This window comes from Erpetoichthys calabaricus, chromosome 3 (genome assembly GCF_900747795.2).
Source record: "Erpetoichthys calabaricus chromosome 3, fErpCal1.3, whole genome shotgun sequence".
NCBI classification, from domain to species: domain Eukaryota; kingdom Metazoa; phylum Chordata; class Cladistia; order Polypteriformes; family Polypteridae; genus Erpetoichthys; species Erpetoichthys calabaricus.
The window spans coordinates 238,009,603-238,153,781 of NC_041396.2; the positions used below are offsets into that span (position 1 = coordinate 238,009,603).

General features: G+C 37.5%; 6 protein-coding genes and 1 long non-coding RNA gene across 9 annotated transcripts; 6 read left to right on the plus strand and 1 right to left on the minus strand.

Annotated features, from left to right (window-relative positions):
• The first annotated feature begins 33,007 nt into the window (after positions 1–33,007).
• On the plus strand, positions 33,008–33,913 carry LOC114642221 (trace amine-associated receptor 13c-like). Its single transcript, XM_028791200.1, has one exon. It carries the CDS (start codon positions 33,008–33,010, stop codon positions 33,911–33,913), a length of 906 nt encoding a protein of 301 aa, XP_028647033.1.
• Positions 33,914–60,120: 26,207 nt separating this feature from the next.
• Positions 60,121–91,019, plus strand: LOC127527109 (uncharacterized). The gene is made up of 9 exons (XM_051924745.1): positions 60,121–60,257; positions 87,614–87,925; positions 88,044–88,265; positions 88,764–88,926; positions 89,139–89,221; positions 89,348–89,566; positions 90,070–90,162; positions 90,267–90,568; positions 90,826–91,019. The coding sequence occupies exons 1-9, from the start codon at positions 60,121–60,123 to the stop codon at positions 91,017–91,019; spliced, it is 1,725 nt and encodes a 574-aa protein (XP_051780705.1).
• A 212-nt stretch (positions 91,020–91,231) lies between these two features.
• Positions 91,232–93,089, plus strand: LOC127526965 (uncharacterized). The gene is made up of 3 exons (XR_007934331.1): positions 91,232–91,544; positions 91,873–92,087; positions 92,685–93,089. It is a non-coding gene; the product is annotated as an uncharacterized LOC127526965 (long non-coding RNA).
• A 2,672-nt stretch (positions 93,090–95,761) lies between these two features.
• LOC114642220 (uncharacterized) lies at positions 95,762–97,877 on the minus strand. Its single transcript, XM_051924158.1, has 2 exons — positions 97,466–97,877; positions 95,762–96,564 (listed from the first exon to the last, which is right to left on the minus strand). Exons 1-2 carry the CDS (start codon positions 97,855–97,857, stop codon positions 95,817–95,819), a joined length of 1,140 nt encoding a protein of 379 aa, XP_051780118.1. The 5' UTR covers positions 97,858–97,877; the 3' UTR covers positions 95,762–95,816.
• A 1,500-nt stretch (positions 97,878–99,377) lies between these two features.
• Positions 99,378–102,131, plus strand: LOC127526956 (uncharacterized). 2 transcript variants are annotated; one of them, XM_051924202.1, is made up of 5 exons: positions 99,378–99,765; positions 100,468–100,607; positions 100,705–100,835; positions 101,094–101,403; positions 101,814–102,131. In XM_051924202.1, the coding sequence occupies exons 2-5, from the start codon at positions 100,475–100,477 to the stop codon at positions 101,903–101,905; spliced, it is 666 nt and encodes a 221-aa protein (XP_051780162.1). In that variant the 5' UTR covers positions 99,378–99,765; positions 100,468–100,474; the 3' UTR covers positions 101,906–102,131. The 2 variants fall into 2 exon arrangements, with proteins under 2 accessions (XP_051780162.1, XP_051780161.1); XM_051924201.1 differs by lacking the exon at positions 99,378–99,765 and having other exon boundaries at positions 100,138–100,607.
• Positions 102,132–103,074: 943 nt separating this feature from the next.
• On the plus strand, positions 103,075–110,417 carry LOC127525817 (G2/M phase-specific E3 ubiquitin-protein ligase-like). 2 transcript variants are annotated; one of them, XM_051924149.1, is made up of 8 exons: positions 103,075–103,353; positions 104,260–104,346; positions 104,655–104,971; positions 105,154–105,332; positions 106,209–106,384; positions 106,967–107,119; positions 108,217–108,431; positions 109,657–110,417. In XM_051924149.1, the coding sequence occupies exons 1-8, from the start codon at positions 103,244–103,246 to the stop codon at positions 109,899–109,901; spliced, it is 1,482 nt and encodes a 493-aa protein (XP_051780109.1). In that variant the 5' UTR covers positions 103,075–103,243; the 3' UTR covers positions 109,902–110,417. The 2 variants fall into 2 exon arrangements, with proteins under 2 accessions (XP_051780109.1, XP_051780110.1); XM_051924150.1 differs by lacking the exon at positions 106,967–107,119 and having other exon boundaries at positions 103,079–103,353.
• Positions 110,418–138,835: 28,418 nt separating this feature from the next.
• Positions 138,836–139,810, plus strand: LOC114642224 (trace amine-associated receptor 13c-like). The gene has a single exon (XM_028791201.2). It carries the CDS (start codon positions 138,854–138,856, stop codon positions 139,808–139,810), a length of 957 nt encoding a protein of 318 aa, XP_028647034.2. The 5' UTR covers positions 138,836–138,853.
• Positions 139,811–144,179: the final 4,369 nt, after the last annotated feature.

Sequence of the window (144,179 nt, forward strand, 5' to 3'; positions counted from 1 at the left end):
TACATTTTTGGAACGGCTGCAGTAATGCTTACGTTTTGTGGAAATCTTGTGGTGATAATTTCTATCGGTCATTTCAAGCAGCTCCACACACCAACCAACATACTTGTTCTTTCCCTGGCTGTAGCAGACTTCTTAGTGGGAGTTATTATAATGCCTTTCATGCTCATTCAGTCGGTGGAAACTTGTTGGTATTTTGGGGAGACGGTTTGTTACATTTATTCATGCTTTCTTGTAACATTAACTACAGTTTCTTTGTTTAATTTAGTATTAATAGCTATTGATCGATACTTTGCTGTTTGTGATCCATTACTTTATTCTGCTAGAATCACTGTACGGATTACGTGCACAGCTGTTCTTATCATCTGGTTGCTAACAATTTCTTATGGATGTGCAGCAGTGTTTAGTGGTGGAAGTATTGATGGCAATTTGGAATTAGATCCATGTCCTGGAGACTGCCTCCTCTTGTTTAATTCAACTTGGTCAATAGTGGACGCTGTATTTGGCTTTATCTTCCCTGTTTACATAATGGCAATTCTTTACACCAAAATTTTTATTGTTGCAAGGCGACAAGCAAAAGCTATCTCAATGCAGCAAAACTCACAAAACAATAAATACAAAAGCAACAAGAGTAAAAAATCAGAAAGAAAAGCAGCAAAAACTTTAGGAATAGTTATGGCAGTATTCTTGTTTTGCTTGTCACCTATTTTTGTCTTTACAATGATCACTTTGTTTACAAATGTAACTCTTCCTTCTGCCATATCATGCACTCTGATTTGGCTTATTTATTTAAACTCAAGCATGAATCCAATCATGTATGCATTGTTTTATCCTTGGTTTCAAAAATCCTTTAAGCTAATTGTAACTTTACACATATGTAGAAATGGATCATCTTTAACAAAATTGATGCCAGAATATTAGTTGTTTTTTTAATGAATATACCTTTTCCCTACAAGTGTGTCAATCCTAATATTTTTATATGCAAATGAAAAGTATATAATGGCATTGATCAAATGTATATATTATTAAGCATTAAATATGGATAATTATATTTTGTTTTTGTCAGTAACCTCCTTCATCATTCTGCTCCTTTTCACCCACTAAGGTCTACCAATTCTGACAATCTTGTTGTGCCCCATAGTACCCTGTGCTACATTGAAAAAAGAGCCTTTAGCTCTACTGCAGCCAGACTTTGGAACGACTGCCCTAAATTTATTAGATCAGCCAACTCAACCAGTTCTTTTGAAAATTACATTTGTTCAGAAAGGCATTTAACCCCTAAATTCTTACTTTTTCTTTCTGTTGATCTTCTTTGTCCAGGTGTTCAAGATATTATTTAGTAGCATCACAAATTATTTGTTCAGGGTATACTTGTAGTATTTTGTAGTTTTTGTTTCTAGTTTGTTGTCCTTTATTCTAATTCAAAGCCTTGTGTTTACTGTATTTAGTTTTTATTTATTGTTTTGTGATAATATGATGTATCCAATGTTGTAATTTTGATCTTTTTTTGCTTTTTCCCTTTTGTTCATTTTTGAATTGTTGTGAAACACTTTGAACATTTGAACGGTGCTATATGAATAACAAATATTATTATTATTACTACTTCTGCTACTATTAACTTTGTGCATTGAAAGGACAGTTCATAATAATCATCATTTTCAATAGTAATATTATTAATATGCATTTAAGATATATTATATTTTTTTGTTTTTTCTTTTCATCTAAGGTATTACAGAAAGAGTAATCTAAGTGTTTGTAATAATGTAAATTTGACTGCATTAGTTTTGCAAATTTTATCACTGATCTGAATATTAAGCTGGTGACTTGTCACTGTCCAATTTTCATAGCATCATCTTCAGTATTAAGACCAAATGTAATGAAAAAAACTGTCAATCAGAGTCAGAGATAAGTTTAAAATGGAAAACATAATGGTTATATTATTCCCTTGAAACAACAGCTATATTTCAAATCACCCATTCGTTTTCTGAACTGAGTTCTTCTATTACAGGGGTTCAGAGATTAACTCGCAGATATGTAGAAATGGAACATCTTTAACAAAATTGATCCCAGAGTGTGAAGTGGTGATCATCATGAATTAAATACTAGTACATCAATGGGACACATTCTTGAACACAGTTTCATTTTATAGTCAATAGCTTACCTCACAAGTACATTGCTGGATTCGGAACAAATAAGTATGAAACATTTGGAGAAAATCCATGTGATGCCATAACCGTATGTACAAATAACTTAAATCATTTTAAATGGTAATTAGGTATGTTATAATGCCATTCAGCAGCAATTGCCACTGTGCCTAAATGAAGCTTGTATATAAAAATATGTATGATACATGTGTGGATATCCCCCGTGTATTACAATATTACTGTAAAACTGTGATGAATCAGGTAGCTTTCTTGCTTCAGAATTCTTGGAATATATTTCCATATATGACCAGGGTGTATACTTTGTGCAATATGCATATTTCCTATTCATTAGCCTAGTTTTCCACAAAGTAGCTACAAAATTTAAATATATACTGTTGGGTTTACTTGTATTTCTAAACTGGTATCTCAGATTTATATTTGTGTTTTTGGTGCAGGTAACTTCTATAACACATCCAGGGTTGACCTTGTGAACATTAATGTCATGATACAGTCAGTACCAGGTATTTTAAGACATAATCAGGTAAAAACTGGATTAAGAAAAAGAGGGACATTATAAAAAATAAAATGTCCAAACATCCCAGTACAGATTACAAAATTCGCTACCTTATCAATGAAAAAATGCATTTATGTGGCAGACATCATTTTGAATTTAATATGCAGTCAATGATATTCTCATCAGATAAACAAGTTATGTACATAAAAAATTCTGCATTTAATCTTGTATAACAAAAAAATGCACCATAAAGAGCACCTCTTGGGACTCATATCCTTTACAATTCTGCTATTGTCTTAAGTCAACTGCTGTACTTTCAACGCATTTACTCATAATGCTGACTACTGAATTAATGATATTTCTTGATCATAAAAAGGAAATTGTTAACCATTATCTGAGGTAGATTCCTGCATTGGCCATTGTGGGGTTTTGTTCCCCCACATTCCTGAATTTGGAATATGCAGTATGGAAAAATTTAAAAACAGATTGAAGGTAAAAACAAATAAACCATCCATCCATCCATTTTCCAACCCACTGAATCCGAACACAGGGTCATGGGGGTCTGCTGGAGCCAATCCCAGCCAACACAGGGCACAAGGCAGGAACCAATCCCGGGCAGGGTGCCAACCCACCGCAGGACACACACAAACACACCCACACACCAAGCACACACTAGGGCCAATTTAGAATAAATAAACCAATTTTAAAATTTAATTGTTCTCTCCACATTTATTTTAAGCTGAATAGAGCTTCAATGGATTTTATGAATGTTGCATTACTGTAAATAAAGATGGGCAGAAATCTAAACACACCTAATGGCTTTTTAACCTTTTTCCCTTCTCATTGATCTCCTGTATGTACTTGTTAATCTATATATACCTTAATAATTGTATTTATACACTGTCTTTGCCAATTTTCTATTTATCTTATTTACATTATGCAGCACATTTTCAATTAATATTTACATTTATGGATCTTCTGTATAAACATTTCTATTTCACTCTTAATTTATTACAGCAGCTTCAATATGTTATCTGCTCAATAGTCTGTCTATTCTGTTGCTATTTCTTTATTTATAAAACATTTCAAACTATACAGTTAGTGCCACAATAGTTTTGTGTGCTTAGTGTCAGCTTGTTCAGAGTTGATTCCAAGCTTGCAAAATGGGTTTGACAATATTAACGGTACAGTGTTGAGAAAAAAAAATTTTTTTTTACATTTAGCAAAAATATGTTTTTAATTTTTTACAAACTAAAATCTTTCCACAGAGTTAGGCAGTCACTCTGTCAAACCTTATTCTATATTATTCAATTAGCATAAATGCAAGTTTAAATCTTTATACTACTACACTGTAAAACCTGATGAGTTAATAAAACTCAAATGGTTTGAGAAAACTGATTGCCTTAAACCATTCAAGTGAAATGATTCAATCATTTGAGCCACACTAATTCTCTGAACTTGTATGAACAACTCAAGTGTTTAGTTATATAAACTTAAGTAAAGTGAACTGTACTAACTATATTTATTGAGGTGAACTTAAAATTATTGAAAGTATGAACTTATTAAAATGAAGCTATTGTAATGAATGAAAATGTTGGAATCACTTAAATGTACTATTTTTACACAAATCCAACAATTTAAGTTGAATTAACTCACTTCTTTCTATTTAAGTAAAATATTAGACCAAAGTTGTAATAACATTATATTGGATAGTTGCTACTCACTTCATTTAAGGAAACTGATTGCCTTAAACCTTTTGAATTGTATTAACTCAATACAAATACTCAACAGGATAACCAACAACAACAACATTTATTTATATAGCACATTTTCATACAAAAAGTAGCTCAAAGTGCTTTACATAATGGAGAGAAGAAAAATAAAAGACAAAATAAGAAATTAAAATAAGACAACATTAATTAACATAGAAAGGAGTAAGGTCCGATGGCCAGGGTGGACAGAAAAAACAAAAAAAAAATCCAGAAGGCTGGAGAAAAAAATAAAATCTGTAGGGGTTCCAGGCCACGAGACCGCCCAGTCCCCTTTGGGCATTCTACCTAACATAAATGAAATAGTCCTCTTTGTAGTTTGGGTTTTTCACGGAGTCACTTGATGCTGATGGTCATACAGACTTCTGGCTTTTAATCCATCCATCATTGTTGGAACATCATGGTGCTTTGGGTAGATGGTGGTGGCGCACGCCACCACCAACAGGACACCGGAAAAGGAAACAGAAGAGAGAGTAGGGGTTAGTACAGATTTTGAATGAATAGTTATTATAATGAATTAGATATACAGAGTATCAGGATTAAATTACAGTGAAGTTATGAGAAGGCCATGTTAAAATAATGTGTTTTCAGTAGTTTTTTAAAGTGCTCCACTGTATTAGCCTGGCGAATTCCTACTGGCAGGCTATTCCAGATTTTAGGTGCATAACAGCAGAAGGCCGCCTCACCACTTCTTTTAAGTTTTGCTCTTGGAATTCTAAGGAGACACTCAGTTGAGGATTTGAGGTTACGATTTGGAATATAAGGTGTCAGACATTCCGATATATAAGCCGGGGCGAGATTATTTAAAGCTTTATAAACCATTAGCAGAATTTTAAAGTCAATTCTGAATGACACAGGTAACCAGTGTAGTGACATCAAAACTGGAGAAATGTGTTCGGATTTTCTATTCCTGGTAAGGATTCTAGCAGCTGCATTCTGCACTAGTTGCAAACGATTGATGTCTTTTTTGGGTAGTCCTGAGAGGAGTGCGTTACAGTAATCTAGCCGACTGAAAACAAACGCATGAACTAATTTCTCTGCATCTTCCGATGATATAAGAGGTCTAACTTTTGCTATGTTTCTTAGGTGAAAAAATGCTGTCCTAGTGATCTGATTAATATGCGATTTAAAATTCAGATTACAATCAACGGTTACCCCTAAGCTTTTTACCTCCGATTTGACTTTTAATCCTAATGCATCCAGTTTATTTCTAATAGCCTCATTGTATCCATTATTGCCAATCACTAAGATTTCGTTTTTTTCTTTATTTAATTTGAGAAAGTTACTATTCATCCATTCTGAGATACAAGTTAGACATTGTGTTAGCGAATCAAGAGACTTGGGGTCATCAGGTGCTATTGATAAATACAGCTGTGTGTCATCAGCATAGCTGTGGTAGCTCACGTTGTGCCCTGAGATAATCTGACCTAATGGAAGCATGTAGATTGAGAAGAGCAGTGGACACAGGATAGAGCCTTGTGGAACACCATATAGAATATCATGTGTCTTTGAGTTATAATTACCACAACTAACAAAGAATTTTCTCCCTGCCAGGTAGAATTCAAACCAATTTAAAACACTGCCAGAGAGGCCCACCCATTGACTAAGGCGATTCTTAAGAATATTATGATCAATGGTGTCAAATGCGGCACTCAGATCTAAGAGGATGAGAACAGATAAATGGCCTCTGTCTGCATTTACCCGCAAGTCATTTACTACTTTAACGAGTGCAGTTTCTGTGCTGTGATTTGTTCTAAAACCTGACTGAAATTTATCAAGAATAGCATGTTTATTGAGGTGCTCATTTAACTGTATAATGACTGCCTTCTCTAGAATTTTACTTAAGAAAGGCAGGTTAGAGATGAGAAAGGCAGGTTAGAGATGAACCAGATAGATGCAAACAATTTATTAAAACACAAATTACATTTTGTACCAAATGACATGCTAAATGCTAAATAAAAACCCAGCCACAGGGGATGCACAAACCAGTGTGTTTCTTCATGCCGGTCCCAAGCCCGGATAAATGGGGAGGTTTACATCAGGATGGGCATCCAGTGTAAAATTTTGCCAAATCAATATGCAGACAACAATACAAATTTCCATACCAGATCGGTCAAGCCCCGGGTTAACAACGACCGCCACCAGTACTGTTAGCCAACAGGGTGCTGGCGGAAATTGGGCTGCTATTGGCCGAAGAAGGAGAAGAAGAGGGGGGAGACGTGCCCTGAGGCAGGATGAGAGGAGGAAAGTAAAGAGAGTGGAACTAAGGGTAGGAACTTTGAATGTTGGCAGTATGACTGGTAAGTGGAGAGAGTTAGCAGATATGATGGAGAGAAGGAAAGTTGATATATTGTGCGTGCAAGGGACTAAATGGCAGGGGAGTAAGGCCAAGTGGATTGGAGGTGGATTCAAATTGGTGGCGGAATGAGGAAATGCAGGAGAATGTACAGAGGAAGAGGATGGCAAAGAAGAAGTGGGATAGTCAGAGAGATGCAGAAAGTAGACAAGAGTACAGGGAGATAAGGTTAAGAAGTGAGGTGATGATTAGTGAGCAACAGTATGGTTTCATGCCAAGAAAGAGCACAACATGATGCAATGTTTACTCTGAGGATGTTGATGGAGAAGTTTAGAGAAGGCCAGAAGGAGTTGCATTGCGTCTTTGTGGACCTGGAGAAAGCATATGACAGGGTGCCTCGAGAGGAGCTGTGGTATTGTTTGAGGAAGTCGGGAATGGCAGAGAAGTATGTAAGAGGTGTACAGGATATGTGTGAGGGAAGTGTGACAGTGGTGAAGTCTGCGGTAGAAGTGACGGATGCATTCAAGGTGGAGGTGGGATTACATCAGCGATCAGCTCTGAGCCCTTTCTTATTTGCAATGGTGATGGACAGGTTGACAGATGAGATTAGACAGAAGTCCCCGTGGACTATCATATTTGCTGATGATATTGTGATCTGTAGTGATAGTAGGGAGCAAGTTGAGGAGACCCTGGAGAGGTGGAGATATGCTTTAGAGAGGAGAGGAATGAAGGTCAGTAGGAACAAGACAGAATAGATGTGTGTAAATGAGAGGGAGGGCAGTGGAAGGGTGAGGTTGCAGGGAGTAGAGCTGGCAAAGGTGGATGAGTTTAAATACTTGGGGTCAAAAGTACAGAGTAATGGGGATTGTGGAAGAGAGGTGAAAAAGAGAGTGCAGGCAGGGTGGAATGGGTGGAGAAGAGTGTCAGGAGTAATTTGTGACAGACGGGTATCAGCAAGAGTGAAAGGGAAGGTCTACAGGACGGTAGTGAGACCAGCTACGTTATATGGGTTGGAGACGGTGGGACTGACCAGAAAGCAGGAGACAGAGCTGGAGGTAGCAGAGTTAAAGATGCTAAGATTTGCACTGGGTGTGACAAGGATGGATAAGATTAGAAATGAGTACATTAGAGGGTCAGCTCAAGTTGGACGGTTGGGAGACAAAGTCAGAGAGGCAAGATTGTGTTGGTTTGGACATGTGCAGAGGAGAGATGCTGGGTATATTGGGAGAAGGATGCTAAGGATAGAGCTGCCAGGGAAGAGGAAAAGAGGAAGGCATAAGCGAAGGTTTATGAATGTGGTGAGAGAAGATATGCAAGTGATGGGTGTAACAGAGCAAGATACAGAGGACAGAAAGATATGGAAGAAGATGATCTGCTATGTCAACCCCTAACGGGAGCAGCCGAAAGAAGAAGAAGAAGAAGATCAGGTAGTTATACCACATTGCCAGCAGGAGCATAAAATAAAGGGTTCGTTCTCATGCAAATCTGCTAATGTGGTCTACCTAATTATGTGCATAAGGTGCCCCAACACTGGACAGTATGTAGGGGAAACTGGTCAGACACTGCGCCAGCAAATGAACTCACATAAATTTCATATTAATCTGAACAGTGTTGATCTTCCAGTGGCAGCACACTTTAACAGTAATGGCCACAGCATAAAGGATCTGAGGGTCACTGTGCGTATGGGTAATTTCAAGACCCAACAGGAGCGGAGAGAATGGGAATACAAACTTATGCTTAAATTCAATACTCTACATAATGGTCTAAATTGAGACAAGAGTTTTATGACCAGATATGTTGACTAACAGATTGATTGACCAGCTGAATACATCAGAAGCCTATCTTACAGACAATGCACTTCAAAAAAACCTTACAGGACTTTCGCTAGTGATGGTTATCTTATCTCTACATTTTTTATTAGTTCATTGTTCTCTTCTTTTTCTACCCAAAGCACCATGATGTTCCAACAATGATGGATGGATTAAAAGCCAGAAGTCTGTATGACCATCAACATCAAGTGACTCCGTGAAAAACCCGAACTACAAAGAGGACTATTTCATTTATGTTAGGTAGAATGCCCAGAGGGGACTGGGCGGTCTCGTGGCCTGGAACCCCTACAGATTTTATTTTTTTCTCCAGCCTTCTGGAGTTTTTTTTTGTTTTTTCTGTCCACCCTGGCCATCGGACCTTACTCCTTTCTATGTTAACTAATGTTGTCTTATTTTAATTTCGTATTTTGTCTTTTATTTTTCTTCTCTTCATTATGTAAAGCACTTTGAGCTACTTTTTGTATGAAAATGTGCTATATAAATAAATGTTGTTGTTGTTGTTGTTGTTAATTCATCTAAGGTCTATTAATTTTGTTAACATTTGAACAAAAAGGTTGTTAAGATGAAAGAATAAAATCACTTTGCTGTCCCAATATAAGCTAGAGTATTTTTCAGTTTCTTTGTTACACCTTGCCTGATAAAGGGGCCTTAGCTGCCTCAAAAGCTTGCATTTGTAATCTATTTAGTTAGCCAATAAAAGGTGTCATTTCACCCTACTTTTTCTGATTTCAAACCATGTATGACTATTATATGATACTAAAATATTTTCTTGTTATGCCTGAATAGATAAATCACCAAACAAATCTTAAACTTGATATGAGCAATGCAGAAATTACACAGTTAACACTGCAGGTTAATTATGGGTACATGAAAGATATTGCATCTGTTAGCTAATGCACGTTTGTGAGCTGTTGTCATGTTCCTTCCCAACAAACAAATGTAGAATTGCCATTATTGTTTCTCTAACAGAGAGACCAAGATAGTGATCATACTTGTGCTAATGACATATAGGATTAGGGTTAGCATGCCAGCTGGAAAAGGGAAGCAGCTAGGTTAGGTCAATAAATCAAAGTTCAAGTAAAGAGACAGCATGGACAAAATGCAATACACAAAGAGATTCCACCTTACTGGAAAGCAACAGAGCAATGAAATAAGTATGCCAGCAGGCCTGTCCGACAGCCCAATAAAACTTTACAGCTGGTGTTTGAGGAACAAAGACAGTCATAGAGGGACTGAAGAGTTGCCTCCAAGCAAGATGTGATGAGATACAAGAACCTTCCTCTGCTACTCAGGATAATCACAGCTGGTTGGCAGAGAAGGTAAGTGAACAAAAAATGAAACAAGAACAGAAGATCTGAACTATATTTTTTCATTGTTCTTTTACTCATTACAGAACAATGGCTTCTTAATGCTGAAGATCAAAACAAAATTCTAATTGTACCATGTTAAAAAAATAATTTCAAAAACATTATTTCGCTGCATAAAAAAGTTATTATCAAAGCAAAAGACCTTTTTTATTTATTTTCATCCTTTAGCTAAAACAAAACAATCAAGCTGGTTTTTCTTTTTTGCCCCAGTTTTTTTAGTTGAACCTAAAGAAGATGCAACTTCTTCTGTTCAAATAAAAAGTTAACCAAAGTTCTCACAGAAAGTGAAGGTACAATAAGCTTTGATTTAATATGGCACTCTTATGTCATATGCCAAAAAGTGTAGGACACCAAAACGAATGATTTATAACTGCAGAATGAAAACCGATTGAAATCAAACCTGAAACAACATAAACTGCCAGAAAAATAAATTAATTAAATAAATTAAACCATGATATTGGTGCTGCAGCTCAAATTGGCATTATCAGGAAATCATCAGAGTTCAAAGGATTACACTTCATTTCATACATTTTCCAGGAAAAATATAGTACTAGGGTGTTGTACCATGTTAGCCATTATGAATGTTATGAGAAGTCAAGCAAAATGACACCATTTATTGGCTAACTAATAAGATTACAATATGCAGGCTTTCGAGGCAACTCAGGCCCCTTCTTCAGGCAAGATGTAATCCGTAGAAATAAAATGCAAAAATTCAAGAAGTAACAAATGTGTAAAATTACCAAAATCAGTTTGTGAAATTTACATCTATACTAATAAAAGGCAAAGCCCTCACTGACTGACTCACTGACTGACTGACTGACTCACTCATCACTAATTCTCTAACTTCCCATGTAGGTAGAAGGCTGAAATTTGGCAGGCTCATTCCTTACAGCATACTTACAAAAATTAGGCAGGTTTCATTTTGAAATTCTACGCGTAATGGTCATAACTGGAACCTGTTTTTTGTCCATATACTCTAATGGAGGAGGCGGAGTCATGTATCGCGTCATCACGCCTCCTACGTAATCACGTGAAATAAAAACAAGGAAGAGATTTACAGCACGAGTCAAACGCGGGAACGAAGGTAAATGACGTTAATTTTTGAGTGTCTTTTAATACTGTGTAAGCATAAATATTAACACATGTGCAATTAAACGTGTGCATTTACGGGGTGATTTCTCAGGCTTAAAAGCTCGCCTTTTATTAAAAGAGGTATATGCAAACTGTTTTCATTCTGAAGGGCACAAACCACGTTAGATTTCATGCTCAAGAGTAAACTCAGCACACAGCTTGGTCATATTACAATTGGTTCATTTTCCTCAGTTTAAAAAGGTTTACTTTTCTTCTTAATAAAATTTTTAAAGCAGTACTTCGCCGATGCGAAGCGCGGGTATTTTGATATATATCAAAATATATTGCGTCATCACGCCTCTCACGTAAGCACGTGAACTGACCCGCTGCCGTTTCCAATGCCATATTCGCGAGATACAAGTTTAATGAGAAGACACGAGGTATGCACATCGCAACATCACACAAGACAGCGGCTCACGAGAAGTGACTGAACGCAGCAGGAGTGATCACTTCGATGAATCAAACCTGTTCAAAAAACACATTACACAATTGATAAGGTACGAAAACAATATGAAACCGATTGTGGATTTGCATACAGCCACTGAAACTTTGTGATGGCACGAGACTTCAGGTCACGTGTCTGCAAAAGAACGTCATTGAGGCAACTATTTTTACTGGCGGTGGCTCAGGGGAGAGAGTTTTTATTCCTCACATCCCCGTTATACCCTCTGATCTCCCATTTCAATTCAAACGCCTCCAATTTTCACTAAGGCTCTGCTTCGCAATGACAATTAATAAGTCTCAGGGACAGACCCTACAAAAGGTTGGCATTGATTTGAGGCAAGACTGATTTTCACATAGCAAACTGTACGTTACATGCTCAAGAGTAAGCTCAGCACACAGCTTGGTGATATTACAACCAGAGGGGCGAACTGACAACGTGCTATACAAAGAGTTCCTTAACAAATAATTATTGATACATTTTCCCTTGGTTTAAAAAGGTTTACTTTTCTTCTTAATAAAAATTTTAAAGCAGTACTTCGCCGCTGCGAAGCACGGGTATTTTGATATATATATGTAGATATGTGTATATATATATATATATATATATATATATATATATATATATATATATGTAGATATATATATATATATATATATATATATATATATACTAGCAAAATACCCGCGCTTCGCAGCGGAGAAGTAGTGTGTTAAAGAGGTTATGAAAAAGAAAAGGAAACATTTTAAAAATAACGTAACATGATTGTCAATGTAATTGTGTTGTCATTGTTATGAGTGTTGCTATACACACACACACACATAAACATATATATACATATATACATATCTACATATACACATATGTACATATATATATACATATACACATCCACATATATATATATATATATATATATATATATATATATATATATATCAACATATATATACACACATACATACACACACACATATACATATATACATATACACATACATAGATACACATACATATATATATACACACATACATACATACATACACACACACACACACACATATATATATATATATATATATATATATACACACAGACACATATATATACATATATATTTACATATCTACATATATACAGATATCTACATATATATACACATATATACATATCTACATATATATATATATATATATCTAGACATACATACAAAAATACATTGACATATATATATATATATATACATATCTACATATATATATGTAATTGTGTTGTCACTGTTATGAGTGTTGCTGTCATGTTATGAGTCATGCTGCAAGTTTAGCTTTACACCTGTTTTTAACCCTTTAACCGCCAACTCCCTAAATATTCCCCATGCCAGGAGAAATCTGAACAATTTTCGTTTTTTTACTTTACATTTATTCAAGCAGTATTTACCTGCTGAAATACCTGCTGAAATGTTTCAAATAAATGGTCAATCAAAGGACGTAGCTTGAACAAGCAGTCACGGTTTGGATCTTTCTTATCTGGCTCAGATAACGGGCAGCAGTTCCGTTGAGATGCTGGGGATACACCCAGTCATCGCCTTCATCCGATGCGTCATCATTCACAGTATCATGCAGCGCACGTTGCTGATCATCATTGTCGCTAAAATCTTCTTCAGAACTGCTACAATCATGATCAGAATTATTGTCCAAAATCACCTGCAAAACCTCACTTGAAGTCAGTTTACGTTTCGCCATATTCACAGCTTTCACTTTCGAATCACATCACGTGAGCAGCCAATACAACCGCAGAGTTGTCGAAATACAACGTAGTAATAATACCCACGCCAAACTGTCAGTTATACTGTGCGCCAGGCATTCACATAACCACAGGCAAATGTGCCAGATAATTCCGGCAGTAAGGCGTCAGCAATAAAGCTACGATGCCGGATATATCCGGCAGAGGGCGGTTAAGGGGTTAAGGCTTATTGACTGAAAGGGGCTTTCATGAAAAAGTTAGGGCTTTGCTACAGGATACACCCTCCACAAGTTAAGGAAGTAAAAATAAAGGTATATATTTCTGTTTTATTTAAACCTTTTAAGTTTGTATGCGGGCGGCATGGTGGCGCAGTGAAAGGTGCCAGTTAGGAGACCCGGGTTCGCTTCCCTGCGTGGAGTTTGAATGTTCTCCCCGTGTCTGTCTGGGTTTCCTCCGGGTACTCCGGTTTCCTCCCACAGTCCAAAGACATGTAGGTTAGGTGCATTGGCGATTCTAAATTGTCCCTGGTGTGTGGGTGTGTGTGGGTGTGTGCGCCCTGCGGTGGGCTGGCACCTTGCCCGGGGTTTGTTTCCTGCCTTGTGCCCTGTGTTGCAAGGGATTGGCTCCTGTATTTAGGATATAGCGGGTTGGATAATGGATGGATGGACATTTGTATGCATAGCCCCATTTGCCCGTTTTCATTTTTTTTCTTTCTTCCGTAATATTTCAGCAAACCCGGAGCTTGTCAGTTCAAATCCTGGTACTGACACCACTGTGTGACCCTGAGGAAGTCACTTCACCTGCCTGTGCTGCAAGAAACAAAAGTAATGTAACAAATTGTACCTCAGATGTTGCAAGTTGCTGGAATAAAGGCATAAGTAAAATAGATAAATATGTATTATACGCATAGGAACTATTCATTTATTTTCAGTTAAGTCATGTGCAGCAAACCTTTATAAATGAGGGTTTCTCCTTTTTAGATAGTGCAAACTGTTTCTTCTTCATTGAGGTTTTCTCTTGGAGAGCTTTTTTCATTTCATTGAAAATTAAAGCAGCAGCTGCCAAATTATGTAGCTTTCTTATTAATTTTTCAACATTGTGTAAAATAACTTTATAAAGTAGCATAAAAGGTTTAAATACTGGTTATCCTTTTACACTAAAATATTACTAAAGAGATACAAAAAAAGTAAAATGCATATGTTGTTTTTCTTTAAGGAGATTAAATATTACTGAAGAAAGAAAAAAAAAAACAAAAACAGCCAAATGGGGCTATGCATACGAACTTAAAAGGTTTAAATAAAACAGAAATACAGTCATCCCTCACCTATCGCGGGGGTGACGTTCCAGAGCCCCCTGCGATAAGTGAAAATCCGTGAAGTACCGACCTATATTTATTTTATTATTTATATATATTTTAAGGCTTTATAAACCCTTCCCACACTCATAAACCTTTCTGTCTCTCTTTTTAATCTTTCCCACACTCTTATAAACACTTCCTATGCTCTTAAACACTTTCTACACTCTTAACACTGCAGAGCAACACTACACGCAGCGATCAGACGTTGATGTGTCTGCCACTCGCTTTGTGAAGAGGGGGGCAGGTGAACGCACATTAAGCAGAGGTGGACTTTGTGCTGCTTCTGCCAAAATGCCTGCTTGTCGCTTTGCGCGTTCTGAAGGAGGAGGAGGAGTGTGTGTGTGTGGGTGTGTGAGGGCTGAACGCACGGTCGCTGAAACCCCCCTCTCCGAGGCGCGGTACGCTCCTGCCACTTGCATTGTGAAGGGGGGGGGGGGGGGGGCGGGCTTCCTGAATGCACGCTAAGGAGAAGTGGACTTTGTGCTGCTTGTCGCTCTGCGTGTCAATAAGCCTGTACAGCAGCTGTTTTCCTGTCTCACTGCCTTGTCTTGCATGAACTTAAAATGTTTTATATTAGAGAGATGTTACTTATATCCTTTGTCCGACATCCACATATCATATGTGTTAACAAAGTGTGTTTTATAAGTTTACATGTGTTTAAAGCGTTTGGGATGGGTATTTTAAGGCTTAAACTATAAAAATGTTTATTTATATGGTCTTTCTATATCGCGGATTTTGACCTATCACTGATGGGTCTAGAACTAACTTCCGCGATAGGCGTTTCATGTGATTACGTAGGAGGCGTGATGACGCGATACGCGACTCCGCCCCCGTCCATTACAGTATATGGACAAAAAATAGGTTCCAGTTATGACCGTTACGCTTTGAATTTCGAAATGAAACCTGCCTAACTTTTGTAAGTAAGCTGTAAGGAATGAGCCTGCCAAATTTCAGCCTTCCACCTACACGGGAAGTTGGAGAATTAGTGATGAGTCAGTCAGTCAGTCAGTCAGTCAGTCAGTCAGTGAGGGCTTTGCCTTTTATTAGTATAGATAAATAATATTTATACTTTCACCTGGTCATCAGAGTGGTACCTGAGGGTTCAAGAGGTGGACAAAGGCTCTATCTGCTACAGATCATTTTCAGTTAAGTTAAAATAAGATAGCTATATAAAGAAAACAACTTTGTGAGTTCATTTTTGAGTGAATTGTAACTAGTTATAATCTCCAGTACATTAGACATGGTCTTTTAAATCAATATCCTTGTGAGTTTATGGTAATATACAGTACGTTATTCATGAAATAATCTTTCACATTCAATCAGTTGATATTGGCAACCAAAACATGACTTAAATGGACATTTATACATATTTTATCTATTTAAAAACATTGTTTTAACCATTCATTGTATTAATGTTTTTTATTGCTGTTAGTTTAACTTATTTTTACTGGAATTTTGTACAGTGTAAGGCTATATCCACATTACCACATTTTCATTTTAAAAAGGAGTTTTTAAAGGAAAATGATCCCCATTCACACTGCTCACAAACATATCCATACTAAATCCATACTAAAACGCCTGAAATGACGGTGACCTGTTCCTATACTATATTCCACTATTATGGTGGCAAACTCTTCGAAGGAATTGTGTAGTGAAAAATTCAGAAGCCCATGAAAATCAGATTCCTGTTTGCTTTATACACCTTTAAAAATATCAGCGCAGGCAGGCCTTGATAAGAGTGTTTACAGCATAGAAAAAGAAATAAGTTCTTTTTGGAACTGAAGCGAATTTCCTCTGTGTCACATTAATGCACTGATTACAGTTCAAGTAACAGTCTTGAAAAGTGGCGATGGTAGCATTGTTATTAAATAAGAACAAAGCAAATGTTAAAGCAACAATTAAAAGAAAAGCGTTTAGCTGTATGTTCATTCACTAGATGATTAATTACAAGCAGTGTACAGCATTCAATGCGCATCTTAGAACATTAAAAAATAAATAAATGAATAAATAAACTGTATGTGCACATATTTCAACACTTTATGTCATATGGTAGTTAAATTCATTTATTATGTGCTTTATAGTAGACATGGGGGAGTAACCAAAAACGGGCTTCAGGCCAGGTTGTGTGTGTACACTGCAAGTACATGTTGTTATCAGTTGCTAGCAATTATTAAATGTTGTTAAAGTCCAGTAAAGCCTCTCCGTACACTTCACACTTTACTGCTATGTGTTTTCTTGTCTCTCTCTGTCCTGTAATGTTGTGAGCGCGACTGCATTCTACACCCATTCACTTTAAATGTCTTGTTATCAATTTTGCTGCGGAATGCACTCCTCTTTACTAAACAGATTAAGTCTAAGTAATAAATGTTGATTAGAGGCTATCAATTTAACAATCTTTTTTCACTGGATTTTCTTCATTTTTTGCTACAGTGGTTTTGCCCTCCACCACTACTTACCACAAAATTGTAGTGAGCGGTAAGTACCTTGATAACTAAGTTCCAGTGGGCCACTAGTGGACTTCTAGCAGCCAAAACATTAGAATTTTGCACATCAGCGTTTGTGTGGCTCCCTGGCGGCCCACTAGTGGCAACAGCTGATGTCTGACAGTCAGTCCTTGGGTGGCAGGAGAGCGTGTGCCAACAGAAATCTGCCCTTCAGCTGCTATATGCACTTTCATTTTATCTTAATATTAAATTTTGTTGTCAGTTCATTAATTGACCACCTCTCATGTACAGAAAAAGCAGACCCCCGTGACCCTGTGTTCGGATTCAGCGGGTTGGAAAATGGATGGATGGATGGATATAACAGTAACACACTTAGTAAAAGTCTTTATATGTTTATTAGAGCAAAGATTATGCAACAATAATAATAATAACAATAATACTGATAATATATTGTACACTTTTATGCACATTTTTTTTACAATCTTCCCCTTTCACATGCAACACTGCCTGTACAAAGTTAGCAAAAAGAAAAACAAAAAGAGATAATGTGGGATCGTAAAAGAACAAGGACCAAATAAAGAAGCATTTAGTGTAAACACAATTGAAGTCTAACATTGCAAATGTTTTTCTGCATTCATTCTTTGCCATTTTTGGCATCTCTGTCAGAGGCACCTTTCAGAAACCGAGTCACCTACCGTGGCAGTTCCTCTTCATTAGTTTCTTTGTGGTGGGATTTCTCCTGATTGCTTTTGCCACCACATATATAATTTGTTTGTAACTTCTTTTATCTACCTCAGTGTATTAATGAGCATCATTGAAATAATAAAGACAGACTTATAACATGCTGACTCTGGCATCCAGAAGGATTGATGCTTATTAGTGGCTGTACAAACCTACATACTGAGGATGATGCTTTTCAGGATGTGGTCCTTGAAAAAGATTTTCTCCCCCACATCTCTCCAGTTACACAACTGGACAACAGCATTTGTCATTAGGCAGGGAATCATTCAGATCGTTGATTCTTTGACTGCCCTGCCTTCTTTAAAATATAGATATTGCCCCTGTTGGAAAACAATAGATATTAACATGCATGTCTTAGAAAGGAATGAAGGTCAGCAGGAACAAGAGAGAATACATGTGTGTAAATGAGAGGGAGGTCAGAGGAATAGTGAGGATGCAGGGAGTAAAGTTAGCGAAGGTGGGTGAGTTTAAATATTAGGGATTAACAGTACAGAGTAATGGGGCATGTGGAAGAAAGGTGAAGAAGAGAGTGCAGGGAGGGTGGAGTGAGTGTAGCAGAGTGTCAGGAGTGATTTGTGACAGATGGGTACCAGCAAGAGTGAAACGGAAGCATCTACAAGGCGGTAGTGAGACCAGCTATGTTATATTTGGTGGTGACGGTGGCACTGACCAAAGAACAGGAGACAGAGCTGGTGGTGGTAGAGTTAAAGATGTTAAGATTTGCATTGGGTGTGAAAAGGTTGGACAGGATTCGAAATGAGTACATTAGAGGGTTAGCTCAATAGAGTTGCCAGGCAAGAGGAAAAGAAGAAGGCCTAAGAGAAGGTTTATGGATATGGTGAGAGAGGACATGCAGGTGGTCGGTGTAACCGAGCAAGATGCAGAAGACAGGACGATATGGAAAAAGATGATCTGCTGTGGCAAACTCTAACAAGAGCAGCTGAAAGAAGAAAAAGAAGAGGATCAGCTCAAGTTGGACAGTTGCGAGACAAAGTCAGAGAAGCGAGATTGCGTTGGTTTGGACATGTGCAGAGGTGAGATGCTGGGTATATTGGGTGAAGAATGTTAAGGATGGGGCTGCCAGGTAAGAGGAAAAGAGGAAGGCCTAAGAGAAGGTTTATGGGTGTGGTGAGTGAAGACATGAAAGTGGTGAGTACAACAAAGCAAGATGCAGAGGACAGGAAGATATAGAAAAAGATGATCTGTAGCTGAAAAAAGAAGAAGAAGAAGCTCTTCAAATGCCCAAAATTGTATTGTATAATCTCTGACAAATGTATTGTGAAATTACCAATGTCTGTCAAAGCTCCTGGTCTTGAAAGAGAAAAAGGAAGTTCCACATCAACATATACGTTATTTGCAATTTGCAGGGTCTTTTGTATATTATCTTGTCTCTGTATGATGTTAGAGATCTTGCTGGTAAGCTCCTCCTACATCTTCCTCATCACGGTCGTGACTGTTCTGAAGTAATCTGTAATGTATAAGGAATATATCAAAAATGATAAAAGTGAAAGTAGATTGCTACTCTATCTACTGTTTGTTACTGTATGTGTAAACAATACTTATTGTCAACTGCATTCTGATCAAGCTGGTTCTGCCGGAATTTACCATGGTCCAGACCTACTGCAACTTGTTAAAGATACATTAGATAACTTAGCAACTAATATGACAAACTTTGATTTTAGAATTATATATTTTCTTTTGAATCAATGAACAGAATGTTAGCAAAACACATAGAGTATACTGAGCAAAGGCAAAATAACTTCAGTATGAGGAGTGCCATGCCTATGGACGAATAAATGGGAAACTATTGTGGGCAAGCAGCATAGTGATGACAACATTATTTTATCTTTTCATATTTGTCCAGAAAATAGTTCCATCAATCACAATGGTAGTGTTATTTTTTCTTCCCCTGTTTGAGAAAATTGTTAAAATGACACTTTCAGCAGGTTGTGTGATGTTGTCTTTGTTATGCACTATTCAGGTGAAAAAAACAAATAGAAATTAAACATATCATATGTTAACCATTTAGTACTTAACGGGTTAAATTGACAAGACATCTTACTTTTATTAAATCTTGAAGGCTGCAGGCAGGGTGTTATTAACTTCATCACTTGATAAAAGTGCAGCATTATACTTCTGATTTGGTCTAAATTAGGAGTTTTTGGTTAGAACAAAACAATATCACAGATGACTAGTTGATATGAAATTTTTGGGAAATTTTATGTCTTAAATTCCTTGTGCTTTCTGGATCTTTGTCCATGGTGGAAAGTAGTTATGAGCCTTTTCATATGAATCTGAATACCAAAAATAGCTTTTCTGTCTCTGCAATGCTACAAAAGCTGGCAACAGTTGCACTAAGTTAAGTAGTACTTACCAAGATTGTTGATGCACAGATGTGAATTGCTGTCTCTGTTCTGCAGATAGCTAGGGAATAACAACTGAAAAGATACACTTACGATTGCTTATATTCTTTCACTATGAATGAAGTTTATTTCATTATTGAAGTGGCCACTACCACCCTTTGACAGGCAGGCACAGCTGCTAAACAACAGCAGCGATTTATTCTGCAATTGGTTATTCAAAATTTTGAACTTTGGTACTAACAAACAGGATACCCTAAAGCTGAATGAGACCTTTTATGATGCAAGCTTGTGAAATATTTGGTTGGTTGTGGGCATAAAGAGGCATTTCTAGGCATAGAATACATCCAGGTATTTCCCAAGATATCAGTAGATTTTTTTTTTCCATTCAACTGTCCGTAAAAAAATCGGTACCCTCCCGCCTACCCATGCAATGCACGTCGCCAGTGCGAAAACACTAAGTACAGTGAATGTAAAACTGCTGCTTTCAGACTGCTGCTTTCAAACCAATAGATGCTTGATACTAGGTAATTTGCCAAGTACACAGTACTTAGACTTTATAAAAGATAATTCAGAGGCATACAGGTAAGCAGCACAACAATTGTCATGGAAAGCAACTTCTTTATGCCCGGTATGTTGAAAAATGTTTTTCTTTCATGAAGGCTGACCAGTCAGAGAATGAGCCTTTATAAGGATCAGGAACCAATCTGTGAAAGGCCACAAAATAAACGAGGAACAATCAGAGTGCAATCAGAGTATCATTTATAGAAAACCACATTTATGCCCACCCACACTGAAATGCTGATGCTACATTTTCATAAGTATATGGCTCTGGGGGGCGATTTAAAAAGTCTTAATTTTCATGGGTCAAAAAATGGATTAGTGTGGACAAACGGTGACAATGTAGACAAATGTATCTATTTTTAAAATGCATTTTAAATGCATTAGTGTAGCCGGGGCCTCAGATGAAGAGAAAGTCTGGAGTTTGCCATTAAAGTATAGGGTCACAGAAATAATCAACCATAATGTGCAGATATGGGAGCCATTAGGTTATTCCTAGTGTAATATACTGTAAATATTGAGTACATATATATTCACTGTATGCTATGCTTACAGAATGATGCTAAGGTTATTCTCTTCTTCTTACATTCATTTCTAGATAAGTGACGTTTTGCTTCTTATTTTTTTGCAGGTGAGCTGGTGTAGCAGCAGTGTGCAGGTGCCACCAATAACACTTAACTAACTTGTATTGGTAATGTTTTGCCGTCAGTAGTGGCTGTCAAATGAGTAAAAGATGAATATATATAAACTACACAAGTTGCTCTCTCAATGTAACCTAGAAACAGTAATCTAATCTGATTGAGATTGATAAATTTGCAAATTTGCCAATACTTTGCAATGGGAGATTGTGAAAATTCACATTGTTGTACAGCATGCTGAATTTGAGATAAATTCATGATAATGGAACTGTTTAGACAACTTTCCATAAAAAACAAGTGTGCGAAATTTCAACCAAATTGGTGGACTGGGAGCTCAAGTGTTTCATGCTGAGAGAAAGATAGGCAAACATGGCTAGCATAGTAAGTGCTTTTTCCATTATATTGTATATAACACACTTAAAAATAAGTGTAAGAAATAACTAGAACCAGAAGTGGAGATGCATTTAACAACAAAAATGTAATCTTGAAAACAGAATTGATTTTCAAATACCAGATGCACACCTATCAGTTCTCAAAAATGGTTTTTTGTGTTGTTAAATCTCCCTCTTTTGTACTTCCTTCTTGTATTTCCATTCTTATATATCACACAAACCTCCTTTATCACCAACAAGTGCTATTCTTATGTAAGTCATACCATAATAGCATGACAAATTAATGTTCAGGCTCTATTCAAAGTACTGAATCATATATGACCTTTATAAGCAATCAGAGTACTGAACTATAAAACACATTATAATACAGTATAAAATTACATATACAGTAGTTTAGGCAACTTTAAAATTTGCACTTGCTATGTAGTCCTCAAGCCAACTAGATGATCATCTCTCATTTGAGAAATCTCAGGTGGCAACAAAGGCTTCAGTGTTAATTCCAGAGTATTTGTTGAAGCATCTTTGGTCAAAGGTGAATTTGATAAGTGGGAAGAGTCTCATTTTTTCCATCTGTCAATAGGTAAGTACAAAGACCAACTTCTTGTTGAAACTCCTATGATAAAATCTGTTAATGATTCTGTTTTTTTTTTTTTGTAACAATGGCGGCACGCTTAGACGCTGTGGCTGTGTGCTCTTAGACTCAGAGTTTAGTTTTTCCACCCTGCCTGGATAAATACACATATAGCCGGCAGGGTATTTTATCTATCGGCTTACGGAGCAAGAGTTGCTCGATATCAGAGTTTCTCTGCATCCACAACATTCCAGACGACATTGCACGGACACCAGGCTCTCCGTGGATTACAATCCCAGCTTCGAGGAGTTGATGGCGGCGCAAAGAACGTAAACAAAAGAGGGGGTGCCGAGGCAGCGTTCTAGCGAGGCTAAGGAAGCTGCCACACAAACCACCACTTCCAAGCATTTTCTCCTCAAATGTGAGGTCACTGGCGAACAAACTAGACGAGTGGAAGCTGCGGATTGCAACGGAAAAGATCATCAGGGACTGCTGCATCCTGATGATCACAGAGACGTGGCTGAATCCACTCATACCGGACACAGCTATCGAGATAGCAGGCTACACAGCACACCAGCAAGACAGGACAGAGAGGACCGGTAAGGAAAGAGGAGGGGGACTGGGCATTTATGTGAACAATAGCTGGTGCACGAATTCCACCATAGTCACCAGACACTGCTCTCCAGATGTGGAGTTTATTGCAATTAAATGCAGACCCATATACCTCCCCTGTGAATTCAACGCCATACTGCTAACTGCTGTGTGCATAGCACCAGATACTAATGTTAGCTCGGCTCTGGAGCTTTTGCATGACACCATCAGCAGTAAACAGAGCAAGTATCCTGAGGCTATTCACATCATTTCTGGCGACTTTAATCATGCAGATCTGAAAGCAGTTCTCCCCAAATTCCATCAACACATAAAGTATGCAACCAGGGGAGTAACAACACTGGACAAGCTCTATACAAACATCAGACAGGCCTATAGGGCTAAACCCCAAGCACATCTTGGCCAGTCTGATCACACATCCCTGCTTCTGATCCCTGCACATACCCCCCTCAGGAAACAAGCTCCCACTATGACCAGGACTGTTACCATATGGCCCGAGGAGGCCTTCCAACAGTTGCAGGATTGCTTCCAGAGAACCGGCTGGGAGGTTTTTGATCACCAAGACTTGGAGAACCACATCTACGGCAGTCTTGGATTACATCAGGTTCTGCACAGACAACGTCACTAGGGACAGACGCATAAGGATTTATCCCAATAGGAAGCCCTGGATGACGAGGAAGGTCCAGAGTCTGCTGAAAGCCAGGAATACTGCTTTCAGGTCTGGGGATTTACAGTAGAGCCAAAGTGAACCTGAAGAGAGGCATCCGAGAGGCCAAGGCAGCGTACAGAAGGAGGATAGAGAACCATGTGAAGAGCAACAACACCAGACAGGTGTGGCAGGGTGTCCAGCACATCACCGGCTACAAATCCAGCAACTCCTCGGCCGCTGAGGGAGATGCTTCTCTGGCAGAGGAGCTGAACATCTTCTTTGCCCGCTTTGAGGCAACACCAACAGCAGCTCCATCACAGCCGCCTGTTCACAACAGCAACATACTTATGGTGGAAGAGTGTGAGGTGAGGCGGGTGAAGAGGAAGGTGAACCCGAGGAAGGCTGCAGGACCTGACGGTGTGGTTGGACAGGTGCTGAAAGACTGTGCGGATCAACTGGCTGGAATCTTCACTAGGATTTTCAACCAGTCCCTGTCATAGGCCACTGTCCCATCCTGCCTCAAGTCCTCCATCCTTGTTCCGCTGCCGAAAAAATCCATCACGAACAGTCTGAATGATTTCCGCCCAGTGGCACTCACACCTGTCATCATGAAGTGCTTTGAGAAACTGGTGCAGAGTCATATCATTGCCTGCCTGCCGGCAGACCTGGACCCATTTCAATTTGCTTGTAAAGCAAAGAGATCCACAGAGGATGCTGTGGCCACAGCCCTTCATGCTGCCCTGACCCATCTGGAGCAACAGGGGAGTTACGCCAGACTTCTCTTTGTGGAATTTCAGCTCTGCGTTTAACACCATCCTCCCACAACAACTGGTGTCCAAACTGGCAGGTCTTGGACTTCCATCACTCACCTGCAGTTGGATACTGGACTTCGTGTCTGGTTGCTCCCAGAGGGTCAGGCTGGGTCCCCACACCGCCACTGCTCTCAGCCTCAACACCGGGACGCTGCAGGGTTGTGTGCTCAGCCCGCTCCTCTACACCCTCTACACATATGACTGTGTCCCCCCTCACCATAGCAACAAGATATAAAGTTTGCGGATGACACAACGGTGGTCGGACTCATTTTGGGCAAGGAAGGTGAGCTGGCATACAGGGACAAGGTAGAGCAGCTGTCAGAGTGGTGCAGAGTCAATAACCTGCTCCTAAACACAACAAAAATGAAGGAGCTTGTTATTGACTTTAGAAAAAACAAAACTGACATCCAGCCACTCATCATTGGTGGGGCCGGTGTGGAGAGGATCCTGGTGTTCAGATTTCTGGGCATTGAGGATGACCTGACCTGGAGCGCAAACACCAAGGAGCTGCTGAAGAAGGTGCAGCAGAGACTGTATTTTCTGAGAATCCTCAGAAAGAACCATCTCTCCAAAAATCTGCTCCTTGCCTTTTATCACTGTTCCATCGAGAGTGTGCTTACGTATGGACTGCGTGTGTGGTACGGCAGCTGCACTTCCTCAGAAAGGAAAGCGCTCCACAGGGTCATCAGGACAGCAGAGAGAACAATTGGCTGTACCCTCCCCACTACAAATCTACACCTCCCGATGCTGCAAAAAAGCAATAGACATTTCACAGGATTCATCACAACCCGTTTTTATCTAAAAGCAATCATGGCTCTGAATTTAGCATAAAACTGCTCCGTATCATTCTCCCAATGTGCAATATAGACCTTAAGTGCAATTTGTATATATAACAAGTGCAATTTGTATATTTTGCAAAGTACTTTTATTACTACTCTGTTTGTTATTATTTTCGCTCTTCTTGTCTTTTTAACTCTTATGCCTTACACTGAGTCGACTACACCTTCAATTTCATTGTTCCTTTGTAAAAGTGACAAAGACAATAAAGATCTATCTATATATCTTAGGTATGTATTGAAGTAATTATGTTCTGTATATCTCTTTCTCTCTAAAATGCTGCAAAGTCCGCAGATGTAATTTGACATTTGCTTTCAGACAGAAGAGTACAAGGATTTCTGAATCTGCCGATGACTTAGATAAGGATATCTGTGACTATCTGAGTAGTAACACAAGACAACATCCAAATATGTGCACCTTTCTATACACCTCCTCCCTTGGCTCTATCATAGAGTGCCATGTTTTTTTCCTATTAGTGTTTTGCTGATGATATGCAGCTGTATCTGTTGTTCCCTCCAAAGGATACATGGTATTAGGTAAAATTAATATTGCAACTTAGATAAAGGAACACCATCTCCAGCACAACCTCACAAAGATAGAACTTCTTTTTATCCCAGGTTGTCCATCTCTTCAGCACTCAATCTCTGTTCAGATCGGCTTGTTAACACCCACCAAGTCAATACGTATCCTTGGAATGGTGATCGATGACCAGCAGTCCTTCAGTCACCACGTGACATTATTTGGTTTTGCTGTTGGTTCTTTTTACACAATTTTATAGTTAAGTGGTATGATCTTGTACTTTAATTGGGGGCTTTAGAGGTCAAGGATTCTTTTCCTGTCATTAGTTGTTCCATTTTTCTAAAATTAGGAGTTGTGTAATTTTCTTTGTTTGAAGACTCTCTTGTTGGGTGTATTTCAGTCTGACTGTTAGGTTTTGTAATCTAGGAATTGTAACTGGCTTGTATTTTGTTCTGAGCTCTTCACTTGTGGTGATCATCTTTCCCAAACAGTCCTCCAGTCTAATATTTACTTGAATATGTTGATAATTTTTGTATCTGTAATGTCACATAGACTTATAACAAATTAGAATACAATGTCATTTGCCTAAACATGGTGTTTTGTTTTGATTGGTTTGCAGGTAAATCACACATAACGGTTTCTATGTGGATTTCTATCTGCACAGTAAACTTTTTATTAGAATACAATTCTGATTATTTGAAATCCGTAATGGTATTTTTTCTATGTACTACACAAATGCAAAGTGTCAAAGGGTGGTGGAATATCATTTCACATAAATGTATTTAAACACAAAAGCTTGACCTTATGTCACATAAATGCACATTTTTATTGTTTTTCAGTTAATGATGCCTAATATGCTATTCCTTCATAAAATATTTAAATAAAATCAATTTGATCATTTTGTATTATTAAAAATCACTTTGGTTTTCTTCAATTTCTCCTGATTTCCATTGCTGAAAATAAGCAGGTTAACTATTGCTATTTTAGGTGTGTTTTGCACAGAATACAAAAGCAATAATTATCACCATGATGTCTATCTGTCCGTAACAAACAGTTTGGCTTCTAGTGTAATGATTTAATTGAAACATCCTTTTTCTTCAAGGAATTTTGACAGAGGCACTATACAAGTTTTTAAAATTTTAAAATCTCCCAAAAAGAAAAAGCTTTTTCAAATTTTCTGAAACATCTATCTTAAAAACAGAAAGACATTCCATGCAGACTTAATTATTGATTAGGTATTTTAAACTTGCAAATTTACTTCTTTTACACATTCAAGAGCTTCTTCACCTGATGTAAACACAAATAATCAATACAAGTTATTGAAATGCCAGGAGAGTAAATTGGGTGCAGTTCAACAGTCCTGACTCTTTTCATGTGTAGCTCCTGGCTGGTGAAACTAGCTGCCCACCGTCATTCGAAATAAGCTCGTTAAAAAGGAGTCGCCTCACTCCATAAGTTGGCCAGAGTCGAGAGGGGAGGGCAAAACCTGAGGAGGAGTGGAGGGAGAAGGACTGACAGCAAGAAGGGACCATTGGGTTGGTGATTTGTGCGCAATGTGTTTGCTGTAAATAAACCGGGTGTTCTCTTGAACCCGTGTCCTGCCTGTGTGTGTCCAGGTTAGGGTGGTGGTACACCCCCTAGTGGCTTACAGTACATATCCTTTTATTTAGGGGGATATTGTCTGTAGCAATAAAATATTCAGTCTTGCCATGCCACATTTGGGTAAGCTACCATTTCAAAAATAATTTTGTACTTTTTTGTGAATCATCCAAATTATGATTTGGCTAATACGTTCCATAACCTGGCATGTAATATTGAAAAATTAATTAGTTGATGCTTTCTAGAGATAAAAAATTACATTATAACTTTGTGCACAAACATCTTCTATCCAGGTCAGTTTACAGCAAGAACTTCTCATTTCACGTTTTCTCTCCTACTTCAAGCCATAACAAGCAAAATAACAACTATTAAAACCGGAAAAAAAATAACTTGGATAGGCTGTTTTTGGTGACAGCGTTGACTTTTGGTGAAACTGTAGTGCAGGCTCAGAGAATTAAACCTCCTAGTCTAAGCAATGAAGATTTGTGAGGACTTTGTCAGGCATTGGTAAAGTTGACCCAATAAAATTCTTTCAAAGTAATTCATCATACAGAATATTTTGAAAAACTTGACAAACTACTGAGTGATGAAGGTCAGGCAAAAACCTGATAACTTATGAAAAAATCATCTGAATGAGACATTGGGAAAGAAACTGATGGACTGAGTGGTCACTTATTAAAGTTCTTATATTTATAAGGGAAATTTCAAAGTTGCAGCTAACTCACTAGTAAACTGTATTGGAAAAGTAATTTGTTAAGAAGCTCCTTTCAGCCCCTTGCGCTGTTCAAGTAACTTACAATCTGCTGTGCTGTTATCATCAGCTATTGCCAATACACTTTCTGGCTTCCATTCCCTCTCACTAGCAATACAAGCTGACATTTAAGTGGGAAGGGTGCTGGACTGAAAAGACAACTTGTGATGCATACAATTGTCAAAGTCTTGTGAAATACTTTAAGTCTTTTGTGCAACAAAGATTATACTGATGTACTTAATGCATTGTAGCAGCACACAAAAACTATTTGTTTTCATTGCCCTGTAGCACCAATCTGCTTTTACTGAGGGTACCTACCTGAGTTCAGTTTGTTTTCTTCTTTTTGTTTTTTTATTACTAACTTTAAATATAACCTTTTACCCTAGTGTTCTCAGCACAACTGTTTTAAGGAACAAACCTGTGTTACTAATGTAACTAATTAATATAAATGTAAAAAAAACTAATACTCTATTACAAACAAAATATTTTAAATAATTAACTAATGTAATTTACATAACTCTACCATTAATTGCACAATTCTTTACTAGACCCCACATAAGGATACTATAGCCACCTGCCAACGTCATTTCCTCTTTTGCCTTACGTATATGGCTTAGCCAGCCATTATAAAAAAAAAACATCAAAGTTTAATGGTTTAGTATAAATACATTAACTATTTACATATATACATCACACATCCATACAAATGTATAAACTTAGAAAATCCAAGAAATCTATTTCAGTGTTGAACCAGCAGTCCTTTCTTTGAAAGCAAAAACAATCAATAAACAAGTAGAATCCCCTTATAAAACCTAAGCTGGCAAACTAAAATAAAAGGAACCAAACAAAAGTCAGATAAAAGGTACCACACATAAGCGTTGCAGGCCTGGTACTTGAGGGCGATTGCGATGTTACTCGGTGACTGCCTGTTATGCTGCAATAGAACAGACGGGTCTCATTTCCTCGTTTCCAGCAGATGTGCGCCGACTTTCGTGTCTTTCATATCGGGTATCAAGTCTCAGGGATAGTTGGTCAGCTGTAACAACATCCAATATCGACAATGTACTCCAATACCCGTCAACACCATCTGTGTTCAGCCTTTCACGGACAGTGCTCCATAGCTCACCGATTTGGCGATCTCGACCAGTCCGTCCAACCACGTTCACTTTTTCTGGAATCCAGTCTTTTTTTTTTTAAACTCCTCGCTGAAGTTTACACTCGACTGCTTTCAATAACTCACTCCCAGCACAAAATAAAGTTCTCTTTTTAACAACTTTTCTGCCCCTCCCTTCATCATTCTCTCTCTCTTCCTGACCTCTGACACCCATCCTTTGCTATTCTCCAAACCAATAAAATAATTTAACATAAATACCAGCATTTACTTTTTACATTTCAAACCTTATAAATATAATTACATATCTTTTTAACAACATGTACAATAAATGTAACTGTACTAATCAAAATTTATATTACACCATTGCTATTTCCACCTCATAATTTGAGTTTTAAAGGCGCCATTGACTTTTTTCACTTAAAAAAACTTTTAATTTACATGATCTTTTTATATATTGTGGTAAATCAGCCCAGAAACCAACATACACCAAGACACACAAGTGCAAAACACACACTTTTAATTATTGTTCTTGCCCTTCAGCACACAAATTACCACAAATAGCCTCAGTCCTTTCTCTCTCTTTCTTTTGTCCCTTCTTCTTTTTCTCTCTTCTTCCACCTCTACTCCTCCCTTCACAAGCTCTGTCCTCCACCTCCCAACTTGGCTCTCTGAATGGAGTGAAGCGGCTCCTTTTATGTTGCACCCAGATGTGCTCCATGTGCTCCCTAATGATCTTCCTGAAGCACTTCCTGGTGTGGCGGGAGTGCTGCATGGGCACCCGGAAGCATTCCAGATGCGCTTGGATTCTCTTCCGGCAGCACTTCCTGGTGTGGCGGAAGTGCTGCAGTCCAGGGGCCTCATGTATAAACGGTGCATACGCACAAAAATGTTGCTTATGCCTGTTTCCATACTCAAATTGCAATGTATAAAACCTAAACTTGCCGTAAAGTCATGCACATTTTCACAGTAGCTCCAACCCTGGCGTACACAAGTTCTCTGCTTTGTTTTGCAAACTGGCGGCACCCAGCGTCAAAGTAGTGCTTTTGCTCTAGTGTGGTTTCCCTTTCTTTTTAGATCCACATCCCTGACGCGGCTTTATCATATACACTGAAATTAACCGCATATTGTTCATTAGTTTAAGGCATCTGATTGTAATTAACCTATAACAATATAACGGTCCACATAATGGCAAAACTATTCCAAATACCATAGCTGCATTAGCGTTGTTACTCTCACTGCACCTTCTTCTACTTTCAGCTGCTCCCGTTAGGGGTTGCCACAGCAGATCATCTTTTTCCATATTACTCTCACTGCACAACTCAGAGCAGCTGATTGTAAGAAGAATTATCGGTATACAGCAGCAAGCACACGCTGTCTCAGCCATGCTGCCTATTTGAACTGCTCTCATCCGACAAACGCTTCAGAGCCTTTCCTGTACGGACCTTGTGGTTCAGAAACAGTTTCATCCCAACAACTATAAACACAATCAATCCATCAAGTGCTATTTATAGAACTGTTTGTACTTACAAGTACAATTACCTCACTCTAAACTTGCGATACAGTTATAATATTGCACAACCTGTGCCACTTTATAGCGCGTATTTACATATGATGACGATATCATTTTTAAGATGAAATGCAGCAAAATATGTTTATTACATTGTACAGATAAAATGTTAACTGTTAAATTTAAATAATCTATATTGTTAATAATTAAACATGTGAGGACACAGTGTCGCAGCGCTAGCGACGAGCTGGCGGCCCAATTATTCCTGCCTCGTGCTGTATTCTTGCTAGGGCTGGAGTGATACTGTGGAAAGGCAGATGGATAGAATAATTAAACATGTACTACGAAGCTATTTCAGTGCTCCATAAAAGATTTGAAGAATCTGCGTTCTAAGCTTACAGATGGCTTAACATCTATTACAAAGCTGATTGTGTGGCAATTGGTTACTTGGAGAAAGAAAAGGAAGGACAGGAATTGGGGGTTAGTACGTTTGAAAGAGACAGTACTGCTGCAATAAATTATTTAATTGAAGGTTGTGCACTGCGCAGTAAGCATGTTGCGGAAGGCAGGAACAATCTGTGGACGAGGCGCCTGCTCATCACTATCACTGTGCCACCGTGTTCTCATGTTTAATAACATGCTTTAACTCATATCATAATGAAAATGATATCATGTATACATCTCAGTATTTTAATTACACAGAGAGCTGGAATATCACAAATGTAATGGATTCTGTGCCGTCGGAGGAAGAGAAAGCCTGTTTAAGAAGCAGGTAGTGCACAAAGAGCACATAGAAGATCAAATACAAAACAAAGCATTTAACGTGCTACTTTAGTGACGATGGGATTTGAGAAACTAGTAAATTAAACGATTTTAAGATTAATTTTATGACGTTCTACTTTAATGACAAAATAAACTATGTGATTAAAGTGGAAATTTCAAGATTAAAGTAGACATTTCATGCTTTTTTCCCACTGTGTGCCTATTTTGTTTTCTCTGTATCCTAATAAGCATTCATATGACACTCAGACGGTGGGCTACGACTCGCCTTTTCATGGCGACTTTGATATTTGACCGCTTCTTTTTGTTTCGGACACTGTGCGACTTTGTGAACTTGAACTTTCAAGTTTCTCTGACACTCTATGTCACTCGATCAACTTCCTTTTGTTGATTATATCACTGTTTAAACCATCCATCCATCCATTTTCCAACCCGCTGAATCTGAACACAGGGTCACGGGAGTCTGCTGGAGCCAATCCCAGCCAACACAGGGCACAAGGCAGGAACCAAACCAACAAATAGTAAGTTTTTCCTTGCCTCCACTTGGTATTCAATGAAATTCTTCAATTTTCCCCCTAGTTTTGTCATTGTCTTTTCACAGAAGGCTGAGCTTAAGGGCTATTTATATTGATTTGCATATTCAAAGTGGTGTAATTCTGGGAGGAGTTGGGGCAGGACAGCAGGCGCGTGCACGTGCATTACTTTTCACTCTTACCGGGATTTATGTAGTGGAGGAACGTGGAAGTTGTGTGTACAAACATTTCCACTTTTGTCTGTATGCCATGTTATAGTGTGAATTCTATGCACAGCGTTATACATGTGGCCCCAGGACTCCGGAATCGTCCAGGTGCTCCCTGGTGTTTGCCACGGGCCCCAACAGGGTTGAGCTTCCCTCTCGTATCCCGGGGGAGGTATTGTCTCTCTCCCAGTCCTTCTATCCTCCAGGCGTCGCCCAGCCGTCCGCCACAATATTTATTACACTAAGTTAACCAAACTTATCATCAACAATGGGAAAAGTCAAAAAATAAATGTGTATGGAATTTTAGAGCATGATACAGCAATTTCAACTCACTGTCACACTTACACTTTGATGACCTACCTAGTGTCATCTCTTTTTGGTGTGGCATAGAAACTAGTGTCTATTAAATTTTTTCCAAAAAATGTTTTTACACATATACACAGTACAGAAATGTTTTGTAACCCATGTTAGGGTAGTCTTAGGAAAAATAACAGGCAAGATTTATTACTGACATGTGTATGTCTCTTGATTGCTCAAAGCACACCTTTAATGAGTACACAGGGGAAGGCCTAATGCATTAAGTATATGTATAAATATAACCTTCTTCTCAAATAATCTGGACATATGCATGTACTGTACACGGTAACCTGAAAATATCTATATTTGAAATAAACATAATGGGATTACCTGTAAAGGATAACCAATCAGTTCAATATTGTTTTCATTCTGGGAATATTTCTTGCATGAAAGAAATCCGAACGAAGTATTCTTCTGTGATCCTCTACATTTTTGGAATGGCTGCAGTAATGCTTACGTTTTGTGGAAATCTTGTGGTGATAATTTCTATCAGTCATTTCAAGCAGCTCCACACACCAACTAACATACTTGTTCTTTCCCTGGCTGTAGCAGACTTCTTAGTGGGAGTTATTATAATGCCTTTCATGCTCATTCAGTCGGTGGAGACGTGTTGGTATTTTGGGGAGACGGTTTGTTACATTTATACATGCTTTCTTTCAACATTAACTACAGTTTCTGTGTTTAATTTAGTATTAATAGCTATTGATCGATACTTTGCTGTTTGTAATCCATTACTTTATTCTGCTAGAATCACTGTACGGATTACGTGCACAGCTGTTCTGTTCATCTGGTTGCTAACATTTTCTTATGGTTGTTCAGCAGTGTTTAGTGGTGGAAGTATTGAAGGCAATTTGGAATTAGATCCATGTCCTGGAGACTGCCTCCTCATGCTTAATTCAACTTGGTCAATAGTGGACCCTATATTTGGCTTTATCTTCCCTGTTTACATAATGGCAATTCTTTACACCAGAATTTTTATTGTCGCAAAGCGACATGCAAAAGCAATCTCAATGCAGCAAAACTCACAAAACAATAAATACAAAAGCAACAAGAGTAAAAAATCAGAAAGAAAAGCAGCAAAAACATTAGGAATAGTTATGGCAGTATTCTTGTTTTGCTTGTCACCTATTTATATCTTTACAGTAATCACTTTGTTTACAAATATAACTCTTCCTTCTGCCGTATCATGCACTCTTATTTGGCTGATTTATTTAAACTCAAGCATGAATCCAATCATGTATGCATTGTTTTATCCTTGGTTTCAAAAGTCCTTTAAGCTAATTGTATCTTTACAGATATGTAGAAATGGATCATCTTTAACAAAATTGATGCCAGAATATTAGTTGTTTTTTTAAATAATATACCTTTTCCCTACAAGTGTTTCAATCATAATATTTTTGTAGGCAAATGAAAAGTAAATAATGGCATTGATCAAAGTATTTTCTCTTAATATAATATTATTAAGCATTAAATATGGATAATTATATTTTATTTTTGTCAGTAACCTCCTTCATCATTCTGCTCCTATTCACCCACTAAGGTCTTACAATTCTGACAATCTTGTTGTGCCCCATAGTACCCTGTGCTGCATGGGAGAAAGAGCCTTCAGCTCTACTGCAGCCAGATTTTGGAACGACTTCCCTAAATTTATTAGATCAGCCAACTCAACCAGTTCTTTTGAAAATGTCATTTGTTCAGAAAGGCATTTAACCCCTAAATTCTGACCCTTTCTTTATGTTGACCTTCTTTGTCCAGGTGTTCAAGATATTATGTAGTAGCATCACAAATTATTTGTTCAGGGTATACTCGTAGTATTTTATAGTTTTTGTTTCTAGTTTGTCTTTTATTCTAATTCAAAGCCTTGTGTTTACTGTATTTAGTTTTTATTTATTGTTTTGTGATAATATGATGTATCCAATGTTGTAATTTTGATCTTTTTTTGCTTTTTCCCTTTTGTTCATTTTTGCATTGTTGTGAAACACTTTGAACATTTGAAAGGTGCTATATAAATAACAAATATTATTATTATTATCACTACTTCTACTACTATTAACTTTGTGCATTGAAAGGACAGTTCATGATAATCACAGTTTTCAATAGTAATATTATTAATATGAATTTGGGATATATTACATTTTTTGTTTTTCTTTTCTTGTGTTGCATTACAGAAAGAGTAATCTAAGTGTTTGTAATAATGTAAATTTGACTGCTCTAGTTTTGCAAATTTTATCACTGATCTGAATATTAAGCTGGTGACTTTTCACTATCTGATTTTCATAGCATCATCTTCAGTGTTGAGACCAAACGTAATGAAAAAAACTGTCAATCAGAGTCAGAGATAAGTTTTTTCAGTACTAAAAATGGAAAACATAATGGTTATATTATTCACTTGAAACGACAGCTATATTTCAAATCACCTATTCATTTTCTGAACTGACTTCTTCTGTTACAGTGGTTCAGAGCTTAACTCGCAGATATGTAGAAAAGGATCATCTTTAACAAAATTGATCCCAGAGAGTGAAGTGGTGATCATCATGAATTAAATACTAGTACATGAATGGGACACATTCTTGTACACAGTTTCATTTTATAGTCAATACCTAACCTCACAAGTATATTGCTGGATTTGGAACAAATAAGTATGAAGTATTTGGAGAAAATCCATGTGATGCCATAACCGTATGTACAAATAGCTTAAATCATTTTTAATGGTAATCAAGTATGTTTTAATGCCATTCAGCAGCAATTGCCACTGTACCAAAATGAAGCTTGTATATGGAAATATGTATGCTACATGTGTGGATTCACTGTGTATTACAATATTACTTGAAAACTGTGATGAATCAGGCAGCTTTCTTGCTTCACAATTCTTGGAATATATTTCCATATATGACCAGGGTGTATACTTTGTGCAATATGCATATTTCCTATCCATTGGCCTAGTTTTGCAAAAAGTAGCTACAAAATTTAAATATACACTGTTGGGTTTACTTGCATTTCTTCTCGGCTCTTTCTCTGTCTTTTGCAAACCTCAAGTCCGCAATCTTGGTGTAATCTTTGACAGTAACCTCTCTTTTGAGAAACAAGTAAATTGTCGTCAACGAAAAACAAGTCGTCAAGAGTTGCCTTTTCCAGCTTCGTCTATTAGGTAATATCAAGCCTTTTTTTATCTTCTAGGGATGAGAAGCTACTCATGCTTTTATTTTTTCTCGCCTTGATTACTGCAACTCGCTGTATTCTGGGATTAGCAAATTCCTGATACACAGGTTACAGTTGGTTCAAAATGCTGCCGCTTGCTTTCTGGTTGGGGCAAGAAAGTATAATTCTGTTTCTCCTATTTTAGCTTCTTTACACTGGCTGCCTGTCAGCTTTCAAATTGATTTTAAAATCTTGTTGCTAGTTTTTAAATCTTTACATGGGCTTGCTCCTGCCTATTTATCCGAATTGTGTGTTTTATACCAGCCATCCAGCGTGCTTAGATCTGCTGGTCAGTTGTCTCTTGTTGTCCCTCGCACCAAGTGTAAAACCAAGGGGGACAGGGCTTTTGCAGCTGCTGCTCCTCGTCTGTGGAACTCTTTAGCTCATCACATAAAGGAGTCATCTACAATTGAACTGTTTAAAACTAGATTAAAGACTCATTTCTATTCAATTGCATTCTGTGACCTTCAGTAATATGGTTGGTTTTCCTCATTGTGATTATATAACATTACTTCTATTTATTATTTATTTTATTTTTATTTATGTTCATATATTTTTATTTCTATTTATGTTATTTGTTTGTTTTTTCTTTTATTCTATTATTCTAAAGCACTTTGGCCACAGTATTCCTATGTTGTTTTAAATGTGCTATATAAATAAATTGACGTTGACATTTCTAAGCTGGTATCTCAGATTTATGTTTGTGTTTTTGGTGTACATTGCAGGTAACTTCAATAACACATCCAGAGTTGGCCTTGTGAACATTAATGTCATGATACAGTCAGTTCCAGGTCTTTTAAGGCATCATCAGGTAAAAACTGGATCAAGAAGAAAGAGGGGCATTATAAAAAATAAAATGTCCAAACATCCCAGTACAGATTACAACATTTGCTACCTTATAAATGAAAAAAATGCATTTCTGTGACAGACATCATTTTGAATTCAATATGCAGTCAATTATATTCTCATCAGATAAACGAGTTATGTACATCATAAAAAGTAAACTGTTTACCCTTATCTAAGGTAGATTCCTGCATTGGCCATTGTGGGGTCCCCAACATTCCTGAATTTGGAATATGCAGTATGGAAAATTTTAAAGTCAGATTGAAGGTAAAAATAAATAAACCAATTTTAAAATGTGTTCTCTCCACATTTATTTTAAAGTTGAAAAGAGCTTCAATGGGTTTTATGAATGATGCATTACTGTAAATAAAGATGGGCAGAAATCTAAACACACCTAATGGCTATTTAACCTTTTTCCCGTCTCATTGATCTTCCGTATGTACTTGTTAATCTATATACAGGTCAAACTCTGTTATAATGAATATGCTTTATAACAAAATTTTCATTACACGAAGTATTTTTATGGTCCCGACTGTTTCCCCATATGACGCGAGTATATAGAAATCTCGTTATTATGAAGTACATTCAGCAGATACTTTCATTATTACGAAGTGCCCAAAAGACCTTGAAATGCCTGAATGAATCAACCACAGAGCAGCTAGTTCCAGCTAGTATACCCAGACTATACTTCCTTAGAAGGCTGGCGTCCTTCAACATCTGCAATAAGATGCTGCAGATGTTCTATCAGACAGTTGTGGCAAGCACCCTCTTCAACGCAGTGGTGTTCTGGGTAGGCAGCATTAAGAGGAAAGACGCCTCACGCCTGGACAAACTGGTGAGGAAGGCAGGCTCTATTGTTGCCATGGAGCTGGATAGTTTAACATCTGTGGCAGAGCGAAGGGCGCTCAGTAGGCTCCTATCAAATATGGAGAATCCACTGCATCCACTAAATAGTATCATCTCCAGATAGAAAAGCAGCTTCAGTGACAGACTGCTGTCACTGTCCTGCTCCACTGACAGACTGAGAAGATCGTTCCTCCCCCAAACTATGCGACTCTTCAATTCCACCTGGGGGGGGTAAACGTTAACATTTAACATTATACAAAGTTATTGTCTGTTTTTCACCTGCATTATTATCTTTCTTTAACTTAATATTATTTATTGTATCAGTATGCTGCTGCTGGAGAATGTGAATTTCCCATTGGGATTAATAAAGTATCTATCTATCTATCTATCTATCTATCTATCTATCTATCTATCTATCTATCTATCTATCTATCTATCTATCTATCTATCTATCTATCTATCTATCTATCTATCTATCTATCTATCTAGTTCTGTGGCCGCAGCTCAGTTGTGCACAATGATCCCCAAACAGAAACACTGTAATTTTTTTTTTCTTTCTTCGAATTTTCCTCGTACTGATTTTTTTTTTGCCCTTTTTGTTTCCTGCGGTTTTCAGTGATACCTTTTGCTTATTGCTCATCAACATTTTAAAAACATCCATTGGAATTTAACTCATTGTCACCCTCCTATAGAAATGGCAGACACGAAAAACCAATAACAGTTCATATTAGAAAAAAAACTTTACATTTTTGCAGCTCTCGGTTGCGGCAAAAAAAGACGTTGCCAGTGAATTTGAATTTCGCCATCGACACTGTCAACTTTCTTGAAAGACCAAGCAAAAAAAAAAACAAAATCTTGGGTTGCAAACATATGTGAACTACTGCATTTGAAGACGTCGAAAAAGCAGTTTTTATGTGGTTCAGAGATGCTCGTTCAAAGAAACATTCCTATTAATGCGGCACTCATTCAAGGTAAATGTGAGGTTTGTAAACTCTCTTGGGACCTCCCCTAACTGGACGACACACTGAAGAGTGTCGCGAAGTCTGATCTCCGCCTCTATGTAAGACTGTTTATCTGTTGCCGGGGCAACAGCTATCTCAAAGATATTCTGTGTCTCTCCGCCAAAGCAAACAGAAAAGATATCGATGGGTGATGCAGCCTGACTGCTGTGTCTGTGTATAGCAGAGTGGCAGATCACGCTACAATAAATAAGTGTGCCATTCCTGTTTCAAGCTGAATAAAGTTGGTTTTCCTAAAGTACTGAGAATCAGCCTCATGTTTTGGGGTGCAAGACAGGGACTTATAGCGCGACCCCGATCTTTTATGATTTGCTTCTGTGTTACTTCACTGCAGCGCTATGAGCCTGTTTTTGCCCTGCCCTGGCAAACGGACAAACAATCTTCCACAGACGCTGCAATTGCATTTCGGGAAAGTGTATTAGCGCAAGGACATGCTGAGAAAATTCTCGTCAGCATAACTTGTAGGCAGGAGGAGATTAAAATGAACACAAAAGAAGCTATTGAAATTATTGCAAACGCCTGGGCGCAAGTTGAAGAAAGCACTATAGTAACAAATACAGAATCTCATTACAACGAAATCTTCATTATAACAAAATATTTTTTAGGTCCCTGGGAGTTCGTTATAACAGAATTTGACCTGTGTACCTCAATAATTCTATTTTTAATTGTCTTTGCCAATTTTTTGTTTATCTTATTTACATTATGCAACACATTTTCAATTAATGTATACATTTATAGATCTTTTGTATAAGAGCACCATTTCAATGTATAGACACTTCTTATTCATTCTTTAAGATACTATTTTGTCAACGAAAACATTTCTATTTCACTCTTAATTTATTACAGCAGCTTCCATATGTTATCTGCTCAATAGTCTGTCTATCTTGTGCCTATTTCTTTATTTATAAAACATTTCAAAGCTATACAGTTAGTGTCACAATAGTTTTGTGTACTTAGTGTCAGCTTGTTCAGAGTTGACTCCAAGCTTGCAAAATGGGTTTGACAATATTATGGTACAGTGTTGAGAAAAAATATATATTTTTTACATTTAGCAAAAATGTGTTTTTCATTTTTTACAAACTAAAATCTTTCAAGACAGTTAGGCGGTCACTCTGTCAAACCTTATTCTACATTATTCAATTAGCATAAATGCAAGTTTAAATCTTCATACTACAATATGAATGTACTGAATCCACAGTGAGATTTGCATCTGGTTAAAATAAAAAATACCTGCGAAATAAAATAAATTAAATGAATGAATGGTTTCCTCTACCAAAGTCTTATATGCATTGTAAATGATCCTCACCATTCTTCTTCTGGGTAGCGAGCACATTATGGCTTTATGCATTTTTTTGTGCTAGGCTTAAGAAGACTACATGGGTGACCTGGTCACCGGACCTTCAGGGAAGAAAATCACCTCACTTTTTTCATGATGAGATACTGTTGTGAGTCTTACTGTAACCCTGGATAAATATTTCTCTGACAAATAAAACATGAAATTCAGCCAGCATTTATTTCTTCACAAAGTTCATACATGTACCCTTCAACTCATGATTTAGGTTTTTTTCTTTCTCTTGGCATGATTACTGTAACTGAATTTTGGCAATATCTCAGGAACTGCTGTCTTTCCAACTCATTCATAGTGCAATTGTTTGATGACATGTACCTATGCCATTTTTTGGTACGTTCATATATAATGCGTGAAATATCTGCTGCGACAGCCAATGTCTGTCTGTCTGTCTGTCCACATGAAACAACTTGCCTGACTAGACCAATTTTGTTGAAATATGGAATGCTTATTCTTCAAAGACATTTTTTGAGACAGCTCAATTTTCATTGAGATATGTCGAACAGATCACCCAGTACAAAGTTTTAAAATTTCTAAATTTCACATTGAAAAGCATTGGTGAATTTGCAGCCTTGTCTGTGCTAAAACAAAGAAAAATTCTGTGCAACTTCAACTAAAATTAGTTTACTGTATCAATTTTACCTTGACAGCAGTTACAACTTGTATATTTTGTGTACTTTACTGTTTTAAGTATGTCCTGAAGTAATTATGTTCTGTATATCTCTTTCTCACTGAAATGCTGCAAAGTCTGCAGTTGTAATTTGACATTTGCTTTCAGACAGAAGAGTACAAGGATTTGTGAATCTGCCAATGACTTAGATAAGGAAATCTGTGACTATCTGAATAGTAACACAAGACAACATCCTAATATGTGCACCTTTCTATACACCTCCTCCTCTTGGCTCTATCATAAAGTGCCATGTTTTTTCTGATAGTATTATGCTAAAGATAAACAGCTGTACCTGTTGTTCCCTCCAAAGGACACATAGTATTAGGTAAAATTCCAGCATGTCTCACTAATATTGCAACTTGAATAAAGGAACACCATCTTCAGCACAACCTCACAAAGACAGAACTTCTTTTTATCCCAGGTTGTCCATCTCTTCAGCACTCAATCTCTGTTCAGATTGGCTTGCTAATATCCACCAAGTCAATACGTATCCTTGGAATGGTGATCGATGACAAGCAGTCCTTCAGTCACCACGTGACATTATTTGGTTTTGCTGTTGGTTCTTTTTACTCAATTTTATAGTTACGTGGTATGATCTTGTACTTTAACTGGGGGTTTTAGAGGTCAAGGATTCTTTTCCTGTCATTAGTTGTTCCATTTTTCTAAAATTAGGAGTAATTTTCTTAATAACATCTTGAACTCTATTTTTGGTCCCAACATCAATGCCACTTTTGGAACACGTCACTAGATCCATGTCCCATGTTTCTAAGTGCATGTGTCACCAAGCTACTCTAGATCATTTTAAAATGCTGGGGCACATCTGGTGTTCAACCAGCCGAGGCAGGAACATGTCACACCTCTTTCAGATCATGACATTAGCTTCCTGCAATGGCACATATTAAGTTCATATCCTTGATGCTTGAATGCAGAGTGTCAGTAGGTCAGCACCTATATAAATGGAGACACATATGAAGTCCTATACTCCTTCTCAATGAAGAGTGACGATGCTGATAAACAGTGTCTGGTGATGTTACCACTGCATGGCATCAAAACTAAGTCCATACTCTTTTCATGTGTAGCTCCTGACTGTTGGAACAAGCTGCCCTTCTCCATTCAAACTGCTGACTCCCCCAATGTGTTTAAGATGTGTTTGAACACTCTCTTGTTGGGTGAATTTCAGTCTAACTAATGTTAGCTGTTAGGTTTTGTAATCTAGGAATTGTAACTGGCTTGTATTTTATTCTGAGCTCTTCACTTGTGGTGATCCTCGTTCCCAAACAGTCCTCCAGTCTGATATTTACTTGAATATGTTGATCATTGTTGTAGGACGATTTGGATAAAAGCATCTGCTAAGGAAATAAATGTAAATATAAATGTATTTAAGATTATGCTCCACCTTCTTATTCCAGTAAGTATCATTGCATCTGTCATGTCACGTAGACTAAAATTAGAATACAATCTCATTTGCCTAAACATGGTGTTTAGTTTTGATTGGTTTGTAGGTAAATCACACATAACGGTTTCTATGTGGATTTCTATCTGCACAGTAAAATATTTATTAGAATGCAATTCTGACTATTTGAAATCTGTAATAGTATTTTTTCTATGTACTACACAAATACAAAGTGTCAAAGGGTTGTGGAATATCATTTCACATAAATGTATTTAACACTAGAATTACTAGAGCCAACAAAAAAACTCGTAATTCCGGCCCACCTTAAATCCCTTCACACCTCTCCGTCAACGTCTTTTGTCTTCTAAATGTGTCGATAAGCAGCAAGCAGTCTGCTGTACCATCCCACCCACTGCCTCAGAACGGGCAAGTAGTTCCCCCAGTTCCTGCCTTGATTGATTATCTGGGAGTAAGCTACCCAGAATTGTAAGGGGAAATAATTTGATGTGTGTTTTGTGTCTACAACAATCTATATAAACACATTGTTAAAACAGAAACGTTTTTCATATTTTAGTAATAAATAACAAAATCTGGACATGAACTGTATAATTTGTGAAGGCTGATGGCCAAATATGAAATAAACACTTTTACAAAAGGTGTAAGTACAATTTGACAGGTGTTGTGGTTAGAACTGCCGACTTATAATCCGGAAGTCGTGAGTTCGAAACCAGCTCCCTGGCAAATTTACCATTTAGAGTAGTGAGCTGCTCTTTTTGTTAATATTATACAATAAAAACATACATTTGATTTGTGTCTGTAAAAGCCAGTGTAAATTTATAGTACTTCTAAAAATGAGCATTTTGTTTTTCACTTTTACTCTCTCAGTCACGATCACGATACAACACCCCCCGCCCCAGATCTGACGCGGTTACTTTTTATCTGAAACTGGGAATAACTGTAGATGTGAGTGGTGTTTTGAGACAATCGAACTGGAAATTCTCTGATCTGGAGGAATAAAAGCTGACACAGAAATGCTGGTGAATCTGCCTTCTTCGTATCTCACTGTCACTTGAATTTTTTTTTATTCAGTTTTATTGAGTGTTCCTGCTCACGCTGAATTAGTATGCACCTTATGGTCCAAAATGTCAAAGCCGCACTGACAAAAAAACACAGACATAGGTATATATGATATTTGGAATAACTCATTTTATGACCTGTATACTACATTTTGGAAAACATTGTTGCACTGATGCAACATTATTCATATTATTCATATTCCAGTGTCCACTTTTGGGTGCATGGGGTTGTTTCTTTTGTACTCCAGGACATGCAGTGGAAAGAATAGTACAGAGAGGTCAATACCAAGCTATATGCAATCATCAAATTCAAATGTTAACAGTTCACACACAACCAAGGGCCGTCCTTTCTACATTTACGACATGTGTACCTGTTGCAATGTACACACTTCTCTCTGTGCTGTGGTTACTGTTACACTGAAGTGGCTGGGGAAGTGGCGGTCTTGGAACAGAAGCTTGTCAATGTTGCATTCTTTTTTGCTTTATCCATCGCCTTTTCTTGTAAGAAGCTCCTCTGCAAGGTGAGCCATGAACACTCTTCTTTTCTCAGTGGGCCCCGTACATGCCTTGCACAGTACATGTGCGTTGATCCCCGCCTAGTCAAGAGTGTTATAGCGCAAGCAACCTGCCACCTGCATGCTCCTGCCGCACTGAATAAGCTCACCTATTCTGGTGCATGATGTCAACGCAGCACCGGGCAAAAAAGAAACAGACAAATATATGTGACATTTTGAAGAAATCATTTTATGACCTGAATAGTACCAATCAGAAAACATTGTTGCACTAATGCAATATCATTTGAAAACGAACAGTGTCAGATCAGGTGTGAATTTATACTGGCGCTGTTAGTTAGAGTCAGATCAGAAGGTGGGGGGGGGTTGGGGGGGGCGAGGGAGAGCGTGAATGTGACTGAGAGAATAAGACTGAAAAAAAGCTAACTTTTAGAAATGCCATACATTTACAGCTGATCTGACGGGGGAAGCTACCATTTCAAAAATAATTTTCTACTTTTTTTTGAATCATCCAAATTATGATTTGGCTAATATGTTCCATAACCTGACATGTAATATTGAATAATTAATTAGTTGAAGCTTTCTAGAGATTTCACATTTTCTCTCCTACTACAAGCCATAACAAGCAAAATAACAACTATTAAAACTGGGAAAAAAAATAACTTGGGTGAACTGTTTTTGGTGATAGCGTTGACATTTGGTGAAACTGTAGTGCAGGCTCAGAGAATTAAACCTCCTAGTCTAAGCAGTGAAGATTTGTGAGGACTTTGTGAGGCATTGGTAAAATTGACCCAATAAAATTCTTTCAGAGTAATTCATCATACAGAATATTTTGAAAAACTTGACAAACTACTGAGTGATGAAGGTCAGGCAAAAACCTGATAACATAAAAAAATCATCTGAATGAGACATTGGGAAAGAAACTGATGGACTGAGTGGTCACTTATCAAAGTTCTTATATTTATAAGGGAAATTTCAAAGTTGCAGCTGTATTGGAAAAATAATAATACACCAAGACACACAAGTGCAAAACACACACTTTTATTTATAGTTCTTGCCCTTCAGCACACAAATCACCACAAATAGGCTCAGTCCCTTCTCTCTTTCTTTTGTCCTTTCTTCTTTTTCTCTCTTCTGCCGCCTCTGCTCCTCCCTTCGCAAGCTCTGTCCTCCACCTCCCAAATCGAGCTCTCCGAATGGAGTGAGGCAGCCCCTTTTATGTTGCACCCGGATGTGCTCCATGTGCTCCCTGATGATCTTCCTGCATCACTTCCTGGTGTGGCGGGAGTGCTGCATGGGCACCTGGAAGCACTACAGGTGAGCCTGGATTCTCTTCCGGCAGCACTTCCGGGTGTGGCGGAAGTGCTGCAGTCCAGGACTCCGGAATCATCCAAGTGCCCCCTGGCGTTCGCCACAGGCCCCAACAGGGTTGAGCTGCCCTCTCGTGTCCCGAGGAAGGTATTGTGTCTCTCCCAGTCCTTCCATCCTCCAGGCATCACCCAACCATCCGCCACAATATTTATTTATGTTCCAAACAAATGTTGAGGTTTATCTGTTATATGAAAACACTAAGTTAACCAAACTTATCATCAACAATGGGAAAAGTCAGAAAATAAATATATATGGAATTTTAGAGCATCTGCGGTGGGTTGGCACCCTGCCTGGGATTGGTTCCTGCCTTGTGCCCTGTGTTGGCTGGGACTGGCTCTAGCAGACCCCCGTGACCCTGTGTTCGGATTCAGCGGGCTGGAAAATGGATGGATGGATGGATTTTAGAGCATGATACAGCATTTTCAACTCATTGTCACACTTACACTTTGATGACCTACCTAGTGTCATCTCTTTTTGGTGTGGCTTGGAATCTAGTGTCTATTAAACTTTTTCCAAAAAATGTTTCTACACATATGCACAGTACAAAAATGTTTTGCAACCCATGTTAGGGTAGTCTTAGGAAAAATAACAGGCAAGATTTATTACTGACATGTGTATGTCTCTTGATTGCTCAAATCACACCTTTAATGAGTACACAGGGGAAGGCCTAAAGCATTAAGTGTATGTATAAATATAACCTTCTTCTCAAATAATCTGGACATATGCATGTACTGTACACGGTGACCTGAACCTGTATTTGAAATAAACATAATGGAATTACCTGTAAAGGATAACCAATCAGTTCAATATTGTTTTCATTCTGGGAATATTTCTTGCATGAAAGAAATCCGAACTAAGTATTCTTCTGTGATCCTCTACATTTTTGGAACGGCTGCAGTAATGCTTACGTTTTGTGGAAATCTTGTGGTGATAATTTCTATCAGTCATTTCAAGCAACTCCACACACCAACCAACATACTTGTTCTTTCCCTGGCTGTAGCAGACTTCTTAGTGGGAGTTATTATAATGCCTTTCATGCTCATTCAGTCGGTGGAAACGTGTTGGTATTTTGGGGAGACAGTTTGTTACATTTATACATGCTTTCTTACAACATTAACTACAGTTTCTGTGTTTAATTTAGTATTAATAGCTATTGATCGATACTTTGCTGTTTGTGATCCATTACTTTATTCTACTAGAATCACTGTACGGATTACGTGCATAGCTGTTCTGATTATCTGGTTGCTAACATTTTCTTATGCATGTGCAGAAGTGTTTAGTGGTGGAAGTATTGAAGGCAATTTGGAATTAGATCCATGTCCTGGAGACTGCCTCCTCATGCTTAATTCAACTTGGTCAATAGTGGACCCTATTTTTGGATTTATCTTCCCTGTTTACATTATGGCAATTCTTTACACCAAAATTTTTATTGTTGCAAAACGACATGCAAAAGCTATCTCAATGCAGCAAAACTCACAAAACAATAAATACAAAAACAACAAGAGTAAAAAGTCAGAAAGAAAAGCAGCAAAAACTTTAGGAATAGTTATGGCAGTATTCTTGTTTTGCTTGTCACCTATTTATGTCTTTACAATAATCACTTTGTTTACAAATGTAACTCTTCCTTCTGCCGTATCATGCACTCTTATTTGGCTTATTTATTTAAACTCAAGCATGAATCCAATCATGTATGCATTGTTTTATCCTTGGTTTCAAAAATCCTTTAAGCTAATTGTAACTTTACAGATATGTAGAAATGGATCATCTTTAATAAAATTGATCCCAGAATATTAGTTTTTTTTTAATGAATATACCTTTTCCCTACAAGTGTGACAATGCTAATATTTCTTGTATGCAAATGAAAAGTAAATAATGGCATTGATCAAATGTATTTTCTTTTAATATAATATTATTAAGCATTACATATGGATAATTATGTTTAATTTTTGTCAGTAATCTCCTTCATCATTCTGCTCTTTTTCACCCACTAAGGTCTACCAATTCTGACAATCTTGTTGTGCCCCATAGTACCCTGTGCTGCATGGGAGAAAGAGCCTTCAGCTCTACTGCAGCCAGACTTTGGAACGACTTCCCTAAATTTATTAGATCAGCCAACTCAACCATTTCTTTTGAAAATTACATGTGTTCAGAAAGGCATTTAACCCTTAAATTCTGAACGTTTCTTTCTGTTGACCTTCTTCGTCCAGTTGTTCAAGATAATATGTAGTAGTATCACAAATTATTTGTTCAGGGTATACATGTAGTATTTTGTAGGTTTTTTTTCTAGTTTGTTGTCTTTTAGTCTAATACAAAGCCTTGTGTTTAACTGTATTTAGTTTTTATTTAGTGTTTTCTGATAATATTATGATGTATCCAATGTTGAAATTTTGATCTTGTTTTGCTTTTTCCCTTTTGTTCATTTTTGAATTGTTGTGAAACACTTTGAACATTTGAAAGGTGCTATATAAATAACATATATTATTATAATTACTACCACTACTTTTACTACTATTAATTAAGTTTGTGCATTGAAAGGACAGTTCATAATAATCACAGTTTTCAATAGTAATATTATTAATATACATTTGGGATATATTACATTTTTTTTGTTTTTGCTTTTCATCTGTTGTATTACAGAAAGAGTAATCTAAGTGTTTGTAATACTGTAATGTAAATTTGACCGCACTAGGTTTGCATATTTTATCACTGATTTGAATATTAAGCTGGTGACTTTTCACTGTCCGATTTTCATAGCATCCTCTTCAGTATTGAGACCAAATGTAATGAAAAAAACTGTCAATCAGAGTCAGGGATAAGTTTTTTCAGTACTAAAAATGGAAAACATAATGGTTATATTATTGCCTTGAAACGACAGCTATATTTCAAACACCTATTCATTTTCTGAACTGAGTTCTTCTGTTACAGTGGTTCAGAGCTTAACTCACAGATATGTAGAAATGGATCATCTTTAACAAAATTGATCCCAGAGTGTGAAGGGGTGATCATCATGAATTAAATACTAGTACATCAATGGGACACATTCTTGTACACAGTTTCATTTTATAGTCAATAGCTAACCTCACAAGTATATTGCTGGGTTTGGAACAAATAAGTATGAAATATTTGGAGAAATTCCATGTGATGCCACAACTGTATGTAAAAATAGCTTAAATCATTTTTAATGGCAATTATATATGTTATAATGCCATTCAGCAGCAATTGCCACTGTACCTAAATGAAGCTTGTATATAGAAATAAGTATGCTTCATGTGTGAATTCCCAGTGTATTATAATATTACTGGAAAACTGTGATGAATCAGGTAGCTTTCTTGCTTCACAATTCTTGGAATATATTTCCATATATGACCAGGGGTATGTATACTTTGTGCAATATGCATATTTCCTATTCATTAGCCTAGTTTTGCACAAAGTAGCTACAAAATTTAAATATATACTGTTAGGTTTACATGCATTTCTAAACTGGTATCTCAGATTTAATGTTTGTGTTTTTGGTGTACATTGCAGGTAACTTCAATAACACATTCAGGGTTGGCTTTTTAAACATTAATGTCATGATACAGTCATTTCCAGGTCTTTTAAGGCATAATCAGGTAAAAACTGGATAAAGAAGAAAGAGGGGCATTATAAAAAATAAAATGTCCAAACATCCCAGTACAGATTACAAAATCCACTACCTTACAAATGAAAAAATGCATTTCTGTGACAGACATCATTTTGAATTCAATATGTAGTCAATGATATTCTCATCAGATAAACAAGTTATGTACTTCATAAAAAGGAAACTGTTAACCCTTCTCTGAGGTAGATTCCTGCATTGGCCATTGTGGGGTTTTGGTTCCCCACATTCCTGAATTTGGAATATGCAGTATGGAAACATTTAAAGTCAGATTGAAGGTAAAAACAAATAAACCAATTTTAAAATATAATTGTTCTCTCCACATTTTTTTTAAAGCTCAAAAAAGCTTCAATGGGTTTTATGAATGTTGCATTACTGCAAATAAAGATGGGCAGAACTCTAAACACACCTAATGGCTTTTTAATCTTTTTCCCTTCTCATTGATCTCCTGTATGTACTTGTTAATCTATATATACCTTAATAATTGTATTTTTAAATTGTCTTTGCCAAATTCCTAATTTTCTTATTTACATTATGCAGCACATTTTCAATTAATGTATACATTTATAGATCTTTTGTATAAGAGCGCCATTTCAATGTATAGACTAAACTAAAACATTTCTATTTCACTCTTAATTTATTACAGCAACTTCAATATGTTATCTGCTCAATAGTCTGTCTATCCTGTGCCTATTTCTTTATTTATAAAACATTTCAAAGCTATACAGGTAGTGCCACAATGGTTTTGTGAGCTTAGTAACAGCTGGTTCAGAATTGATTCCAAGCTTGCAAAATGAGTTTGACAATATTATGGTATAGTGTCTAGAAAAAAATATCTTTATACTACTATATGTATGTACTGATTCCAGAGTGAGATTTGCATCTGGTTAAAATAAAAAATACCTGCGAAGTAAAATAAATTAAATGAATACATGGTTTCCTCTACCAAAGTCTTGTATGCATTGTAAATGATCCTCACCATTCTTCTTCTGGGCAGCGAGCACATTGTGGCTTCATGCAGTTTTTTGTGCTAGGCCTAATAAAACATTATGAAATTCAGCCAGCATTTATTTCTTCACAAAGTTCATACATGTACCCTTCAACTCATTATTTAGGTTTTCTTCTTTCTCTTGGCATGATTACTATAACTGAATTTTGGCAATATCTCAGGAACTGCTGTTTTTCCAACTCATTCATAATGCAATTGTTTGATGACATCTTCCTATGCCATTTTTTGGTACGTTCATATATAATATGTGAAATATCTGCTGTGACAGCCAATATCTGTCTGTCTGTCTGTCCGCCTGAAACAACTTGCCTGACTAGACCAATTTTGTTGAAATATGGAATGCTTATTCTTCAAAGACATTTTTGAGACAGCTCAATTTTCATTGAGATATCTCAAACAGATCATACTGTACACAATTTTCAAATTTCTAAATTTCACATTGAAAAGCATTGGTGAATTCGCAACCTTGTCTATGTTAAAACAAAGAAACATTCTGTGCAACTTCAACTACAAATTTGTTTACTGAATCAATTTTAACTTGACAGCAGTTACAACTTGTATATTTTGTGTACTTTACTGTTTTGCACCTGTGATAACTGTTCTGTCTGCAAACCGACCCTCAATACGAGTTAATGAAACAGCAGCAGACTGCGTGCATGGGTAGTAAGTCACTGTCACTACCAAGTCACTGTCACTAGCTGATTGAGTGCATGCAAGAAGCTGCCTGAGCACACATGGCTTCAGCACAAACAGAAGAGAAGCGGGGAATAGTGGGAAGAGTCTCATTTTTTCCATCTGCCAATAGGTAAGTACAAAGACCAACTTCTTCTTGAAACTCCTGTGATAAAATCTGTTAATGATCCTGTTTGCAACATAAGTATGTACTGAAGTAATTATGTTCTGTATATCTCTTTCTCTCTGAAATGCTGAAAAGTCAGCAGACGTAATTTGACATTTGCTTTCAGACAGAAGAGTACAAGGATTTCTATATCTGCCAATGACTTAGATAAGGAAATCTGTGACTATCTGAGTAGTAACACAAGACAACATCCTAATATGTGCACCTTTCTATACACCTCCTCACTTGGCTCTATCATAGAGTGCCATGTTTTTTCCTATTAGTGTTATGCTGATGATATGCAGCTGTATCTGTTGTTCCCTCCAAACGACACATGGTATTAGGTAAAATTCCTGCATGTCTCACTAATATTGCAACTTCGATAAAGGAACACCATCTCCAGCACAACCTCACAACCTCACTTCTTTTTATCCCAGGTTGTACATCTCTTCAGCACTCAATCTCTGTTAAGACTGACTTTTTAACACCCACCAAGTCAATACGTATTGTAAAGAAAGACAAAGAAATTATCAAGGTTTGGGGTATCCGTCCCCATATACTGTCAAACTTCTCTCTCAATCTGGGCAGTTCATAGAACAGAGACATTCAAACAATGACAGGCAGACAATTTATGGGGTGGGAACGGAAGTGGACACACAGAATGCTGGGGAGAAGCTGCGGCGGTAGATGGGTGGTAGTGATGTCATCAGGCGGGGACCAGAGGGAAGGAAGGAACCCAGAAGTGGCTTGTGTTTATCGAGTCCAGGTGAACTCATGCCGTTGTTGTTTTGTCTTTCCTTAGGGAACAAAGAGAGAAAGGTTAGTACCCTGCGATTATCCCCTGACATGAGATTTCGCAGTGCTCCTCGGGTGCGCTCGTGCATGGCAGTATCCTTGGAATGGTGATCAATGACCAGCAGTCCTTCAGTCACCACGTGACATTATTTGGTTTTGTTGTTGGTTCTTTTTACTCAATTTTATAGTTGAGTGGTATGATCTTGTACTTTAAGTGGGGGTTTTTGAAGTCAAGGATTCTTTTTCTGTCATTAGTTGTTCCATTTTTCTAAGGGAATTAGGAGTTGTGTCATTTTCTTTATAACATCTTGAACTCCATTTTAGGTCCCAACATCAAAGCCAATTTTAGAACCCGTCACTAGATCCATGTCCCATGTTTCTAAGTACATATGTCACAGAAGCTACTCTAGATCATTTTAAATGCAGTGGCACATCTGGTGTTCAACCAGCCGAGGTAGGAACATGTCACACCTCTTTCAGATCATGACATTAGCTTCCTGCAATAGCATGTATTCAGTTCAAATCCTTGATGCTTGCATGCAGAGTGTTAATATGTCAGCGCCTATATAAATGGAGACACTTGTGAAGTCCTTCTCGATGAAGAGTGATGATGCTGAAAAACAGTGTCTGGTGATGCTACCACTGCATGGCATCAAAACTCAGTCCATACTCTTTTCATGTGTAGCTCCTAACTGTTGGAAAAGCTGCCCATCTCCATTCACACTGCTGACTCCCCCAATGTGTTTAAGATTTGTTTGAACAGTCTCTTGTTGGGTGAATTTAAGTCTAACTAATGTTCGCTGTTAGGTTTTGTAATCTAGGAATTGTAACTTGCTTGTATTTTGCTCTGAGCTCTTCACTTGTGGTGATCCTCGTTCCCATACAGTCACCCAGTCTGATATTTACTTGAATATGTAGATAATTTTTGTAGGGTTATTTGGATAAAAGCATCTGCTAAGCAAATAAATGTAAATATAAATGTATTTAAGACTATGCTCTACCTTCTTATTCCAGTAAGTATCATTGCATCTGTCATGTCACATAGACTTATAATAAATTAGAATACAATCTCATTTGCCAAAACATGGTGTTTAGTTTTGATTGGTTGGTGGATAAGAAACACATCACGGTTTCTGTGTGGATTTCTATCTACTGTCAGACACGTGCGCATGGGAGGCAGCTAAAGGGCTCGAGGGAAGGCAGTTCTGAGGCATGCTGGGATGTGGCAGAGTGCACTGATTCTTTTTTTCCCTTGCCTGTAGACCATTCCCGGGAGATCTCACCTGGCTCTCATGACGTCACTTCCGGGACCGAGCCAATGGAAGAAGACCTTACCGGCTCCGGCCCCTGTGATGTCACCTCCGGGCTTGAACCAATGGCCGATGATCCTGAGCCAGACCCATACGACCTCACTTCCTGTCTTCCCCTTTAAAAGTCTAACCGTTTCCCCTATGTGTCAGTCTTGTTTTGGACTCTGTATTATGCACAACTGTGTTCTTTACTGAAGAAACAACTTAGCAGCCAGGATACCATATTATACGGGTGGCTGCCCCAACCCTTTATCAGTGTGATGTCCCATTATTATGACACTACATAGTAACATTTTTATTAGAATGCAATTCTGATTATTTGAAATCCGTAATGGCATTTTTTCTATGTACTACAGAAATACAAAGTGTCAAAGATTGGTGAAATATCATTTCACATGAATGTATTTAAACAAAAAAGCTTGACCTTATGCCACATAAATGGACATTCTTATTGTTTCTCATTCAATGATGTCTAATATGCTATTCCTTGGTAAAATATTTAAATAAAATCAATTTGATCATTTTGTATTATTAAATATCACTTTGGTTTTCTTCAGTTTCTCCTGATTTCCATTTCAGAAAACAAGCAGATTAACTATTGCCATTTTAGGTGTGTTTTGCACAAAATACAAAAGCAACAATTATCACCATCATGTCTATCTGTCCGTAACAAACAGTTTGGCTTCCAGTGGAATGATTTAAATGAAACATCCATTTTCTTCAAGGAAATTTGACAGGGGCACTATACAAGTTTTTAAAATTTAAAAATTTCAAAAAATTAAAAAAGCTTTTTCAAATTTTCTGAATTATCTATCTTAAAACAGAAAGACATTCCAGGCAGACTTAGTTGTTGATTAGGTATTTTAAACTTGTAAATTTACCTCTTTTACACATCCAAGAGCTTCACCTGATGTAAACAACAACAACAACAACATTTATTTATATAGCACATTTTCATACATATAATGTAGCTCAAAGTGCTTTACATGATGAAGAAAAAAGAGAGAGAAAAGACAAAGTAAGAATTAAAATAAGACAACACTAATTAAAATAGAATAAGAGTAAGGTCCGATTGCCAGGGAGGACAGAAAAAACAAAAAATAACTCCAGAAGGCTGGAGAAAAAAATAAAATCTGCAGGGGTTGCCAGACCATGACACCGCCCAGCCCCCTCTGGGCAATCTACCTAACAAAAATGAACAGTTCTCTTTGTATTTAGGGTTCTCATGGAAGGACTTGATGATGGTGGTCATATAGACTTCTGGCTTTTAATCCATCAATGTAGGAACATCATGGTGTTTTGATTAGGTGGTGGTGGCACAGGTTGCCACCACGGAAAACCAGGAAAATAAACAGAAGAGAGAGTAGAAGTTAGTACGGATTTTAGAGCCAGCATGAATAGTTATGCTAATTAATTGAATATACAGAGCATCAGGATTAAACTAAAGTAATTAGTTTTTAGCAGTTTTTTAAAGTGCTCAACTGTATTAGCCTGGCAAATTCATATTGGCAGGCTATTCCAGGTTTTAGGTGCATAACAGCAGATGGCCGCCTCACCACTTCTTTTAAGTTTAGCTCTTGGAATTCTAAGCAGGCACTCATTTGAGGATCTAAGGTTGCGATTTGGAATATATGGTGTCAGACATTCCGTTATATAAGATGGGGCAAGATTATTTTAGGCTTTGTAAACAATAAGCAGTATTTTAAAGTCGATTCTGAATGACACAGATAACCAGTGTAGTGACATCAAAACTGAAGAAATGTGTTTGGATTTTCTTTTCCTAGTTAGGATTCTAGCAGCTGCATTCTGCACTAGTTGCAATCGATTTATGTCTTTTTTGGGAAGTCCTGAGAGGACTGCGTTACAGTAATCTAGTCGACTGAAAACACAAGCGTGAACTAATTTCTCAGCATCTTTCAATGATATAAGAGGTCTGACTTTTGCTGTGTTTCTTAAGTGAAAAAATGCTGTCTTAGTGATCTGATTAATATGCGATTTAAAATTCAGGTTATAGTCAACAGTTACCCCTAAATTCTTTACATCCATCTTGACTTTTAATCCTAATGCATTGTTTGTTTCTAATAACCTCATTATAGCCATTATTGCCAATCACTAAAATTTCTGTTTTCTCTTTATTTAGCTTGAGAAAATTACTATTCATCCATTTAGAAACACAAGTAAGATATTGTGTTAGTGAAATAACAGAGTCGGGGTCATCAGGTGCTATTGATAAATACAGCTGCGTGTCTGTGGTAGCTCACGTTATACCCCGAAATAATCTGACCTAACGGAAGTATGTAGATCGAAAAGAGCAGCGGACCCAGGATAGAGCCTTGTGGAACACCATATAGAATATCATGTGTCTTTGAGTTGTAATTACCACAACTAACAAAGAATTTTCTACCTGCCAGGTAGGATTCAAACCAGTTTAAGACACTGCCACCCATTGACTAAGGCGATTTCTAAGAATATCGTGATCAATGGTGTCAAATGCGGCACTCAAATCTAAGAGGATGAGAACAGATAAATGGCCTTCTGTGCTGTGATTTGTTCTGAAACCCGACTGAAACTTATCAAGAATAGCATGTTTATTGAGGTGGTCATTTAGCTGCATAATGACTGCCTTCTCTACAATTTTACTTAAGAAAGGCAGGTTAGAAATGGGCCTAAAATTTTCAAAAGCAGAGGGGTCAAGATTATTTTTCTTGAGTAGGGGTTTAACTGCAGCGGTCTTAAGACAGTCTGGGAAGACCCCCATATCTAATGACGAGTTAACTATGTTAAGAATACTATCAATTAGCACACCTGATACTTCTTTGAAAAAACTTGTTGGTATTGGGTCAAGGACGCAGGTGTAGGGTCTCAGTTGAGAAATTATTTTATGAAAATCAGGTAAGTCTATCCTGGTGAAAGAATTTAATTTGTTTATAACGGAGTACTGGGGCTTAAGAGGATCCGCAGTGTTGTTGATTGAAAAATACAGCAATAGCCTCACAAGTTTCACTGGAAGTATTTTGGAGGCATTTCATTGAGTTACCTGTGTTTAGCAGATGATCAATCAAAAACAAATAATCAATACAGGTTATTGAAATGCCAGGAATGTAAAGTGGGTGGAGTGGGTGGAGTTCAACAGTCCAGACTCATTTAATGTGTAGCTCCTGGCTGGCAAAACGAGCTGCCCACTGTCATTCAAAATTATGTCGACCTCAATGTGTTTAAGAAGCGTTTGAAAACTCTTTTCTTTGGTGAATTTCAAACTGACATTAGCTGTTAGGTTTTGCAATCGATGAATTGTTACTTGCTTGCATTTTGTTCTGAGGTCTTCACTTGTGATAATCAATTTTGTAACATTGTCTTGTAATACTTGTTCACATTTATTAACTTGACTATGTTGATCTCTTTTATAAGTTGTTTTGGATAAAAGCATCTAATAAGCAAATAAATGTTGTCAAACGAAGGACAAAACACCACAAAAATGTTTGGGGTAGCCACGCTGTATACTGAAAGTTCAGTTCAGAAAACAAAGCAGTGAAATCTTTTCAATACTGAGTTCATGACAGAACTGATTTATGAGAAACACAATGGTAGTTTTAAAGTCAGCCAGAAGACGTGATGTCAACGGGAATGGAACAGGAAGTGACATCATCAGGACCCGAACTAGCAGTGACGTACTTGGGGCCAGAACCTGAAGTGCTGCCATTAGAGCCAGGTGGAATTTCTCGTAACTGGTCTACAGAAGAAAATGAGAAAGGGTTAGTGCACTCTGCCAGCAAGTCCGGCATGGAATTACCCTCATTCGAGCCCTTTAGCCGCCTCCCATGCGCACGTGTGACATGGCCCCTGCCTCAGCCCAGATCCATTGGGTCGGGGTTTCCTAATCAAGAGGTCATGAACCCAAGAAAGAGCATCGGTGTTGTGGAGGAAGCCTCGTCAATGAACGAATGAAAACTTGTAAGGCTGTAGGTCAAGAAACCACCTTGTGACACGCGTGTTAAACAGTACTTCAGCTGTTTAATCGCTTACTTGATCTCCAAGGCTTCTCGTCCCACCTCTGCATACCTGGTTTCCTGTTTCAGCAGTTTCTGGCTCAGGAACATGACAGGGTGTTCAACACCATCAAGGCGTTGGCTCAGTACGGCACCAAGAGCTGTGCCTGTAGTGTCCGTCTGGAGGATGAAAGGTAAAGAGAAGTTAGGAGCTTTTAAATCCGGTGTTGATGAAAGGGCCTATTTTAAATCACTAAATGTAGCTTCTGCATTATTTTTGTATACCATGTTGTTCGGGGCCCTAATCTTTGTAAGATTAGTTAAAGGCACCGCTCTCTCAGAAAACGACGAACCTCCTCATTAATTCTCAGCCAATAAATTTGAGCTTAATCCACTCAAGGGTTTTTTGGTGGCCAGATGGCCTCCTAGGAGGTGGGTGTGTGCTAACTCGCAGTCCTGCTGCCGGAAGGTCTGCGGGACAAACAACAACTTCTGTACCTTCCCCTCATGCTCCGCTACCCAATAAAGAAGATCATTTTGCAAGACAAAGTGAGTGCCCTGTGGCATGGGATGGTGAGTGTGTTGGCCTTTAACCAGAACTACTGCGCTTTTCATTAATTTAAGGGAATCATCATTCCATTGTTCCCTTTTAAAGGAAGCCGGTGTCTGTCTAAATTGAAAGTGCAATTGGGAGAGAGGCTCTGCACCAACCTCAAGGGGCATGGTTTAATCCTGACTGCTGCGACTGGTGATGACGTTTCATCTCGCAATGGCCCTGAAATCGCTATGTCACACTGAGTGGCCACATCTACTCTTTCCACTGCCTATATACATGGTGTGGAGGCAGCCTGGGATATACTTTCTCCATCCATCATTAAGCCCAAAAATTTATTTCAGAATGGGTCATGTTAAAACACTTTTACTTTTAGACCTGTCTCACCCCTGGAACACTGGGAATGTAGTGTTTGAGAGGACTGCTACAGTCAAGTTTTTTAGCGAGCCTTCATAATTGATGATACATAAGGTGAACCTTTTCCAGCAGATTTCTCCATGGATGCAGGTTAGACTGGTCTTACCCTTTAATCACTGTCACTGCAACAAATATCAGCAGGCAACAATGGAGATATTGCTGCCAGACTCAAATAAGGCAGATGTTTTTTTACCTGTTGACAATTACCACTCCTGTACATGGACAAGTCAGGTGGTTGGTGAGTGCACAACACCCTTCCTCCCTGATACCCCTGCATTCCCCTTTGTCATCAAGCAGAAAAAGCATTTGCGGATCTGGGGACTTGAATGCTTGCTCTGAGCAGTGATAGTTGGGCCTGTAAGTAAGGACATGTTCCATCCTGGTTTGACTAAGGGACGGTTCTGCCCTTTCAGATTGTGAAGCCGCCTTAAGTCCTTCAATGATCTTGATTAGGTCAACCATATTTTTCAGAGGTTGTCCCCAGACCTGCTGGGCAAGATGTTCCAGAAGGTCATTCAACAGAAAATGCCAGACAATTTGCTGAACTATCTGGTGGGCATTTTTTTAATCTGGCCTTAGCCAGCACCCTGCCCTACCCCATAAAAAGAACACCTGCGAGTAGGTTGACCGCTCAGGGTCAATTCTCCACTGTCGTAGTGACTTCATCTGCTGGTCTGGGGCTCTCCCACGTTTAGCAAAGGGCTCTGCCTTTGCGGGAAGGGCACCCTCTTGTCCGATAGACCATAATAAGCCCCTTGAGCCCCCCCCCCCCTTCTGGTCCAGCCCAATTCTGTCAGGCCATCCCGCACACAAGTCTATGGATATTGGGGGCAGAGCTTGCACCTGGTGTCTGCAAACTGTGACACATGCCTCATACTCGGAAACTCTGGTACAGTACTCTCCCACCTGGTCATGTATAGATGGTAGTTCCTCCGAGAGGTGTTTCAGGCCCTGCTCCTGGGACATTCTGGACATTCTGCTGATTACGCCACTGTCAAAAGAAGGAAAAAAACACCACAAAATGTTTGGGGTAGCCACCCCATATACTGGAAGTTCAGTTCATAAAACAGAGCAGTGAAATCTTTTCAATACTGAGTCTGTAACAGAACTGATTTATGAGAGACAAAACGGTGATTTGAAAGCTTGGCAGAGGACCTGAATTAATCAGGAACGGAACCAGAAGTGACGTCATTAGGACCGGGACCGGAACTGGCGTCATTAGGGACAAACAGAATTTCACATAACTGGTCTGCAGAAGAAAGAGAGAAAGGCTTAGTGCACTCTGCCACAACCCTTCCCCAGCCCTTTAGCTGCCCCTGATGCGCACGTGTGTGACAATGTGAATGTAGATTTTAACTCTCAGTTGAGCACTTTTACAACTGAGAGCCTTAGTTTAATGACTATTTGATATTGCATATTTCTTTAATAAATATAATGTAATATATATTATATACTTTACTAAAACATAAATTTCTGCTATCACTATTATTTTTTAATATGACTTATTGTTACAAAAATCTATGTTTACATTTTTGTCTGATACCACTATTGAAGGCAAGTTACAACATTTGAGAAGTACTTGGGTTCATTTATTTTGTTTTTTCAATTTGAGCAAAGACAAGAGAAGTGAGGAGGAGAGGACAAAGCCTGAGGAGGAGTGGAGGGAGAAGGACTGAGGGCAAGAATGAAAAAATTGGGTTGGTGATTTGTACAGAATGTTTTTGCTGTAAATAAACCGGGCGTTCTCTTGAGCCTGTTTCCTGCCTGTGTGTGTCCGGGTTAGGGTGGTGGTACGCCACCTAGTGGCTTACGTTGGCATCCCAGATAGGACTCCTGGCCATCTGTTGGCAGGAGCCCCATAAATAATTTTGTGGCTCAACCCGAGACAGCAGTGCGAGGCACATAGCAGTGTGAAGGTGCTCACCCACAGCAGTATCACTGCTGCACACACACACGTGGTTTGTCAGTGTCAGGCACTGAAGCTGCGCCCACGGAAGCACCGCTCCCACCCAATGAGGAGAAAGAAGCACAGGCAGAGCCTTAAAACAGCGGCCACCCAATCGCCCGTCATTGCAAGTATTGCCCAGGTTGGCATACCTAGAGAAGAGGCCGGCTGGAGGAGGCGTGTTCCGGATTGCGGGATCCTGGAGGTAGGTTAGGGGCCCTGGGAAGGTTGTTTGTCGGTCCCGTATACCTACCTCATAGAAGTTGAGCCGGTGGATCCTGCCCTTTGGCCTAAGCACACCGATCCGTGGAGCGACGGTGGGACAACCTCAGAGGAATCAGTGGAGGAAGACATAAACCTGCTGTTCTCCATATGATAACCAGCGGAGTAGGATCGCCTGGACTATTTTGTCCCCATCGAGACTGATCCAAGGGAAGAGGGGGCAGTGGGGGGGCTGGACCACCCTCCACAAAGCAGGTAGGAGAGCGGATGGCATGTGTCAGAGCCCCATGGAATTCTTGGTTACAAGGGTGGCCGACGAATGTCCGCTCTAATGGACTCCTGAGGGAGCCAGCGCAGGACACACAAGTGCTTGATGGATCCCGGCCGGAGGCTAAGGATGAGAACCCCGAATCCACTGCTGGCAGAGATAACTAACCTGCTGTCGGCTGTACAGGATTTGGAGGTTGTTCTCCAGCCCATACAGTCTCTCTTACAGATGGTCAGCTAGCTGAAGCAGGTGTTAGAAAGACTGGAGAAGACGGCTGGAATGCCTCTGGGGACGATGCAGGAGTCCCTCAGGAAGCTCAGCGCGGGATTCTCTGGCCACACAGATGCAGCGGTACTGGTGAATGATTCCTCTACCATAAAGAAAACTGGACAACTGTGCAAATGTCCTCCTGATATAAAGCATGAAGGAAGGCAAGTAGCCAGGTGTCCGACAGTAGACCATGATGTGATGAATGATCGTGTAGTGGGGGAGGAAACGGCAGAGGCGCAAGACAGGAGTCGGCTTGCATGTGCCGGCACCTAAAGCACCCCGCCCCAAATGCCAGCAGTGGTCTCACGGCAGTCGAGAGGGGTGCAGACAGCATGGGGTCTCTTTTTGTTTCATAGAGAGACTCAGACTGTCGCTGCAACCCAGATTATAATGGGGCCCCAGAAAGGGAAGACCGGGTCTTCAAACACTGCAGCTTGTGAGCCTGTGTGCTCACATGTGAAGAAGGGCCACTCTCCGTGGACACGGAGGGGTGGTCCAACCCCAGCTGAGTACAAAGCCGAGTGGGTGTTCCCACAATGCTTCAATGCCCGGAGGGCCTGGATGCGTAGTGGGGAGTGGCTCTGTTTCAAGTGCCACCAAATCGGTCACGGGTGGAGGCACTGCAGGGAGAATAGCGCCATAGTAGCCATGAGAAAGCGTCGGCGCAGCATCTCTCCATCCCCTTTCTGTTTATATTTTTCAGGATGGAACCATGGCTTGGACGAGAGCAGCTCCCCATCCAACAGAAGAACAGCCCTCGCGGGACAGGATGCTTTGCCTGGCAAGGCTCATCAGGGGGTGGAGCAGTGTGGCAGCTGGCGGGAATCCTTACCCGTCCAGGACACCCTTGGTTTCCAGTGGGGCCATGGACCTTTCCAGCCACTCCTTTGATAACTTGGCTGTGTGCTTAGGGTCGTTGTCTTGCTGAAAGATGAACCATCGCCCCAGTTTGAGGTTAAGAGCACTCTGGAGCAGGTTTTCATCCAGGATGTCTCTGTACATTGCTGCAGTCATCTTTCCCTTTTTCCTGACTAGTCTCTCTGTTCCTGCCATTGAAAAACATCCCCTCAGCATGATGCTGCCACCACCATGCTTCACTGTAGGGATGGTATTGGCCTGATGATGAGCGGTGCCTGGTTTCCTCCAAATGTGACGCCTGGCATTCACACCAAAGAGTTCAATCTTTGTCTCATCAGACCAGAGAATTTTCTTTCTCATGGTCTGAGAGTCCTTCAGGTGCCTTTTGGCAAACTCCAGGCAGGCTACCATGTGCCTTTTACTAAGGAGTGGCTTCTGTCTGGCCACTCTACCATACAGGCCTGATTGGTGGATTGCTGCAGAGATGGTTGTCCTTCTGGAAGGTTCTCCTAACTCCACAGAGGACCTCTGGAGCTCTGACAGAGTGACCATCGGGTTCTTGGTCACCTCGCTAACTAAGGCCCTTCTCCCCCGATCGCTCAGTTTAGATGGCCGGCCAGCTCTAGGAAGAGTCCTGGTGGTTTCTAACTTCTTCCACTTATGGATGATGGAGGCCACTGTGCTCATTAGGACCTTCAAAGAAGCAGGAATTTTTCTGTAACTATCCCCAGATTTGTGCCTCGAGACAATCCTGTTTCAGAGGTCTACAAACAATTCCTTTGACTTCATGCTTGGTTTGTGCTCTGACATGAACTGTCAACTGTGGGACCTTATATAGACAGGTGTGTGCCTTTCCAAATCATGTCCAATCAACTGAATTTACCACAGGTGGACTCCAATTAAGCTGCAGAAACATCTCAAGGATGATCAGGGGAAACAGGATGCACCTGAGCTCAATTTTGAGCTTCATGGCAAAGGCTATGAATACTTATGTACATGTGCTTTTTCATTTTTTTTATTTTTAATAAATTTGCAAAAATCTCAAGTAAACTTTTTTCACATTGTCATTATGGGGTGTTGTGTGTAGAATTCTGAGGGAAAAAATGAATTTAATCCATTTTAGAATAAGGCTGTAACATAACAAAATGTGGAAAAAGTGATGTGCTGTGAATACTTTCCGAATGCACTGTATATTAAGTACAAAATCTGATCTGTGTCTTCTCACTGAAACCTGGCTTAGTAAATGTGACACTGTCCCCCTAGGTGAGGCGTCACCAGATGGCTACTCGTTCCTTCATAAGTCTAGAGATTTTGGTCGAGGAGGAGGCCTTGGTATAATTCATTGTAACAAAATGCAAATCACTTCTAAAAATTTAGGCAACTTTACATCCTTTGAGGCATTCATTTTAAATATTAAAACAGATTCCAACATAATTATAGTGCTAGTTTACAGACCACCAGGGCCGTATTCATTGTTCATGACTGAATTTAGCAACCTTCTATCTGATTTGGCTATAAATTATGATCACGTAGTACTGATGGGGGATTTTAATGTACACATTGATGTGGAAACTGACACTTTTAGCAAATGTTTTACTTATTTGTTAAATTCAGTAGGATTTTGTCAGATTGTCAAATGGTCCAACTCATAATCATAACCACACATTAGATTTAATTATAAATTACAAAGTTGAAATTCAAAATTTAAATATCACTCCATTAAATGAAGTTATTTCCGATCACTACTTAATTACATTTGATTTAGTTCTGTCCTTGTCAACACACTCCCAGATTAAAACAAAGACAGTGCGACATCTAGATTGTAATTCTGCTTCAAAATTTATAGTAACTTTGAGTAAGTCAAGTGTAATTGTGGAAAACAATTTAGATCAGCTAACATCACATTATAATGTGACCTTGAGAGATGCTCTGGACGCAGTGGCCCCCCTTAAAACAAAAGTGATCAAAGCACATAGAAACTCTCCCTGGTTTAATGAAAACACGTGAGCTCTTAAATTAAAGTGTCGAAAACTGGAGCGCAGATGGAGAACAACAAAGCTACATGTCTTTCAAATTGCATGGACAGAGAGTGTTAATAAATATAAAAAAGCCCACTTTAAAGCTCGCTCAGAATACTATTCTACATTAATAGATAACAATAATAAAAATCCTTGGGTACTGTTTAGAACAGTGGCTAAATTAACATATGGAAATTCAGATCAACAGTGCAAAATACCAACAGATATTAGCAATACAGACTTTATGAACTTCTTCAATGAGAAAATTAAAAATATAAGATCCCAGATCTCTGCATCACACTACAAACCAAATACTGGCTTAGCAGACCCTGTCTCACATTGCATTCAGTGCTTTAGTCATTTTAATCCTGTAACTGAGCAGGAAGTCTTAACTTTAATTTCAAAAATGAAGCCCACTGCTTGCTCCCTAGATCCAGTGCCAAAAAAAATAGATAGATAGATAGATAGATAGATAGATAGATAGATAGATAGATAGATAGATAGATAGATAGATAGATAGATAGATAGATAGATAGATAGATAGATAGATACTTTATTAATCCCAATGGGAAATTCACATTATCCAGCAGCAGTATACTGATACAATAAATAATATTAAATTAAAGATTTATAATAATAATAATGCAGGGGAAAAACAGACAATAACTTTGTATAATGTTAAATGTTAACGTTTACCCCCCCGGGTGAAATTGAAGAGTTGCATAGTTTTGGGGAGGAACGATCTCCTCAATCTGTCAGTGGAGCAGGTCAGTGATAGCAGTCTGTCGCTGCAGCTGCTCTTCTGTCTGGTGATGATACTATTTAGTGGATGCAGTGGATTCTCCATAATTGATAGGAGCCTGCTGAGCGCCCTTCGCTCTGCCACACATGTTAAACTGTCCAGCTCCATGGCAACAATAGAGCCTGCCTTCCTCACCAGTTTGTCCAGGCGTGAGGCGTCTTTCTTCTTAATGCTGCCTCCCCAGCACACCACCGCGTAGAAGAGGGCGCTCGCCACAACTGTTTGATAGAACATCTGCAGCATCTTATTGCAGATGTTGAAGGACGCCAGCCTTCTAAGGAAGTATAACCGGCTCTGTTCTTTCTTGCACAGAGCATCAGTATTGGCAGTCCAGTCTAATTTATCATCCAGCTGCACTCCCAGATATTTATAGGTCTGCACCATCTGCACACAGTCACCTTTGATGATCACAGTGTCCATGAGGGGTCTGGGCCTCCTAAAATCTACCACCAGCTCCTTGGTTTTGCTGGTGTTCAGTTGTATGTGGTTTGAGTCGCACCATTTAACAAAGTCATTAATTAGGTCCCTATACTCCTCCTCCAGCCCATTCCTGATGCAGCCCACGATAGCACTGTCATCAGCAAACTTTTGCACGTGGCAGGACTCCGAGTTGTATTGGAAGTCCAAAGTATATAGGCTGAACAGGACCGGAGAAAGTACAGTACCTTGTGGTGCTCCTGTGTTGCTGACCACAATGTCAGACGTGCAGTTCCCAAGACACACATACTGAGGTCTGTCTTTAAGATAGTCCACGATCCATGCCACTAGGTATGAATCTACTCCCATCTCTGTCAGCTTGTCCCTAAGGAACAGAGGTTGGATTGTGTTGAAGGCGCTAGAGAAGTCTAGAAACATAATTCTTACAGCACCACTGCCTCTGTCTAAGTGGGAGAGGGATCGGTGTAACATATAGATGATGGCATCCTCCGCTCCCACCTTCTCCTGATATGCAAACTGCAGAAGGTCAAGGGCCTGTTGAACCTGTGGCCTAAGGTGGTGAAGCAGCAGCCTCTCCATGGTCTTCATCACATGTGATGTCAGAGCAACAGGCCGAAAGTCATTCAGCTCACTAGGACGTGATACCTTTGGGACTGGGGTGATGCAAGATGTTTTCCAAAGCCTCGGGACTCTCCCCTGTTCCAGGCTCAGGTTGAAGATGCGCTGTAGAGGACCCCCCAGCTCCGATGCACAGACCTTCAGCAGTCATGGCGATACTCCATCTGGACCCGCTGCTTTGCTGGCACGAAGTCTCCTCAGCTCTCTGCTCACCTGCGCTGTTGTAATTATGGGTGGGGATGTCTCTCCTATGCTGGTATCAGCAGAAGGATGTGTGGAGGGTGCAATACTCCGAGGTGAGAGTGAGAGTGGGTTAGGGTGGTCAAACCTGTTAAAGAAGATGTTCATTTGGTTTGTTCTCTTCACGTCTCTCTCGATGGTGGTACCCCGCTTCGAGCTGCAGCCAGTGATGATCTTCATCCCATCCCACACTTCCTTCATGCTGTTATTCTGCAACTTCTGCTCCAGCTTTCTCTTGTACTGCTCCTTCGCCGCCCTGAGCTGGACTCGGAGTTCCTTCTGCACACGCTTGAGCTCATGCTGATCACCATCTTTAAAAGCCCTTTTCTTCTGGTTCAAAAGGCCCTTGATGTCACTTGTAATCCATGGCTTGTTGTTAGCATAGCAGCGTACAGTTCTTACTGGAACTCCAATGTCCGTACAGAAGTTGATGTAGTCAGTAGTGCAGTCAACAACCTCCTCAATGTTCTCACAATGTGATCCCTGCAGGATATCCCAGTCTGTAGTTCCAAAACATTCTCTCAGAGTATTCTCAGCCTCCGGGGTCCACTTCCTGAATGATCGTGTGGTTACAGGTAGGACCCTCCCTTTTGGTTTGTAGTGAGGCTGAAGCAGAACCAGGTTATGATCTGCTTTCCCAAGCGCAGGCAGCGGGGTGGCGCTGTATGCGTCTTTAACGTTTGCATACAGTAAATCAATAGTCTTATTTTCCCGGGTGTTACAGTCCACATACTGGGAGAAGGCAGGTAATGTTTTGTCCAGCGTCACATGGTTAAAGTCTCCAGCGATTAGCACAAGCAACTCAGGGTGCTGCGTTTCTAACTTAGCAACAGCAGAATGGATGATGTCACTCGCTGTCTCCACGTCTGCCCAAGTAGGAATGTATACAATAACAACAATGACGTGTCCAAACTCTCTGGGCAAGTAATAGGGACGCAAACCTACGGCCAACAGTTCGTTGTCCCTGCAGCAAGTGGAGATTTTGACGTTAACATGTCCAGAGTTACACCATCGTGTATTAACATAGAGAGCGAGTCCTCCTCCTTTGTGCTTCCCGCAGGTACTTGTGTCTCTGTCCGCTCTAACTGTGCTAAACCCGGGTAGCTCCACATTAGCATCTGGGATGGTGTTAGTTAACCACGTTTCGCAAAAACACAACAAACTGCATTCTCTGTAGGTTCTGACATTTTTCACCAGCACAGCCAGTTCGTCGATCTTATTTGAGATTGAGTTCATATTCCCCAGAATCACAGAAGGCACCGAAGGCTTAAAACGCCACTTTCTTGCAAGCCGCTTCATTTTCAGCTTCGTGCCCGCTCTGCTGCCACGATACCGCCTTCTTACCTTGTTGGGTAAATAGGGAACCACACCGGCACTGGCATTTGTTCTCAGCGCTCGAAGTTGAGTACTTCAATAGGCGAATCTCGCCGTGTAAAAATCCATGCCCACATTGTAAAAGTAAGTGTGTCCAGTGAACAAATCCACATAAAATAAAGTGATAGGATTGATCAATAAATAAAAATAGAAAAATAAAAGTAGAAAAGTACACATACACATACAGTCATACACGGAGCTGCTGAAAAGGCTGCCACTCTCGGCGGCGCCGGATGTAATGATAGATGTAGTAAAAAGTGCAATGAATGTTCTTGCAGCACCTATTCTAAACATTATCAGTAGTTCATTATTGCATGGCACAGTACCTGATACACTAAAAGTGTCAGTCATTAAACCATTACTTAAAAAGTCAGACCTAGACCCACACATACTAAATAATTATAGGCCTGTTTCAAATCTACCATTTCTCACTAAAATACTAGAAAAAGTAGTCGCCAATCAGCTTCAGTCACAACTTACGCATTACAATTTATTTGAGAAATTCCAGTCTGGGTTTCGCACTGGTCATAGTACAGAAACGGCACTAACGCAGGTTGTAAACGACATTCTGATATCCTCTGATGAAGGAAACTCCACTGTAATTATGTTGTTGGACTTAAGTGCAGCATTTGACACCATCAACCACTCTATTTTACTACACAGGCTAGAAAATGATGTTGGGCTTACAGGCACCATACTCGCTTGGTTTAGTTCTTATTTATCAAATCGATTCCAATATGTACAGAAATGTGCTGACAGTACTCCATCATTATACACAGAAGTTCAATATGGTGTCCCCAGGGCTTAGTACTGGGACCTTTACTGTTTTCACTTTACATGCTTCCACTGGGATCTATCATTTGGAAACATAATGTTAATTTTTCACTCGTATGCAGATGACACCCAGTTATACCTTTCATTTAAATCAGATGAAGTTTCTCCGATGTTGTCTTTAATTAGTTGTGTTAGCAAATTAAAGGAGTGGATGAATGAGAACTACTTGCCTTTAAATACAGATAAAACAGAGATGTTAATTGTTGGAGGGAATGACGCTGATCATAACAATATTTTGTCATCATTTAACTCAGTTGGAATCCCAATTAATTTTACTGAATCAGCCCGCAATCTAGGAGTTATCTTTGACTCTAGCATGTCATTTAAAGCGCATATTACAAAGTTGTCCAAAACATGCTTCTTCCATCTTAAAAATGTTAGGAAATTAAGGAGCTTTCTAAATAAACAGGATTCTGAGATATTAATTCATGCATTTATCTCTAGTAGGATTGACTACTGCAATGCGGTGTTCACTGGATGTTCAAACTGTTCTTTATACAGCCTCCAGTTAATACAAAATTATTACAAGAACAAGAAAATACGAACACATAACTCCAGTTCTGAAATCCTTACACTGGCTCCTGGTTAAGTTTAGGGCAGATTTCAAAATCCTTCTTTTAACATATAAAGCATTAAATGGCCGAGGTCCGGCTTACTTGTCTGAACTTATCATGACTTACAAACCAGAGCATACATTAAGATCTCAAGATGCTGGTCTGCTTATGGTTCCAAGGATTAATAAAATAACAATGGGAGGTAGAGCTTTTACTTACAGGGCCCCTAAACTGTGGAATGGTCTGCCTGCTACTATAAGAGATGCCCCTTCTGTCTCAGCTTTTAAATCCCGGCTGAAGACTCACTACTTCAGTTTAGCATATCCTGACTAGAGCTGCTGATTAACTGTACATACTGCATCTCTGTTGTTAGTCATTAGCACTAAAACATAAGTAACATGATAGTTATAATTGGATACTAACCCTCACCTATTCTGTTTCTCTTCTCGGTACTCAAATGTGGCACTTGGTGTCACGGCCCACCTGCCAAGTTGTTTTGCCTGCCTAAGGTAAAGTTATCCCTGATGGAGGATCGCAGGAATCGTGAGAAAGAGGGGTCCTTTCATCGGACTGGCTGGCCCAACACTGTTTCAGCCGTGGAATGGCCAAATGGGGGAGGCAGCTTGATGGATGAGGTCTCCAGGAGTCTAAAATTATCCAAATCTTATTATGTGATATCATCTACTGTTAAATTCTGCTCCGTACTTCTAAAAAATTTTTATTTTTTATTTTTTATTGAGGATTTGTTCTGTTCTGTGTATTGTATTGTATTGACCCGCTTCTTTTGACACCCACTTCACGCCTAACCTACCTAGAAAGTGGTCTCTTTTTGAACTGCCTTTCCCAAGGTTTTTTCCATTTTTCCCTACTTGGTTTTTTTGGGAGTTTTTCCTTGTCTTCTTAGAGAGTCAAGGCTGGGGGGCTGTCAAGAGGCAGGGCCTGTTAAAGCCCATTGTGGCAGTTCCTGTGTGATTTTGGGCTATACAAAAATAAACTGTATTGTATTGTATTGTATTGTACATGTAAGCTGGAAGAGTGCTGGATGGAAAATACAACTTGTGATGCATACAATTGTCAAAGTCTTGTAAAATACTTTAACTAAGTCTTTTGTGCAACAAAGATTGTGCTGATGTACTCAATGCATTGTAGCAGCACTCAGAAACTCTTTCTTTTCATTGCCCCATTGCCTTTTTTTACTTAACAGAGCTCTTAATTAACATGATCTTTTTATATATTGGGGTAAATCAGCCCAGACACCGACATACACCAAGACACACAAACGCAAAACACACACTTTTATTTATAGTTCTTGCCCTTCAGCACACAAATTACCACAAATAGGCTCAGTCCCTTCTCTCTCTTTCTTTTGTTCTTTCTTCTTTTTCTCTCTTCTACCACCTCTACTCCTCCCTTCGCAAGCTCTGTCCTCCACCTCCCAACTCGGGCTCTTCAAATGGAGTAAGGTGGCCACTTTTATGTTGCACCTGGATGTGCTCCAGGTGCTCCTTGACGATCTTTCTGCAGCACTTCCTGGTGTAGCAGGAGTGCTGCAGTCCAGGGCTCCAGAATCATCCAGGTGCCCCCTGGCATTGGCTACGGGTGCCAACAGAGTTCAGCTAGCCTTTCGTGTCCTGGGGGGAGGAATTGTCTCTCTCCCAGTCCTTCCATCCTCCAGGAGTTGTCCAGCCATCCACCACAATATTTATTTATTTTCCAAACAAATGTGGAGGTTTATCTTTTATATGAATACACTAAGTTAACCAAACGTATCATCAACAATGGGAAAAGTCAGAAAATAAATATGTATGGAATTTTAGAGCATGATACGGCAATTTCAACTCATTGTCACACTTACACTTTAATGACCTAACAAGTGTCATCTCATTTCGGTCTGGTATGGAATCTAGTGTCTATTAAACTTTTTCCAAAAAATTATTTTACAAATATGCACAGTACAGAAATGTTTTGCAACCCATGTTAGGGTAGTCTTAGGAAAAATAACAGGCAAGATTTATTACTGACATGTGTATAAGTCTCTTGATTGCTCGAAGCACATCTTTAATGAGTACACAGGGGAAGGCCTAATGTATTAAGTGTATGTATAAATATAACCTTCTTCTCAAATAATCTGGACATATGCATATACTGTACACGGTGACCTGAACATATCTGTATTTAAAATAAACATAATGGAATTACCTGTAAAGGATAACCAATCAGTTCAATATTGTTTTCATTCTGGGAATATTTCTTGCATGAAAGAAATCCGAACTAAGTATTCTTCTGTGATCCTCTATATTTTTGGAACGGCTGCAGTAATGATTACGTTTTGTGGAAATCTTGTGGTGATAATTTCTATCGGTCATTTCAAGCAGCTCCACACACCAACCAACATACTTGTTCTTTCCCTGGCTGTAGCAGACTTCTTAGTGGGAATTATTATAATGCCTTTCATGCTCATTCAGTCGGTGGAAACATGTTGGTATTTTGGGGAGACAGTTTGTTACATTTATACATGCTTTCTTACAACATTAACTACAGTTTCTGTGTTTAATTTAGTATTAATAGCTATTGATCGATACTTTGCTGTTTGTGATCCATTACTTTATTCTACTAGAATCACTGTACGGATTACGTGCATAGCTGTTCTGATTATCTGGTTGCTAACATTTTCTTATGCATGTGCAGAAGTGTTTAGTGGTGGAAGTATTGAAGGCAATTTGGAATTAGATCCATGTCCTGGAGACTGCCTCCTCATGCTTAATTCAACTTGGTCAATAGTGGACCCTATATTTGGCTTAATCTTCCCTGTTTACATAATGGCAATTCTTTACACCAAAATTTTTATTGTTGCAAAACGACATGCAAAAGCAATCTCAATGCAGCAAAACTCACAAAACAATAAATACAAAAGCAACAAGAGTAAAAAATCAGAAAGAAAAGCAGCAAAAACTTTAGGAATAGTTATAGCAGTATTCTTGTTTTGCTTGTCACCAATGAATGTCTTTACAGTAATCACTTTATTTACAAATGTAACTCTTCCTTCTGCCGTATCATGCACTCTTATTTGGCTTATTTATTTAAACTCAAGCATGAATCCAATCATGTATGCATTGTTTTATCCTTGGTTTCAAAAATCCTTTAAGCTAATTGTAACTTTACAGATATGTAGAAATGGATCATCTTTAATAAAATTGATCCCAGAATATTAGTTTTTTTTAATGAATATACCTTTTCCCTACAACTGTGTCAATCCTAATATTTTTGTATGCAAATGAAAAGTAAATAATGGCATTGATCAAATGTATTTTCTTTTAATATAATATTATTAAGCAATAAATATGGATAATTATGTTTTATTTTTGTCAGTAGCCAACTTCATCATTCTGCTCCTTTTCACCCACTAAGGTCTACCAATTCTGACAATCTTGTTGTGCCCCATAGTACCCTGTGCTGCACTGAAAAAAGAGCCTTTAGCTCTACTGCAGCCAGACTTTGGAACGACTTCCCTAAATTTATTAGATCAGCCAACTGGACCAGTTCTTTTGAAAATTACATTTGTTCAGAAAGGCATTTAACCCCTAATTTCTGACCCATCCTTTCTGTTGACCTTCTTTGTCCAGGTGTTCAAGATATTATTTAGTAGCATCACAAATTATTTGTTCAGGGTATACTTGTTGTATTTTGTAGTTTTTTTATTCTAGTTTGTTGACTTTAATCCTAATTCAAAGCCTTGTGTTTACTGCATTTAGTTTTTATTTAGTGTTTTGTGATAATATGATGTATACAATGTTGTAATTTTGATCTTTTTTTGTTTTTTCCCTTCTGTTCATTATTGCATTGTTGTGAAACACATTGAACATTTGAAAGGTGCTATATAAATAACATTTATTATTTTTTTTTGTTATTATTGTGAGTGTGTGGCACGATGGCGCAGTGGGTAGCGCTGCTGCCTCGCAGTTGGGGGACTTGGGTTCGCTTCCCGGGTCCTCCCTGCGTGGAGTTTGCATGTTCTCCCCGTGTCTGCGTGGGTTTCCTCCGGGTGCTCTGGTTTCCTCCCACAGTCCAAAGACATGCAGGTTAGGTGCATTGGTGATTCTAAATTGGCCCTAGTTTGTGCTGGGTGTGTTTGTGTGTGTCCTGTGGTGGGTTGGCACCCTGCCCAGGATTGGTTCCTGCTTTGTGCCCTATGATGGCTGGGATTGGCTCCAGCAGACCCCCATGATCCTGTGTTTGGATTTAGTTGGTTGGAAAATGGATGGCTTATTGTAAATATTAAGCTAGTGACTTTTCAATATCAGATTTTCATAGCATCATCTTCAGTGTTGAAACCAAATGTAATGAGAAAAACTGTCAATCAGAGTCAGAGATAAGTTTTTTCAGTACTAAAAATGGAAAACATAATGGTTATATTATTGCCTTGAAACGACAGCTATATTTCAAATCACCCATTCATTTTCTGAACTGAGTTCTTCTGTTACAGGGGTTCAGAGCTTAACTCGCAGATATGTAGAAATGGATCATCTTTAACAAAATTGATCCCAGAGTGTGAAGGGGTGATCATCATGAATTAAATACTAGTACATCAATGGGACACATTCTTGTACACACAGTTTCATTTTATAGTCAATTATAGCTAACCTCACAAGTATATTGCTGTGTACAAAATATTTGGAGAAAATCCAAGTGAAGCCACGACTGTATGTAAAAATAGCTTAAATCATTTTTAATGGTAATTAGGTATGTTATAATGTCATTCAGCAGCAATTGCCACTGTACCTAAATGAACCTTGTATATAGAAATATGTATGCTGCATGTGTGGATTCCCCGTGTATTTTAATATTACTGGAAAACTGTGATGAATCAGGTAGCTTTCTTGCTTCACAATTCTTGGAATATATTTCCATATATGACTAGGGTGTATACTTTGTTCAATATGCATATTTCCTATTCATTAGCCTAGTTTTGCACAAAGTACCTACAAAATTTAAATATATACTGTTAGGTTTACTTGCATTTCTAAACTGGTATCTCAGATTTAATGTTTGTGTTTTTGGTGTACATTGCAGGTAACTTCAATAACACATCCAGGGTTGGCTTTTTAAACATTAATGTCATGATACAGTCATTTCCAGGTCTTTTAAGGCATAATCAGGTAAAAACTGGATAAAGAAGAAAGAGGGGCATTATAAAAAATAAAATTTCCAAACATCCCAGTACAGATTACAAAATCTGCTACCTTATAAATAAAAAAATGCATTTCTATGACAGACATCATTTTGAATTCAATATGCAGTCAATGATATTCTCATCAGATAAACAAGTTATGTACTTCATAAAAAGAAAACTGTTAACCCTTCTCTGAGGTAGATTCCTGCATTGGCCATTGTGGGGTTTTGGTTCCCCAACATTCCTGAATTTGGAATATGCAGTATGGAAAAATTTAAAGGCAGATTGAAGGTAAAAATAAATAAACCAATTTTAAAATGTAATTGTTCTCTACACATTTTTTTTAAAGCTGAAAAAAGCTTCAATGGGTTTTATGAATGTTGCATTACTGTAAATAAAGATGGGCAGAAATCTAAACACACCTAATGGCTTTTTAACCTTTTTCCCTTCTCATTGATCTCCTGTATGCACTTGTTAATCTATATATACCTTGATAATTGTATTTTTAAATTGTCTTTGCCAAATTTCTATTTATCTTATTTACATTATTCAGCACATTTTCAATTAATGTATACATTTATAGATCTTTTGTTCAAGAGCGCCATTTCAATGTATAGACACTTCTTATTCTTTCTTTAAGATACATTTTGTTAAGTAAAACATTTCTATTTCACTCTTAATTTATTACAGCAACTTCAATATGTTATCTGCTCAATAGTCTGTCTATCTTGTGCCTATTTCTTTATTTATAAAACATTTCAAAGCTACACAGTTAGTGCCACAATAGTTTTGTGAGCTTAGTGACAACTTGTTCAGAGTTGATTCCAAGCTTGCAAAATGGGTTTGACAATATTATGGTATAGTGTTGAGAAAAATATATATATATTTTTTTTACATTTAGCAAAAATATGTTTTTCATTTTTTTCAAACTAAAATCTTTCCAGACAGTTAGGCAGTCACTCTGTCAAACCTTATTCTACATTATTCAATTAGCGTAATTATAAGTTTAAATCTTTATACTATATGTATGTACTGATACCAGAGTGAGATTTGCAACTGGTTAAAGTAAAAAATACCTGCGAAATAAAATAAATTAAATGAACAAATGGTATCCTCTACCAAAGTCTTGTATGCATTGTAAAAACAGAAGAGAAGTAGGGAATCAGAAGTGGGAAGAGTCTCATTTTTTCCATTTGCCAATAGGTAAGTACAAAGACCAACTTCTTGTTGAAACTCCTGTGACAAAATCTGTTAATGATCCTGTTTGCAACACAAGTATGTACTGAAGTCATTATGTTCTGTATATCTCTTTCTCTCTGAAATGCTGAAAAGTCTGCAGATGTAATTTGACATTTGCTTTCACACAGAGGAGTACAAGGATTTCTGTATCTGCCAATGACTTAGATAAGGAAATCTGTGACTATCTGAATAGTAACACAAGACAACATCCTAATATGTGCACCTTTCTATACACCTCCTCACTTGGCTCTATCATAGAGTGCCATGTTTTTCCTATTAGTGTTATGCTGATGATATGTACCTGTTGTTCCCACCAAAGGACACATGGTATTAGGTAAAATTCCTGAATGTCTCACTAATATTGCAACTTGGATAAAGGAACACCATCTCCAGCACAACCTCACAAAGACAGAAATTCTTTATACCCCAGGTTGTCCATCTCTTCAGCACTCAATCTCTGTTCAGACTGGCTTGCTAACACCCACCAAGTCAATACATATTATAAAGAACTACACAAAGAAATGATCAAGGTTTGGGATATCCGTCCCTGTATACTGTCAAGCTTCTCTCTCAATCTGGTCAGTTCGTACATAGAACAGAAAAATTCAAACAATGACAGGCGGAAAATTTATGGGGTGAGAACAAAAGAGGACACATGGAATGCTGGAAAGGAGCCAAGTTGGTAGATGGGTGGTAGTGACATCATCAGGTGTGGAGCAGAGGGAAGGAAGGAAGTCTGGATGAAGTTACGGCGGTGTTGTTTCGTCTTTCCTGAGGGAACAAAGAGAGAAAGGTTAGTACCCTGCTATTGTCCCCTGACATGAGATTTCACGGTGCTCGTCGGGTCTTTAAGCCAATCCCTATGCGCTCGTGTGTGACAGTATCCTTGGAATGGTGATCGATGACGAGCAGTCCTTCAGTCACCATGTGACATTATTTGGTTTTGCTGTTGGTTCTTTTTACTCAATTTTATAGTTAAGTGGTATGATCTTGTACTTTAATTGGGGGTTTTAGAGGTCAAGGATTCTTTTCCTGTCGCTAGTTGTTCCATTTTTCTAAAGGAATTAGGAGTTGTGTCATTTTCTTTATAACATCTTGAACTCCATTTAGGTCCCAACATCAATGCCACTTTTGGAACCCGTCACTAGATCCATGTTTCTAAGTGCATGTGTCACCAAGCTACTCTAGATAATTTTAAATGCAGAAGCACATCTGGTGTTCAACCAGCCAAGGTAGTAACATGTCATACCTCTTTCAGATCATGACATTAGCTTCCTGCAATGGGCATGTATTAAGTTCAAATCCTTGACGCTTGCATGCAGAGTGTCAGTAGGTCAGCACCTATATAAATGGAGACACTTGTGAAGTACTTCTCGATGAAGAGTTATGATGCTGATAAACAGTGTCTGGTGATGCTACCACTGCATGGCATCAAAACTCAGTCCATACTCTTTTCATGTGTAGCTCCTGACTGTTGGAACATGCTGCCCATCTCCATTCACACTGCTGACAGCCCCAATGTGTTTAAGATTTGTTTGAAGACTCTCTTGTTGGGTGAATTTCAGTCTAACTAATGTTAGCTGTTAGGTTTTGTAATCTAGGAATTGTAACTGGCTTATATTTTGTTCTGAGCTCTTTACTTGTGGTGATATTCATTCCCAAACAGTCCTTCAGTCTGATATTTACTTGAATATGTAGATCATTTTTGTAGGATGATTTGGATCAAAGCATCTGCTAAGCAAATAAATGTAAATATAAATGTATTTAAGACTATGCTCCACCTTCTTATTTTAGTAAGTATCATTGCATCTGTCATGTCACATAGACTTAAAACAGATTAGAATACAATCTCATTTGCCTAACAACAACAACATTTATTTATATAGCACAAATTCATACAAATAATGTAGCTCAAAGTGCTTTACATGATGAAGAAAGAGAAAAAAAGACTAAGTCAGAATTAAAATAAGAGAACACTAATTAACATAGAATAAAAGTAAGGTCCGATGGCCAGGGAGGACAGAAAAAACAAAAAAACTCCAGACAGCAGGAGAAAAAATGAAATCTGCAGTTTTTCCAGGCCATGAGACCGTCCAGCCCCTCTAGGCATTCTACCTAAAATAAATGATCAGTCCTCATTGTATTCAGGGTTCTCATGGAAGGAATTGATGATGATGGTCACATTGACTTCTGGCCTTTAATCCATCAATGTAGGGACATCATGGTGCTTTGATCAGGTGGTGGTGGCGCAGATCGCCACCACATAAAACCAGAAAAAGAACAGAAGAGAGAGTAGGGGTTAGTACGAATTTTGGAGCCACCATGATTAAACTAAAATGAAGTTATGAGAAAGCCATGTTAAAGTAATGTGTTTTTAGCAGTTCTTTAAAGTGTTCCACTGTATTAGCCTAGCGAATTCCTATTGGCAGGCTATTCCATTCTTTAGGTGCATAACAGCAGAAGGCCACCTCACCACTTCTTTTAAGTTTAGCTCTTGGAATTCTAAGCAAACACTCATTTGAAGATCTAAGGTTATGATTTGGAATATAAGATGTCAGACATTCCGAAATATAAGATGGAGCGAGATTATTTAAGGCTTTGTAAACCATAAGCAGTATTTTAAAGTCAATTCTGAATGACACAGGTAACCAGTGTAGTGACATCAAAACTGAAGAAATGTCCTCTGATTTTCTTTTCCTAGTTAGGATTCTAGCAGTTGCATTCTGCACTAGTTGCAATCGATTTATGTCTTTTTTTGGTAATCCTAAGAGGAGTGAGTTACAGTAATCTAGTCGACTGAAAACAAAAGCGTGAACTAATTTCTCAGCATCTTTCGACTTTCTAAACACGGTGTTTAGTTTTGATTGGTTTGTAGGTAAGTCATACATAAAGGTTTCTATGTGGATTTCTATCTGCACAGTAAAATTTTTATAAGAATGCAATTCTGATTATTTGAAATCCGTAATGGTATTTTTTCTATGTACTACACAAATACAAAGTGTCAAAGGGCGGTGGAATATCATTTCACATAAATGTATTTAAACACAAAAGCTTGACCTTATGTCACATAAATACACATTCTTATTGTTTCTCAGTTAATGATGTCTAATATGCTATTCCTTGGTAAAATATTTAAATAAAATCAATTTGATCATTTTGTATGATTAAAAATCACTTTGGTTTTCTTCCTGATTTCCATTGCAGAAAACAAGCAGGCTAACTATTGCCATTTTAGGTGTGTTTTGCACAGAATACAAAAGTAACAGTTATCAACATCATGTCTATCTGTGGGCAGCACGGTGGTGCAGTGGTGGCATTGCAGTCTCGCAGTTAGGAGACCTGGGTTTGCTTCCCGGGTCCTCCCTGCGTGGAGTTTGTATGTTCTCCCTGTGTCTGCATGGGTTTCCTCCGGGTGCTCCGGTTTCCTCCCACAGTCCAAAGACATGCAGGTTAGGCGCATTGGCGATCCTAAATTGTCCCTAGTGTGTGCTTGGTGTGTGGGTGTGTGTGCCCAGTGGTGGGCTGGTGCCCTGCCTGGGGTTTTTTTCCTGCCTTGAACCCTGTGTTGGCTGGGATTGGCTCCAGCAGACTCCTGTGACCCTGTAGTTAGGATATACGGGTTGGATAATGGATGGATGAATGTCTATTATGTCACAGGCCATCTAATAAAACAGATGGCCTGCTAGTAGTTTGGGACTGACCAGGACTGAGAGGGTAATAAGAGAGGCACGAGAGAGGCAGATTTTCAAAACCAAAGGTAATTTTAATTTTGATGGAAAAAAAAAAGGATGCAAAAAGGTATAAATAATCCAGTGACACAGCAAAATCAAATCATAAAGAAGGGGAAAAGAAAAGAAGAAAAAAAAATAGGAAAAAAAAAATAAAAATTGTAAAACACAAAGGCTCTTACCCTAATATATATATATTCAATTCCAGTCAATGCAAGGGCATCAGCAGCCTTAAAATAATACAAAATTGGACTCTGTGTCAGTCCAGGTTCCCAGTACAACTCCTCAAAAAAAAATAACCTCAGGAGTCGTTTTTGGTCCTCAGGAGACTACCACACTCCTTTACAGCAACCAACAGCTCAGCGCTCCGGCACCTCTTAATTCTCTCCACACGATCCCCCTCATTGCAGCCACAACTGTACTTATAAAGCCTTTTCCATTAGCAGGACCGGCTTACCTGATCATAGGGAGATACCATTTAAGACCTTCCGGGGAAATCGTACCATCCAAATACAAATCAAAATATCCGACAACCACATATACCTAATAAAACAATAAACAACAAAACAACAAAAACATTTATACCTAACCTCGAGGTTATTAACATACAAATTTAAATATTACGGTACACGTACGCTACTAATACTATTTGGACTTCTCTTACAGCTATCGTTGGACCTTCTCAGGCACCTGTGACTACGTTTAGCATCTGCACCCCCTTTAAAACACCAGTCGGTAAAAATGATATGTTACGCGCGAGTCTTGCGCTCGAAACCTACGGCGAAACCTTTGAAAAAAAACCTTAACAACCAGATGGTAAGACCAAATATCTTACAAAAGTTAGAAAAAAAAACGTTCCCCTTTTTTTTTCTCATTGCAAATCCGCTAGTACAAAACTTATTGAAAGTCTTGCCTCGTAGATATCCGTGCTATAAATAGATCAGCGTCAAGGTGAGGCTATAGCGTCACATATTAGACCGTAACAAACAGTTTGGCTTCCAGTGGAACGATTTAATTGAAACATCTTTTTCTTCAAGGAAATTTGACAGGGACACTATACAAGTTTTTAAAATTTTAAAATCTCCCAAATAAAAAATGCTTTTTCAAATTTTCTGAATCATCTATCTTCAAAAACAGAAGACATTCCATGTGGACTTAGCTGTTGATTGGGTATTTTAAACTTGTAACTTTACGTCTTTTACACATCCAACAGCTTCACCTGATGTAAACACAAATAATCAATACAAGTTATTGAAATGCCAGGAGAGTAAAGTGGGTGGAGTTCAACAGTCCTGACTCTATTCATGTGTAGCTCCTGGCTAGTGAAACTAGCTGCCCACTGTCATTCAAAATAAGCTCGTTAAAAAGGAGTCGTCTCACTCCATAAGTTGGTCAGAGTCTGGAGGAGAGGAGAAAACCTGAGGATGAGTGGAGGGAGTAGGACTGACAGTAAGTAGGGACCGTTGGGTTAGTGATTTGTGCACAATGTGTTTGCTGTAAATAAACAGGGTATTCTCTTGAACCCGTGTCCTGCCTGTGTGTGTCCAGGTTAGGGTGGCAGTATGCACCCTAGTGGCTTACAGTACATATCCTTTTATTTAGGGGTTTATTGTCTGTAGCAATAAAATATCCATAGTCTTGCCATGCCACATTTGGGTAAGCTACCATTTCAAAAATAATTTTCTGCTTTTTTGTGAATCATCCAAATTATGATTTGGCTAATATGTTCCATAACTTGGCATGTAATATTAAAAAATTAATTAGTTGAAGCTTTCTAGAGATAAAAAATTACATTATAATTTTATGTACAAACATTTTCTATCCAGGTCAGTTTACAGCAAGAACTTCTCATTTCACATTTTCTCTCCTACTACAAGCCATAGCAAACAAAATAACAAGTATTAAAACTGGAAAAAAAATAACTTAGATAGACTGTTTTTGGTGACAGTATTGACATTTGGTGACATTGTAGTGCAGGCTCAGAGAATTAAACCTCCTAGTTTAAGCAGTGAAGATTTGTGAAGAGTTTGTGAAGACCTACTCTGGTTCTTCAAAATGATCTAAGGCATAGGTAAAGTTGACCCAACAAAATTCTTTCAAAGTAATTCGTCATAATGAATATTTTGAAAAACTTGTCAAACTACTGAGTGATGAAGGTCAGGCAAAAACCTGATAACTTATAAAAAAGTCATCTGAATGAGACATTGGGAAAGAAACTGATGGACTGAGTGGTCACATATCAAAGTTCTTATATTTATAAGGGAAACTTCAAAGTTGCAGCTTACTCACTAGTAAACTGTATTGAAAAAGTAACTTGTTAAGAAGCTCCTTTTAGCCCCTTGTGCTGTTCAAGTAAGTTATGACCTGCTGTGCTACGGTCATCAGCTATTGCCAATACACTTTCTGGCTTCCATTCCCTCTCACTAGCAATGCAAGCTGACATGTAAGCGGGACGGATGCTGGACTGAAAAGACAACTTGTGATGCATACAATTGTCAAAGTCTTGTAAAATACTTTAATTAAGTCTTTTGTGTAACAAAGATTATACTGATGTCCTTAATGCATTGTAGCAGCTCTCAGAAACTATTTGTTTTCATTGCCCTATTGCCTTTTTCACTTAAAAGAACTCTTAATTAACACAATATTTTTATATATTGTGGTAAATCAGTCCAGACACTGACATACATCAAGACACACAAGTGCAAAACACACACTTTTATTTATAGTTCTTGCCCTTCAGCACACAAATAACCACAAATAGGCTTAGTCCCTTCTCTCTCTTTCTTTTGTCCTTATCCTTTATCTTTCTTCTGCCGCCTCTACTGCTTTCTTCGCAAGCTCTGTCCTCCACCTCCCAACTCTGGCTCTTTGAATGGAGTGAGGCAGCCCCTTTTAAGTTGCACCCGGATGTACACCAGTTGCTCCCTGACGATCATCCTGCAGCACTACCTGGTGTGGCAGGAGTGCTGCAGTCCAGAGCTCCGGAATCATCCAGGCACCCTCTGGCAGTGGCCATGGGCCCCAACAGGGTTGTAGCTGCTCTTTCCTGTCCCAGGGGAGATATTGTCTCTCCCCCAGTCCTTCCATCCTTCAGGCATCGCCCAGCCATCCGCCACAATATTTATGTTCCAAACAAATGTGGAGGTTTATCTTTTATATGAATACACTAAGTTAACCAAACTTATCATCAACAATGGGAAAAGTCAGAAAATAAATATGTATGGAATTTTAGAGTATGATACAGCATTTTCAACCAATTGTCACGCTTAAAATTTGATGACCTAGCTAGTGTTACCTCTTTTTGGTGTGGTATGGAATCTAGTGTCTATTAATATTTTTCCAAAAAATGTTTTTACACATATGCACAGTACAGAAATGTTTTGCAACCCATGTTAGGGTAGTCTTAGGAAAAATAACAGGCAAGATTTATTACTAACATGTGTGTAAGTCTCTTGATTGCTCAAATCACACCTTTAATGAGTACACAGGGGAAGGCCTAATGCATTAAGTGTATGTATAAATATAACCTTCTTCTCAAATAATCTGAGCATATGCATATACTGTACACGGTGACCTCAACATATCTGTAGTTCAAATAAACGTAATGGAATTACCTGTAAAGGATAACCAATCAGTTCAATATTGTTTTCATTCTGGAAATATTTCTTGCATGAAAGAAATCCGAACTAAGTATTCTTCTGTGATCCTCTACATTTTTGGATCGGCTGCAGTAGCGCTTACGTTTTGTAGAAATCTTGTGGTGATAATTTCTATCAGTCATTTCAAGCAGCTCCTCACACCAACCAATATGCTTGTTCTTTCCCTGGCTGTAGCAGACTTCTTAGTGGGAATTATTATAATGCCTTTCATGCTCATTCAATCGATAGAAACATGTTGGTATTTTGGGGAGACGGTTTGTTACATTTATACATGCTTTCTTACAGCATTAACTACAGTTTCTGTGTTTAATTTAGTATTAATAGCTATTGATCGATACTTTGCTGTTTGTGATCCATTAATTTATTCTACTAGAATCACTGTACGGATTACGTGCATAGCTGTTCTGATCATCTGGTTGCTAACATTTTCTTATGGATATGCAGCAGTGTTTAGTGGTTTAATTATTAAAGGCAATTTGGAATTAGATCCATGTCCTGGAGACTGCCTCCTCATAATGAATTCAACTTGGTCAATAGTGGACCCTATATTTAGCTATATCTTCCCTGTTTACATAATGGTAATTCTTTACACCAAAATTTTTATTGTTGCAAAACGACATGCAAAAGCAATCTCAATGCAGCAAAACTCACAAAACAGTAAATACAAAAACAACAAGAGTAAAAAATCAGAAAGAAAAGCAGCAAAAACATTAGGAATAGTTATGGCAGTATTCTTGTTTTACTTGTCACCTGTTTGTGTCTTTACAATAATAACTTTGTTTGCAAATGTAACTCGTTCTTCTGCCGTAGTATGCACTCTTATTTGGCTTATGTATTTAAACTCAAGCATGAATCCAATCATGTATGCATTGTTTTATCCTTGGTTTCAAAAATCCTTTAAGCTAATTGTAACTTTACAGATATGTAGAAATGGATCATCTTTAATAAATTTGATCCCAGAATATTAGTTTTTTTTTTTTTTAAATAATATACTTTTTCCGTACAAGTGTGTTAATCCTAATATTTTTGTACACAAATGAAAAGTAAATAATGGCATTGATCAAATGTATTTTCTTTTAATATAATATTATTAAGCATTAATGGATAATTATGTTTTATTTTTGTCAGTAACCTCCTTCATCATTCTGCTTCTTTTCACCCACTAAGGTCTACCAATTCTGACAATCTTGTTCTGTCCCATAGTACCCTGTGCTGCATTGTAAAAAGAGCCTTCAGCACTACTGCAGCCAGACTTTGGAACGACTTCCCTAAATTTATTAGATCAGCCAACTCAACCAGTTCTTTTGAAAATTACATTTGTTCAGAAAGGCATTTAACCCCTAAATTCTGACGCTTTATTTCTGTTGACCTTCTTTGTCCAGGTGTTCAAGATAATATGTAGTAGTATCACAAATTATTTGTTCAGGGTATACTTGTAGTATTTGTAGTTTTTTTTTTCTAGTTTGTTGTCTTTTATTTTAATTCAAAGCCTTGTGTTTACTGTATTTAATTTAAATTTAGTGTTTTGTGATGATATTATGATGTATCCAATGTTGTCATTTTTATCTTTTTTTGCTTTTTCCCTTTTGTTCATTTTTGAATTGTTGTGAAACACTTTGAACATTTGAAAGGTGCTATATGAATAACAAATATTATTATTACTACCACTACTTTTACTACTATTAATATTATTAATATGCATTTGGGATATGTTACTTTTTTTGTTTATTCTTTTCATCTGTTGTTTTACAGAAAGAGTAATCTAAGTGTTTGTAATAAAGTAAATTTGACCGCAATAGTTTTGCAAATTTTATCACTGATCTGAATATTTAACTGGTGACTTTTCACTATCCGATTTTCATAGCATCATCTTCAGTGTTGAGACCAAACGTAATGAAAAAAACTGACAATGAGAGTCAGAGATAAGTTTTTTCAGTACTAAAAATGGAAAACATAATGGTTATATTATTGCCCTGAAACAACAGCTATATTTCAAATCACCTATTCATTTTCTGAACTGAGTTCTTCTATTACAGTGGATCAGAGCTTAACTCGCAGATATGTAGAAATGGATCATCTTTAACAAAATTGATCCCAGAGTGTGAATTGGTGATCATCATGAATTAAATACTACAGTAGTACATCAATGGGACACATTCTTGTACACAGTTTAATTTTATAGTCAATAGCTAACCTCACAAGTATATTGCTGGATTTGGAAAAAATAAGTATGAAATATTTGGTGAAAATCCATGTGATGTCACGACTGTATGTAAAAATAGCTTAAATCATTTTTAATGGTAATTAGGCATGTTATAATGCCATTCAGCAGCAATTGCCACTCTGCCTAAATGAGGCTTGTATATAAAAATATGTATGCTACATGTGTGGATTCCCTGTGTATTATAATATTACTGGAAAACTGTGATGAATCAGGTAGCTTTCTTGCTTCACAATTCTTGGAATATATTTCCATATATGACCAGGGTGTATACTTTGTGCAATATGCATATTTCCTACCCATTGGCCTAGTTTTGCACAAAGTAGGTACAAAATTTATATATACACTGTTAGGTTTACTTGCATTTCTAAACTGGTATCTGAGATTTATGTTTGTGTTTTTGGAGTACATTGCAGGTAACTTCAATAACACATCCAGGGTTGGCCTTGTGAGCATTAATGCCATTATACAGTCAGTTTCAGGTCTTTTACATCAAAAATTCTGCATTTAATCTTGTATAACAAAAAAAACGCACCATAAAGAATACCTCTTGAGACTCATATTCTTTACAATTCTGCTATTGTCTTAAGTCAACTGCTGTACTGACAAGGCATTTACTCATAATGCTGACTACTGAATACTGAATTAGTGACATTTCTTGATCATAAAAAGGAAACTGTTAACCCTTATCTGAGGTAGATTCCTGCATTGGCCATTGTTGGGTTTTGGTTCCCCACATTCCTGAATTTGGAATGGAAAAATTTAAAGGCAGATTGAAGGTAAAAATAAATAAACCAATTTTAAAATGTAATTGTTCTCTACACATTTATTTTAAAGCTGAAAAAAGCTTCAATGGGTTTTATGGAATGTTGCATTACTGTAAATAAAGATGGGCAGAAATCTAAACACACCTAATGGCTTTTTAACCTTTTTCCCTTCTCATTGATCTCCTGTATGTACTTGTTAATCTTTATATACCTTAATAATTGTATTTTTAAATTGTCTTTGCCAATTTTCTATTTATCTTATTTACATCATGCAGCACATTTTCAATTAATATATACATTTATGGATCTTTTGTATAAGAGCACCAGTTCAATGTATAGACACTTCTTATTCTTTCTTTAAAATACTGTAAGAGTTAAATTTGAACCCTGGTCCAATGTGCACTTGGCATGTGTCTGAGTCTCATATCCTTCTGACCTTAAGCTTAAAAGCTGATGCTGTCATTTTATTATTCACTATGATAGAATGTATTTCTTGTCCTTTATATAACCCCTTAAGAGGAGTGCTATATTTATGGTGTAACCTTTCTTTTACAATACTGTTTCCTGTTTTGTACCAAGCTGGATCAAATTGTGGTCATCTAAGGTATCAACATCTGCCACGTCCTGTTAGCAACTAGGTAAAACCAATATTGTTAAACGTTTACTGAATGTGTAATGAATTAGTGACCTAATCAATGAATTGCATAAATATAGCCTGAGGACATTTTTTCCTTTGTAGCAATATGACTAACATGTGGCTAACATATAATACACTTGTTACCTCTTTGGAGATTTAGATAAAGAATAACGATTGATGCTTTCTCCTGCCTGTGTTTTATTGCTCAAATTGGGGCATTCCAGTGGGGGGGTGTCTGTATTCATAAATTTCTTCCACAGTTTTTGGTGCCTTAACGTGGGGCTCCGAGATTCACCTGGTGAGGGGACCCACTCGGACCTGGAACCTCAAGAAGAAGAGGCCGGCAAATAGTTAGCGTCTGGTGGGACCAGATCCGGCAAACTTTAGGACTGGCCCGTTCCTGGTCCACTGCTGGGACCCAAGATACAGGGACTCCGGAGTCCGTGTTGAGGAGATTCAAACCCACGGTCAGGTAGGAGAATGTTCAATCTATATATTATTTCAAGTTTATGATAAGATTTTTTCTTTATCGGTCGTGCACAAGGGGGGAGTAAAATAAATACTTAAAAAAAAAAAAAAAAGCTCAGCTGGTCAGATAGGGGTAAAGATTGGAGCTCCAGGAATATATATATATATATATATATATATATATATATATATATATATATATATATATATATATATATATAAAATAATAATAATAAAAAAATTAAAAAAAAAATGTATGTGTGTATAGAAATAAGATTATGCTAAGCCAGCATTGTGTGAAATAAATAGCTAAATTAAATATACATATAAGGGTAATATTCAAAGTCTGATGTGAAAACAACGGTGTGTGACTTTGAAAAATGCCTTTCGGAAGTAATATAGGTACCTAGGAATATCAACATCGAGCTAAATTTGATATTTGGATGTGTTTAAAATAGGTGTGGGTTCCAATTAGACGTGATCGAGATAATATAAACGGTAGAAAAAGGCCGGAATAACAGTTTAAAATAAACCTGGGTGGTGTGAAAGAGCGAGTGGATACATTACGGTTGGCCGTCGTATGAGGGGCCAAACAGGCCAAAAATCATATATTTTTGGACGTAAAGTATTGGTTTACGCATGAACATTATTGGTTTATGGATGGTTACTATCGGTTTGCGTGCATACTTGATTGGTTTGCGTGCGAACAATACTGGTTTCATTCATATGAACTATATTGGTTCGTGTCCGTATATTATCGGTTTGTGTGTGAATTATATCCGTTTGTATATGCATAGCACTGGTTTGCATATGAACTATATTGAATTGAACTTTATTACTGGTTCACGTGCGTTTGCTATCGGTTTGTGAGGGAATTGCATTGGTTTGCGTGCGTATGCAATCGGTTTGCGTATCAACTATATTGGTTTGTGTTCGTATACTACTGGTTTGCTTACGTATAACATTGGTTTTTCATATGCACTATACTGGTTTCACGTGGGTAATATATCGGTTTCGCATATGAACGCTATTGGTTTTGTGTATGCACTACATTGAGTCCTTGTCAGTCTTCTACCGGTTTTATGTGTGCGTACTATGCCGGATTTGTGAAAGTAACATGCTGGATTTATGTGTGCACTATATCGGTTTTGCGTATGAAACATACTGGTTTGCGAACGAACACTATTGGAATGTTGTGTATGAACTATATCGGTTCTGTGTATGAACTATATTGGTTGTTCACGTGGTTTTCAGAGGCAGTGGGAGGGGCAATGAAAAGAAAACTAGGGGGCTGCTACAGTCAGCCATTTTCAAACGTGAAGAGGAACGGGTAGGAGCGATAATTTAAAACTGCAGAAAGTTTTCGCAACAATAACTTTATAAAAGGGTTAGGAGGTAAATAAAACTGTTTAATGGTATTTGCCCCTAAGTCTGAAATTAAGCGTAAACAGTTTAGTTGGTGCCACGCATCAATTGTCAGCTGTTTTGGTGGTACTGTATTGCAGAATTACTGGCATTTGAGAAAACCGAAGTGTTGTTTTATTTTATTTGGCTTTATCATATTACCAAATACTTTAAAGAAGTTCATTATGAACATCCATCGCTTTGGTCTGACTTTACCCTATTTTTAATAATCAGTGTTCAGTCTAAAACATGGCGTATCGGAAAACTGGATTCTCAGACGCACATTTGGTACATTGTTTAAGTGTTTATATACACGTTTTAAAGTACAGAATTATATAGCTCAATTTTAAGAGTTTACTGTGCAATTTTCTTGCAGTTAACTGCCATTAGAATTTGACTCTGAGGTGCTGTAAGTGTAGGCATTTACCTTAAAACCATTTACGGATTTGTAGTGTAATCTGAATGTTTGCAAATTTTCAATCTTTCAGAATGGATAATTCGAGGCATATAGATGTTTGCAGGGATTTGATTTCATCTGTTCTGAGCAACCCTTCAGTTGTGAAAGCAGTTGACGAAGCACTGAATTGGACTTGTTCATCATCCAACGGCATGGGTGAACAATATGAAAGCCTACAACCTCCTAATGTACCTCACTGTTCTTCAGTGGCTTCTGTGAATTTAGCCGATAGAGAACTAACTAAACATTTAATAGGAAAACGATGTGCAGATGTTCCGCACTTTTCTACAAGGTTAAATATGCTACAGTCTTCAAGAAGTTCAGCAAGACTGGCCGCAAAAAGGTACGTGTTGGAGGGAAGAAATAAGTGTGTGTAATTTTATATTGACTTTATTTAAAATGTTCTAGTGAAGGATTAAAGGCTCTGTATACGGTATCCAATTTTTTTTTATTCTTTCCAGAATTTTTAAAAAACGAATTTGTGGCCCAAACAGTTTCACAAAAGATGTAGTGCTACTTCCTGATGCTAATTTTGTTGTGGTTCCAAGACGAGGAACAAAGCAATGGCTGTTTGACAATGGTCATGTGAAGAATGCAGTGGAATTTCAAAAGGACTGGGATGCGAAAATAATAATTGAACAATTGCGATTAGTTTTCAGTGATAAAATTGATTCAAGCATACAGTTAAGTGTGAATGTTTTTTAAGATATAAGCTGTATGATCTTTTAAAATACAACGTTCGGGTTTAATTTTATGAAATGCAAATTAATCTGCGCCCTGCCTTTTCACGGTACAAATGTTTGAAATTATTGTTTTGTCATCATTAATATAATTTTCTTTTTCACCCATCTATTGTGAACCACACACCAAGGCTGTTGCTAACTGTTTCAAAGTGAGTGAGAGGCTCAGACTTACCTTTGTACGCTATACTTCAGGCCTGTAACTTGCAGTTTAAATACTGCAATTATAAATGTAAAGTGTGGAGTATGCCTAGGCTTTTTGCCATTAGGATTTATTTTGGTTTAGCTTATTTAATGTACATAATATTTTTGTTATACCACACTGATACAGTTGTTTCAAGCAAAGGATTGAATATCTAGCATTCAATGGAACTGTGTGACTTCAAATATGGTCATGGAAAAAAAATCCATGTTTCATTAATTGTAAGATTTTTATTTCAGATTTGAAATTCTCATGGGTCTACATAATAAAGTTGTTAAACCAAACCTAGTGGCTGGACAAACTTTGTCTGGATTTGTGATAAACAAAGTATTTTCTTCCAAGGTGTTGTACCTTAGACCAAACAAAACACTTCTTAAGTCTCCTGATGATATCATTGAGAAGGTGTGTATTATATTTTTATTAAGATGATGATAGTTGTGTAAATGTCCCTGTGGTGGACTGGCAGGCTTGGATCCTGCCTGGTGGTACCAAATAATGTTGGCAAAGGATCCAACACCTTGCAAACCTTATTTGGAATATGTTCTGGAGAGAGTGTTGTTTGGTAATTTTGTAAACTTTGTAACCAGTATGTAATTGAGGACTATTTATTTTAGTGTACAAAATCCTCCGACAATGAAACTGAACACAATGAAGGCAAACATTGTATTTATGAAGATTCTCATTATGAAATGAAACAGTAAGTTTATATGTCATTCTTAATATATATGAGAACTGCATTAAAATTAGATTTGAGATACACTTTTTAGTATATTTTTTAGTGTTTGTGCTACATGCATTCTAACCTAGATTCTTTTTTTTTCAGCAGTGATTTTGAAAAGCAACTCCAAGAAACATCTGTTTTCCAAATGACAAATAATGTGGTCATAGACAGAGTATCACTGCCTGGTTATGAAAATTGTGAAACTACTTTACAAGATCAGCTGGTGACAGAAACTGAGAAAACGATCCTTCAGAGTGCATCTACAAATGCATATTCAACAGTTGCTGTTGGAGAAAAAAGTCAGTCAAGTGATCCTTATCAGTATGTATTTGCATTTAATATCTTTTTAGTACAAAAGAAAATATCCATGTTAAATTAACAATAGACTTTGTAAAACAAAAAATGAGAGCTTGAACATCAATTTGGCGTTTGCCTTCCTGACAGCGGTTACTGTATAAGGTATTTGCATTTGTCATTAATAGGCTGGTAGAAGAAAGACATGCAAGAAGGAATGAAGAAAGTTTGTTGGTTGTAATTGGATAAGAAGGATAATATACCTTGGGTATATGTTAAACATACTATTGTGAAGAGTAAGAAAGGAAAAACCTCATATTTAATAAATATTGCAGTATGTAATAAGGGAAGTATAGTGTTTTAGTGAACTGCATAAAATGTCAAATGTTTATTTTTGTTTGGTGCTTAGTGAAAGGTAAATGCCAGTTTTGCTCAGCCCTGTGGTAAATTCTGTTCACCATTTTGATACCTTGACAATAGGCTGGTATATCATTTTTACACTTTTTTTTTTTTAAACTTCTATTCTGCAGCCAGTACATCAATATTTTGGAAGTGACTGAAGAGGATGACATAGAAGGGCCCATTGTCTTCAGTGACAGCTCTAATGATTCATCAGGTGATAGGTATGCATTTCGTCAAACATTGTCGATTTTTTTTTAAACCAAGGAATAGCTGTATAGAGTTGACAATCTTATGCCAGAAAGGTTTCTTTATTTCTCATTGTCAGTTTCCTTCTTGAAGACATTCTTCAAAATTTGGCTGAAGTAATTAGTGAAGAAGAAAGCAGCATTTTTAACATTAACAGATCTTCACTGTGGGAGGGAGCAGTACGTGGATTTAAGAGAAATACATATTCTCCTAACAAACATATGTCCATTAAGTTTACTGATGATGTTGGCCATTCAGAAGGCGCTGTTGACATTGGAGGACCTCGCAGAGAATTCCTGAGACTTTTGATGAGACATCTCCAATCTAGTTCTCTCTTTATGGGGCCAGAACATAAAAAATACTTAGCAGTCAATAGTACAGGTATGTTTTTTTATATTATAATTATTTATGTTAGTAAAATGGGATTGCAGAGTTTTGTCCAAAATGTTTACAAAGCTGAGAGTATTAAGTACTTTCACTATTGGCTAATTTTACATAAATTCACATTGTACTGCATTTTGTATTTTGCATGACTTATATCTCTATTACACATTTATTCTTTTTGATATGGTGTAGTAAGCCTCACATTTTTTTGTAAATTAACTTAATTACATGCATTTGTTTCTGTGTTTGTTTAGCTGTGAGAAGAGATGACTACTTCATTGCAGGGAGAGCTATTGCTGTTTCCCTTGTACATGGAGGACCACCACCACAGTTTATATCAACTGAGTTGTATGATGCATTGGTCAGTGGACCTGAAAATGTTAAATGTGATCTTAAGAACATTGAGGATGAAGACATAAGGACAAAATTACAAAAAGTAATTGTTTAAATTGTTTTCAATTTAATACATAGTATGGGATAACAATTTATGTTGCATCAGCTCTGATTTTGTCCTTAACATGTAAAAAAACACTAGTGATCTTGCCTCTTGTGTATTATATTCCATGTGAAATTGTAATTATCAACAGTAAAGCAGTTCTCTTTCCAAAAATAACTGTTTCGCATTAGAGCTATCTCATATATTCAAAGACTTGTGGGGGAGTCATCAATGGACAGATTAGTCTAAAGTGAGAGTAATTAATCAGTTTAAGAGACTTACTGCTTGATCAGTAAATGTTAAAGCATAGTACATCTGTTGTATTGGTTCCTAAATCTATGTTGTGATTCTTACTATATTTCAGATATATGAGGCAAAAACCTTAGGTGAAGCAAGTGAAGCTGTCTTGAAGTTTCAGGATTTTTTGAGCTTAGCAGGGTGCTTACATAGGGTGATTTCCATTGAATGTTCTAAACAGATTGTTGAAGAAGCCACAAATTGGTATTTTTTCGGGCGCACAAGAGGAGTATTTGAAAGGTATGTATAGGTTAATCTTTCATTCTCTTACAAGTTAACACAGAAAAAGTTAAAATTGTGCACTTCTAGTAGCATAATAGTCAATTTTATTATGTTTGTATACCATTTTTATATTTTTCTGTTACCTTAATGGCATTTTAAATCTAATATTCCTTTTAACTAAGATTAGAACTAGCAATCCTGTTTTAAGAAATTGTTACAAAGCGATTACTATACAGTAAAACTTAGCAGATGAAAGAAGAAAAAAATATCTTTTTTGTAGTTGGCTTTGTTTACAACATTTCAGAACAATTCAAGTGATAGTTCTGTACATTTATTTCCTTTTTAGATTCAAACAGGGTCTTTGTACACTTGGTGTTCTGGATGCAATTCACAAGTTTCCCAAGGCATTTTATCCAGCCTTATGCTACACAGAAAAAACACTGACATAGTAAACATTTTGTCCATTTCTTGCCATCAGTTTGGAGTATCAAGGTAGCAATAAGCGACAACTGCAGACAAAAATCATAGGATGGTGGCGAGATTACTTAATAGATGTGCAAGGTTTGTTTTGCTAATTAACTGCATAAGTATATGAATCTTTTTTTTGGTCTGCCATTTCAGTCCTTTCAGGTTATTACTATTGGCGATAAAATATCCTTTTTATTGGAGGCAATTTAATGGGGTGTGCTGCTGCCTCATGGATTCATTATACCAGGTTATTATCTAATACCCATTCACTGTCCATGTGAGGTTTGCATGCTCTGCCAGTGTCTGTATGGATTTTTTCCCAGAAGCCCCAGCTTTTGTTCCACGCCTCCCAAGACATGCATGTTGGTTTAACTTTGGTGCCTTTAAATAAGCATTGTGTAAGTGTAGGTGTACCTGTATGAATTAAGTGAGCCCTATGGTGGACTGGTACCTTGCCTAGGGATTTTTCCTGCTTCCAGGATAGGCTTTTGACCCCTCTAATATATAACTAAATTAAGCGAGTTTGACAATGCTGTGCCTTTTTATAAGTAAATGTGTTTCTTGAGTATTTTGATACTGTATCTTTAAACCATATGTACCTTTACTCCATACGTACATGTGACTATATACAGTTTATGTAATGAGTGCTTGCTATATGTAATACTATGTATATTTGTTTTCTACTTGCAGATGGGGATGGAGACATCTCACTTGGTCAAATTCTAGCATTTGCTACAGGAACAGATTATCCACCAGCACTTGGATGGACAACTAAGCCATCCATTGAATTCATTTATAGTAAAGATCTGTTCCCCACTGCAAACACGTGCCAATATTTTACGTCTGCCTACAGTTCATAATGTTTATGAAGATTTTAAATACAACCTTGACTTTGCCATTCATAATTCTCCAGGATTTGGGCAGGCATAATAAATTCAAATGTGCAATAATCCGATAATGACTTCATAGTGAGACATACATAACCCATAAGTACTTCATTGTTCCTGCACAAAAGGAGTAACTCCTAGAAATTCATAAGTCCATCTTAACCTTTTCATCATTAAAATCTTACAAAAAATAGGGATTGGGTTAACATTAATATGAGTATAAGTATGTTGTTGTGTATTTAGAGAAGGAAGTAACAATCATCCTGTCTTCAGAACCTTGTCATTAGTATTTGAAATTACAGCCATATACAGTGGGTACGGAAAGTATTCAGACCCCCTTCAATTTTTCACTCTGTCATATTGCAGCCATTTGCTAAAATCATTTAAATTATTTTTTTCCCTCATTAATGTACACACAGCACCCCATATTGACAGACAAAAAAAAGAATTTTTGAAATTGTTGCAGATTTATTAAGAAAGAAAAACTGAAATATCACATGGTCCTAAGTATTCAGACCCTTTGCTCAGTATTTAGTAGAAGCACCCTTTTGAGCTAATACAGTCATGAGTCTTCTTGAGAAAGATGCAACAAGTTTTTCACACCTGGATTTGGGGATCCTCTGCCATTCCTCCTTGCAGATCCTCTCCAGTTCTGTCAGGTTGGATGGTAAACGTTGGTGGACAGCCATTTTTAGGTCTCTCAAGAGATGCTCAATTGGGTTTAAGTCAGGGCTCTGGCTGGGCCATTCAAGAACAGTCACAGAGTTGTTGTGAAGCCACTCCTTCGTTATTTTAGCTGTGTGCTTAGGGTCATTGTCTTGTTGGAAGGTAAACCTTCGGCCCAGTCTGAGGTCCTTAGCACTCTGGAGAAGGTTTTTGTCCAGGATATCCCTGTACTTGGCCGCATTCATCTTTCCCTCGATTGCAACCAGTCGTCCTGTCCCTGCAGCTGAAAAGCACCCCCACAGCATGATGCTGCCACCACCATGCTTCACTGTGGGGACTGTATTGGACAAGTGATGAGCAGTGCCTGGTTGTCTCCACACATACCGCTTAGAATTAAGGCCAAAAAGTTCTATGGAGTTTGCTAAAAGACACCTGAAGGACTCTGATATGGTGAGAAATAAGATTCTCTGGTCTGATGAGACCAAGATAGAACTTTTTGGCCTTAATTCTAAGCGGTATGTGTGGAGACAACCAGGCACTGCTCATCACTTGTCCAATACAGTCCCCACAGTGAAGCATGGCGGTGGCAGCATCATGCTGTGGGGGTGTTTTTCAGCTGCAGGGACAGGACGACTGGTTGCAATCGAGGGAAAGATGAATGCGGCCAAGTACAGGGATATCCTGGACAAAAACCTTCTCCAGAGTGCTAAGGACCTCAGACTGGGCCGAAGGTTTACCTTCCAACAAGACAATGACCCTAAGCACACAGCTAAAATAACGAAGGAGTGGCTTCACAACAACTCTGTGACTGTTCTTGAATGGCCCAGCCAGAGCCCTGACTTAAACCCAATTGAGCATCTCTGGAAAGACCTAAAAATGGCTGTCCACCAACGTTTACCATCCAACCTGACAGAACTGGAGAGGATCTGCAAGGAGGAATGGCAGAGGATCCCCAAATCCAGGTGTGAAAAACTTGTTGCATCTTTCTCAAGAAGACTCATGGCTGTATTAGCTCAAAAGGGTGCTTCTACTAAATACTGAGCAAAGGGTCTGAATACTTAGGACCATGTGATATTTCAGTTTTTCTTTCTTAATAAATCTGCAACAATTTCAAAAATTCTTTTTTTTGTCTGTCAATATGGGGTGCTGTGTGTACATTAATGAGGGAAAAAATTAATTTAAATGATTTTAGCAAATGGCTGCAATATGACAAAGAGTGAAAAATTGAAGGGGGTCTGAATACTTTCCGTACCCACTGTATATGTTACTATTGTCCAGTTTATTGAGAGGTTAAAACTCATTTTTGAAAGATGTGCTAATCTTGGGCTTTCAGTGCTGTTACAAGATTTCACATTGTTAAAATTATCCAAAAATATTTTTCCTGTATTGATTGTTTGTTTTCAGCTTTTTAAATCACTATATGCCAGAGTATTGTGCACAATTTGTTTTTGTGTTACAGTACCATTACATCAGAATGTCTGCTAATTTTTGAAGAAATATTTAAACTTAAGTTTTATTCAAATTAGAAACAACTGCACTTTTCTGATATTTTAAAAAATAAATTGTATTTTTTGTAATAAAGTTCATCATGGTTATCTTTATATTGTAGTAAAAGAATTAAACATTTTATTAGTGTGAATCTGAAAATTAACAGAATGGCAAGCCATTTAAAAGTTCAGTATAATGGTGAAAATTGTTTCAAGTAATAAAGATTTATTTTTCCTTTACACGTGTATTTACATTTTTCTACACTGGCATGCATATTGCTATTTAGTGCTGATTTGCAGATCTACAGTAGTTCTGCATTACAATTTTTAAAATGGACAATGCAGGAAATTGGATTGCTGTATCCTGGATTTGTGTTTTTTTACAGGTCTAGGATACAGTTAATCCGTTAGGTATAGTTTTATTCATTATTATTTTCAGTTCATAATGTTTATTTGTATGCTTATTCAAGACAAAAATAGTCACTACAAGCTGATAATTTTAACTTCATTTTATATAAGGATATGTTTCAGAATTATACAGTTTTAATGTACCTAATAATATTTACAACTATCATTTACATGAACAAAGTTTTTCAAACAAATCATTTAATTCAAAACTCAATTTCTAAAAAAAAAAAATTCCAGCAGTGAGTCTGCTATGTACCCATTTATTAATATATTTCTGCAAAAATACAACAAGAGCAAGGAGGTAGGATAATAAGTTTTTGTGTTTGATGATGTTACATTTGTGACTGACAATGAAAAAGGAAATATTAACTACCTTAACTCAAAACAAAAATGGACCCCAGGTATTCTTTAATAGTCAAGAAATGATTAATTCCATGATTATGATCATCATGGAGGGGGTTAACCATTTGGTGCAAGTGTTCTAGCTGTTCGGTAGATACAGTGAAAATATTTTCTGGAATGTGTTCCCTTTCAAGTGAAGAATTATGTGGAAATGAGTCACAACTGACAAATCCTAAGCTGTTCACTCTGTCACCTGCAGACAAGAAACCTGCAGTCCACAACTGAAGTGGTGAAAAATTATTCTCTGTGCTTAAACTATGGTTGTTCCACTGATTAACAAATTCATTCACAGCAACTTTAATTCGAGGCATATATATGTAGTGTAAACAATACATATCAACTTCTGAGTTGCTGTCAAGAACAAGATTTTCTTCCATAAACAGAAATATACCTTTAAAATATGAGGTCACTGCTCTATTCAATTCTGCCCAAAGACGCTCAATCCTTTGATTATGCACACTGCGTCCAACAATAAAACTTCCAACATGTCCTCTTTCGCTGATCATGTATCTTTCCACCAGCACATTCTCAGAACCTGCATCTCCTCGAACCCTTAAAGGTAATCCAAAATTCCTCACGCCTTCTTGAAAAAATGTGAGTACTGTTGATGCAGAATTGTTGTTCGAAGCCTCAATGTACACAATTGTACGACTATAACCATCTACACATCCATGAAAAACAAACCTCCATGGGATTAGTTTATGGTTGCTGTCTATGTGCCTGGAAAAAGAAAATGGGTGATAAAAATAGGTAAAGATGAACTTTAAAAACTAGTATACAGACACACTTTAAAAACTTACCTATGGGGTTCTTTCACTATTTAATTTCAAACAAGCTTTTTAGGAACATACACCTGATACTACAATTCATTTTAAAATTAATGCTGAGTTTACCTTACTACACATTTTATTATGAAAACTACATGACTGATAGACATGACAATATACATTTACAGTTATTGAAGGTTAAGAACATTACTAATGTGCAAACATTTTACCACCTTTTGTGGAGGAAGTGTATATTACAATGAATACACCTTGTGAAAGCTATGTGTATTCCTACCTATTTATCCATTTTTTGATCTGTTTTCCAAACCTGCCTTATCCTCAGTTGCAGGAAAGCTGGAGTCTGTCATATCAAGCATAGGACACAAAATGGGAGCAAACTGCAGGGCACCAGTCCATTGCAAGGTTACACATTCACACTCTAAGGCCAATTTATTATCACCAGTCCACCTAACCTGCTTGTCTTTGGACTGTGGGATAAAAACAGAGCACCCAAAGGAAACCCCTATGAACACAGGGAGAACAAGCAAACTCCACACAGCTAGGACCCAAAATGTGAGTCCTGGCCCCATTGTTCCAAAGCTGTACTGTTAACCACTGCTCCACTACACCACCTACTCAGATTTAATAACAGTAAATTATTATGAGGTGTGTCAACAAATTTTTGTTAAAAGCACCTGTATATAAATGATAGTTTTGTTGAACAAACCATAAAAAAGGATTACAATGCAAAGCCTATAGGACTGTGCTTTTCCGAGCATTCAAATCGAATAAGAGGCAGAAAGTGTGAAAAATAGTTTTTCGCAATGCAATTTTACAGAAGACAAAACACTTACCAAAGATAATTTGGTCCAGGAACACTATATACTCTTCTCTGAATTGCATACCTTCTTCGAATTATAGTTCCAACAGGATCAATTATATGAAGTCTTTCTCTTATTCTCCATTGTTGCACGCGAATGTTACGTGAACGCAGGCTGCCAGAAATGTATCTTTCACCTATGTAAGGAGTTGAATGCCTAATTTCAAGAATTAAAGTATCAAGCTCAGAATCAGAGATATTGCTGAACCTGGAGTTTGCAAGGAGCCCCATTCTTTGTCGATGACGATATAATGTCCGTGTGCCAATACAGAAGAGTCTTGCAATAGAAATCCAAGAAAATCCTAAATCAATTAGGTTTTCCAGAAGATTCCTGGGTATCTGATACCTGTACACATAAATATACATATACAATGGATACAGATGGACTGATAAATGCACTGAAAAAACTAAATTCAATTGATACATTACCTTCTTAGAATTTTAACTTTATTTTACACAGGAACATTGAAGTATACACTGTAAAATGTTATGCATCACACCATCCTGGCAAAATGTGTAAGTATCTGTCACAGTAGCAAATTAGGAGGAAAAAGAAATAAACCTCTATGCAGAAATACCAAATGTCAAAGAATTTTCATATTGTATACTACTGAAAATATAAGCAAAAAAAATGTAATTATTAAAATGACAGCTGGAATAAGGATGAGTTAAAGACTGAGAAGAATTAATAGTTATATGGAAATTAATTATCTGTATGGTTGAGGATTTACATTAACATTTAAACATTACTTAAGTGCAATAGTCTGGGTGGACAATGGAGACAAAAGACACATTACGACACCAGCTGAAACAAAGTAAAAAGGCAGATATGAAACTGAATATTCTTTGTACTCTTTTTTTGCACTATACAGGTCCTTCTGCACTGCCAATAAGTGTATCTTTTCCATAATGAATGCGACTAAGAGGAGATCTGTCTAGATCATGCTATGGAACAATTTCTGAGGTCCCAGCTAGTTGCACCAGTATTCTGTAAGGGTTTATGAGAGTTAATGGATTCCTAAATTCAGGAGTAATTACAACTGCTAAAATATTGTGAAAGTGCTATCTGTAAGACAGATTAAAATCGATACAAAAATATTTTTATTTAGTACATTACAACCAAGCACCGTAATTGAAACATCCACTCATTTTCAAACTATCTTAAAATAAAGTTCAGAGATCTGGAGAATGGAGCCAATTCCATCAGCAACAGGTCCAAGGCAGAAAACAACCTTGGAATTTGTGTGTGTCCATCACAACTCAAATGCCTTGATAAGAGTTAAGAGACACCAATGGACTTAGTGTACATATAGGAGAAAAATCTACAAATCTTATGAAAAACCAGCATGGACACATGGAGAACAAGCAAAATCCTCAGACACAAAGACCAAGCCTAGATTTCAACTGAAAAGGTTGTAAAGTGGCACCAGTAACTACTGTACCAATATGAAGTTATAAGATTAATTTATAGATTTCTGTTTTAACTCTACTTCAATGTAATTTGGTTTAATGGAATAATAAGGAAATGTCAGACAGGCAATGTGCTTCTTTTTTTATAAACTACATGGCTGGCACTTCAATAACCACCACTGTCTTACTGTGTAAAAGATCTGCACTTCTAAAGTGCCTTAGTACGATGTTCATTAATAAAGAAATATATAAAATACAGAATATTTTGTATTGTTTTTTAAGTCTCCGAAACTAAAGTTTTGCAGATTTCAGGAAACTTTTTTAACCTTTTACTGAATTTTGCTTAGTAACTTCATATACTTTGTACATAAACAATATACCAGGCTTTTAATTCATTTATTTCAAACAGTTTTCATTAATTTTTATTAGTGTAGAAGCAATAGGTACGGTGGCTCTGAGGGGCAAAACACAAACACAAAATCAGCAACAAACCAAATGAAAAAACAAAATAAAAAAAACACAATGAAATTAATTAATATATGAAAACATGAAGTCAACAATAAACAGTGAGGGCATAAACTTAGCAAATAGTGAGAGCATGAAATTAACAAAAAGTGAGAGCGTGAAATTAACCAAAAGAAAGAGCGTGAAATGAACAAAAACGACAACATGAAATCAACATTAAGAGGCCGCAACATGAAATCAACAAAAACTGAAAACGGAAGTGAACTTCACAACGGAAACAGCATTTTGAAAACGGAAATGTCCACACCGGAAATGAGATTTTCAGAACGAAATCTGTGCATGCTTAGTTGGAAGAGAAATCTGTGCAACGGACTAATCTTCAACTGATCACATTTAAAGGTGAAAAGCAGAATATGCTGTATTTTTTAAACGTATATATTATACTGTATACATGCAGTGTGGCGACTGCAAGGGTCTGTAAACGTTTATCTCCTGAGCATTCAACGTGTTAAGTGCGGGAAAGTCCGCTTCAGCGAAGGGTGTTCATGGTTGGTTGTAATAACTGCCCAGATTTCATACGAAACGACGAACATAATACTGGTTGTTCTTGTTAAATATATACCTTTCACAACTACAGTTTTTGTGACTTCCTGGTAATTAAAAAAACGAAAACGTTTCTTTGGGAAACTGAACAAAACGTTTAACATCTTCACAAACTTTTAAAATAAAAATGTCAAACTTGAACTAGATAACTGCGGCTACTCCCTGTCGTGTCGGCTTCTTTTTACTCCTCGCGAACTGTTAGGCTATTAATAGGATATTTTCTTATCATAAAAGTTTCGAGTGCGAAAACGCACATGGATTTCTTTCTCTTTATTTGGTTGTGGGTCGAGTGTGCAAACACATGTGGTATTGCAAACACGGGGGGTATGGACGATGCGGTAGGTGGCTTTGGGTCCCCTACGAGGTCAGAGCACGAAGTGTCCGTTGTCATCCATCAACTGAAACAGAGAAGTCCTGCTATTGGGTTTACCATTCATTTTACTGTTTTGTTACAAATGCTTTACTTCTTCCTGTAACAAACATTCTCATTATCCAAAGGCAGACAATGTTTTGTCCCTACTGTGGCAGTCAGCTGGGCACGGGCGCGGCGCCAGCATTTTGTTCCACCTGTGGGCGATCGCTTGCCTTTCTGCCGTCAGGTGACCAATCGTCCGCGGCGCTGGGAGGACCACCAACAGGTAATATGTCTCTTGCATTTAAGTACGAGTATGTGTAATTTTTTCGCTACAGTACTTTGTGCGCGCTAAAGCGAATAACCCTTTTGAAAATGTTTAGGACGTCAGCATCCTCAAAATTCTCCAACACTGACGGATTTTTTTCGTTTCAAAGAAATAAAAAACAAAGAAAGATCCGTTAATTTTACCACTAAAAGAAAGTCTCAGAAGGATGCAGTAAGTTGTGTACAGGTACGTCTGAATATTTTAAATATTATACGCGTGAAATATATTTTTTAAAAATCTGTTCAATTACCAATTAAAGGCATCGTTATTTACGTGCGTTTTACTCATGTATTTTTTATAAAACATATGAATGAATGTATAAATTAACACAAATACGTTTTTTAAATTCTGATTGTAATCTCACAGTTCTAATCTAGTTTATGCAAAACTACTTTCTTTTTATTTATTTTATGTTGTTTCATTATTTCTTTTTTCTGTACGTAGATTAATGTAGGAATTATAAGGGAGTGTGGAGGAATGTTAAAAAAAGAAAGAGGCAGGACATTACCACTTCGAATTTCTTCAAGAAGTTCCAAAAATGAACTTTTGCATGCCGCTGAGACAAAACTCTGCACATTCAACAATGATTTACCACCAGGCCCATATGTGCTTTTGTATGCTGATGGGAGTCTTGTTAATAAAATACCAGGATCTGCAAGTAATTTTATACTGCAAGACTACAAAAATGAAATTGGCAAACAATTTAACAGAATAACATTCTTCATCTGCCCAGAGGCTGAATACAATAAATTAGGTAGGTTCAGAATCAATTAATATTTAAGTATTTGTGTATATTTAATTACAAATCACAGTTAATTTTTAAAAGTTAATTGTTCTGTAAATAGTAGTAAAAATAACTTATACAGTTTGATGGGTTGATTAATTCCTACTTATGCAAAACTTGTGACAACCTGTTTAAAAATGTAAAAAAATTGCATTTTTCATAGTTTTTTAAGGATGTATCTAAGTATGTTTATTACTTAAATGACTATCAAAAAAGAAAATAAATATAGTGGTTTTTAGTGATTTATTTGAAAATATATGCATGATGAATTTGAGCATCTTGTACATTATTATTTAGTATATATAATCAACTGTTTAGGATACAATTCTGCATTTTTAGTTGTTGGTTAACGTTTAATTATTTAACTAATATTTTTGCAGAAAATGACAGTAGTGATCCTGAAGAAGTGACTATTCATCCAAAACATAAAATAGAAGAGGACTTTCTCAATGATACCGTGGTACACAATTAATTAATTAATAGGTTTATTCATTTATAATCACCACAGCTAAACCTTTCATAGTGAAATGTAGTGTAAGTAGCACTTAAAGTAAAACAGTTGTCATAATGTTTCACCCAAATGTTCTGTATAAACCGCTAACTAGCAAGTGTATTTTGTAGAAACTCAGTTGCTGTTTTTTTTGTAATTATATGTTTTTTTTTGTAATTCACTTCTATCTTTCAGCTTTTTGTCCACAGCTCCCCCAGGGAAAAAAAATGAAAATCTAACCGCAAGGAGTAAAGATGTGGTAAATCTGAAATATTTATTCATGCTTATCTTGTGTTTACAGTTTAATATTTTTTTCTTATCTTTGATTACTTTATACTAATACTTTGATATACTTTACTGATACATATACTATCTACCTTACTGCTTCATGGTGACACTAATAATATATTTTTGCAGCAATCTTGTTGTATTAAAGAGGAATTTAATAACCTTTTGCACTAAAGATAAAAAAAGTTGGAATTTAATTGTGTCTGTCCACACCAGGATTAGAGGGGATGGACTAGATTGGGATTAGATTGTATTTCATTCATTGCTGGTTAGAGATCTGGTGTTCAAATAAAAGAAGTCTTTGTGATTAATTTGGATAATTTTTGAGAAAGGCCTGGAGTTTTCAAGAAAGATGGTTTTCATCCTGACTAGAGAGGATCTTTTAATTTATCTCAAAATATGACAGCAAAACTACCTGGCTGACTGATCAGAGTTCAAACCAGGACACTTCTTCTTATCATTACAGACAGTTGTCTATCCCATTTGTATGTGGGATGCTATGGAGCATTTTTAAATTAGCTACTTTAGCAAAATCTAAATGAATTAATACTCAGATTATAAACAGCATAATTAGACCAAAAGTTATAAAGAGATTCTCCACTAGGAGTGACTGCATTAGTAACAATTTCAGTTAAAACAAAAAAATATAACAGTAGTTTAAAACCATGTTTGCAGTTTAAGATGCTGGTTGATACAAATTCTCACTGACTGAATAGTTGTTTTCATCTCCTCTGTTGTTAACTGGCCATAGTTCAACAATTAATCAAGGAACAGATAGTGCTGAGCTCTGTTTATGTTAATAAGTTCCAAACCACTTTTGTGTTTTATGTACTCATTTTATTATTAGAAAAATTGTAATTGCATTTTACCTGGAAACTTGACAAAGAGCTCAGTGTCTGCACTTAGTTAAAAGTGCTGTACACAAATGAAAATGTAATTCAGTTCAAATACAGTATAAGTAAATTACTGTAACTCTGTGCCTGCTGTGTTTGTTACTTTAAGCTGTTTGATTTTCAGTTTCTGTTTTAATAGATGTCTTTGATTAATCCTGTATCAAATGAAAAGCAAAATATGGCAAGCACATCATCAAAGGAAGTTTCCACAAGCTGCACTAGTGTTAGTACGGGTGCACATTGCTACAGGTATTATCAAAAATGCTACCTATATAATTTCCATTGAATATGTTGCTGAACAAAGTGTTTTATAGTATCTCAGTTGTTAGCATGAATACCACTTAAAAGTACATTGCAAACCAGGCAATTTACAATTAATAATGTCTTTAATGCATACCTTAGGACACAAATCATCTTCAAATGTAACATTCAAATTGGAGGATACTCTTACAAATGTAAATAATCATGTATTCATGTTGATTCTAGATGAAAACAGGCCGTTCAGCTCAACAAAGCTCGCAAAGTAAAAACACATCAAGTTGAGTTTTGAAAGTCTCTATAAAGTCCCACTGTTTACCACACTACTTGGTCACTTATTCCAAGTGTCTGTGATTCTCTTTGTAAAGAAAAACTTCCTAATGTTTGTGTGAAATTTCCCCTTAACAAGTTTCCAACTGTGTCCCTGTGTTCTTGATAAACTCATTTTAAAGTTACCGTCTTGATCCACTGGACTAATTCCCTTCATAATTCTAAACACTTCAATCAGGTCTCCTCTTAAACTTCTTTTGTTTAAACTGTAAAGGCTCAGCTCTTTTAATCTTTCCTCATAACTCACCCCCTGTAGCCCTGGAATCAGCCTAGTCACTCTTCTCTGGACATTTTCTAGTGCTGCTATGTCCTTTTTTTGAATGTTATTAGTTTATGTAATAGTGTTGTACATTAGCCAGATTGTTACTTATGGGCAAAGTAATAATAAATGTAATTTATTTAAAATTTCTTACAATATAAAAATACAATAAGATAGGAAGAACAACACAGTAAACAGATTTCATGGGGGGGATGGTCCTGCTTGTCTATAGGCAAAACTTTGAAATTCATCACTTTTACTATTGATCCATATATTTCAATATGTAATGGCTTTCTTATTTTTCCAAGAACATATACAGAGGTTTATGCTCCAATTCTAGTTGAAAGTGACACTAGTAGCTCATCAGAAGATGAATTTGCTCACAATGTTGATTGGTAAGTTTCTGTGGCAATACTTTCTCTTCCAGTCTGAATAAATGTAGTTAATATGGTAATTATTGTTATTTAATAATGATTTAATATCTGTTTCATTTATATCATGTGTTCTTTAGAACAACTCATGGTTATCTTTTGAATTAATGTGTGTGTTTTATAGTCTGTCAGCAATGAGTAAAATCTTGTTATATACCCTACAGATAGTGTGACTATTGCTTTTTTGACATAATTGTTCCTCAGTAGTTGACTTATACTGGTTATTTGTAAAAAGTAAATTTTCTTTCTCCTATTTTTATTTTTACATACAGTTTTAATGACAAAATAGTTAGTGTGGAAGACATCCTGGAAAATTTAGCCACGCAGATTAAGTCTGAAAAAGTCTCACGGTTCAATATAAACAGAGCTGACATTTGGGATGGAGCTCTACGTGGTTTTAAGCGTTCGTCCTTTGATCCAGCACACACCATTTTAGTGAAATTCAGTGATAATACTGGCTACATGGAGAGTGGCATTGACACAGGAGGACCCAAACGAGAATTTTTAGAACTCCTAATGCAACATGTTAAAAACAGAACACTATTTGAAGGAAGGGAAACTGAAAAATACTTGACCTGTGACAGTGTTGGTGAGTATTATGAGCTGTCACATCCTGTAGTGGACTGACATCTTGTACGTGTATGATTTCTTGTCATTTGCCCAGTGTAGCCATTATATAATGTGCATTAACTATGGCTGAAATAAGTTAATTTAAGCAATGGATAGTTGAATGGATATGGTGACTGGTTTGGCACTTTGTTTTTGTTTTAGCATTTGATAATGATGAATATTTCATCATTGGGCGAATGATCGCTGTCTCCATGGTTCATGGTGGTCCTGGGCCACAGTTCATTTCGAAAAACTTGTTCAACTATATTTTATGTGAAGGTATCTTTTCCCCTGATACAAAAGATGTTTGTGATCCAGAAATACAGATGATGCTACAAAAGGTATGATATGACTTCGTATGCATTTAAGTTTTAAAGACTTAAATGCACAGTAATGCAGTAATATTACACAGTAATGCTTTTTACACAGAATGTTTTAGTGTTTTTTGAAAATTGTATACTTCATTAACTAGGATTGTTTATGAGAAAACTAAACAGATATTTATTTCACTGTGCTAACATTGTTTGTTTTGTTCTGTCAGTGTCTATACATGTTTCATACAAATATATAAGTACATATTATTTGTAATGTATTTTGATTTTAATACAATAAATCAAAGTGTTATGTAATACATGAGACCCCTTTTAATTTGAAATGCTCCGTGTATATGTAACTGATGTGTTCCATTAGGCTACCATACTTAGATGTGCGTCTCCTAGACCGCAAGGTAGTTAATGCAGTGGGGTAATCCAGGGAATAAATAGGATCTCCTTTGCATCCCTGTTGTCATCAGTGTAATTGAAGATAGATATTGTAATAGTATTGTACTGTTTTAAATGTTTTAGGACCATGGACATATCAAATATTTGATGTCCTTTGGTAGTGGCTATTACTAAATTACTTTTATAATGCCTCCAGTTTCTACAAAGTATTTAGATTTAAAAAAAAACATTTGTGTACAGATAATGTATATAAAGAACCATACATAATATGTGTAAAAACATAAACAACTAAACAAACAAAATATGCTTCTATAAATCTGAGTGTTAAATTAATTTAAAAAGTTGGTTTAACACCCCTTGGGTTCCTTTTTGGACAAATGCTATTGTTTGCAAAGTTCTGAATCAATATTCTTTTCATATTTTAAAAATGCATTATTTTGTTTGTGACTGAATGCTACTAATGTTACATTTTATTATAACTTTGAAATGAATTAGATCAAGTCATCGTCCTCAGTGGAATGTCTTAGGAGTACAGTGGAGGTGTATGCTACAATGCTTATGATAGCGGGATGTCTTTGCCATGTTATCAGGGAGCTTTCTGATAAAGACAAAATTGTGGAAGATTATCTGAAGTGGTATTTTTTCACCAGAAATGCTGCTTGTATTCAAAGGTATGTTGTAATAAATGCTTTATTTATAAATACTAAAAGTTACCAAGATGAGGAAGTAGCATTTACATTAAACTAGAAGTGAACAAATGACACACTAGAGGGATTAAGCCTCTTGACCAACATGGAAGTGTCTCAGAATTCCCCAGGAGGAGTTGGCAAAAGATATTGAAGATTCAATGACATTTGTCCAGCTGAGCATGTTGCCACCATGATTTTCATCAGAATAAATGTAATGAAAGTGAAATTAAATAGTAACTAATAGCTAATCCAAATTTTCATGTATTGCTGAGGAATGTGACACATACAATATACCATATCACTTTAGTCATATATAAACTAGCAGCAGCAAAGAATATAGGGTAATGGTGAATATATCATGTCATTCTCTAACCTGGTTAATTCAGAAGAGGGTTACAGAAGGACTTAAGCCTATCCCAGCTAGAATAGGACAGTAAGCAGGAACAAACTGTTGACAGGGCGCCAATCCATTGCTGGGCAATCTTACACACACACACATACATCAAACACACACTACAGCCAATTTAGTGTCACCAATTACCTAACCTATTTGTCTTTGGACAGTGGGAAGAAACCAGAGCACCACCCAGAGGAATCCCACTCAGAGATGAGGAGAGCATGCAAACTCCATCCAGAGAGGACCCAGGACACAAACCTAGGTCTCCTTACTACGAGTGTACCAGCTCTTCCACTGCCCCAACATGTCACCCTTAAATGGTGACTATTTCTTAGTCATTTGTATAGTGCTGGCATTCTTTTGAAGAAATAAAAATCAGTACTACTAACATATTAATTTGCACTATAATGTATTATTTCTGAACATAGGAAATGTAAAGAAAAAAAATAGTAAACCCTGTTTTAGCAGCAAACATAGCAAAGCTAGAGGGAAGTCCAAATGCTTGTTTTGTCATCCGTGTGTGTGTGTGTGTGTGTGCTAGAAAGACTTGTTGTTTACATTGCAGCAGTGTATTTACATTGTAGATCTGTATGTTCATAGCAATTACTTCTGTTGACATGTCAAAGATTTTGGAAACAATATCTCATTATGAGTGTTCCTCAGAAATGTACAAATCAGCAAATGGCAAAAGTGACACATTATAATTTCTGTGAGAAATGCACTAAAACCAAGAAATGTTAGCGTCTGTACTCCTGTGGTTCTAGCAAACAGTGCTGCAGATCTTATTGAAACATATCCTCAGAAGTTGACATCACAACAATTTTCACAACATACAGGTGTGTGTTGATGGTCATATTAGTATGCGGTCCATGTTTTTGGGCAACTTTTTTATGCTTCACCGAGTTCACAATGTGACATGCATAACATTCTCAAACCTGCCTAATCCCATTCATATTAGGGAGGAGTGGGTTGATGATTTATCTTGCATTGTGTTCAGGATTTAATAAATATTTTTTTATGTGAACTATATCTTTGGTCTTCTGGTATCACCCTGTTTGTCCAGGTTACATATGGCAAATGTATCATGTCGTCAGGGCCTCTGCATTCCCTAAGCTGCTAAGCTATCCATAACATTTTATATAGTCATAACACTATATAAAGTAAGGCTGACAGACACTGACCACCTTTCTTAACATGATGTACATCACAGTAATGAAATATCCTCTCTGGAATATGTCCTTCCTTGGGCATTAAAGGTGGTTTTACATTTCCTGGTCTATATTGTCAACTCATTCTCTCGGTAAATGCATTTTATTTATTGTTTTCTAATGACACTCACCTTGTAATATTCAGAGTATGAAATAAATGCTGTATATAAAAATAATAACCTAATCTTATTTGTATATGTTATTTGCAGGTTCAAAGAAGGACTAACCACACTAAATGTTCTTGAAGCAATGAAACAAAATCCATCAGGATTCATGAAATACTTCTGTTTTTCTGAGAAAAAAATAACTTCTGAAATTATAGAGAATCTTTTTAAAGCTGAGTTTAGCCAGCCTGGTAGCAACAGAAGACAAGAGGAAGTGAGGACAGCTGCATACTGGGCAGACTACTTGTTAGATATTGAAGGTCTGAATTCAAGTATTGGAGAAAATATTTGTTTAGTATACTTCATGAAATATGTAAAATTATGTATATAGTACATGTAGATTTTCACCTTACACAATTTATGAAAAAAAACGACACTGAATGTAAGCGCAGCAGGAGACACACAAGCTTCTATCCACAGGATGAGAGTTTGTATTTTGTGTGTCCACAAGTTTAGAATACAAATCGGCGTTCACATAATTTATTTCTGATAAACACACAACTAAGATAAACAAATAAAGCAATTTCTGCTTTTTTTAACTTTTACACTTCATAGGCCCTTTTAGCTGGCTAGCAATTTATGCATTTACTGTATTAATTAATGAATTTATGCCTGTTAAATTAGTTGTTTATTTCACCAGCATTAAACTAAAGTTGTCACATCTCTTAACCAACAAAGAAATAAGGGTGTGGATCTATTAGGGTGGTTCCAATTTATTATTAATGTTTAAAGATTGCTTTTACTGTGTGTTTTGGATTGATTAGATGTTATTGTAAGATTGTTCTTGTTTACAAAGCTTTATATACAGTACAATATGACACCTAAACATACGTTTGGGCTGCTATGCCACGTGATCAGGAATGGGACCAGCAAGAATAAATTATACAACGCAACAAAGCTGCTGACATTGGGGTTGCACAGTATAGTGTTACTGAATCTGAAGATATTAATCCAGATATTAAGGAAAGAGAAAAGAAAAACAGTTTGGTCAAAACATATGCATATAAAAATAGTTATGATTATTTGTACAATTCATCTTTGTGCATTTAGTAACAAAATTAAATGTGATGCATATCATGCATTATGCTATGCACAAAATGTATAATACTGGTTGAAACTGCTTGAAGTAATAACATCAAATGACAACAGTGCTACAGATTCATTCCAGGTTTCATACATCACAAATTTTTAAACTTTGATAACACATTCTGATAAAATGATTACATATTTAAGAGGCACAAACATTTTCTATGAATTGTTTTGTTGTAAGAATGATCTGAATGCTGTTTAGAGATATCTTATCATCTCAATGTGTTAAATAGTGTGGGTGATCAATATGTAACAATTAGTGTGGGCCAGTACTTTGTTCAATGAAGTGGTGCTAATATGTTAAATAAGTTTGGACTTAATGAAAAAGAGGGCAATGTGAATGAGTTACTTAATATGTGAAACAATTGATATTAACATGTTCTTATATTTTCTTAGGTAAAACATCATTTGCTGAACCATCTTTGGAAGATATCCTCATGTTCTCAACCGGTGTTTCCTCAATCCCACCAATCGGCTTCCATCCAAAGCCAACAGTTAATTTCTTGCATAATGAGTCGCCATATCCCATTGCTCAAACATGCACCAATTCTTTAAGCATCCCCATACATAAAACATATGATAAATTCAAGTACCATATGAATTTTGGTATTCTAAACTCACCTGGATTTGGGCAACACTAAATTCTGATATAATTAATCATCATATATTTTTACCAGCCCTGAACTTGCTCTTTCATTACATTTTCCACAAAAATTATATTATTAGCTATGTCAGTTATTATTTTTTGAAAGTTTTTGGCTGATTTTACATTTAAAGTTGCTTCAGTTCATTTTGCAAACATGCACATTTTTTTCTTTATTACCGAATTACCAGGATCTTCCATCAATCATTTTTCACGTAATTTCATTTTGGTCAGTTGTGCACAGTTACATTTTGTTTGCAATTATGTTATTAATAATGTTAATTTTTCAAAGAAAGGAAGTTGCTAAGCTTTGTGTTTATACATATTTTGTGTAAATAGAAATTTTACAATGTAATACTTCTAATAGCTTTTTTTTTATATTTCATATTATGTAATGTTTTAAACCATACTTTTGAAATGGTTTGACTTGAACCTTGTTAATGTTGCTTCAATGAGATGTACCATTGAAGTGCTCTTGTTGTTATTAAACAAAAATTTGTAAACTTAATGTTCATTTTCAAATAAAATATTATGATGGTTGACTTCAATTTCCAGTTCAATTATAATTATTTTGGTAATCAACTTTTGAACAGAAACAGTCTATCCTGTTTAACCTTTCCTGACACTTAATAAAGTTCAAGAAGAAAAAACATTTAATTGTTTAACTACTGTCAACCTTTAATTGTACATCAGTAAGAAAAAGAAAACACAATATTTCAGTACATCTTACACTATTCAAACTGCCAAGGTACTTATAGTTTACAATCCTGTTTAAGGATTTTATTACATTATTTAACACCATTGTAGCTGAACCTCTCCAAAACAATGTACAGTATCCAATGCAAACTTGGACAATTGTACAGCCTCTGATTTTCTGGGGAGCAGATTCTAGGCTGTGGAGCAGGGTAGACATGTAAAAGAGTCCCTGCTCAGAAACACAGGATTGCCTCAGGGACACTTTCTCTCTCCAGCCATTTGCTCTTTGTACAACAATGACTGCACCTCTACTGGCTTGACTGTAAAACTTGTAAGGTGTGATGATTATGTCATTCTATATGCCAGACTGCAGAAGGCCACAAGGAGCCATGAGAAAATATTAAATCTTTTGGGTAGCAGGGAGGATAGTATACCTAAAAGCAGAACGATACAAACATGTCACGTCATTTTAAACTATAAACCATTGTTATATTTGCATTCTTTCCTGATTAGTCAAAACCGGTGATATGCCTGTTGTTGCCCCCCCAGCCTTCTACTGCTTTCCACCAGCTTTTACTTTACTTAATAAAGACCTATAGAGAAAAAATGAAATTCTACAAGTTATATTAGTTTTTATCGTGTTTATTGTATATTGTAAACTATATTGTCACTATTGGTGCATCTACTGTTGAAAGATTAAATAATGTTTATCACTGATGTCTTTTTACTGTTATATTTGTAGCTGGAACACAGACAAATTCATAGCAACTACATTTCATGGTTGTGAAGATTAATTCAATTCAATTAGTGTTTCAATTTGCAAGTCCTGAGGTGGTTTCTGGTACATGCTTGATGGTGCTGAAGAATAACCAATTTAAATTATGCAAGATCAAAAAAATGCACTCAGGAAACAGAATACCCAAAATATATTTATTTAAATATAAAGTGTTACTATATTAGCTAAAATAAGTGAGAAGTAATAGTACTTTACTTTGCGACATACACAAGAAAAAACACACCAAATTGATACATACTACAAAATATTCAGATATTACAAATTTCTTTTAGCCTCAAAAATAATTCTACAGCAGATTTCCATGTGGGTGGAGTTTGTAAATTGTACTGCTGCTTTATGAGATCTAAATATTCCTGTATGGTTTCATCTCCACAATTGCAAATTTCCTTGCATTGTGTTGCCAGTTGATGAAGCTTCTCTTCTGAAACAACGTATCCAAAGTTTCTTGATTGGAATCTAGACAAATAAGTAATATGTTTAAAAGAAAAAAAAACTAATATATTCAGAAGTCTATACAATTAATTTGAGTACTGTGTAGTCAAAACTTGAGAACATTCTTAAAATGAATCATACAATTTTAAAATCTGTATCTCTACCCTTACAGACTTAGCTCTTTACTTTTACTGATGATTAAAAACAAAGAAAACTTAGTCCTGGCAAGATATTTTTTTATATTTTCTAATTATTCTAAATGGAATCAAAACTGTTGCTTTACATAAAGCCATTTATTCATACCTATGTGGTAGGCTAAAAATCTCATTGGGAATTCCAGAAGGACAAACTGACATCCTCGAGGGTCTAATTCTATGTTGGTTCCAGAGGTCTTTAAATTCATTCAAATCCTTTTGCATCAATTCAAGAAAAGCAAAGCGCAGCAAACATTTATGCTGATGGCTACCATTGAAATTGCCAGAATCTTTCAGATCCACCAGGACTTCCATCCAGAACTGTGACCTGAATGAAATAAAATGCAAGAGCTACTTAAATATAGCTTTGGATGCATTTTTAAAATTGCGTTCTATAAATGGTTTTGTTTACTGGTGTAATTAAACTTTCAGTGAAGGGCAATCAGTAAAATATATCACTGAAAAGGTTATGGACTGGAAAACTGCACGCAGTTACACATTTAAAATAAAGTAAGTATCTGATGTAGAAGCAAGCTGTTTTTAAACATTATTTATAAACATTTTGCAGTTATTGATTAAGTAAGTTACGACTACACTTACTATACCAAAATATATACATAAATATTCTTACCGTTGCTTTCTGAAATGTGCCCACCAGGATTCTATTCTCTGATTCATTACAGAAGTGCCATAAACATGGCTAGCTGCACCTGCGAAGTGGTCATTTCCTTGAGAGCGCAACGTGCACTGCATTGCTGCTATCAAGGTGTTTTCTGTTCCACAATCCGTCCTCAGTCTCATTGGTACAATCCCAAATTTTGCTACACAAAGCACATAATTTGTTGCAATTACTGCTGGGTTATTATTCGTTGGTCCGCATGAAAGCCATAAAATCTTTCTTGAAAAGCCATCGATGCACCCGCTTACCGCTATGCCATAAGGCTTTAATTTATCATATCCATCTACATGCCAAACGTAGTTTGGACCCAGTGAGTGGTACACTCTTCGAACAACTCTCCTTGTCCTCCTAGCTGAAGTTGCAGACGGATTCATTTCAGACAACAAATTCATGACATCACGTCGCCTCACGCGCAGTTTATATTTCTGCAGTAACACTTGATGCATCATTCTATATCCAAGAAGCTGACTCGGCCCTTGTATCTCGATCTCCATGGCCAAACGCACTTGACTTATATTGGAGTAATTCCTACGTTTTGATAATCCCAGTTCTTTCAGGCGCATTTTCAAACTTCTTAAACACATACTTATTCCATGATAAATTTTCAAAAAATCTAGAATGACCTCATATTTATATCCTGCGTAGAAGTACTGCGTAATCCAATCGGTGACCAAAAGTGTGTGTTCATTCCCACTGACTAAAATAAAAATAAATTACATTTACGGCTTATGCGTCAGTTTGTCACTTACCATATTTTGTATGATCATGTCATGCTAATTGCAGGGTAAGAGAAAACAGCAAGAAAAAAATTACATATACTTAAACGCAAGAGACATATTACCTGTTGGTGGTCCTCCCAGCGCCGCGGACGATTGGTCACCTGACGGCAGAAAGGCAAGCGATCGCCCACAGGTGGAACAAAATGCTGGCGCCGCGCCCGTGCCCAGCTGACTGCCACAGTAGGGACAAAACATGGTCTGCCTTTGGAGAATGAGAATGTTTGTTACAGGAAGAAGTAAAGCATTTGTAACAAAACAGTAAAATGAATGGTAAACCCAATAGCAGGACTTCTCTGTTTCAGTTGATGGATGACAACGGACACTTCGTGCTCTGACCTCGTAGGGGACCCAAAGCCACCTACCGCATCGTCCATACCCCCCCGTGTTTGCAATACCACATGTGTTTGCACACTCGACCCACAACCAAATAAAGAGAAAGAAATCCATGTGCGTTTTCGCACTCGAAACTTTTATGATAAGAAAATATCCTATTAATAGCCTAACAGTTCGCGAGGAGTAAAAAGAAGCCGACACGACAGGGAGTAGCCGCAGTTATCTAGTTCAAGTTTGACATTTTTATTTTAAAAGTTTGTGAAGATGTTAAACGTTTTGTTCAGTTTCCCAAAGAAACGTTTTCGTTTTTTAATTACCAGGAAGTCACAAAAACTGTAGTTGTGAAAGGTATATATTTAACAAGAACAACCAGTATTATGTTCGTCGTTTCGTATGAAATCTGGGCAGTTATTACAACCAACCATGAACACCCTTCGCTGAAGCGGACTTTCCCGCACTTAACACGTTGAATGCTCAGGAGATAAACGTTTACAGACCCTTGCAGTCGCCACACTGCATGTATACAGTATAATATATACGTTTAAAAATACAGCATATTCTGCTTTTCACCTTTAAATGTGATCAGTTGAAGATTAGTCCGTTGCACAGATTTCTCTTCCAACTAAGCATGCACAGATTTCGTTCTGAAAATCTCATTTCCGGTGTGGACATTTCCGTTTTCAAAATGCTGTTTCCGTTGTGAAGTTCACTTCCGTTTTCAGTTTTTGTTGATTTCATGTTGCGGCCTCTTAATGTTGATTTCATGTTGTCGTTTTTGTTCATTTCACGCTCTTTCTTTTGGTTAATTTCACGCTCTCACTTTTTGTTAATTTCATGCTCTCACTATTTGCTAAGTTTATGCCCTCACTGTTTATTGTTGACTTCATGTTTTCATATATTAATTAATTTCATTGTGTTTTTTTTATTTTGTTTTTTCATTTGGTTTATTGCTGATTTTGTGTTTGTGTTTTGCCCCTCAGAGCCACCGTACAATAGGGTTCATCACACTACACAGGAGCAAAGAAGGGAGGTGAACAATAAACACACAACACAAAAATTTAACTAAACCAATCCTTTTGCAAAATTCAAGAAAAATTTTCATATTCTAACTACAAAATATTAAGCTGACATTTAGACAGCCAGCCAGCTTTAAAGTATTTGTAGTTTACATTTTCAGTTTTTTCATGGCTTTCTTTGATTCTCAACACAACATGCAACTGCAAGTTTTAAAGCACAGGGATATTTTTCTTTATTTTGTACTGAAAACAATTGTCACTATTTCTTAAAGCAAAATGATTTATAATATTAGATCAAAGAATAACACATAACTTATTTACCTTGGTCTTCCTGGCCTACCAGAAAAGAAATGACTAATCATTAAACTTCTTTGATTTTCTGAAGGCTCTTGAATGGAAAAATCTTCATTTCTTTCTAACCACAATATTCTTTCCTCTGTTTGATCATAAACAGATCTTAGCACATTATGTAATTGGCTCAGAATGGAAAAGGATTGATTTTCACTAGACAATGACTGAAGGGTATTTAGAATTACAAAAATTAACTGAAGATGATCTCCAAGATGACGATGGATTCTTTCAAGTTGGTTTGCGTCATTCTGTACAGTTTCAAGCCTGCATACTGTATCATTAATACTTAAAAAATAGTCAATTATGTCGTTTTCAGATGACATTTTCATTAATTATTTCAATTATATTCCTTTTTAATTCGATTTTCACAAATGCCAACACTTTTTGTTAGGTCCAAACACACCAAAACAGCTGACAATTGATGCGTGGGACCAACTAAACTGTTTACGCTTAATTTCAGACTTAGGGGCAAATACCATTAAACAGTTTTATTTACCTCCTAACCCTTTTATAAAGTTATTGTTGCGAAAACTTTCTGCAGTTTTAAATTATCGCTCCTACCCGTTCCTCTTCACGTTTGAAAATGGCTGACTGTAGCAGCCCCCTAGTTTTCTTTTCATTGCCCCTCCCACTGCCTCTGAAAACCACGTGAACAACCAATATAGTTCATACACAGAACCGATATAGTTCATACACAACATTCCAATAGTGTTCGTTCGCAAACCAGTATGTTTCATACGCAAAACCGATATAGTGCACACATAAATCCAGCATATTACTTTCACAAATCCGGCATAGTACGCACACATAAAACCGGTAGAAGACTGACAAGGACTCAATGTAGTGCATACACAAAACCAATAGCGTTCATATGCGAAACCGATATATTACCCACGTGAAACCAGTATAGTGCATATGAAAAACCAATGCTATACGTAAGCAAACCAGTAGTATACGAACACAAACCAATATAGTTGATACGCAAACCGATTGCATACGCACGCAAACCAATGCAATTCCCTCACAAACCGATAGCAAACGCACGTGAACCAGTAATAAAGTTCAATTCAATATAGTTCATATGCAAACCAGTGCTATGCATATACAAACGGATATAATTCACACACAAACCGATAATATACGGACACGAACCAATATGGTTCATATGAATGAAACCAGTATTGTTCGCACGCAAACCAATCAAGTATGCACGCAAACCGATAGTAACCATCCATAAACCAATAATGTTCATGCGTAAACCAATACTTTACGTCCAAAAATATATGATTTTTGGCCTGTTTGGCCCCTCATACCGTCGCGTATGTTTCAATAAAGAAGGTTTGCTGAGGATGGAATAAGTAAGAGGAGTCTGAGAAGTGAGAATAAACTTACATTTTAACCTGCTGAAGTTTGCACCATTAGTGATAATAATGGAATACATTATTGCAGTTCAAGCATTGGACCAGACAGAAATTGAAGGATTGTTGGTCATAAGTATAAGAAATTTACAGAATAATGTGTAAGAATGCAAACCAAAACAATGGCGAGTGCCTGACAGTAAGTAGGAGTGTGGTAAAGGAACTATACGGTACATACTAAGGTGATATGTTAACGCTGAGGGTTATTAGGTGGAGACGTGTGGACTGGCCTGACAGCCAAGATCAGCGGTGAATATGTGTAGTGTTGCTCTGGTGACTCGTTGCTGTTCAAGAGCAAGATGACAGCTGTTACTAAGTTCGCGGAGGAGGCTTTACAAGGCTTTTGGGGAAGAGACGCGGACTTAGACGTGATCACAGGAGTCCGGACTAGTCCCGCTTTGGGACCAGTACAGTATACAAGGAAAATGAACTATTGCCAGTGGAAAGAACTGTGTCGTTTATCATTATTGCTGATGTCTTCAACTAGACTGTCTGTCTCAAATTCATAACGTGCTTTATTCCTTGTCCCTCCTTATCCAGTGACCCGTCCTTAATATTCTTTTATATATGTCGGCGATTGTATTAACTGTGGACCTGATCTCCCTTTCCAACCACTGCACTATGGTGGGCATTTTTTTACATCCTACAAAATGAGACTCTGCCTTTTCCAGATTTGCTCTGCATGCAATGGGCTGTGCATGTTAGATTAGGAAAAGGGCAAGCTAAAGAATAAAACAAGACTCCCCGTCAAGGCTCCAATGTACATTTCAAGTCGGGGTATTTCGGAGAATATTGATTTTTCATCTGTGGCTGAATTCCCAAGTCCATCTGTTATGCTCTCCGGTAAATATCCCAATATTATATGTTATCAAGCTTGTTAATTCTCGGCGTTATGTGCAGGACTTGTGGGAGGTGAAGGTTACACTTCGCTCCCAGGTCGCTTATTGCGCCACATCCCACAACTCCCCTGTCCTCCATTCCATCTGCAGTACACCAGTCCTCTGTTACTGACCTCGCGTTTTCTCTTGTTTTCCATTGTCTTTTCACTTCTGATTTGAATTACTTCACTTTTCTTTCTTTACGCGTGTCGAGTCCCTTTCGTTGGTGATATTGTAGTGTTTTTATTTAGTATGTAGATGATCTGTTGCTTTGCTCTGATTTAAAGAAGAATTGCAAAAAAACACTAAAGCTTTACTTTTCTTTCTAGCACAAATTTGTCATAAAGTTTCCTGTTCTAAACTCCAGATGGTTACATAAAAGAAAAAACGGATGTTTTCTGACTCCCGTATCGTGGCCGTAAGACTTGTGCTTCGTCCTGAAATTAAGTAACATCTCGGCAATGGGTCTTAAAAAGCTGACGTCAGCCCCTAGATTTGTATTAAACTGAATTTTCAAGTAATTGGCTGAAATGTGCACACAAAATTTATAAATCTCTGAAATCAGTCTCTAGAGCTCTGGATTAATTCGGGTTACAATGAGTTTTGACTGTGTGTGACACTTGGTAAATGAAAAGGTCTCCAATTTTGCTCATAAAGCTAATTGTACATGTACGAAACATCTTTCCTTCGAACCGTGATTACGTTCTAAGGAAAAGTGTTCTTTTAATAGTAATAAAATACAGCGGAGACAATTTCTTTCAAGAATTAAAATATTATTGGTGTTTGCTGTGATGCTTTTGAGAAATATTGAATGTATATTGAACTTGGATGAGTGCAAAACCACAAAACCACTGTTAAGACAGGGGAGTATGGTGACGCAGTGATTAGCACTGCTGCTCAACAACAGGAAATGAATGCTTGGGCTTATATGCTTTCTGTGTGGAGTGAGATGTGAGTGCTTTAAATTGCAACAGTTTAACAACAGCCTTTGAGTATGTTTTAAATTATGTTGAAGAGTTTTTTGTGACTGCAGTATATTAAACAACGTTTGACTGAGTTTGGGAATATGGTTGAAGAAAATGCGTGAAATGTATATGAAAGACATGATTGATAAAACTATGCATGAAACTGAGAATGTGTATGTATAAGTGTACGTGTGTGTGTATGTTGTATGTATGTATATATATTATATATGTATTGTTCAAATTGAGAGATCTCTGAATTCAAGCGGAAAATATGATTAAGTGCAATGAAAAAAAAAAGTTTTAAAATAATGTGTACACTGCCTTCTTTATAAGTAAAAAAAAAGGTTTTTCTAGTAATTGCAAATTAAATTTAAAGTAAAAGGAGACATATCCTCTAGGAGAATGAGGAAAGTGGTGTTGAGCACTGGCTTTCAGTCTAGGCAGTGTTCCATATTAAGATATGCTGTACAAAAGGGAGGTTAAAAGAATAAACAGATAAACGGAAGAAAAGGGGGAATGTGGAGCTTAATTTATATAGTAATTAGAAACTATGCCTCTACTGCCAAGTGGTCTGCACAGGCTTCTAAACCTTTTGCATTGACACGTGCGTGTCAATTGCATAAGGGTGAAGATGTAACTATTAACACAAACTCGCACTATGTCATAACCATTGATTTTTTGTGGAAAATGTGAGGGTACAAGACCAGTACTGGCTATTCAATTCAGCATCATACTTTGGTGTATAATTTGTTTGATGCGATTATGGAGCCTAGCCAAAATTACTGCAATAAAGTGCCAGATATATTCGAATAACCGAGATCTGGTGAGCCGAGGTATTATTGGGCCAAAGATGCCACTCGGAGACCCAATGCGCCTGCTGCGCCAGTGACCGAAGTTTTTTATTTACAGCCCAATGCAACACCCACAGATGTTCCGACTTGGAAATAAGAAGGATGACAATGGGATATGGCGCCACCTACAGACTAACAAACTTTTTCTGCCCAAGTCTTCATTTCTAAACTTTGCAAAGATTGCTCCTGGATTAAATTATACTGATAAAGACAAAATGGTGTCACATGAGGAGAGCTTTTGGAGGACTCCAGAGTTCTCGCATTATGCTGCAGCGTACTGTCAGAAGTGTGTGGTGTGCATGAAACATACATAGGAAAAGGACAGAAGGAATCCAAAGAACACTAATAGGGGTGCACTCCCAACTGAAAGAGTCCTGGGGTGTGGCTCCCTCCATGAAGGCTACAGATGAGAGAATCCACCTTGGTGAATGGGTTCTGATCCGAGACTCGGCGAAAGCACTGGCACCAACCCTGCTGGTGAGGTCCGCGCCAAGTCCTCCTGGTTACCCCTCATGTTGTAAGGGTTAAAGACATCAATTCCTGGATTCACCTGTCCCACTGTAAGAAGATCTGTTTGGGAAGGTTAACATGAAGATAAAGGCAGTAATCATTGTGTGCATGATTTGCACCATCCTATGGACTTGTATGCTGTGACCAAGGTCTGAATTCGACCTGGTGCATGGCGTGAAGGGAGAACTGGCCCTGGCGATTAAACATCCCACCTGGACTAACAATACTTGGTGATGAATAGAACTGTACTGCATTTAAGAACAAATTGCTGTATCCCTATCCTTAGTAATGTGTTGTCAATAATGATGTCCAACACTATGATAAATAGCACTTGTTACCTCTTCGAAAATTTAGATAAAGAATAACGATTGACGCTTTATCCTGCCTGTGTTTTATTGCTTAAATCGGGGCATTCCAGTAGGGGATGATGGGGGAGGGGGGTGGGGGTGTGTGTCTGTATTCATACATTTCTTCCACAATACTATTTTGTCAACTAAAACATTTCTGTTTCACTCTTTATTTATCACAGCAGCTAACATATGTTTTCTGCTCAAAGTCTGTCTATTTTGTGCTGATTGCTTTATTTATAAAACACTTCATAGCTATACAGTTAGTGCCACAAAAGTTTTGTGAGCTTACTGACAGCTTGTTCAGAGTTGATTCCAAGCTTGCAGAATGGGTTTGACAATATTATGGTATAGTGTTGAGAAAATAAAAATTACATTTAGCAAAAATGTGTTTTTCATTTTTTACAAACTAAAATCTTTCCAGACAGTTAGGAAGTCACTCTGTCAAACTTTTTTCTACATTATTCAATTAGCATAAATGCAAGTTTAAATCTTTATACTAGTATATGTATGTACTGATTCCAGTCTGAGATTTAAATCTGGTTAAAATAAAAAGTACCTGACAAATAAAATAAATTAAATGAATGAATGGTTTCCTCTACCAAAGTCTTATGTGCATTGTAAATGATCCTTACCATTCTTCTTCTGGGTAGTGAGCCCATTGTGGCTCCATGCAGTTTTTTGTGCTCAGCCTAAGAAGACTACATGGATCATCTGGTCACCGGACCTTCAGGGAAGAAAACCACCCCCTCTTTTTTCACAATGAGATATTGTTGTGAGTCTTACTGTAAACCTGGATACTTATTTCCCTGACAAATAATCCACCTATCCATTATCCAACCCGCTATATCCTAACTACAGGGTCACGGAGGTCTGCTGGAGCCAATCCCAGCCAACACAGGGCACAAAGCAGGAAACAAACCCCAGGCAGGGAGCCAGCCCACCGCAGGCCGTGCACACACACACACACCCACACACTAAGCACACATTAGGGACAATCCGTAACGTAACCTGCATGCCTTTGGACTGTGGGAGGAAACTGGAGTACCCGGAGGAAACCCACACAGACACGGGGAGAACATGCAAACTCCACGTAGGGAAGACTTGGGAAGCGAACCCAGGTCTCCTAACTGCGAGGCAGCAGTGCTACCCACTGCAACCTGACAAATAAAACATTATGAAATTCAGCCAGCATTTATTTCTTCACTAATTTCATACATGTAACCTTCAACTCATTATTTAGGTTTTTTTCTTTCTCTTGGCATGATTGCTGTAACTGAATTTTGGCAATATCTCAGGAACTGCTGTCTTTCCAACTCATTCATAATGCAATTGTTTGATGACATGTTCCTATGCAATTTTGTGGTACGTTCACATATAATGCATGAAATATCTGCTGCAACAGCAAATGTCTGTCTGTCTGTCTGTCTGTCCACATGAAACAACTTGCCTGACTAGACCAATTTTATTGAAATATGGAATGCTTATTCTTCAAAGACATTTTTTGAGACAGCTCAATTTTCATTGAGACATCTCGAACAGATTACACTGTACACAGTTTTAAAATTTCTAAATTTCACATTGAAAAGCATTGTCAAATTTACAACCTTGTCTATGTTAAAACAAAGAAATTTTATGTGCAACTTCAAGTAAAAATTAGTTTACTCTATCAATTTTATCTTGACAGCAGTTACAACTTGTATATTATGTGTACTTTACTGTTTTGCACCTCTGATAACTGTTCTGACTGCAAACCAACCTTCAATACAAGTTAATGAAACACCAGCAGACTGCGTGCACAGGTAGTAAGTCACTGTCACTAGCTGATTGAGTGTGCGCAGGAAGCTGCCTGAGCACACATGGCTTCAGCACAAACAGAAGAGAAGCAGGGAATCAGCACCACTGTGCTCCCAACACTTTAACTTGTAACAGGTAAGTAAAATGGTCTTTCTAACTGTAAAAGTATAAAATGCAAGCAAGGAAATGAAGCATTATCTAAATTCATGAGTAAAGGACTCTGTGATGTGTAAATTGTTATGCACAGAGTAAATAAACATTTACCCAGTATTAATTCTACACTAAACCAACCTCACACCTCATTATCTGCAGATTATAATGATTAACTATTTAACTAACACTATAATTTACTAGTGTGACCAGATGTCTAGGTTTCATGTATAATCCCAATTTCAAACTAAGTGTCCCAATAATAATTGAAAATATCAAAATATTCCTGCTTTAACAGACTACCCATTTAATAAAGTTTTTCAGTGCTGCAAACATTACATAATACATTTACAATTGCAGGCACAAAGGTTTTTTTTTTTTTTTTTAATTGGGTTATGGTAATTGGCAACAAACTGTTACTGTGTTTAAATGTGATGTGAGTGAAAGTGTACTAAAGTCCTGTCCAGTCCTGTTTTCAGCTTTTTGCTCACTCCTGGTGACATAGCCTTTGGCCTCCCACAACCTACTGTATGTCCTGTGGTTTCTTATAAGGTGAGGTGGAGTGCTTCTTTAAGCATTGTTTTCAGATCATTACTGGGCACGTGGCTACTTTGCAATGTATAATTAGCCATGCAGTGCGGTGCTGCACAAAGATAGGTGTTACATAACTGGTTCAGTACTCCTAATACTGCAGGTTTTCTGTTTATTTGTTAAATGCAGTCTGGCATTTTTTTCTTAACCTTTGTAGCTTTCACGCCCATTTTTACCTTTTTAAGTTCACTGACCACCCATATATAGCAAATGTTCTGGAGGCTGAAACAACTGCAAGTGAAAAAAACTGTGATTCAAGACTGGGAAAAATATCACATAGCACTGTCAAGCACTTAGGTGGACAGGTGCTTTGCAATGGTTTTAGTTTATGAAACAGCCTTTTTTTTCTCATGTCCTTGTGATCCAGTGATGGCCATGTCAGCAACAATCTTACAGTAGCCAAAAGTAAAAGCTCTGCCCGCAGCTTCTACAGCTTTATGATGTCACTCTGTCAATCACAACGAATAACAGGGAATTTGAAAAAAAAAAAAAAAAAAAGTTCACCTAAGCCAACTGAATGGCAACTTTCTAGGAAAATATTCTCAAACAAGGCCACAGTATGTTCAGTATATATGCAATACATTCCCTGCAGAAAGTGCTTTATGAATTTTGCCAGTCAAAACTACTCATTATTCTGTACTGCGTTTTTGAAGCAAAAGTATTGTGTGAGTGTTGTTTAAAAGTAAAATTAAATAAATATATTGTGTTCTATAGACAAAGCCTTGTTCCTTCTCATTATTACAAAATTTTATTTTATTTTTGGTAGTTCTGTATTTTCGAAAGCATGTACTTTTTTACCTTTACTCAAGTATAATTTCTGAGTACTTTGTACAACTCAGCAGTTAATTAATCTGTTTCTGTATATAACAAGTAAACAGAGCTTTCATGCAGTTATCTTGAAGATGGAGGCAGTGGAAAAAATAAACAGATTAGTCATTTTGGTGGAAAGATTAGTTCGTATTTGGTAATAAATACATACATACATACATACATATATACACAAACAAACAAACAAACAAACAAATAAAATTAAAAATGGACAGATTACATGTGCAATTATTGAAAAATTCAGGGCCTGAAGATGGTAATCAATGTATTAGCATGCCTGGGGCGGGTATTGGGAGGGGGTCAATTTTTAATGTACACGATTTTGAATGTGCTATCAGAGTCCTGCATACTCTGATATGTTAGAAAGCTTGCTCTGTACCTACAGTAACTGTAAACAAAATGAGAAAGGAGCTGCCAGTCCACTATGAAGGACATAAAACAATTTAATGTGCAGAAGCAGCGTGGAACACACAAGCAGTAAAACAAAAATGAATCTAGTGCAACCCTTTTTGATGTACAAGCTGCTTTGATGGTAAAAAAAGACAGCAGACTGATGTGCACAGCATTATACTCAGTCCATCATGCTGACAGCCATTTTACTTGCTTGTGAAATGTAATGTAATACTGCAATTTTATAAAACATTTACTATATATAAAACAATGTAATTTTGAATTAGTACAATGTTTTGAATAAATACTGAAGTGTTTTTTTGCAGAACTGGAGAAATCCTTTTGTGTTACAGAACTGCAAAATTGGGGAATGTACACAATAAAACATAAGGTGTATTATATAACCTTGAAGACTCCAGGTGACAAATACTACTTGGACATATATTTTTATTTCACTTTCAATAATAACACATGTTAACATGTTTAACTTGTTGTTAACACAACAAGATGGCTGGTTTTGAACGGGCTCTCAAAAAAAATCAGAGTATTATAATGTTACATGCAACACCTTAAATACTAGTTATGATGGAATATTTACACTTAGGGGGGATTTTAGAATAAACTAAAACCTCTCATTGTAGGCTCACTTTAGAAAGAGTAAATTATTTTTGATTTTCCTTGACCAATAACTAACACATTATGCTAAAAGTTGGCTGTAAAGATAACTTTTCAATTTAGTTTTGAAGGTTTGAAGTTTACAGCTTCTATATTTCAAAAGGTACCCAAATATTCATAATTCATCCATCCCTACATATCTTCTTATTTTCTTTTATTTCTTTTGCACTCGAATTAGACATACAAGATCATTACAGTTTGAAACAGAGAAATACCCAGAACAGTCAAAACACACCTTTAATGAATACACTGGGGAAAGTCCAAATTGTTAAACTATAACTATATATGCATATACTACATAAACAATTTGGATGGCTAGGCATATACAATACACACTTTGCGTTTGTGACTAAAAATGCAATGGAATTACTTGGAGTGCCAGAAAATGAATCAGTTCAATATTGTTTTCATTTAGGAAATATTTCTTGCATAAAAGAAAGAAGAACTAAGTATGCTTCTGTGATTCTCTACATTTTTGGAACGGTTGCAGTAATGCTTACATTTTGCGGAAATCTTGTGGTGATTATTTCCATCTCTCATTTCAAGCAGCTTCATACTCCCACCAACATACTTGTTCTCTCACTGGCTGTGGCAGACTTTTTAGTGGGAGTTATTATTATGCCTTTTATGGTAATTCAGTCAGTAGAAACTTGCTGGTATTTTGGTGAGAAAGTCTGTTACATTTATACATGCTTTCTTACAACATTAACTACAGTTTCTGTTTTCAATTTAGTATTAATAGCTATAGATCGTTACTTTGCTATTTGCGATCCCTTATTGTATTCTACTAAAATAACTGTTCGGATTACTTGTATAGCTGTTCTTGTTATCTGGGTTTTAACATTTCTTTATGCATGTGCAGAAGTGTTTAGTGGTGGAAATACTGAAGGTGATTTGGAATTAGATCCATGTCCTGGTGACTGCCTATTTTCCCTTAATTCAATTTGGTCAGTTGTGGATTCCATATGCGGATTTATCTTTCCGGTTTTAGTTATGGCAATTCTTTATACTAAAATTTTTTTTGTTGCCAAACGGCATGCAAAGGCCATCTCAATGCAGCAGATGTCACAAGAAAGTAAAAGCAAAGGTAGCAAGAGTAAAAAATCTGAAAGAAAAGCAGCCAAAATATTAGGAATAGTCATGGCCGTGTTTCTCTTTTGCTTGTCACCTGTTTATATTTATATGATTGTTACATTGTTCATAAATGTGTCTCTTCCGTCTGCTGCATCACGTACTCTAATATGGCTGGTTTATATAAATTCAAGCATGAATCCAATCCTGTATGCATTGTTTTATCCTTGGTTTCAAAAATCTTTTAGGCTTCTGGTAACATTTCAAATATGTCAAAATGGTTCTTCTTCAACTAAATTAATTGCTGAATATTAGTTTTTATTAAAATAACATTGCTTTTACACTTGAAATAAGTGAATTCTGATATTTTTGTATACAGTAAAGAATCAGCAGACAATAGTATTTGATCACTTTGTATGTTGCATCTAATAAATAATTTTTAATAAGTATATTTTAGTATTTGTATTTTTTACAATAAAAATCTGGTTTACAAATCGGTGTTTTTGTTTCTTTAAGTATCACCTCATCAGTACAGTAAATTATCAAGTTGGATTTATGTTATGTCAATTGAAGGTAATCTGCAATGCTTGAAACACATTTTTCTTTTTACTGGAGAGATATTAAGTAAAGCATTTTATTCAGAATGTATTCAACTTTGAGTTCAACTGCTGTGAAAAGCTGTGGGTCAAGAATGGAAAATGATCCCATATTTATTTCCATGTTAAAGGTGAAATAGTGGTGTTATTTTGTTAAGGAAATACAAATAGGCTTGTTAGATAAAATACATACCTTGTTTATACTTCTGACCAAGTAGCGTACACTGTCAATCAGAGGCATAACATACTTTACTATAGGTAAAAGTTTTCCATGCAGCATATTTTAATTCATTTACTTTATATTAAAATGTGTGACCAGAAATTAATATTACATATTAGGTATTTCATTCAATATTTCACATATCAAAGGCTTGTGGTCACTCGTATAGCATACACTACATGATAATTATTTTAACCTATAGGTGAAACAGAGGTTATGATGGGAGCATTTCCTCGTGTGCTGTTACAACCTCATTGCTGTTCTTTTCATGTTTGTAGTGATCTCAGCCAAAAGCTGTATTGTCAGATGTAAGTGGAGGTATGAGCTCAATAGTGACCTTTCATAAATTCATGTATCAGCCATGATTTCTTGCTTTTTAATGTCAGCTGTTATGGCAATGAATTTAGAAATGAATTGTATATTGTAAAATGCAAAAGGTTTTCAATATAGGGCTACTCACTATTCACACTTTTTTAGAATATTGGAACAATTCTGATGAGAACAAACCATTTAGGCTGTTAAAACCCAACACGGTGTGTTTTGAAGGTTACCTCTTCTATGTGTCTGAAGTCTCTGTGTGAAGAAAAACTTTCTAAATTTTTTGTACAAAATTTACCCCTAACAAATTTCCATCTGTGTTGTTGTTAGATTGGTACACTGATTAATTAGCTTAAAATAGTTTTGATCACTTCAATCATGTTAACTCTTAATCTCCATTTACTAGATCTATCTATCTATCTATCTATCTATCTATCTATCTATCTATCATCGCCGTGTACAAGTACAATTACATAAATGTAAACAATTTTAACCCTTTTATGGTCCTGCTTTTTTCACATATAACATACTGTATCATGGAATTTTAATGTCTTAGTAGTAAACACTGCTCGTGAAATGGTACACTTTGCATTTGTAAATGTTGTAAATAATTCAAAGATTGCAAGAAAATCAATATTTAAAAAAAAGGCACCCAAACAAGGAAAAACAAAGTAGTGATATCAATTTGTATGGTTATCAATTATTTCTTATTATATAATTGGTCTGCACAAAGTTAGTAATACAGTTTTTGCACTGTAATTGAATTACCATTTTTGTGGTTAGGTTGAAGTATTCCTCCAGGACAGATAATATACCATACCATATGGTATATTTCTGAATAATTTGCCTTCACTCAAGCTTTCTAACCAGTTTAAGCCTAAATACAAACTGGCATTCTTTCAGTCAGCTATTTTAAGTACTTTTAGCATGTGGCAGAGGCCCACTTCTGATACAAACACTTTTAATTTTTATCTGCGGGACTGGGTCTCCCAAACTTGTGGGTAGAAATAGGTCTTAATTTTGTGTTGTGTATTTGTCACTGCACACTAATAAAGTAAACTTGATTTAATTTGCAATTAACGCTTAGTATTAAAAGAGGTTTATCTCAAGTGTGTGACTAATGATCTTTTTAAGACTGCTACTATTTTTAAGGTATAGCTTGAAAACAATCAGAACAAGTGCAAAGTGCAAAAAAATGTATCTACATAGTTTCACTAAACATTATTACTCTCTGGGAAATGAGCAGAACAGCTTAAACTAGAAGATGAAGTCTAATATATTATATTTCTAAAACTGCTGAATATATATTAAAGGGCATTAATACTATTATGTTTTAATATGAAGGTTAGAGCACATCAGGATTAAAGCAAGTAATTCTACTAACCACACTTCAAAAAAGGAATATAGGCTAGAGAATGAAAAAAAATAGCTTTCTAAAATTAATTTCCTTGAACTGCCACCTTATTGTGGTGGAGGGGTTTGTGTGTCCCAATGATCCTAGGAGCTCTGTTGTCCGGGACTTTATGCCCCTGGTAGGGACACCCAAGGCAAACTGGTCCTAGGTGAAGGATGAGACAAAGAGCGGTTCAACAAACCTTCAATGATGAATCAAAACTTTGGATGGCGTTTTCCCTTGTTCGGATGCAGGTCACCGGAGCCCCCCTCTGGAGCCAAGCCTGGAGGTGGAGCTCGATGGCGAGCGCCTGGTGGCCGGGCCTGCACCCATGGGGCTCAGCCGGGCACAGCCCGAAGAGGCAACATGGGTCCCCCTTCCCATGGGCTCACCACCTAAGGGAGGGGCCAAGGAGGTCGGGTGCAGTGTGAGTTGGGTGGTGGCCGAAGGCGGGGACCTTGGCGATCTGATCCTCGGCTAAAGAAGCTGGCTCTTGGGACGTGGAATGTCACCTCTCTGATGGGGAAGGAGCCTGAGCTAGTGTGTGAGGTCGAGAGGTTCTGGCTAGATATAGTCGGACTCACCTCGACACACAGCTTGGACTCTGGAACCAATCTCCTTAAGAGGGGCTGGACTCTCTACCACTCTGGAGTTGGCCCCGGTGAGAGGCGCCAGACGGGTGTGGGCATACTTATTGCCCCCCGACTTGGAGCCTGTTTATTGGGATTTACCCCGGTGGACGAGAGGGTAGCCTCCCTTCGCCTTCGGGTGGAGGGACAGGTCCTAACTGTTGTTTGTGCGTATGTGCCGAACAGCAGTTTGAAGTACCCACCCTTTTTGAAGCCCCTGAAGGGGGTGCTAGAGAGCATACCTTCTGGGAACTCCCTTGTTCTGCTGGGAGACTTCAATGCTCACGTGGGCAATGACAGTGAGACCTGGAAGGGCGTGATTGGGAGGAATGGCCCCCCCGATCTGAACCCAAGCGTTGTTTTGTTATTGGACTTCTGTGCTCGTCATGGATTGTCCATAACGAACACCATGTTCAAGCATAGGGGTGTTCATATGTGCACTTGGCACCAGGACACCTTAGGCCTCAGTTCGATGATCGACTTTGTGGTCATGTCATCGGACCTGTGGCCACATGTCTTGGACACTCGGGTGAAGAGAGGGGCGGAGCTGTCAACTGATCACCACCTGGTGGTGAGTTGGCTTCGATGGTGGGGGAGGATGCCGGTCAGGCCTGGTCGGCCCAAACGTGTTGTGAGGGTCTGCTGGGAACGTCTGGCAGAGTCCCCTGTCAGAAGTAGCTTCAACTCCCACATCCGGCAGAACTTTGACCACGTCCCGAGGGAGGTGGGGGACATTGAGTCCGAATGGGCCGTGTTCTGTGTCTCTGTTGTTGAGGTGGCTGACCGGAGCTGTGGCTGTAAGATGGTCGGTGCCTGTCGTGGCGGCAATCCCCGAACACGTTGGTGGACACCGGCGGTGAGGGATGCTGTCAAACTGAAGAAGGAGTCCTACAGGACCTTTTTGTCCTGTGGGACTCTGGAGGCAGCTGATAGGTACCGGCAGGCCAAGCGGAATGTGGCTTTTTTTTTTTTTTTTTTTGTTCTTTATTTCGCCTTATACAATTTCTTGTATTAGGAATTTGGTAGTTTTCGCATACCCCTTGGGGTCAGAGCGCAGGGTCAGCCATTGTACAGCGCCCCTGGAGCAATTATAGGTTAAGGGCCTTGCTCAAGGGCCCAGCAGAGCAGTGGCCTTTTTTGGCAGTGACGGGAATTCGAACCGGCAACCTTCGGGATACCAGAGCAGATCCTTAGCCTCAGAGCCACCACTAAGGCAAAAACTCAGATGTGGGAGAAGTTTGGGGAGGCCATGGAGAACAACTTTTGGACGGCTTCGAGGAGATTCTGGTCCACCATCCGGCGTCTCAGGAGGGGGAAGCAGTGCAGTGTCAACACTGTATATGGTGGGGATTGTGCACTGCTGACCTCGACTTGGGACATTGTGGGTCGGTGGGGGGAGTACTTCAAAGACCTCCTCAATCCCACTAACATGCCTTCCAATGAGGAAGCAGAGCCTGGGGACTCGGAGGTGGGCTCCTTCATCTCTGGGACTGAGGTCACCGAGGTGGTCAAAAAACTCCTTGATAGCAGGGCCCCAGGGGTGGATGAGATTCGCCCGGAGTTCCTCAAGGCTCTGGATGTTGTAGTACTGTCTTGGTTGACACGCCTCTGCAACATCGCATGAACATCAGGGACAGTGCCTCTGGATTGGCAGACCGGGGTGGTGGTCTCCCTCTTTAAGAAGGGGGACTGGAGGGTGTGTTCCAACTACAGAGGGATCACACTCCTCAGCCTCCCTGGAAAAGTCTATTCGGGGGTCCTGGAGAGGAGGGTCCATCGGATAGTCGAACCTCGGATTCAGGAGGAACAGTGTGGTTTTCGTCCTGGTCGTGGAACAGTGGACCAGCTCTACACCCTTAGCAGGGTCCTGGAGGGTGCATGGGAGTTTGCCAAACCAGTCTACATGTGTTTTGTGGACTTGGAAAAGGTGTTCGACGATGTCCCTCAGGGAATCCTGTGGGGGGTACTCCGAGAGTATGAGGTACCGGACCCCCTGATAAGGGCTGTTCGGTCCCTGTACGATCGGTGTCAGAGCTTGGTCCGCATTGCCTGCAGTAAGTTGAATCCCATTTCCAGTGAGAGTTGGACTCCACCAGGGCTGCCTTTTGTTACCAATTCTGTTCATAACTTTTATGGACAGAATTTCTAGGCGCAGCCAGGGCATTGATGGGATCCGGGTTGGTGGACTCAGGATTGGGTCACTGCTTTTTGCAGATGATGTTGTCCTGTTTGCTTCATTAGGCCGTGATCTTCAGCTCTCTCTGGATCGGTTCGCAGCTGAATGTGAAGTGGCTGGGATGGGAATCAACACCTCCAAATCCGAGACCATAGTCCTCAGCCGAAAAAGGGTGGAATGCCCTCTCAGGGTTAGGAGCAAGATCCTGCCCCAAGTGGAGGAGTTCAAGTATCTCGGGATCTTGTTCATGAGTGAGGGAAGAATAGAGCGTGAGATCGACAGGCGGATCGGTGTGGTATCCGCAGTGATGCTGGCTCTGCATCAGTCTGTCGTGGTGAAAAAGGAGCTGAGCCGCAAGGCAAAGCTCTCAATTTACCAGTTGATCTATGTTCCTACCCTCACCTATGGTCATGAGCTATGGGTAGTGACCAAAAGAACGAGATCGCAAATAAAAGCGGCTGAAATGAGTTTCATCCGCAGGGTGTCTGGGCTTTCCCTTAAAGATAGGGTGAGAAGCTCAGTCATCCGGGAAGGACTCAGAGTAGAGCCGCTGCTCCTCCGCATCGAGAGGAGTCAGATGAGGTGGCTCGGGTATCTGATCAGGATGCCTCCTGGACACCTCCCTGGTGAGGTGCTTTGGGCACGTCCAACTGGGAGTAGGCCCCGGGGAAGACCCAGGACACCCTGGAGGGACTATGTCTCTCGACTGGCCTGGGAATGCCTTGGGATTCTCCCGGAAGAGCTAGAAGAAGTGGATCATCACTAAAACATTACATGGATTTCCAAAAGAAATGTTAGATTCGAAAAAAAAAAAATGATTAAAAAACATTCAGGGCAACAAGATTTGTAATTAACTTAGTCAATTGAATCAACAGGACATACATTTAGCTGGGACAATGTACAAGTAACTTTTAAGGCCAGTACCAAAAGTGCCAGAGAGTTGGCCAAATCTTAACTATCAAATGAGAACGCCATCAATGGACATTTGGACATAAATCCAGCATATGCAAACTTAAGAAGAACATGTTCATAATAAATAAAATCTTTTCAACCAATAACCCCCCCCCCCCCCACTCCTGATCATACTGACTTAGCACCCCCCCACCTCACTGCCCCCCCTCCACTACGTAATTTTTGCTATATATTGCCTTTAATTCTTATAAGTCTAAGCATTATCCTCTAAAAATGCAACACAGGCATCATAAAGATTTGGGGCAGCCACCCGTATATTGTTTTCCTGGCTGCATAGGTTAAGCTGATAAAGCTTTTAAGGCCTGTAGTGGAAATTACATCATCAAAAGTGCCGGAAGCAGAAGTGATGTGATCTGGACTGTAAGTGATGTCAGCAAAGCGGCTGGCTTCAGCAGTGATGTCTTCTGAGGCACCAGAACCTTGCATGATTTCCTGGGAAAGGTTGGATGTTTTATTACAATTGCTCAAACCCTTTAGCTGCCTCCTACTTGCACGTGTGTGACTATATATATATATATATATATATATATATATATTGTGAAAGGGTGCGTCCCGGAAACAGGCAGGCAGACATGTTTTCCTCCATCACCACATTTAATTACACTACTCACTATTATTTACAAAGTCACTGTGCACCACACCAAAAAGCCCCCACAGTCACCCAAAGTCCTGGCTCTTCCAACAGCCTTCTCTCTTTCTCTCTTCAAACACACAGGGCCTCTCCTTGCCGCCTCCTCTGCACCGGTCTCGTCAACCTCCTACCCGACTCTAGCCTTGATTGTCGGGCGGCGGCTCCTTAAATAGGCGGCTGATTGCGGGCCGCACCCAGCCACCTGTGACAATATATATATATATATATATATATATATATATATATATATATATATATATATATATATATATATATATATATATATATATATGTATATTTTTATATATATATAAAAGACACTGTATAGCGCCCGAGCCGGCACAGACTGACACAGAGGCATGTGTAAAAACACAAGAAGACTTTATTTTTCTTCAACTGTGGGACATGTCTTCCCCGTGAACACCACAGGCAATACACAGTCCCAAAAGCACTTTATCTGACCACAAATGCACTCCCATTTGGCACCACCACTCCTCCCTGGCAACCTCATCCTCTTCGTTCCCGATTCTGGCTCTGAGTGGCACTTCTGGCTCTGAGTTACACTTCCGGGCGGGGCTGTAGAGTTGTCCAGGCCGGCTCAGGGACCCATGCAGGACCCCCTGGTGGCCACCCCAGATTCCAACAGGGCTGTGGAGAACTCCATCTCCCATGGAGCCCTGCAGGAAACTGAGGCACCATCCTCAGCCAGGGAGGCTGCCACCAAGCGTCCCGGGAGAGGTATTGAGCAGTCCATGATTGCTCCCCAGAACGTGTGTAGAACGGACGTCCCACCACAATATATATATAAAGTACCGATGTATAGCTATTAATACTAAAAACAGTCACAGTTACAGTGATGCATTATACAGGCATTTTGTTGTTGGTATAAAGGAGCATGAGTAGCATTTCTTGACACACTTTTGCTGAATAATTTGTTGACTTAAAGTCCTTGCTGTTAGTGTGTCAAATAGAGGATGTGCAGTATTATTTTTAATGTTACTCAAGGTGTCCAGAGTATTTCCCGTAATACCTAGTCAGAGGTGGGATGAAAGTCATTAACAATGTCCCATTTGAGCACAAACTTCACAATAGAGGACAGCTGCTATACATAGTGTGAGAGATCTCATATCAGATTTGGAGAATGCTCACAAAGATGCCTCCATGACACTCTGAAGGAATACAGCATGAAAGAAACTGGCAGCAGTTGATGCACAATTTCCAAACCAACAGCTGAGCAATTTCTTAATTAGAGACACTGGCTCTGCATCTTTTTACTGAAAATTAATGGTTACATTTATGTTGTTCTGAAGTTTACTATTTATTATATTACACAATAAAAATTATCTGCGGTGGGCTGGCACCCTACCTGGGGTTTGTTCCTGCCTTGCACCCTGTGTTGGCTGGGATTGGCTCCAGCAGACCCCTATGACCCTGTGTTGGGATATAGCGGGTTGTATAATGGATGGATGGATAAAAAATATTTCATACTTCACCTATCTTTCTCTGAGCCACTGAGTTAAATATATTTGATTCAGTATCACGCTTTCCTTCAGTCCAAATATTCAAATAAAATATGGTTTGCATATTTTGAATGGCATAGTTGTACTTTTACATCTCCGAAACAGTCTGTCTCATGAGTGCAGAATTCATTTTGAAGCAATACCCCCCCCCCCCCCCCATATTAAGTCCATTGAACCTGTTCACAAGGTTGTCTCAGTTAGTAAACAACTTTGTTCCCTTTATCTGACTCCAAAAAGAATCCTGCAACTGCATTTAGTCTTGGTCTTGATCCACTGCTAGTCTGCTGATCTGAAGAACGCTGTTTCCTCTTCTTTGTCTTTTCCTACTTCTATGTGGGGTCAATGTGCTTGATCAAACTTCTTCATATAGCCTGGTCCTGCACCTCTTCACAACTCAAGTCACTTTCTCTTCCCCTGTACTTCCATTCCCATCAGTTTTTGTCCATAGATGCATTGTATTTCCTCATTACATGTCCATATCACTTCAACATACTTTTCTGTACTTTCTTACATATCTCTCCCAATTTTGTTGTACCACTGATGGTTTCCTTTGTTACTCTGTCCCTTTTTTGTAAGTCCACACATCCATCTCAACTTTCTCATTTTTACCACATCTAACATCTTCTCCAGTGCTCCTATAGGAGCCAATCTCAGAAAGTTAAAGTTTTGAGTTAAACTCATATTAATGTTTGCTTAATTTGAATAGAATATAATTTCTTCCATAGTCATAGACAATGGTATAGTCTCTTCCCCCTAAAAGTTAGTAAGAGATAGAATCTCCTTGCTATAACTGAGAAACAGTGTGATATTAGCTTCTGTTGTGTTTAGAGCAGGTCCCTGTAAACAGGGACTTGAAAGACCCATTTTCAAGTTAGAAATGGAATAAGCATACAGTTTTCTGACCGTTTTGAAATGGTTCAGAAATTATAAGTGATTAGTAACGATTTAAGATATAACAAGATTAAGCTTAGAACTAAATTTTTCTTATTATAAATTTTTCCCTTTTTTTAACTATTTTAATTTTCTTTTTTGTGTGAACTATTTTACTTTGAAACTTAACTAAACACTTAAAAATGAAGATATTTTGTCTGTGGAATCATTTCTGCGCATCAGGCCATTGTTGAATCCCATCTTTTGAGTTAGAGCTGCTGAACTTTGAAAACTTTGGGAAAATGCAGCTACAGCTCCCTTTACATAAATGAATTTCTCCTCTCCATATATCATTGCTGGTCTTACCACTGTCTACAATCACTCAATACTCCTGATACCTTCTTCCAATTGTTCCATCCACACTGCACTCTATAGGTTATCTCTGCATATAGTTTTCCATCTCGGGCTACCACTGATCCCAGATATTAAAATATATCCACTCTTTTCAATGGCTCTCCCTGCAGGCGACTGACCATCATTAAACCTTAAATATTTTGTCTTCTTCTTATTTGTCTTTAACTCTCTATCTTCCAAAGCCCTTCTTCATTCTTCCAACTTAAAAATAATAATAATACATTTTATTTATATAGAGACTTTCCCAGGGTGGCACGGTGGCGCAGTGGTAGCGCTGCTGCCTCGCAGTTAGGAGACATGTTCTCCCCGTGTCTGCATGGGTTTTCTCTGGGTGCTCTGGTTTCCTCCCACATTCCAAAGACATGCAGGTTAGGTGGATTGGTGATTCTAAATTGGCCCTAGTGTATGTTTGTGTGTGTCCTGCGGTGGGTTGGCACCCTGCCCGGGATTGGCTCATGCCCTGTGTTGGCTGGGATTGGCTCCAGCAGACCCCCGTGACCCTGTGTTCAGTTTCAGCAGGTTGGAAAATGGATGGATGGATGGACTTTCCCATGCTGTCCATTTAATTTTTTCTGGTGCTACACAACACAATGTCATCAGCAAAAAACATGACCAGGGGATTTGGTGTTTTATTCTATTACTCAACACATCCATAAATAGATCAAAAGGGTAAGTACTTAAAGAAGATTCCTGATGCAGATCTACTCTACCTTGTATCTTGTCTGTTACCCCAACATTGCTTCTAATTCGAGTCCTCACTCCCACATACAAATCCTGAGCAATGCATGCGTATGTACCTCCAAACCTTTTGACATGGAACTCTATCATAAGTGAAATCAATAAACACCATATGCAATCCTTTCTGTTTTTCTTTATGCTTCACTATGAGCTGTCTTAATGCAACGAATGCAACAGTTATTCCAGTCATTGGCATAACCAAACTACTCCTCCCCTAAAGTAGTCTCTTCCCTAAGTCTTCAGTCTCTAACCTTTTCCCACATTTTCTCTGTGTGTGACATCAGCTTTATCTCTCTATAGTTTCTACAATCTAGAATTTCACACTATTTCTCCACTCCTCTGGTATTGTTTCCTGGTCATTCTTCTACATTAGATCCCACAACACATCTACTCCTTCTTCTTTTTTATTCTGTCCAGTGGTTTCTTTTCTTCCTCCCTACTTATTATTGGTACTAACACTTCATTTCAGACTTAATCCCCAAATAATACCCTTGGATTGTTTTCATTCAGCAGCTTTTCAAAGTACCTCTTCAAAAAGCATTAGCATAGGACTGGCTCATTCCACTTGTATGCAGTGGGCACATTTTTTCATATGTATCTGTACAGATGCTTCACACTTTATTCTTCCATCAGATTGCCTTATAAATAGTAATAAATGTTTTGTTTTCATTATTTTACAGCATATCCTTTATTTTTTGATGGGGGGGGAAGGGGGGGCTTCTTTAGGGCTATTTACATTAGGCACATAAACCACCTGGCTACCCATGCAGACTCACATTTGCCACAGATCGAGTCACTGAACAAACTTTAAAGATATTAAATAATTTGAAAGTGGCAAAGTAGTGAATGTTATCAAAGGAGACTTTGGCTAGTCCCACTCTACAATAATGACAATTATGAAAAACATTGAGGTTTACTTAAGTATGAGTGATTATTATTGTATCTTATGCTGTAAAGCATATTTGACCTCTCCCTAGTGCCATACGCAAGTCGATCGATACCTACAATCATAATATTCTCTTTATGGTATTTCTTTTAAAAATGCATACTGTACTAAGCAGATTGCAACATCATGCATTCCCACAATTTTGAGAACAATCTTACAGTATGCACACGTAAAAGTTTTACACATGGCTCATACAGCAAAGCATCGAATTTCTAGGAAAATATATTGTCAGAAGAAAGTTATCGGTGAATACAGCATATTCTCTGCTAAAAACACTTTGGCAAATTTGGCCAATCAACATTATTCATTACATATGCACAGCTGTTCTGTCACGCCAGAGTTTTCTAAAATGGTGCAGCTGGATGAAAGTGTTGCTGGTTGACAATAGCCTTTGAGGTTAGGGTCTGAACCCACATTTTCAACTCCTGTTGTTTTTATACTACAGTATGTACAATGCATTGACTTTCTGGCCAAGCACATACTGCATAAAGAGTAACAATGGAACCTTAAGACTTGAATTTGAGATGTAGCTCTAAATTGTAAATGTTTCCTTTGAATATGCTTACATTTTCAAATGACAATAGTTAAGAAGAACCAAGCTGCATGACAGGGACTGTTTGCATGTGAAATGATACATTGTAATAGCACGAACCTAAATAATCATGCCATGTGCAGAAAACTAGAAGCATCCAAATCTTATCTAATTCTGAAGGTGATCCTCAAATTGTTTTAGATTAGATTAAATAAACTTTATTAATCCCATGGGAAAATTCAAAGCTACATAGGTGATAAATATTAGAGCCGAATGTCCATCCCCAATTTTTTAGAATTATAAAAATGACAAACAGCATTTTGTGTAAGGCCATTTCAAAAGAGTGAGAAGCAAGCAACTCTTATAGAGATTTTAAACAAATCAGGAATTATTTAAAATATATATATTTTTAAGATGGGCATCAACATAAAGTGCAGAAGGCAGGTGTCAACAAAAGTCAACAGTGAAAGGAAGAAGGAGGAACTGATGCACACAATCATTTTCTTTAAGCACGGTATCTTACGCCAGTTAGTTGGACTTGTACAAAAAAAGCAAAAATCCTCTGCTGAGGATGTTTCATGTATTGTTGATGACTTGGATTCTGTACTGTCTAACAAGGCTTTTGAGATGTCAGAGGAAAGTGTCAGTCAGAGTCCAGCTGAAAAACAGCCTTAGCAGAGCAAAACATATTGCAAACAGTATGACTTAGCAATGCATTCAGTTGGTTACTCTGAAGAGTATCACATGATTTATTTTAATTATTTGTACAGTTTTAATCTATTTATTAGTTGTATGATTTCCACAATTTGAATAATAAAAAGGACAAAAAGTTAGTTTTTCTAACACATTTAAAAGCAATTGAGCCTCAAAGGAGTAAGTTAACTGGAAGATCACTTTCCATTTCCATTAGCAAAATTCAGACTTTTACAACTAAAAAATATGTAACAAAATTCTGTTGTTTTTGTTTTTCTAAGTTCAAGTATCATTAAGGCTGATTGTGATCACATTTGCTACTAAGACATACATAGAAATCCCAGAAGAGATCAACCACCCCTGTAATAAGTTCACCAGGGAATATCTAATATGTTAACATATAAATATATAGCAGAAGTGTTAACTGAATGTTTTGGCCAACCTAGCACAAACAGACACACCGACCTGAATGTATTTTTTATCGTGATGGAATTATCTAAAGGGCAGGAAAACCAATCAGTGCAATATTGTTTTCATTCAGGAAACATCTCTTGTATGAAAGAAATCCGAACTAAGTATGCTTCTGTGATCCTCTATATTTTTGGAACTGCTGCAGTGATGCTTACTTTCTGTGGAAATCTTGTGGTGATTATTTCTATTTCTCACTTTAAGCAGCTCCACACACCGACCAACATACTTGTTCTTTCACTGGCTGTAGCAGACTTCTTAGTGGGAATTATCATAATGCCTTTTATGCTTATTCAGTCAATAGAAACATGCTGGTATTTTGGGGAGACGGTTTGTTACATTTATACATGCTTTCTTACAACATTAACTACAGTTTCTGTGTTTAATTTAGTATTAATAGCTATAGATCGATACTTTGCTGTGTGTGATCCCTTACTTTATTCTACTAGAATCACTGTGCATATTACTTGCATAGCTATTTTAATTATCTGGTTATTAACGTTTTTTTATGCATGTGCAGAAGTATTTAGTGGTGGAAGTATTGAAGGCAATTTGGAATTAGATCCATGTCCTGGGGACTGCCTTCTTATGCTTAATTCAACTTGGTCCATAGTGGATCCTATATGTGGATTTTCCGTGCCAGTATCTATAATGACAGTTCTCTACACCAAAATATTTATTGTTGCAAAACGACATGCTAATGCCATCTCAACACAGCAAAAGTCACTAGAGATTAGCAAGAAAGGGAATAAAAGTAAAAAGTCAGAACAAAAAGCTGCAAAAACTCTAGGAATAGTTATGGCAGTATTTTTGTTTTGTTTGTCTCCTGTTTATATTTTTATGATTGTTACATTGTTTACAAATGTCTCTGTTCCTTCTGCACTATCATGTGCTTTATTATGGCTGGTTTATTTAAATTCATGTATGAATCCAATTATGTATGCATTGTTTTATCCTTGGTTTCAGAAATCCTTCAAGCTTATGATAACTTTACAAATATGGCAAAATGGATCTTCTTCTATTAATTTGTTTCCTCAACATTAGATTCTCTTACAGTTAAGAAATCTTTTAACATTTGGTAAAAATGGGAAGCATTCAATAATTGCATTTGTATTTCTTGAAATTTTTTGCAATTCTAAATTATCAGTTAGTAATGTTGAGCAAACACATTTTCCTTCCTAAGACACATTTTATATACCTGAGAATCCATCCATCCATCCATCATTCAACCTGCTATATCCTAACTACAGGGTCACGAGGGGTACTTAATTTTGTTTGCCAGTTTGAGGCACCTTATAACTAAATACGTTAATGTGTCTAAAATAGTTTATTTCAGATCCCAAGTGTAGTTTTTTAAAGTAAGATATGCTATCTTTCTCTATTTATTATTTAATCATAATACAAGAAGCACATTTCTGCTTTAAAAATTGGCACATCATTGGTTGTTAACATGAGGGCAATATCTTAAATTGATCATGCACAACCCTCAGTTCAATAAACAGGTAACAACATCAAAAACTTTGGATTAAACAATTTCATATTTAGCACTTCAAAAAGGGTGGCAACTAAAGGGCACTTAATATTTCAAATTATTCACACACCACCTGTAGTTCACTGTTATGCAATGTAGTACAAAAGAGCTTCACATTATATGTATGTGGTATCCCTCTCACACATATTAAAATACGCCACCATTTGACCAGCAGGAAGGATACAGAAAGAAATCTTAGATTAGAAAGGAAGAAGAAATTCTTGAATCCTGAAAATCCTGAAAAAAGCAAGTTATCACTCTTTGTGATAATTTGACCATGTAGATCATTCAAATAGAAAAAAATATTAGACGTTCCAATCAAGATTAATTTAAAACACAGTAACACTGAAAAATATTTTCTTATACTAATATCAGAAGTTTCACGATACTGCAACAGACAAAGCATCTGCTGTTAGTTTTATTTATGCGTTATTGTTAATTGTTAACAAGGTACTAGATTTATAATTGTGTATTCTTCATAAAGAATATAGCATATCTTTCTAGCATATAGAAAGTAGAAAAGTGGATTTCTACATACTTCACAATACAATCATACAATTCCTGTATTCTGGTCTTGGCTATGATCATTGAATCAAAGCACTGTTTAACCTATACAATATGGTATTAATTGAAATATTTGTAGTAAAATAAACTGTTTTGAACAAAGAAATACAATTTAGTTGATTTATAACTAGTCACCACAAGTGAATGCATTACTAGCAAAGAGTTTAACTGTTTTATTTGGGACGGCAGTGGCTAGATAATTTGTGTTATACAATGCATGTTATATCCATTTTCATATTTTCTAAAACCTAATGATATATACTAAATTCTAGGCATATTTTGACTTTAAACAGAGACCTGTTCACATGAGTATACATTATTGTTCTGTAAGTATAAACCGAGTAAATGTATTTAATTTACATTTTTTAATTGGTCCTGTAATTTATTGTTCACATAAGAACATAAATTTGATACTGAAAGGAAATCATTCAGTCAATCCAACTGTTTTTTTGTTTTGGGCTAAAACTTTACTGAGTCTTCCCTTCTGACAAGCATCTCAGCAAGCTGATCTTGTTAACAACAATTGACTCTGAAGCATATATATTTTGAAATTGCATTTATTAAAACTTGTGTCTTTTTATAATATGGAGAAAATTCATTTCATAGTGGGCAGAATGGTGGTATGGTTGTAGTGCTGCTGCTTCACAGTAAGGAGGACAAGTTTAATTTCCCTGCTTGTCCCTGCATGGAGTTGGCATGTTACTCTCTCTATCCATGTGGATTTCCTTTGAGTGCCCCAGTTCCCTCCCACAGTGCAAAGACATGAAAATGATGGAATTGGTGACACTAAATTGGGCCGAGAGTGTGTGTGTGTGTGTGTGTCTGTGTGTTCATCCGGAGGATACAGTGAGTTTGGAAGATGGATGGATTAATTTCATAGCTCTTGGTTGACACAACATATAGTAGTGGTTAGCTTAAGTAGTTTAGGACAATCTAGGCTAGTAATTAAAATTACGTTGTATGTAGTCATACAATATCATATATTTTTTTAAATTTCTAGCAAGAAGGGACAAATCAAGAGCTGAATGTGCAAAGCATGTATTTTACACATGCTTATTTGATTACTTTTCTTATTTACAGTACATACAGAACCATATCCTTTGGGCAAAACTCTCCTGATTGTAAGTGACATGATGCCTGCTTTCACAGGGCTTGTATTGAGTAGCATATTTTTATTAAAAAAAACATCCCATGTTGCTACTTTCTGAGTCATGGCTTCTTTCCTTTACTCCAGTTAACAATGTATTTACATATTTAGAAATATAAAAAATCAGACAAAAAGTAAAGCATGTTAAATATATATATCTTTTATTTGTGAAGAAGCAGAGAGATTTTATTGTTCTTTCAAAGAGGTCAGGAACATGTTTGTGTTAAACTGTTTACATTCTCATTTTGTTCTGATATATTATTAAATCCCATTTCTTGTATTGATTTCAAATTGTTCTCACAGTGACCCTCATTACATTAGTATTTTGTGTCCATGTTTTTCAATAGACAGTAACATTAACCACATGCAAAATTGTTAGCATCGTCATTTTGTCCACAGGGTGTTACAGGATAATGCAGCACATACTGTAAGCATGATTGTGTTATAAAAGAGTGCAGCATAACTGTTAATTATCTAAAATACTGCTAAACAAAGGGAAGACTTTCATGACAAACTACAGTATATCTCAACCCACAAACAATTATAAAATCAGAGTTTTGTTTATCTTTTTGAACTTGTTTTTGTCTAGTAAAGTGTGTAAAGTAATTTCTATACACCCGAAAAAGTCTTTTGTAATCTTAGCTGTTTGCTAAAACATTTGATCATTAGAGCCTCTTCAATACAAAAAATATTTATAATTTTTTGGTATGCAGTCCTGGAAAATGCAACAAGCTAGAAAGAATTAGATTGGTTAGCACCAATGTATGCCATGTTCATACTAATGGTATAGAGACATGAATGTAACTGCAGAAGCTTAACAGGAAACCAAACATAAGGCGGGCATTAAGACAAAAACTGTATATTTTGATTGCAAAACTTACAAGATAAATAGTACATACTTAATCATAGCTGAGGTAAACCACATGAGCCTAAGTGGCTGTTTCCATCTGATTTTGCTAAGTTAAGTTAAGTGGTATAAAGATTATATTATTTGTCTGGAGGAGGGTTGATGTGGATTTTTTAGATTAATCTGCCTCATTTGATGGGAATATCTCTGCCATCCTGAATAAACACCATAAAAACAAGCTAATAAGAACACAAAGTGTGGTTAATAAAGGAAGAACATACATTGACAATTTAAACAATGGAAAACAACTGTCACCTGCCTCTCTGAGCTTGATTAAACAGGACTGAGTCCCTCCAGTTTCCGTGAGGTAGCTCATACACTACTTACCCCTATTCTACTCACTAACCACCTTCACTCCCTCTCTCTGTTTCTTCAAGCACACTAACCACATTCATCTTCTAACTCTAAGCTCAAAGGTCCTGGTGTTCCCAGAACTTGAAGTTCAATAATCCATTCTGAGGTGGCTAGCTAAGTAAATTATTGGGCAAACCCAGAACAATTTCCATAGTCAGTACTGCACCCAGTGTCTTCAGAAAGTCCAGTTGAAATGTGTCTTGGCTGCCCCCTGGTGTTTCCAGACATTTTTGCATATCACATCTCTGGTCATTAGGTGTCAAAAATACCACCAGCCTCCTAAAAGGTGGAGCAGCTCCCTACCTATTTCACACAGGGATTCTATGCTGGAGCCTCCTTCCTGTTCTACAAAAGATCTATGGTATGTCAATGTACATGGAGTAGTTACATCTAATAAACTGTAAATTGATCAGACACGACTACCTCTACGTGGCACCTTACTCAAATTGTAGCACTTTGTATTTCTCTTATTATTTCCCCAGGATATGATAACAAAATTAGTGGCTGCCAGTGCACTTTACTAGAGACCTGGGTTCTCCTATAATCACATGTGTCATATAGTCATGTGGTGGCCAATTGATTATACTATTTTTCATTTTGGAACTAACCTTCACAAAATATAAACCCTATTTAGCCCAACTCTTACTAAGTTTAAAAAACTCAGTCCCTTGCGGACATAACTTTGATTGCCTGGAACCCTGTCAATAGTAATGGAAGTTTCAGTGCAGCTACATCTGTATTGATATATTTATGTATTTCATACATTTATGTGCAGATTTTTTCTTATTTTATTATCATTCTATTTAGTTAATCACAGTCAATCTGCCACTGTATGCTACTGTCAGGGGATACTGATATTGTACTTTTTTGAAAGAAATCTACTTAAAATCACCACTTGGACTAGATTCAG

Excerpts from the sequence above, each read along its gene's own strand:
- LOC114642220 (XM_051924158.1), bottom strand. The coding sequence starts at position 97,857 with ATGTATATTTATGTGTACAGGTATCAGATACCCAGGAATCTTCTGGAA. Across the intron at positions 96,565-97,465 it reads CCTGGACCAAATTATCTTTG|GCACATAGACAGCAACCATA; the intron begins GTAAGTGTTTTG and ends TTCTTTTTCCAG.
- LOC127525817 (XM_051924149.1), top strand. The coding sequence starts at position 103,244 with ATGTCTTTGATTAATCCTGTATCAAATGAAAAGCAAAATATGGCAAGC. Across the intron at positions 104,972-105,153 it reads CTTGACCTGTGACAGTGTTG|CATTTGATAATGATGAATAT; the intron begins GTGAGTATTATG and ends TTTTTGTTTTAG. Across the intron at positions 105,333-106,208 it reads TACAGATGATGCTACAAAAG|ATCAAGTCATCGTCCTCAGT; the intron begins GTATGATATGAC and ends GAAATGAATTAG.
- LOC127526956 (XM_051924201.1), top strand. The coding sequence starts at position 100,271 with ATGTGGTATTGCAAACACGGGGGGTATGGACGATGCGGTAGGTGGCTT. Across the intron at positions 100,608-100,704 it reads GCTGGGAGGACCACCAACAG|GACGTCAGCATCCTCAAAAT; the intron begins GTAATATGTCTC and ends GAAAATGTTTAG. Across the intron at positions 101,404-101,813 it reads GGCTGAATACAATAAATTAG|AAAATGACAGTAGTGATCCT; the intron begins GTAGGTTCAGAA and ends ATATTTTTGCAG.
- LOC127527109 (XM_051924745.1), top strand. The coding sequence starts at position 60,121 with ATGCAGGAGTCCCTCAGGAAGCTCAGCGCGGGATTCTCTGGCCACACA. Across the intron at positions 88,266-88,763 it reads AAAATTGATTCAAGCATACA|ATTTGAAATTCTCATGGGTC; the intron begins GTTAAGTGTGAA and ends TTTTTATTTCAG. Across the intron at positions 90,163-90,266 it reads AATGATTCATCAGGTGATAG|TTTCCTTCTTGAAGACATTC; the intron begins GTATGCATTTCG and ends TCTCATTGTCAG.
- LOC114642221 (XM_028791200.1), top strand. The coding sequence starts at position 33,008 with ATGGCTGCAGTAATGCTTACGTTTTGTGGAAATCTTGTGGTGATAATT.
- LOC114642224 (XM_028791201.2), top strand. The coding sequence starts at position 138,854 with ATGAAAGAAATCCGAACTAAGTATGCTTCTGTGATCCTCTATATTTTT.